The sequence below is a fragment of the Patella vulgata genome, chromosome 7 (genome assembly GCF_932274485.2).
Source record: "Patella vulgata chromosome 7, xgPatVulg1.2, whole genome shotgun sequence".
NCBI lineage: Eukaryota > Metazoa > Mollusca > Gastropoda > Patellidae > Patella > Patella vulgata.
In genome coordinates this window covers 26,536,206-26,650,518 of record NC_065885.2, presented here as the reverse complement: position 1 = coordinate 26,650,518, position 114,313 = coordinate 26,536,206, and the positions used below count along the sequence as shown (strand labels likewise).

The following is a 114,313-nucleotide window of genomic DNA, read 5'->3' as shown; positions in this document are numbered from 1 at the left end:
CTACTACATGGAAGTTGGTCTAATATTGGGAATTGTGTGCCAGAAGTTTTGTTATGGACATGGTCGGATATGTTTATAATTTAGCATGTTTGACATCTTGGGTGGCCACAAGTTTTGGTTTTAACTGCTGGTTGCATATTATTTGTTTCTTTGGCGGTAAGTTCAGCTAGAGTGTTGTTTTTTATACGTCGGAGATAGCGTTCGGAGTATCTCCTTTCCACTACAACCGGTTAGATCTTCATGTAATGTAGGTCAACGAAAGTATAAAAAAACGAAACGAAATATAGATGTGTATTGTAATCAGATTACAGTAAATACCAATGTGCAGTACGATGAAGATGGCGATAACGAGAATGATGATCCGAATATTGAAGATCAAATGACTGTGCAGTCCAAGAAACATAAAAAAAGCAGTAAGTAAATGCGGAAAATGGAGACTGATTTTTTAACAGTCAAACCAAGCGATTTCCCAGCTGATAACTCGTGGATTCAACACACTGACTATACTCTGGCTGGACTATTTGAATTGTTCTTTGATGATGAAGTTTGTGAGAGAGAGAGTCATTTCGGGACTAAAATATTGTTCAGTTTTATTCCAAAAATTCGCTTGCGCGTAGGGGTCTTTGGCAGTGGGAGGAAACCGGAGAACCCGGAGAAAACCCACGAAGTTGGACAAGCGACCCTACTCCTTGTCACGTACAACCGGGGAATACAAATGACGACAGTTGACTCAATGACAGACCTTATGATGCAACGCGCACGCCCTGACCATTTTACAGGATAAACTGTCACGTACCACCGGGGAATCGAAACCACACCAGTTGACTCAATGACAGACCTTATGATACAACGTGCACGCGCTAACCATTCATCCATCAACATCCCCCTAAACACACACATACTCCCTTAAGCTATTGCAACATCATTTCCATATAGAAGATTTGAAGAGCTGATAATACTAAACTTAACCCGAATGATAGATGACAAAACTACGTCCACTAATTAGAATTCTAAATCAACGGTTTCTGGAGTTCAGTGGCATGCAGCGATTTGGTCAGTGGTGCAGGGCAGGACAGAGGATCTGGCAATTGACAACGTATAGTCGTTCGGATGGGATGACAAACCGAGGTCCTGTGAACACATTGGCGTGCCCGTAAAAGATCCCTTGGCAGTTGGAATTCAATATAAGAGTAGGCCATAGCGCCGCTGTCCGGGCAAAATGCCCCTCATGGTATCATGGCACACTGTAGGACGTTAAACCAGGTTATTTCGGGACTAACTTATTCTTCAATTTTATTTCAATAATTCACTTGCATAGGGGTCTTTAGCAGTTGGAGGAAACCGGAGGACCCGGAGAAAACCCACGAGGCTGGACAGGCGACCCTACTCCTTGTCACGTACAACCGGGGAATCGAAACGACGACAGTTGACTCATTGACAGACCTTATGATACAACGCGCACGCGCTAACCATTTTACAGGATAAACTGTAGAATGACCAGGAATTTACGGATTATTTCTGTTTGCAAATGCAATGATAACTTATCGTATACATATATAATAATTTCTAATAATTATCATGTTATGGTATTCATTTCAATTTATTAACCATAATATGAAGAATTATAATTTGTAAATTTTGGTATATCACATGCCATGTATATCTAATTGCCATTATTTATAAGATCTATAAAGTGTATTGTTATTCATCAAACGTTAATCTGATAAATTGGTAGTACCGCAAGCTTACATTTAAAACACTCTAACCGATTCAATCACTGACGACTAGAGGTTTGTGTTACCTTGCTCTCGTTTATCGAATAGGATATTCAGTATTCTTATGTTAGTGGAAAGAGGTTGCCTCTTAAGTCAATGGTATACCTTCGGACTCGCTACAATAACGAAAAGTTAATTGCCTCTTAATCAATGACATTTATTTTCTCTTTCATGCTCTGGAAACAAAAATTACCAGGAATTTTTTTTTCTGTATTTCAAAATGGAATCAATGTTACTTGAAGGATTTTTTGTAAATTACAGGCAATTTTTGTTTCCGGGACTTTTTACGTTTGTTCACGGATTATTTTGTTACAGTGATAGAAGTAATTTGATTGCCAGTAAGTGTGTGAACCAACAAGGTCATTTTTGACATTTTCGAAATGAAACAGTCTTTGGTAAGTTCGCCACGTTAATGAAAGCAGTATACAAAAACACACCATAAAAGCCAAACTTGTAACGATCGGGGAGTTATGTTCAAAAGAAAAACAATCAAGAATGAAAGGGATCTATAACAATGGCTGCAACTTAAGACGGAAGACAAATAACAAACAATTTGTAGAACAATGTCAATTATTTCTATTTGACTGCTGTGTCTATTTCTTTCGTTTCGGATAATTTCTCTGTCGTGTCATAAACTCACCTCATGAACATGGCCCTTAATCCTTTTAATAGATATTATAAGGACGGCCACATTTATTGTTCACAACAGTTCCTATCCGGTAATTCTGCGTATTTACGGTCATTACGAGGTTTGGAAATTTTATTGACAAAAATTCTTATTTAAAATATGAAATGAAATGAAAGGGGGTTAAATGACCTACCTTTCTGCACCGACTGAGCTAATAAAGACGTTTTATTTTTTAAAAAAAAGAAAAAAGAAAGAAATATGACTTCACTACAATAGAAATGCCTCTAGGGATTAACAAACTTTACGATATTGGGGCGGTGATTTTGGGGAGGACGCCATAAAAAAGCTCCGCGCGTGGGTATATCATTTAAAAGATTAAATGTAACTATTATTTAAAGAAATTGTTTCGTATTTCTTCGCTCGGTTGGGTTGTTTACAAGCCGTTGCCATGCAAATTACACCCACATGTCCCAAGCGATAGACGGAAAACAGACACAATAGAGGGACCACAAACTTTGTACATAATTCACATCCTTCGTTAAAGGCAGGGACCAATAAGTTGCGATCTGAAGTTCACCAACATTGATCTCGTCCAATATATACTCTTCAAAAAAAGTAGGGGATATTGAAATGCAAATACCTATGCAGGTTGTGATATGATAAATAGTCATGGACACTTGACATGCTTTGAGAGTATGTTCACGGATGAAGAACTTAAGCGGTGGACACACTAGCCGAATGATTCGGCCGAATCGTTCGGCCGAATCAATCGGCGTCGAAATTCGCCTAGTGTGTCCACTGTCATTCGGCCGAATGATTCGCCCGAATCAAACAGGTTTGATATATTCGGCCGAATTATATTCGTCTGGTGTGTCCGCTTCGCCGAAGCATTCGGCCGAATATAGAATTCATTAGCCAATCACCACTCATATCGAGAAGTCACGTGATAGATTGAAGACATAGACGCCGCCATGTTTAATCATGTGGCGTGAAAGGTGACGCAATCGACAGGTTGAATCGGGCGAAGCATTCGGCTAGTGTGTCCACCCATTCGACCGAATAAAATTCGGCGCCGATTGGTTCGGCCGAACGATTCGGCTAATGTGTCCACTGCTTTACCGCCCCAACAGAACCACTGAGCTGTATGTGCGACACGCAATAGCGCCATACACGTGGGAGGGGTTCATTGTCAAATTTGACACTTCAAGGAAGAGTTGATGAAAACTGCCGCTTACTGGTTTATCCTATCCATGTTTGCTTTCCCATCGGTTCTTGCATAAGATTTACTGTTTAGCGTATCGTTGCTTTAGTGTGTTAATGCATAATGACGAATCTGAGTTCAGTTTTCGGGACTGCTGAATTTTTATACATGCTGAGTAATCTCCCCTGAAGATTCGACTAGCGTGGAAATTTTTCTTGATGTCGTTAACATGGACTACATAAGTACCGAAGACAGCCCAGGGAACTCATTTCTCCGCGAGGAGTATTGTGAACTGGCCGTTTTGGGGGATTTTAGAATTAAATAATAAGACTTATTCGACTAGTGAAAATTCGAGAATGAACAGAAATTATGAAATTAGCCTATGTAAAATATTATACCTAAATATTTCTCTTTTATACAATTTTTACAAAATGAGAAGCCAGACGGGTTAAAAAAACCTATCTATCATATTTTCTAGATTTATAAAGATATTAGCAATGTAAATATTATCAAATCGTTCTTCATTCGTTCAACCGGAAATTTAAGCACGTAAATAAAAGAGGTATTTATTCGCTTTTAGTTCCCATGGCGTTTTAGGCTAACCATAAACAAACACTTAATATTTATATTTTAGAAGTTTACGGAAATGAAAATTCCGATGCATACGTGCACTAAGTGGACTTTTCTGTTGTGTTTAAACCGAGGCTCCTGGAACCTATAAAAGGTTCACTTAGCTGTGACAATCATCGTTCACGAAGCAGTGTATTCTTAACTTTTCTCTTAACACCTGATTTGACGAGTTCACATAGCTAACAAACTATTGATGAACTTTTGTATTAGTGATGTGAGATGCCACACGCGTAGATCGATTTTTATCCCCAAGGTTTCAAATCGCAAACCCTATCTGCTGCTGCCTACGGTCCAGGCAATGAATATGCCTCAAAGAGATCTGACGACCCTTTTATTTTAATGTTAATTGAGTTACTCACGAACCTCGGTTGGTTATGGTCAACACTGCACTACGAGGGGGCATCGCAATCTTGATGAGCTATTTAGTGACCGATCACTTCCAGCATGAGAGACTTGTCACCGCTGGCATCCGATCAAACGCCTTTCGCTTTGATGTCCATGTTCATATTGCACCGAATCGGGTGTCATATTACGTAAAGGCGGCTTTTCATATTTTGTACAAGATTTGTGTGAAATGCTCACATTGATTCACAAAACACCTCTCAAGATTTATCTCATTAATGCTCCAGGAGGAGTTCATTAGGATATTTTATGGGGCGACAAAACAATAGCTGCAACCCGTTCAGGTTTGAAATGACCTTAAATTCTCAAATCGGATGTGAGCTAAAGATGACATGGTTTATGGCTCAAATGAAGTATGTCTTATTCAATTACTATATTATTTCTCTTGGTAATGAGAAAGTAGGTATTTTTGTATATCAGCATTTCCCACATACATGAAATTTCGTTTTCAGGGGTCTAGTTTTACTACGGCAACGACTAGTTTCGCAAACGACCCAGCTGGTTTAACTGACTACAGCCCATCGGAGCCTTGATCCGCCTCTGATGTAGGCCGTTAAAATTAGTACTTGTCGAGATGTCAACATTTGAAAACCTATCAAATAATAACGAGAGTCGCAAGAGTGTCCATAAATAATTCCACACCAGCCACTCTCTTAGGTATGATACTTTTGTTTAAACAAGGCCAATATACATCCCCTTTTCTGCTTACCAAAAACAAACACCATTCAATAAAATTTGTTTGTATTCACTTTTGTAAAGCAAATATTTTGTTAGCAACAATATCCATATTAATAATTCGGCATATTTTAGAGTAAAGAAAGATTTTCAATTCAAAATTGTTAGCTTTATTCTTCAACTTTTGCGAGAGTTTTCTCTATTTACATAGTAACCCATGTATACACATTCGTTAAATACTCCGATAATTTCAGTTGCTGTAATTTTTTTATTTATTTTTCTCTCCTCAATTGTGTAAATCCTTTTATAATTTGTTTCCAGTCCCGGTTGGGCACAGATGTATTAAACGTGTTTTAATTGCCTAAGACGAGCTTTGAAAGTCTTAACAAATTTGACGAAGACAATTGTATTTTTTGCTCTTTGGCACGTGTGCTTGAAAAGAATTTTTCTTTTTCTGGTAATTGTTATTTTGTGAATTAAAGATTACATGTACTTAAGACTACTCTTGGACTCGGGTATGTTAGCATTAAAGATCCGCTGACTTCAATGTACCCGTTCTAGTCTCGGGGTGCATAATAACTAGCAATCCCTTCAGGTGTTTTATGTGATGAATTAAAACATATCATGTCTCACAGAACACCCTCATTAGCATTATTACCGCTATCGGTAGATGTTTCAACAGAATAAGATCATCACCATTATCTATATTGTTATCGGTAGAGGTTTCAACAGGATGAGGGCGTCAGCATTAGGAATATCATCGTTAGCAGAGGTTTCAACAGAGTGAAAACATCGTTATCAGTAGAAGTACAACAGAATGAGAGCATCAGCACCATATTACCGCTACCAGTAGAGGTTTCAACAATCAAATGCAACTGGTATATAAACGTTTGCCTTAAGGACAGTGTGTACTAATGCGTGTATGGGTTCGGGTTTAGACACATATCTCTGAACTCTTGGATTACTCGTCACATGCTATCTTGTTAGGGATATCGTTAACGAGACGGAGCATGCTTAATTTTTGCGCTACCCCACTTACTTACTAATAAACTGTGCTGGTATTCTAATTTGTTTTACATATGCTGTATTCGTGCGTTTGTTTAACAATTTTCCTACAATATCTATTACATATTTGAGAATATAGGACTATTAATTAAAGATGTCATAACTTCGAAATATACAAGGTTTGTCATCACGTGATTTATGCACCTATCCAGGAGTGTGGGCCGTGTTTGTTCATTGTTTTTTTTTCCTTTTCTTTTGTGAAGTTTTAGCGCTTAATACTCTTGATGTCAGACGTTTTGAACAACGATTAAAGATGAATTCGGAAAACAGATACATGTCAGCTGTCTTATTTATAATCCATAAATCAATATTTCTAACGTAAGCGTTAAAAAAAATACAAGATTACTGCATTACGATGGCGACAAGTAACAAAACGGATTTACAACAGTATCTTCGTAAATCATCAGACGGGTTGCATAGTTGCTGCAAGTCAGTGATGATGCGTTTTATCAAGAATGAACCATTTTAACGAAAATGAAGATGAGCTTTCACTGGCAAACCTTACAGACAGATTAAGAGATTCCAAGTCTCTGAAAAACATTTAGCCTTCAAAAACATCGCAAAAATAACAGTTCTGCTAGTTCGATTTGAAAGGTTAATAATGATTTTTTTTAAAAACAATATTCTCCCAGAGATGCCATTTGTGTAAAAAATACTTTCAGAGAAAAAAATAGATATAAACCCCCAAATAACACAACAACCTGTTCAAAATATTTGCAATAGTATAAAACCAAATAACAATATAAAAAAAATCATGTGGTTTTCTTCATGTAATCTTTAATTAAACAAACACTGGGTTTGGTGCATGTATAATGTAAGAAGTATAAATGATTCCCAACAGTTTTTCAATGATGGAAGTCAGTAAGCATTCAGTTCTTTTCTTTCTACACATTTCGACAAGAAAAAAAGACATTTTTTCATACGATTTCAAATTGATAGAAGTAGATTCTCTAAAAGTTTTCGCGACATAAAGCGACATATAAATCCTGTGTAATGAATAGCCGTGTCTGTAAGCTGCCAAATAAAATACAACAGTCAAACCGGGATTTCCGTATGGCCATACGTATGACCTTATCTTACGTCAGTCATTGATTTGTTGCAGTAGAGGTTATGTCGCAAACCCCCATATATACACAGCAGAGAGTCGAGACTTAATTAAAGAGTAATGATTGAAAACATAGCTATCAAAACCTCACACGATCCTTAATGGGATTTAAAATTGATCAAATTTTTTTCAGGGGTTTACGCCTGACGGGCTCCCAAGTGCATAAAGACCATGGCTTTCAACTATGGCGTGCGAGATCTGGATTTGGGCTTTCCCCCTCTTTGCATAGCACCCTCTTCACAAACGCCGGGAATCGCCGGCTTTAACCAATTTTCCACCTTTAAAATGAAATGAATAATATCAGAATTAAGAAGACAGCAGCTGAACGTTCAAAGAAGCATTTACGACTTCTCTGTGGGAATAAATCGATTTTTTAAAGGTAATAAATGTTTTAAATGCCTTCTGACTTATCTAAATCAAAATTTTCCTTTCTTTCTTTTCTATATTTGTTTGATTTTATTTTTCTATACGGGAGAACATTTATTGGTTCAAACTACTCCACTCGAAACGGAACATTAACGTTCGATCTTCAGTCTTTATTAGTCTTCCAAAATATTGAATTTGCTGAACAAACATTTTTCAGATTCTGTTTGACTTAGCTTTATCCTGACAAGGTTGTTTAGCAGTCTTTCTATTATCTTTCTTTCTATTGTTACGTTCTATAGTTTGGTTAATACGGAAATGGAAAGAAAATATTTTTAAAAAAACGTCATCCTTGCACAACACTCTCCCCAATACCGAAGCACCGTTTTACGTGTCAATGTTGAAATCTTGACATGAAATAAACAAGCTCCATTCCACCTTCTACCTCAGGTAAATGTATATAGTAAAGGTTTTCTGTATTAAACGCACTCCCGATGTAGATCAAACAAGAAAAATGGCGTCATGTTAATTAAAGAATCGTTAGGCACGGAGAAACAATAACTGGATAAACAATGATTGTTGTTACATTCCAGCAATTATTTGATGTCAACAATACTGTTCAATTATTTGACGGGTGGGTTTTGTGGATTAAAACCCAGGGACTTGTAACTGTTTCCTCTGTACCTTTGAAACAACAAAGTCATACATGTACTTGTGTAATTTAGCAGACACGATAGTGTTGTTATATTGTTTTCGAATTTATTTTTTTACGTTTTTCGTTAAACTTTACAGTCTTTGTTATTTAGATGTTGAATTTGCATATTATTGAAAGCTGTTAATACAAATACCCCGCGCGAATATGCGAAATAACAAGCGTTAGTTCTGTTGCAGGTTTATTTATTTTTAATGTAAAAAGAAATTCAACTCAATAAAAATGCAAATAATCAAAAAATCTATAAAATGTGACACAATCAGACAGCAAAATGTTGACGCAATGGATTGTAGAAATAAAGAACAATTGCATTTTATAGAATATTCTTATCCCAGACACCTGTTTGTTTAATTTCAGAATAAAGTTCAGGTGTGCTTAATTTACTGGAACTGATATTCCCGTATCTCGATCTTTTGATGTCGATTCATGTATTTATCAATTTAGTTTTTTTATGCTTGGAATTTACAAAATTGTCTCAGGTATTAGTATCGATAGTATTGCCGGATCAGGAATAAGTATAAGAAGTGAGAGATTTTTAAAAACAATTCTCGATACCGATTTGAATTTTTTATTTAAATAATTTTGTCTCTCGGTGAGGTAGCTTGACCAATGTTGCAGGAACTATAAGTACTGATGTCTTCGATCGTTATTTCTGTACTTGAAAACCTTTAACCGTCCGTCTGTGGTTATTTCTGCATTTCTATTTCCATAACATATTTGCCAACTCATAATTAAGGTGTAACAAATGTTACAAACTCATCACCGTAACTATTTTCAAATGTCTTTTCAGTTTTGTACAGGGAACTTAATGGGCGAGAAACCACATAGCCGCATCATGCTGAAGACCAGAGCCGTGTCGACATGTTGTCCAGTTAAATTAGTACACATAACTTCTTTGTATTGTACCAGGCTTATGTTTAAACTGGTGAACTGTTACTGACGTGAGTTCTGCTGTAAACAATGTAAAAGTATATGGAATACAAAATCCACAACTCACGTTTTCAATTTCTAAGATACTTTGATAAATCTCTGTATATGTACAATATAATAGTAAATATCGCCATTGTATCTTAGATCAAACTTGACCTGCGTACGATTATAAAATGGCCTCTACATTGCGGTGTTACGTCAACAATACAAATCTGCCTTTATCTATAGGCTTATGAAGGACAATGGATAGTAAGTCAGAAGAAAGGGAAATCTGTATTTGGTGGATTACGAAACGAGTCCTATGTACATTGTTAGGTACATGGTTTATGTAACATTATCCTAGAGAGGAAACAGTAACATTTGTTTTGTTCTTTATGTGTATTTTCATGATTATGCTGGACGACAGCAGTTTACATTGTGTGGACAACAGATGGTAAAACTTCTATTAAAATCTCAATACAAGACACTGCGTTAGTACTTTTATAAGGTACTACTACTACTAAGTAGACCGTAGTTAGCATTAGTACCATCACCTCTATCAGAAGACGTTTAAAAGAAACCTCCATTCTCGAGTACCAGGATCAAGTATTATTCATAACCATTATCCCCGTCGTGTTAGGAATTTTCTGTTGAATTAGATCACCATAATCAGTAGAGGTTTCAATAGATTGACAGACCTGCAATAGTTCTATCACAGCCGATTTCAACAGAACGAGAGCAGTACCTTTAGCCCAATCACCACCATAGTAGTGAATAACAGAATCCACGCACCATCATTAGCAGTCATAAATTAGCACCATCACAACTATCAGCTTGGGTTTCAACAGAATTAGAGTCAAATCATTAGCGCCATCCTTAATAGAAAAATACAGCATAAAGAACGCACACACTGTTAAAAATAAATTGAAAAATACAGTGAAAAATATGTAATTTCTTTAACATAACGCTGTAAAAGTACCACTGCATGGTTTTATACTATAAATTTACTGTATTAGTGTATTACTGTAAAATAATTAGTAAATTAACAATAAAAGTGTAGTTTTACAAGTTAGAACTGTATTTTTATTACATGTAATCTGTATTGATACAACTATGTTAGTTAAAAGTACATGTATGTTGCACTTTGACTGTTTTTATGGGTAATTCTACTATTCAAACATGTTTAAATACGGGATTTGTGTACAATTACAGGAAACGTGTAATTGTACATCTCTTTAGAACTTTAACATTACTTTTCGTGTATACTATAGTCCACTTATGAGGGGGTCACGGTGGCTAAGTGGGTAAGACGCTGGCTCGCTAGCCTGGAGGTCGGATTTTCGATCCCTGCATTGGCCGAGAAAGTTCATCCAGATTTTCCGGCGTGGTTCCTCCCCCCTTGTCAGTGATGCAGGACGGAGTGCCGGACAAGGATAGCTGTCTAGTCGTTCGGATGGGACGAAACACTGAGGTCCCGTGTACACGTTGGTGTGCACGTAAAAGATCTCTATTAAACTGTTAAAATTATATGTATATTTACAGTTATAAGTATACTTAAAATACAGTGTCCTATTTGTTATATCACATAGTCTGTTAATTTACATTTAAAACGATGTAAATGTATATGAATACAAAGCTTATGTAAGATTACATCAAACTTAATGTAGAAATACAACCATATGTCAGTTTACATTATGTGAGCTGTATATTAACAGAATTGCCATTTGAATTATTATTCTTACAGCAAATTGTAAATTAACTTTCAAATAATGGCCACATCGGTTATTCCCTCTTTGGCCACATGTAAGATTACATCAAATGTAATGTAAAAATACACCCATATGTCAGTTTACATTATGTGAGCTGTATATTAACAAAAATGCCATTTGAAATAGTATTTTTACAACAAATTGTTCAGATCGGTTATTCCCCTTCGACCATATATCGACCAAAATCTGAATGCACCTAACTGGCGTATGGAGACAGTGATATGCCATACATAGGGTTGTATGGGACATTTTGCTTCATATCATGCCTCCTACTCTTTCCATTGTAAGAAGCAGAACAGTGGGACGTTAAACCCCAGGTGGAAGTGGACGTAAAACCCCAGAAACGAAGAACGAATTTCTTTCCATTATCGAAAGGTCAGCAAAACTGTATGTGTTCGCCAGGATCTAACCTAGGACTACTTAGCCGAATGGGGACAAACACATTCAAAGTATATTTCAAGTAAATATACACATCAAATTGTATTTTTACCGTAAAATAACTTTGAGGTAAATTTACAACCACAGTGTAAATTTACAGTGAGTGTAAGATAACTTTGAGATAAATTTACAACCTGCCAGTAAATTTACTGTAAAAATACACAAATATTATTTACAGTGCAAAAACAACGTCTATTGCGTGACACTTATAATTGAATATCGTGATAGTGGCGTATTATATACTTCGTCGAAGGCAAACCAGGAGCATGTTCCATCCTTAACCCCTGCAGCGGATTCAACAAAATGATAGAGTCATCACCAGGTTAGGTTGGCGTGAATTATTCAAAGTACACTGTACATGAATTTATGATTTAAAGATCCACGCTTCGTAAAGATAAAAAGTCACTGTTACTAAAGAATTTGATTATTTGAACAAATTATGAAATATGTGTGATCACTTGTGCCAAAATATTTTATCAATGCCGCAATATTCATGTGAAAAGGTAATGTTACTCAAACGGTGTATATGTCCTATAAGTTTGAATAAGGATCATCAGTGTGTGTGTGCTTGCCAACGTTTATTTACCAACATACATGTAAAGAACTCCTAGCGATGATATATTTGAACTGAAAATTATACAAACATATAAATTCTAATTTTGTGATATTCTACTGATCATACAATAAACATAAAATCAAATTAGTAAAAAATAAATGTTTCTAATAAATTAAAAACAGAATGATATTTGTAGCATTAAAAAGAGAGAAGGAACAAGTCGATGTTTCCGTCTATCCAGTGTTGAGCGCCTCCGGATTCCCGGACCACTTTTTGCTGTTCGGGACCCCGGAATGAGGGGTCAGTTGTATAGTAAAATTTCCGATTTACATGTGCTTGTAAGTTTTACAGATGGGTAGATACAAGGTCTATGGTGGCTGATTGGTACACGTTGTGATGTTATGGTGAAGCCCTTCATAAGGCGACAACCCGACATCACGACATTTTAATCCGACTCCCGACAATACTACATTTTCTCCCGACACCACGACATTAAAAATGTCGTTTTGTCGCGTAAAAATGTATAGTCGGGTTAAAATGTCGCGCTGTCGTGATGTCGGGTAGCCGGATTGTCGCGGTGTCGGGTTATCGGCCACATTCCTCTCAACACTATGCTTATGTACACTGATCCTGGTGTTGGTCAAGAAAGTTCCCAGGGATTTTGCAGCGTGGTTTCCCCCTGTCGGTAGTGCAAGACGAAGGGCGTGGCAAAGAACAGTGTCTAGCTGTGTAGATGGGACAAAAAAGACAAGTTCCTGTGTACACAATGGCGTGCACATAAAATAATTCTTCACATTACGACATTTATAATGTCGGGTGTAGGGTGAAAATGTCGTATAGTCGGGTTAAAATGTTGTGTTGTCGGGTTGTGTTGTCGGTTTAAAATGTCGTGATGTCCGGTTGTCGCCTTATGAAGGGCGCACAACGACATTACGACATGGTACCAATCAGCCACCATACAGGTCAGAGCAGCATAGCAATTGGCATAATCCAAAAACAAAATTATCAATCTTGCCAAGAAAATAAACCATTAATTTGAATAGGGACTTAGCGTAAGGTATTTTTCATTAGCGTTTGTTAAACTCCTTAAAAATTGACATTTAAAACGTTTATATCTCAACAATGGCTCGTCAGATGTGTCTCAGTTTTAGCATTCAATCTAATTTGAACGATGTATGTTGTCAGATCACGTCAAAATCGGCGATAATTCTTTTTTCTTTAAATCTTTTTATTTTTGTCAGACAACATAAGAAAAATGTCAATTATTTAAATGAAAAGTGAGAAAACAACAGCTTTCACCCGTTTCCCATAGAAATGTTTTGATAAAATTTCTGACTATTTAGACGTCAATTGAATTCGTTTGGTTAGTGTGTATTTAATATTTGAGCTTTGACAAATACTTCGACAATATTGTATGTCAATGTCAAATTTGTCAAAATATTTTCCTCCCGAAACCGTTTTTCTGTTTTGAATTCTCGGAATGTAACATGGTTTAGCCTCTCGTTGACATTTTATGTAGCCTACTTAGGTCATTTGGGACTAACATACATGCATGATACAGGTATTTGTATTTCACGCTCGTTTGTAAAGTTTTCATATAAACTAATGAGGGCAATTTACTTTCGACCAAGAGATTCATACATATCAGGTTATTCTACACTTTATGATGCATGAATAGCAGGTTATTCTAAAGTGAGAGCCCCGGTGGCTCAGTGAGTAGAGTGCTGGCTCATTAACCAGAGGGTCCGGGGTTCGACCTCGTTGTTGGTTCGAGAATGTTCCCCGGGATTTCCTGGCTTGATTTCCCCTTGTAAGTGGTACAGGACGGAGAGTTTAGTCCTTCGGTATTTGATATAATTTTAATTATAAGAGTAGATCGTAGTGCGATAGTCCGGGCAAAGTTTCCCTCATACCACACTGTACATCCTCGGTATCCCCAGTGGTCTCATTCCGTTCTACTCCACTAACCCCTGGGTTAATCCATAGGGTTTCCATGATTTCAAATTATCTGCCCTGGCCTTGATTGTAGCTAAAGTCTACGAACCAATCAAAAAACAGTTTACACACCAGTATTACTAAAGAAACGGTCTTCGTTTCGCATTGTGTTTGTTTACAAGCGAAGGTTAGATAACCATATTTATGTCCATGTAAATAATGTAATTCATTTAGATCTATATTTTAATGTAATACTAATATCAAAATCTGTAGAATTTTTAGCTGATTTCAAATATGTATAACATCTATATGTTTGTCTGAAATGTTTCATTCTGTTATGTTTATTATTATAGAACTTATACATGCCAATTTGATTCTCAATAAAACTTTTGAACCTACATAAATATAAACACTTGTCCGGTATTCATAAATATATTATATAATAATTGTAATTTGTTGTTAATAAATACGCATTTAGTATAATTTGAACTTCTCTCATTTAGGCAACCTTGGGCGTTTTGCTTACTTTACCCGATGAGAGTTACCCCCGTTTGCCAACTTCCTTTGCAATTGACGACTTATGGGATTGGTCGATAAAAATAGCACAATCATCAAGGTCAGATAACTTGAAAATGTCCCCCCAACCCCACCCGGCCCAGTCCTAATGTTATAGGCCTAATGCAAAATATAGGCTACTACTGATACGCAATGAAAACGCATCACTGTTATAAATGATTTATTGTAAAACTCGTTTAATCCTATAATTCTGAATGTAACAACACCAGATCACGACAATAACGTGAGAATGATGTTTTCTGGATCTCGTAAACGCACCACAGACCAATTCTCTCTAAAAATTAGTTTGACAGAATAAGAATGTCGACCAATGGTCTGGATACCGCCATACGGGCCAATCTCTTCCAGCAGACAGGGTCCATTAGGACAGTAACGCGTGACAACGCCTCGACACAACCTACACATTATCCGACGTCTGCAAGATTTCACACTGCCAGCTTCCCGTACTGCTGCTACTGTAAGGGGTCCACATGGGTTCATCAGCGCTGACACTGCTCATCACCGACTAAGCTCTGCCGGACACGTTTCAGCATTATAATGCTCGAGCGCATATACCACGTGTTTCCGATGAAATACACCAAACCCTATAGCTAGTGGGTGGAAATCAGAACTTGTGGGCCTTTAATAATGGTTTGTTTCCTGAATCACCGGGAATTGAAGTTTCGATAACGGAATCCAACAACAACATAAACAAAATTAATTGAATCTTCAAATATCTACAATCAATATAATGTGTGTTAGTTTGGAATTCGTTAGTCTCAGCTACCCACTACCCTCACCCGACACCTAAATCCAACCACTTCACCCTCATCTGAACATACTCTGTAACCATGTTCCTAAAGCAACGAAAGTGAGTTTTACAATATTAAGAAATACTGAAGCTGTCTTTTATCAGGAGAGTTGAGCATTTTTCACCGGAGCACCAGAATGATCTTACAAGTTTGTTAGATCAAGGGAGCTAACTCTTTATTTAAACTCAAATAAAATCCCGGTCCAAAACACACCCCACTTTGCTGGCGAGTGTCACGATCGAGGCAGTGCATGCTTACTCGTTTTGGCACAGCTGATGTCACGTCTTGCATAAAAGAACCCCAGAGAGGTTAAATTCAGCTTTGATCTCGCCTAATAATATAATATTTACTTCTATAAATATTTTACTTCAAAGAATCAAAAAAAGAATATGCACTTAAATGAGTTTGAGGGCATAACCCCGCCACGCTCCCACGTTCCGCCCCGCCAAAAAAAACCCTTAACTTAAGGTAATTATACTAATGATGTCAGGTATATTAATAATATAAATAATAACAAAATATAAAGGTAAAACTAAGAATTCTATTTCTTAAATATTAAATTATAAATATCACAGGTGTGGTTTTTATTTCAGAACAATATCACAGAAATAAACAGGATAATTTATATAAACATTGAAATATACAAAAGCAACATATAATATAATATCATAATGTTAAAATATGTTGATATTTAATAGAGTATAATAGAATAGGAATTTATCACTAATAGGAATTCCTTGCAAACTAGGAATCTCTTATTGGAATATCATTTCAAAAATGGTTCATTTCCGTTCAGTATTTTCAAAGGTATGTAATAAGCCCACCACACAGATATTAGTGTGGATTAAGCCCTGAGAAATATGTTATTTTAATGTAAAATGCAAATGACACATTTTTACTTTAATTGGTAGAATAATATGGCTAACATTTTCTGTAATACACTTATATTTATTTCTAGTGTATTTATTATTATTGTATAGCAAGAATATAAAATGTATTTTATATTATACAACTGTGACTAAAATAACAATCTAATAATGAAACTGTTTGAAAATGAAACTATTTGAAAATGAAACTATTTGAAAATGAAAAAGGCAGTGCTAAATCTAAATGACTAACTAGTAACATGGTTCTATTCATTTATAATTAAATATTACAGCTTAGATTCAACTGACTGTAGAAGACTACAAAGAAGACTAAGGTACCTAATATTAATTCTTAATTTTATTATATCTTATCCTTAAAGATAACATTTTCATTATAAGTTCATTTTTAAAACTAATATATTAATATGTTAACATTCAAGACTAATAACATTCAACATTCATTACAATATGTTAACTGTTAACCTTCAAGATTAAGCTAACTTTCAAGACTAATAATATTATAATATGTTAACCTTCAAGACCAATATTATTATTATAATATGTTAACCTTCAAGACTAATATTTGTATAATATGTTAGTTTAAACAATATTTTATTCAATAAACTGAATGGATTGGCCTATATAAGTTCTCTCCAAACATAAAATAGTTTAATCTTATGTTTACAGTAAACAATGGTGGACATATGTATAGGTAGTGAGTTACAAACATATATACATTTCTTGGAGTGTAATGTTTAGATATATATTATAATTACATTTAAGGTTATGAAAATAGAAAAATATTACATAATGTAGACATAGTTTTAATAATTAAACTTCAAAACCGCTTGCTATCTTTTATAAATTTTTGCACTATTACAAATTTGTTAGAATTAGTATCACCTGAAAGATCGGTGTTGCCATATAAAATTAGATCCATTGTAACATTTTGTTTAAGCTGGTGTATATTATTTTGGAGAAATGTTCTTGGGGCAGAGTAGGCCTGACATATGAAAAAGTAATGGTAATTCTTCGTCTGTAGAATTACAGTTAGGGCACACTTTTGTTTCACTCAGAAAATGGTGGAATAAGTGATTATTTGAGTTACTATAGCTTTATTTCTTAACTGACAATGAATAATATTCTATTTTCTATTTCCAGTATTATAATATAAGGGTGGTCTAATTAAAGGATATACACGTGAAAGGCCTGATTTAAATGTACTTAACGTTTGTGAGTTTTTAATAAGTTCTGGTAGATTGTTTCAAAGTTTAATTGTACAGGGAAAGAAGCTATTAGAAAACGAATTGGTTTTACAAAATGGTGGATTGAGGTTCTGATTTTCATTACGAAGGTTATAATTGGATACTAATGGTTTAAATTTGTTAAAGACTTCAGACAGATAGCTGGGGCATAGGTTAATTTTTATTTTATAGAGATATATTAATTTGTGTTTTATTCTGCATACAATACGTTAACCTTCAAGACTAATATTTGTATAATACGTTAACCTTCAAGACTAATATTTGTATAATATGTTAACCTTCAAGACTAATATTTGTATAATAAGATATGTTCAGACTAATAATGTTTGACTTTCGAGATATATGTGAATCATCTGGTTTTAACAATTTTCATGCTATACACGAGTTAACAGAAATCTCTTTTACATTTTAATTACAGATATTCATTTTGCCAATATTCAAAGCTTCTGTAAAAGGCACAATCTCCCCATACTCATTCACATCATAAAACATTTCATGCATAGAATTAGATTTTTGATGGCCTCTTAAATTATCTATGGTGTAAATTCGATCCTGGTTTTTGTAACCTATACAGAAAGCTGATCCAGGTCTTTCTTGAGGTCGTTTAGATAAACCTTCACGAGATGTTGAATAACGCCCAGGTATATGATACCAAGCTGACTTGTGATGAACACGTTTGGTTACCTCTCGTGGTGCTGGTGGTGGGCCCAGTAAACTATTTAAAGAACTATGAGGTCCCAATACAGTTTGAGTTTCACTTAAATGAATGGACTGTGGTCCTGGAATATGACAATATGAGGAGTGGGAGCTTATACCAGAGTTTGGTCGATGGCAGCTAGTTGTTGCAGGATTCAGGGCGCTGCTAACACGTCTGTTATTTTTGAAACCAGTTTTACTATTAAGTAATCTTTTGTCATTTGATGTGTGGTGTCTTTGAAAGACACTGAGTGGAGCACTCGTTGGTCTGCCTTTAAGTTTCATAATCTTAATCTGTGAAACTGGTGTCTGGGGGGAACTGGTAGGAGGAGGGTGTGGGGAAGAAGGGGGATTACTATAAACATCTGAAGCATAACTATCAATGATCTCTTCCAATATGATAGGGGGAGGGGAGTCTTTTTTCTGTTTGACTTTCATATCTTGTAAACACATATCCGCATTTACCTCTCTTCTGGCTAGTGTTTGTAATCCTGTAACTGGAGTCATGTGATTTGAATATGTCGTAAAAGATGAATATGGACGTGATTTACCCTGCGTATTAATATCTCTTTTTACTAAGGATGGGCGCTCATTTTCCAAAAGGATTTTCTCTGAGGCACTCATGTAACTGTAGACACTAGCTCGCGATGGATCACGATATAAGCTATCACAGCTGTAAGATCGCGTCAGAGATGTTTGGTTTTGTCGGTCTTTTTCGATCGTCTGAACTTTATTTAAATCCTTTTCACGGAAACTCAAATTACTGTACGGGAATTCTCTAGATCGTTTGTCCACAGGCTTTGCAGAACCAAATTGATATTTTCCAAGTTTAATGGCAACTTCGATATTTGTTAATACATTCTGAATAGTTTTGGTTTCAGTATGATCACCACCTGCAAGAAAAAATAATGATGATAATTATGGTACATAATTCTTCCTCTTGTAAATTCACATAGAATCTAGGTACAATGATTGTCAACTAGAATAAAGACTTGATGTCCATATAACTCCATGAATTTATAAATTTATTGAACGCTGAGTAAAACTATTGATGGTTATATAGAGAATCTCCTACCAGCTGCAGTGCCACTGTCTGGTCAAAATTTTCCTCATTTTATTTCACTGTTTTTGTTCATGAATTTAGTTGCACTAAATCAGCCTTCCAATCATCGCCAGCTGATTGACAGGTCTTGTTTATCAACACTATTTTATATAAAATATTATAGACTGCTTGGAATATAAAATATTTTAATTCAGAACATCGTAGATGCAGCAAGTCAGCCAATGTGTTAAGGACCTTGTAAAAGTAAAATGAATTCTATTCTTGCTTCATATTGAGGCTTTAACTTTAAGCTGGTGTTGTTTTTCTTACCTAGGTATTTAGTTTTAATATCTAATGATCTTGATAATAAATTAACAGCTTCCATTTTAGCCAGATAACTTGAATCTTCTCCAATCAATCGACCTGGTTCAAAAAATGAAATAACTACAAATTCTTCAATGGGTGCCATGTTGTATAAAACTAGAATATTATCCAGAGAGAGTGAAATGGGAGTTAAATATACCACTAAACACTAACTATGTCATTTCAGGACTAAAGTATGGATACGTGGTATATTTGATGTAAACAGACTGGAGGACAGTGAACCAGCGGCTGCCAGGCAGGATACGCCCACATTTTTGAGAGATGGATAGAAAACAAGCTAAACGAAAGTGATTTTTATTACAATCAAGGGCCATAATTCAGGAAATTACAATTCGATATGCGCAAATATTGAAAGGATCCAAGATCTTTGGGTTATAAAAATACATTTCAAGTTTCAACAAAATTGGATAAAAATTGTGACCTCTATAGGGTCCACAACCTTGATATACCATATTTTTACACAATTTGAGAATGAGGGGCGGCCATTTTGTCTGTCAGTTTTGGGCCGATATTTCACGAAATTCGAACTCAGTCGTCCTTAGGGTGTAACAGTGATATAATAATATGTTTTTTTAAATCGGATAAAAATTATGACCTCTATAGGGTCCACAAGCTAAAAACGCAATTTTTGGTACAATCAGGGGCCATAATTCAGTAAGTTACGGTCCGATATGCGCGAATATCGAAAGGAACCAAGATCTTTGGGTTATAAACTTACATTTCAAGTTTCAACAAAATCGGATAAAAGTTGTGACCTCTATAGGGTCCACAACCTTGATATACCATATTTTTACGCTACTTGAGAACGAAGGGCGGCCATTTTATCTGTCAGTTTTGGGCCGATTTTCACGAAATTCAAACTCAGTCGTCCTTAGGGTGTAACGGTGATATATTAACACGTTTTTTTAAATCGGATAAAAATTATGACCTCTATAAGGTCCACAAGCTAAAAACGCGATTTTTTGTACAATCAGGGGTCATAATTCAGGAAGTTACAGTCCGATATGCGCGAATATCGAAAGGAACCGAGATCTTTGGATTATAAACTTACATTTCAAGTTTCAACAAAATCGGATAAAAATTGTGACCTCTACAGTGTTCACAAGCCAAAAACATGATTTTTCGTACAATCAGGGGCCATAATCCATGAAGTTACGGTCCGATACATGCCAATATCGAAAGGGACCGAGATCTTAGGATGATAAACCTATATTTCCAGTTTCATTGAAATCGGATAAAAATTGTGACCTGTAGACTGTTCACAAACAATTGTGGACGTCCGGACTCCGGACGGACGTCCGGACTCCGGACGGATGTCTGGACGGATGTCTGGACGGACAGATGGACAGGGGCGACAACAATATATGTCCACATGAAAATGTGGGCGTATAAAAATCCAGAGAAACATCAAAACAAGGTTAGGTAGGCAATCCTATTCAGCGTCACATTGATCCTATGACTTGCATCAATTACAGCTCTACAGAGGATGCAATCAGACCACTCAGATCTCCAGCCAGCAATTCAATGTCATGATTTTATCAGAATTTGTTATTGTGCATCCCCTGATCAACTTCTGACCTCTTTATAACAAGCTGCATTTTATCTTTTGATGTTAACTTTTGGCTCCTGAAACAAGGTTTATACAAAGCAGGCGTAGGTGTTGGGTAAATTTTTCTGCTGGTGGCCTTTGACCCCCAAAGTTATATTGAACCCAGCAACCTTACACTTCTGAAATCAAACTATCGCTCTAGATAGCTGTAAGTAAAACACCCATTACCACTTCTTATTTTTGTGTTACTTTAGAACATTACATACCTAGTTCAAATAAAACTTCAGCAACTAATAAACCTTCACTACCAAGACATTTCTCTCTAATACACAGTGCTCTTCTATAAAATGATTCAGCATGAATTCTATCATATCTAGAAATGAAATTAAATGTGGTTTAACATACTACTCTTCTGCTCCTACTGGGCTAATGAAGATGGGCATATTCGCTATGCAGTGTACTATGAGAGCAATTTTGCCTGGACCGCGGCACTATGGCCTACACTTATTTAAAATTCCAACTGTCAAGGGTTCTTTTACATGCACGCTAATTACCAGGCCCTCCCAATGACAAAGGGGACCTTCAGGTCCCATCCACTAAGCCACCATGGCTCCCATCATATCTACTCTAGACAAATAAACATAAATAAATAGATTTCATGTATTACATATTATAATGACATCCAAGAGAATTTAGAAGCTGCCATCATTCAGAATGTTGGGTTCATTTACATGCACGCCAATGCGTACACGGGACACGCCAGAAAAGAAACTGTCTTTGCCAGCACAGGGATCGAGTCTGGGACCTCCAGGTTAGTGAACCAGCGCCTTACTTACTGAGCCACCATATAACAACCAGAGCCCCCCTTAAAAAGCGTTACGGTTAAATAATCCCAAGAAGGAGACGATTACGATTATCACGTTCAAATCTACAAGTTGATTGACATCCAAACATTTTTAATGCCAGTATGATATTATTAGAAAAACGGTCAAATGAGAGTGCTGAACAACAAACATTTATTTGTGACTTAGTATGCTTTCACACTGATATTACCTGAACCAATGTTTGAATTTATTCTGACAGGATTGGAATTCATATAAGCAAATGAAATGGACTAATTTCACTGCAAAATATCAACATAGATTAGGGCATTGTTGTGTTCACATTGAGATTCTATCTGAACCTTGAGATGATTTGTATCTGAAGTTAATATCCACAGACTAATATATTTACCCTTTGATATTAAGTGGATTAGAGAAAAGTCGAGCTAAAGCTATAAGATTATCTGCTACCAGTATATTAGATTTACCACCCTGTCGTTCTCGTATAGCTAATGATTCTTGTAAACAAATCTCCCCATTTATATAATCCCCTTCTTCTAATCTGTAAATATGTAATAAAAATAACTCCTTGAAAATCTTGTTGTTTTTATAAATTTATATTGAAATATAAAAATAGTAAGTAATTATTATCAACATATAACTGGTCAGAATGAAAAATGCTATACTACATCTGTCGCTAAAAGTCATAACTGACCGTCTGAGGGTTTACTTTCATAGTTCAATGTGATATTTTAAAAGTGAAAAGTAATAAATCAGATTATCAGTATTGTCAAAATCAACTAAATGCAATTTAAAATTCAAACAAGTCAGGCTACATATTTCTCGAAATTCAACTACTAAATACATGTATAACAAGTGTACTACCTCAAAACTCCTAAATTATATTCAATGTTTGCTGCCATTGACTTGTCACCATGGAAATCCCGAAAGCAATCCAATGCCTCTTTAAATAAATCATCAGCCTCGTAGAAATTACCTTCCTTCATTTTCATTTTACCTAGTTGATTTAACATATTACCTATAACATAATAATATGTATTTTACCTAGTTGATTTAACATATTACCTATAACATAATAACATATATTTTACCTAGTTGATTTAACATATTACCTATAATATAACATAATAACATATATTTTACCTAGTTGATTTAACATATTACCTATAATATAACATAATAACATATATTTTACCTAGTTGATTTAACATATTACCTATAACATAATAATATGTATTTTACCTAGCTGATTAAACATATTACCTATAATATAACATAATAAATATTTGATAATCACACAAAAAAGATATTGTTCTTTTGAGGTTAATTAACCACCAAGACAGTGGAGCTACAGTCTACTCTTCTCTCTAACTTCAACTATCAAGGGCTCCTTTACATACAAGCCAATGTGTAAACAGGACCTTGTTTTTTCAACCCACCCAAACAACTTCAGCTGAGTCATAATAGTGGTATTTTTAGACTATACTTCCCAGCAGAAAATAATAGGATAGAACACAATATTGAAAGATCAGGACGCAACATCTCAAACCAGACTTAAAGATCAGCTCTAACATACCTTTGAGCATTTGTATCTCGCTTTCATATAATCTTTCATCATCACCATCACTTAATTCTAACACAGCTCTTAAAGCTTTTTTATAATATATATAACTTTCTGTATTATCACCGTTAACCAGATACAAATTACCCACACATTCCAAACTACGGGTATAGATTAATTGTTCAAATAATCCAAACGGATAATTCTTAAATAAACAAAAAAAATTCAGTTATAAACAAATTGTCAATAAGCTCTTAAACACCTATAACATTAATAACTTAAAACTGTTTATTATTACTACAATAGCATTACATTACTGAAAATTTTTCACAAATCATAAAACATCATGATATATTCTTAAATATTTATAACTTTCTAAGCTATTCAAAACAGGTCATTATAAATTATTACTTTTTATTGCAGAAAATGGAAAGTGCTCTCACATGATACAACTATATGTAGCATTGCAAGATGACAAATATATTCCCACAAGCAATCTTTTGAAGGGTGACTGTCAAGTTTTTGGGGTCAAAGCCAATAACTAAACATAAGATTGACAGGTGTGAAACAGATGGGGTACAAACTTATTTCAATAATTCGCTTGTGCATAGGGGTCGTTTGCAGTAGGAGGAAACCGTAGGACCTAAAGCAAACCCACCCGGTGTGGCAGGCGACCCTACTCCTGATCTTTACATGCTTGGGATTGAAACCATGTCACCTGAATCAATGATAGATCTAATGATCTAAAGCGCACAGATTAAACTACTCAACCACATCCATCCTTAAAAATATAAATTAAAAAGTAAGAAATTTACCTTATGGAGATAATCAGCAAGAGCAACTAATATTTTTAAAGTAGTATTTTGATAACCTAGTTCTAATAATAACTGTGATACATGCCAGCTTAATGAAACTAACTGACATAATGTTAGCTTTGTTTGTGTTCTTGAAACTGAAAACAGAAATAGCATAATTCATAATTAGCAAGCCTTTAAAAAACCAAATCAATATACATGTATATGGCATAATAAAACACATTTTTTTACATGGTTGATGATTTTACGGCACTATTCTAAGATGCCCACAAGCAGCAAAATCATCAGTTGTAGCTTTAACATCAATGTCAACTAATCCTGCAGAGCAAGTTTTAACAATCCAACAATTTTAAAACCTTCAGAGAACTTTGTCCCCTATCGCTTTCACAGCTTTAAAAGTAAAAATGTGAATGGAAAGATAACTCTGCATAATGTTCTTGCTGCTTAAGGGTTAATAACTCCATTATTAACATTCCTAATTTTAATACAGTATGTATGCCCTGTATCTAGTTCACAAGTTATAGAAACAGGCTTGCAATTTACAATCCCAATATATTAAAATTCAATAGGGTGTTTCATCATACCCTAATCTAAAAGCTTTCAAGAAATTGAGAACAGATGGTAGTGATGACAATATACATCCACATTAAATATGAGCGTATAAAAAGTAGTAAAATTAATTGATGTTAGTACCTTTATTTTCATCATCATCATCATCCTCTTCTTCATCATCAGCAACACAAGAGTCATTTGTTATTCTTCCACTACAACTTGACAATGTCTTAAAATAAATTTTTCAATTATAAATATTTCTTTAAAAACATAGACAGGAACTTGTCATACCAGATTATACAGTATTGAAATAGTAATTTATTGAGATAAAAGATATTATCTCCATGGCATCAAAAAGTACAAAACACAATTTTGTTTCTTCAACTATAAATCTTTAAAGATAAGATGGACGACAAAGTGCTACCAGATTTTCCAGCCTGGTTTCCCACTGTCGAGTCATTCAGATGGTACAAAAACAACATGTTAAAGAAACCCCAGGAGTCGGAAATCAAAGTAAGAGTAGTTCGTATAGCATCGCTGTCAGGGCAAAATTTCCCATAGATGGCACACTGCATGGTTCTTGCCCATTTCAGTAGTCTGGTAGGTCCAGTCTGTATAATCATTTGTTATATTAATGCTCGTTTTCCTAAGAGATAACTTTATTTCTGTTCCATACACAACCGTTCCACAAACATTATAACCTTGTATAAGATTTGTAAGTTTTTAATCCCCATGTGAGAAGAAACAACATGGCTAGAATAGTTATCTAATTTTACCTTGTCTGTTTGACTTTTAACTTCTTCATTTTCATTTTCTTCAATAACTGACAGTTCCCGGTCCCCCAGTGATGTCTTTATTTTATTACTGATATAAGCATTTATTTCTTTGATGTCAGCATTGTCTTCATCAAAGGAGATATTAGTATTTGACTGAAAGAAAAGGGAATATATATTTCTATGACTTCACTATTGCTTCATGGTCGTCCTCCTATATGAGCATATTCGATTACCCAGATCTCAAGAGTTTGATACATTTAGTTAAACTAGAATTAGCTGCATATGATTGGCTGAAATTTAAATTTGTTCAAGTTTTTGTTTAAAAACTTTAATTAAATAATCAGAAAATTACAAAGTTTATATCAAGGAAGGCATGGGGATAAAATTCTACAGACAACTTTCAAAATGTATGTCTTTGAAATTTTGTATAATTCATTAATACATTGGCCATAACCATATAACTCCAGCAATTATTATCTTCAACACAAAGAATAACATTCCTTTTCAAAGATAAAGATATTATTATCTAAAATGTCATCAGAATTTTAAAATTTTCAAAATTAATTATGTTCTTTGTTTTGTCATTCAGAAAATATGAGCAAGTGAAAAAAAGAAAATAATGTGTCAAGGGAGATAACTCCTATATTTCTGCCTATGTCACATGTACCTTGAAAATGACAGTGCAACTTATCAGCTAAATCTCTTGTATGTAACCACTGAATTGAAATAAAAGAAGCACGAAAATTCCAAATTTATTGGCATCAATTTGTAAAATTTGAAACATATAACATCTGAGTTTTAAAACATATATTTTAAAGGTAATCATGGCTTTGAATATAAATCATGAGCCGAAAAAATCCTTCATGATTTTTCAGTAAAATATCCTCCCTACCTGATGATCAATATCTAGTGTCGTTAATCCTAGAGATGCTAGATATTGTGTATAAATATAAACAGGACTGTAGCCACTTTTAACCAAAACCTTCCAATAATACATCAAATTTAACCGATCAGACGGATTTTTCATATATTCATCTAACAGACTGAGTAAATATCTGTAAGAAAAAAAAATGTAAGTATCTCACAGCAGAAACTACAATTTAGCTGTTAAATTTATTTAACTATAATAGGTGTGACACAAATTGTTTGAAAGTCTGCAAAATTTACAAAATTTATGGGGGAACCTGTACCACTCCCAACCTGAGGACAGCCTTCGCAATAGGTAACACAGAAAGGGGTTTGTTATTCCCGCTTATATGATCGCCATCACTATTGTCTTGCTAGATCTAAATCCATTGTTAGACAGATCGACGAATGGTAACGAAAAAAAAAATATACATCCACAAATTATGGACATACTTAAATGGGGACTTTTCTGCTCCATCTGGGCTATTCTAGGGTGACCCTTCCACACTCTCCATATCGCGCTACATCGGCTGCTGCGCAGCCTCGTGCCTCCGGCATCACAGATTGTCAACATTTTATATAATTTCATTTGCGGACCCCCCCCCCCCCAATATATGTTTCACAGCTACGCCTCTGTATACAGCCTACTCTTGATTCAAATTCCAATCATTTAGGGCTTTTTTACGTGCACACCAATGTTTACACAGTACCTCGGTTTTTCTTCCAATCCGAACAACTACACACTAAGCCATGAAATGGGGTCAAGTATTTAACATAAGGTATGTCTGTTTCCCCATTTCCTCTGATATATATATTGTAAAACAAAATAAGTATACCACAACCCAACCTGTCATGTGTTAAAATTTGAATTAAACTGTCAAAGTTGCCAGCCATCATTAGTTGCCATGGCAACTCCTCTAATTGTCTGTGAGAAAATGGTTGTTCAATAAAATACATGGCTAAATGTTGATGAAGTATTCTCTTTTGATTTGTATCTTCTGTTGGTCGTATTTCACCAGCAGCTTGTTTTACACTTTCTAAAATAAACATTATCAATAAATATGTAGATACATGTAATATTAAATTTTCAAGAGAGAGAGAGAGAGAAATCGGGTTTAACGTCCACTCGACACAAACCAGGTCATTTCGGGACTAACGTATGGTTTTAATTTTATTTCAATAATTCGCTTGCGCGTAGGGGTCTTTAGCAGTGGGAGGAAACCTGAGGACCCGGAGAAAACCCACGAGGATGGACAGGTGACCCTACGCCTTGTCACGTACAACCGGGGATTCGAAACCATGCCAGTTGACTCAATGACAGGCCTTATGATACAGCGCCCGCGTGCTAACCATTCAGCCATCCAACCCCCTTTAAATTTTCAAAAGATGTTGAATTTTAAAATCTAACTATTTTTTAATGGATAAGTTAAAATTTCTAATTAAATATACAAGAAAAACATGTATTCAAACAACTTTATATTATTTGAAACTAAATATTTACATATAACAAGATTTTGAAGAAAGTGCAGTCAGATGTTTGAACTCCTGGACTAAAGTTCTGTTTGTGCTACATGGCAGTAACTGAGGCCTAAAACTTAAGAGCTTCTGACTAAAATATAGTACTAAGATTTAATCAAGTTATGTACATAATTAGCAATCTAAAAGTTTTTTCTTACTGAAAAGTTTATATTCTGCTACTTCTATGAGGTGTTGATGAGAAAACTTGAGTAAACCATTTATTTCACATAAACTTGATCCTAAACATTCTCGTACAGCTAACCAATCTAACATAGACACTGTTCTTCTTCCTTTATATCCTAACTGATATAATAACGACAGAATTTCACGTTGTGTTAAACCATTCCTAGACAGTACAATAAGTCGTAAAACATCTGGAACCCAACCCATTGTTTCTGAAATTTCAAAATATAGAAAGTTATATTTTTTTTTAAAATCTTTTTATTTACCGGACCCATATTTCAAAATAATCATACTTGTAAAATCTTCAGTGATATGCCATATATAAATGATGATCAAAATTTGATAATTGGGAGCTCTGCATGCCCACCATTTGTGGCTTGTGACAAAAAACGATATAATTTGAGAACACTAATGACATTTCTTCTGTTTACGAATGAAGGAATTTACGTCTTCTACCTACTTGAAGCCATAATTTTGTCTTTGCTCAACCTGATCAAAACTAGTTTTTTGTGCTCCGTTTATTAGGCTTGCCACTCCATTAATATGCCATGTTCATGGCCTATTTACATCAGTATTATAGTAAGAAAATACAGATTGGATTCTATCATACAAGGTCTATCACAAGATTGTCAACTCCTTTGCAGACATACTGATAATTCATTTACCATAGGGAATGGTCAATCATTGGGGATCTGCATTTGTTAATTAATGAATAACATTGAATGTTATTGGGTGATCATCATTACAATATATATATACTATCTTTTGACCCACAGATAAACAAATGAAGGCAGTTCTACTCTGATTCTGCCATTATCTAGTCTGGGGTGGTGCGTGTCACCATGACAAACATATGTGATGAGATTACAGAAGTGTCTAAGATTATACTTCTACGTTAAATTCATTTTACCTCGTTCTTCGTCTGTACAACTATCTCCATCAAATGGTGAGTCTAATCTCCAGTTATATACATCTACCCAGCGTTTATAACTCTTAATCCAGAATTCACGAACACTACATAGTTCATAATGATCATCCAGATATTCATTCAGGCTGGTAAAGACATTGAAGCACGACATCTCAGATGCCAAAAGTCGGAGAAATAATGGTTTGTCCGTTAATTTAATGTCTAAAACTTGCTTTAAGTTATGTTTGCTCAATTTCTCGTAATTATGTTTCATATTTTCCATTAAGATCAGTTGTTTCTGCTGTGATTCAAAAAGCTTTTTGACGTGCACAATCTTCACATCTGCTCTTTTGGACAATGAATGACAAGTCAGATCTGATCGTGATGTAGTCACTATTAATTTACACTGTGGTGGCAATGGAAAAGGCAGCCAATTAAAATCCTTCACCTAAAAATAGACAAATATTCAAATAAATTCTTAAAATGATATCTTTGTCAATAATCATTTTAATATGACTCTTTAGTAAGGTATTGTTTCTAGTTTGGGTTGTTGTGAGGTTTTTGGTTGTTTTGGGGTTTGGTTTTTTTTGCCTTTTTTGTGCTCAAAATGCACTTCTCTGACACTAAAAAATAGTAATCACATGATTCGTGGTAGGCCTATTTGGCTACAGAATACAAAGACATATGGCATAATAATAAACTAAAAAAGAATTTGAACTTACCTCTTGTGGTGTTTGTCCTAAAGAACCTGAGAGTTCATCCAACCCATCTATCACCAAGAGACAAGGTAGAGAAGAAACAGCTGCTAGAAATGCTTCTGATAGTTCCTGAAATGTCTTTGTTTGATCTAATTCTGCAAATGATTCATGCTTGGATTTTTCTGAATATAAAAATAGCAAACAAGGATAAAGAATTGAGTAAATATTTGACATTTCTGCTAAAAGACAAGAAGAGTACAATGATGATGAATAAATTTGTCCTATCATTAGTAAGCTTATATAACAATGACCTTGTCAGGACATGGAAGAGTTTGGGTTTAACATCCACACAACACAAACTGAGTCGACTTTAGCAGTGAGAGGAAACCGGAGGACCCAGAGAAACTCCATAATGTTGGGCAAGTAACCCTACTCCTTGTCACGTACAAGTTTAGGGTCGAAACCACGTCAATTCAATTACTGACAAGACCTTACGACCTAAAGCGCAAGCACTCAACACGCATGATAATGGGGATCTTCTGCTACAACTTATCATTATTATTGATATACAATACATGTACCTTTTAATGTTTTTTTGATGTCAGCAACACATCTCCGTAAAATAACAGCTATATCTGTACTATTCTGACTACATCCAATAAAATGACTGATTATCATCATTTCTGGATGGGTCGGACGAAACTCTTGCAGCCATTTTGCTATAAGAGATGATTTCCCAATGCCTTTATCACCTGATATTACTAATAGCGAATCATACTGGGCAACAGTTTGGTTTCTGAAAAAAAAAATTTTCAACAACTAACAGAAATTAGATGTAATTTGGCAATATATGTAGCATTAACATTATATTCTATCGAACGCATTCAGGCAATTGTGCAATCCTCTTGATAATCTTAAACTGAAAATATCATTTTTGTACTGCTCATCTGACAACAAATCATAGATTTAAATTACCTATTAATGCCCACAATAAATTTTTGAGTCTGGCATTAACAACTTATAGATTGCTCGGAAACTTCAAGTCCGTCCATTCACCATCTTGCAATTAAGACTATACTAGTTATAAAAGTAACTACTGTAAAAGCTTCTTCTGATATATCTTAAAAAATATGAGATTTTGGGGTAAATAATATTTCCCCTGTAGTTTAGGCATATTTTCCACCAAACTGTTATGTATTTCGGATCAAAAAATCTAGTATCATTCAATATAAACAATTAGCACATTCCCAATTTCATGGCATCTGCCAATGTTTCATTTGTTTGATACCTCAGCATTAACTCTATTTAAAACCCAAGAATATATTTCCAGACATTTGAAAATTAGACAACAAAATTTTGGTCATATGAATTGACTGAATAAAAGGTGGACTTCAATTCACATCTGTTTGAATGTGATCACCAGACTATCAGGATCTGAGAAATATGACCAAAATGAAGACTTTATAATGTACCAATATATCAGACATTTGCTAATAAAGCCGATTTCACTCTATCAAATGGCGAATACATAGTACAAGGATTTTTGTTTTGTTTTGTTTTTTCCTTGGATAATCATAGCACCGTATAGAAATGTTTATTTTAGATATATCATGTTGGTACTACTTCAGATTTTTTACATGACATTATCTTAAGACAAACCTTTTCAACAGGTAGTTACTTAATGCAGACAATTGGAATCTGGACAATTTATTAGAATCCACATCTGCTGAGGGTACTATTTCTGTGGTTAATGCAAAATCAGTCAATTGATTCGTGATATCTTCTGCCATGTCGGAACCAACATAGTTTTCTAGACGAGTCAAACCATAGCACTGTTGACACACCCATTCTCGGTATTCTTCCGTTTCTGTAGATAGATAAACATAGGTTGCCAGGCAATGAAACATATGTCCACCAGCAGCTAACCAACAAGACCGCAACTTAATTGAAGCAAGTCTCTTACAAGACTTTTTAAGAAAGGAGACAAACTCTGGAAGTTATTATCGAAAACCAGTAGGGTTCTTCCTTTCAATAGGATAGGCCATCAGTATAATGTTCAGACAGGTTAATGTTTCTGGATTATTGCAGTCGCTGGTGAAGTGCTGGGTATTGCCACTGCAGTCACGCACGATATGATACATATTGAGATTCATGTGCTATGATACGATTCGTATCACGATTCATAACCAGGTCAATATTTACCAAGAAAACGACAAGATAACTGAATAACTGATAATTTTAGTCCCGCTGATGTCAAAGAAATAAAATTATTTTATATCATGATATTGATGTGAATCAAAATAAGGAGCATGACGATTTAAGAGTGTTTGTGTACCTATGGATAATGTTTGACATGGATAATTAAGAGTGACAGGTTACTTTTTGAAGGGACAAAAAACCCCATAAAAACAGAATCCCGATACATCGATTCAGAGCGTCTCGCGATTCAATACACGAATCGTGGAAGGTGAAAAGCGATACATTGATTCAACGTTATATTGTGCCAGCACTACCGTATACTAACAAGAAATGTGAACGACAGATGGACTGATGAGGGTGACAGTAATACATTGTATATACAACCATAATGAAGGTTGCTAATACAAAAAAAGGCTAATAATACAGTATTAACAGTAATATGAAATGAAAAGGATGAACAAAAATAATCCAGGTATCCTATCATGCAACCAGTAGATCTGAAAAAGATGACTATACTCAGAGAGTTACAACCAGAACTTGGCACATATAATAATACATAATTACATGTAGCCTGTATAACAATAGATGCTAGATACGTAATTACGGTATATAACAATATATAGATGATGATAGATTAAATGATGTAATATTACAGAGACAGATGATATTTATTTATATACTTATTTGAGCAAGAAATATAGTTTTCCCGGTAGTTATTATATATTCTCCAATCAAACATTACATGATCAGAACCTAAATTGTCAAAGGAATATACCGTTATTCTATTTCATCAAATGTGGATTACATGAGAATATGTAGGCAGTAGGCATTATATCAAGGAACTATTATTAGTTATTAGTTATTAATATATCAAAAAAAAATTACTGTACAAAAATAGGCAAATTCACTAATACATGTCTAGGTAATTAATTGATACAATGGTTCAAACCACAGATTAAGTTCTATTATTTATTATAGTCACATCCAGGCAATATAAATCTGGATTTATGTATTATTATCTATACAATAACTTTATATATAATATTTATAACTTCACCTACAGCTATAGTATCATAACATAAAAAGGTCGTGTTCAACCATGTGAATAATTATTCTTTAATGGGGTTTGTCACAGATGTTGCAAACAAATTTAAATTATTTATTACAAATTAATTATGTAAAATAGAGAAATGTAAAAAATGATGATTTGTTCATACATGATGTATTTCAATTATATAGATATCATTCAAACTGAACTGTATAAATAGTTGTACAACTATTTTTCTTGAATTTTTAGGACCAAAAAGTTTGCCTATTTATCCTCTTAACCAATGCAAAGACATACATGCATCTCGGTATGACCGATGACACTGTATTCAAATTTATAATTATTTTTTCCAGGCTATTATATTTGTTATTTGTAGTCCGACATGATTTACCCAAATCCACCCAGATCTACCATTATTTCAATTCATATTATAATAATTTATATTTGATAATATACTCTCCTTTATGCCAAATTGGCATTTTAATTTAAAATCGTAACGTTTTTGTTTCAAAAATGCCCCTCAAAATGCAATTTCCAAGCAAGCGATTTCGTGCAATACATAAGTTATGTCCCTGGTTACACCTTCAAAACATCCTTGGAAATCACATTTTGTGGAGCATTTTCAACACAAAAACGCTACGATTTGCAATCAAAAATGACAATTTAGCATAAAGAACGATATATGAATGATATAAATTATTGTGATATGAGTTAAAACAATGGTGAATTTGGTTCCAACTTAGAAACTTACATGTAAATTGAGGGGCATTTTGACACAAAAAAATTACGATTGTAAGTTAGAAATGGCAATTTGGTATAAAAAACAGTATATTATTTAATATTATAAATTATTGTTTTTTAAGTTCAATAAGTTGAAATAATTTTGGATTTGGGTAGATTTGGGTGATTTGCGTAAATCGTACTATCCTTTGTAGTCCAAGTAGAAAGAAATGAAACAATATGTGACTCAACATCCTGTTGTCATCTATGAAGATAATTTGGCGACAGCAGTGTTGACTTCCACCTGCTGTGCATCAACTTCATACCATCTAGGGTACACAGGTGGATCTTGTATTTTTGCCCCATTCAAACAACTAGGGTTTTTCAGGCCATCCATCCTGCACAATTATAACTGGCAAGCAGAAACCAGGCTGGAAAATCCTGAGAAGCTATCTCTGCCAAACCCGCGACCTACTGTTTAGTGAGCAAGCATTACACTCACTGTGGCTCCCGAAGAGGAGACAATATAGATTTGAATAAATCAAAATTGGATAATTGTACTATTTTGCTGAAAACAGCTAATACAAATTAAAGAATATCAGTTACTATTTAATTTGCTGCATATTTAAAAATATTAAACTCTTCATTTCAATTCTCCATAGAATTTTGAAAATCACTCACTTAGTACACTTTTAAAATACAGCTTAATTTTGTGTGAAAGGCCCTTAAACCCTTACAATCCTCTACCATAGGGCTGACCAACTAACTCAATCTACCTAATACGTTTTCAAACAACTTCAACCTGTTATTATAGTCTTCATCTGGAAATGGAGACCGGTGTCCCAAGCTATTTTATATACGCTGCTGGATAAAACCAGACTTTTATTTTATAAAAATAACGTGCAGGTGAAATTTACCTTTCGTTATCAAGTGCACATGTGTACAGACTTTTAAAGGAACAGTAATAGATTATCAGGTCTACCAATGAAAAAACTGACCCGAAATCTTAAAAGGGTTACGTGTCCGGATAAGTGGTTTTGAAGTTCACATCCAAACGACCCAATATTTTGAGCTGAAATTTTGAGACAAGGTAAATACACCATTTATCTATATTTTGGTGCTTAAATTTAATACATACATAGACTTTTATTTCTGAGACTCTGTTAAAATCGGGACGGTCCTTTTAATGTTGTAGCAATAATTTAATGGTTGTTTACAATATTTTATTTGTTTCTAGCAGTAATTTAAAAGTTGCTAGCACTATTTGTTACAGCTAGGAAAAATCCTTCTATAATCACCACTCATTTTGAGGGTTAGATCTGACTGTCCAGCTTTTCTTACAAAACTACATGTATATGCTGAGTGGTTGAAATATCTTTTGAGGTGTGGTAAATCGACAATGATCAAACGCTTGCTATTTTAATGAATGTGAAATAAATATAAGCTCAGTAATTATTGATAGAAGACTATTTTTAGTTGATCATTAGATTTTCATCATGTGGATGGCATATGTAGGAGTACAGAATCACTTGGCATCAGTGCAGATCTTATCTAAATACTAAATATATTATGTACCACTTGCATCAAAGTTCATAGTGGTAATGATATCCACTGTGTATTTATATCAACTTTTATCAAATAATCTACTATATATATAGGCCATAATGCTGTCTTCAATATAATAATCATGCTTGGCACCACAGCTAACTCCATCCACCTTACAAGACCCATAAATATACACAAGGACTTAACCATAATTTAAGGCTATTGGACACCACGCAATCCCTATATTCCTGAAGCAATGGTAACATCAACTTCATATTTAATAGATTTATACATAAATATTATGCTTAATAGTTGTTCATTTTAAATATTATCCAGCTGTTCCATCTTTAAGTTAGATTGTTTATTGAAAACGAGAAACAAGTGTGAAATAATATATTAATATTCTATCAAATGTTTTAATAAATATATAAAATATGACACAAGATATAATATTTGCCTCAGTATCCTGTTTTAATATGGTTTAAGTTACATGTCACTATATCAGAGATTTATTATATGCAATAATAATTTGCTGTATATTATACATACATGTAAATGTAATATACAATGTATTGTGTTACTGTTTTTTTGTCCTCAAAGTATCTACACATGTAATTTTTGGTACCTAAAAAATAAACAGTGTCTGGAGATTTAAAAATAATCGGTGGTTATCAGGAAAGACACACCCGCACTTGACAGCTGTTTATGGGTGACTGTTTAATGTTTTCAATGGTCTACATTTAAACACTTAAAAGTAGTGTTTTTGCAGAGATGTATAGTTCATTCCAATTCTATCCGCATTAGTAGAGCCATCTGCAAGTTGAAATATCTTGGTGACAGCAACATGCAGGACACATAAGCACAGTTGCTAGAGAAAGTCTTGTTTTCATATGTAACCTATTTCTAAGTTAATGTAGGAAACAGGACCAAAGGGAAGACAATTAATCAGAAAAATAAACAGTTTAGAAAGCATATAGCAATTGTTAACTAGATGATAATGCTCATAATCAATACTTCAGGAATGTGCCAACCCCCAGTATATGCTTTGTATCGAGAGTAAATAAAATAAAACCAAGTATGAACAATCCAAACCATTAGACAAAATTCGAAGTCCTAAGAAAACATTATAGGCAAAATAGTGTAATAAGGCAAAATAGTGTAATCAGCATATGGACTGTTCACCGTGTACAAAATACACGACAAACAGTGGTAACTATTGCATATTTCTATTTTCTCTAAAGAAATCATTCTACATAAAATAAATCTTTTCATCATACTTGAAGTTGGCTATAATTATTATACAGCAGCTTTGATGGGTTTTTTTGTGAAACAAGCATAAAAATTTCCTTAAGTATTAATACTCCTGAAAATGAATAGTTGCACATGTATTTAACTTTCATATGGAATTAAATCTGGAGTTTTAACAAGGTTTCATAGGGATTTTGTATTGGATTCATACATTTGTACTTACCTAGAAAATCACCATCATTGTATAGTGGGGGATAAATCATATCAATAATAGTCATCCAGTCTTTTAATACTAGATCACCCAGTTCATTTATAGTTTTAAAATATTTCACTGGTAATCCTTTATTTATTATCCTTTGTTTCAAGTCTTTAACTTTTAACTCTGCATGTTCATTTTCTGGTAAATAATCACATTTACACCTTTCATGTTCACTCGACTCAACAACATTTAATTTTTCTTTAAGGTGTTCACTCTGTCGGAAATAGAAAGTACAGTGTTCTGTCTCTCCCAAGAATGCTGCTTGTATAATTTCTAACTCCAAAATACTTGCCATCTGGTGTGATGGTTCCAGAATCCAAGAATGACCTGTCATGGCCGCCACTCGAAAGTTTTCATCTAACGGGTCAATTAAAGGTTCATTTGGAATTGATGTAATGTTCCTGGGAAGAGGAGCGGCATTCTCTGGTCTGTAAGGTCCATATCTGTCTCCCAACAAACAAATCAGATATGGAGAACATTTCCTGGCAAAATCCAACAAAAAATGCAGCAACTGGCCATTTTTGAAATAATTATCCTTTTCTGACCACAATATGTCAAAAGGTGAAAAGTGTGCTCCCCGTTGTGAGCAGAAGTTATTTACTTTTGGGAAAATAACTTGTGAAAGAAATTGTCTCTCTGCCTCAAAATCTTGTGGTGAAGAGCAAACATATGGAGACACAGCTTTACGCAGTTCAAACTCTTTTCTTGTGGTCATCTTGAGGGTATAGATTTGCTTTCTATCTGTCAATTGCCTTCACATCCATTGATAACAACTTCTTCTCATGCCTGAAAAATAAAATGAAATACTAGTGCATGTGGTCATAAATAAATAAGACAAAGGCTCTCCATCTTAAGTTATAACCACACCATCCTCCATCTGTATAATTATGTATATTAACAATAATTTATCTTCTTTTTGTATAAAACATTGTTAACTCTGTATATAGTAAAATATTAACCATGTATATTTGTGCTTAATATATACATTAACTATAATTTATCTTCTTTCTGTATAATGGATTAAAACTATGTATATTGTGTGTAATATATAATTTATCTTCTGTTTGTATAATATATTAAAACTATGTACATGAATATTGTGTATAATATACATGTAAATGATTTGTACTGTGAATAATGTGTATAACTATGATATATCTTCTGTATAATATGTATTTAAAATTTAACTATCATTTACATGTGGGTATATTATCATATACTATAGAAGATGTTTATAAAGTCTGAATTAATTTGTGTACCTTATATGGTAATATTTGAGCTTATACCTTACCTTATACATGTACATATCTGTGATGTAGGCCTATCTGTTATGTATATTAACATGTGTTGTGTGTATATTAAGTGTGATTTATACCTCAAGCTATATGTATATTAAGTGTGATTTATCAGTGTTATGTGTATATTAAGTGAGATTTATCTATGGGGTATGTATATTAAGTGTAATTTATCTGTATTATGTATATACTAAATGTGATTTACCTGATATGTTATGCATATATTAAGTGTATACAACATGTATTTTAACAGTGATTGTCCTAAATTGTGATTTATTAGTTTCTTCAGACTTGTGTATGGTTTATTTTGTGTATAAAAATATAAAGTAGAGACATAAATGTATATAACACTAAATATCAATAAAATACTGAAAACCTCTAGTGGCAATAAAATACCTTCAAATGTTGAATTTAACTATTTTATGATAGATAAAAGGCTGATATTATTAATGTAAAACTTTTTCATAGAATACATGTAGGCACATGAAATAATTTATTTCACCAAGACACGTAAAAGATACATTCCCACAAAAGTATTTATAGAGCAGTTAGTTATTTTCAATAAAAATATTGCATATTTGGTATGGAAAGTAAACTGACTCAATCTTACTAGCAAAATACTGGATTCCCTGAAAAACACCCATAAAAGTAAGGGTATCACTAACTGGCAGCCACACTGATCAGCAGTGAAATATTCGCTCGGTCGCTACAATTACTGAAAGGGATGACATCAGTGCGGGTTAATGAGCTCACAAGATTAACTTTTTTCCTTCTGCAATTTAAATTCTAGAACATTTTTTTTTTTGAAGTATTAGAAAAATAACTAAAGTTACGTGTTTGAAGTATATTTGGATAAAAATATTTTTAATTTAGTGTAAATGGGTAGGGCCTATATAAAATGAATAAAAGAAACCATTCTGCCCAGAACCAGTTTACGCTACTATGTCTTACGTAAACAATACTCGCACCAATAGTATGATGGGACCTCACACATTTAGAAGGCATACTTGAATTTATAAAGGTTTGTCATCTTGTACAGAGGTATAAGAGGGCTTTTGCAATATGTCTGTTACCGATGACTGGCAGCCTGTCATATGTGTTGATTGAAGGGCTACCAGTTGTGAGAATACTGAGAGACTTTAGACTGCTTAAAGGGACTATCCCGATTTGAACAGAGTCTCAAAAATAAAAGTCCGAGTACGTATGAAATTTAAGCACCCAAATATAGAGAAATGGTGTATTTAGCATATCTCAAAATTTCAGCTCAAAATATTGAGCCGTTTGGACGTGAAAGTCAAAAATGCTTATCCGGACACATAACCCTTTTAAGATTTCTGGTTAATTTTTTAGTTGGGCGACCTGATAATAGATTCCCATTTCTTTAAACGTCTATACAGTGAATGACCCGTGTGCTGTACTTCATAACGAAGGGTAAATTTCACCTACACATTATTTTTATAAAACAAAAGTCTGGTTTTATCCAGACACTATATAATACAGTTTGGAAACTGGTCTCCATTTCCAGATGAAGACTGGCGGGTTTAAGTTGTTTGAAAACGTATGACAAATATTGAGTTAGTTGCTAGGCTCTTAGGTAGAGGATTTTAAGGGATTTTAACACAAAATTAAACATTTTTATTCTCCAAAATATTATCGGGATTGGCCCTTTAAATGGTGGAAAAAGAAATTGGTTTACTCAGGTTTCGACATTTATGATAAAGGGACAGCGTGTAACAACAAATACACACTGAAAATGTGACAAACATGGATACTCAAAATAGACTTTTGTCGTTTGGGGTAGTTTCTTCAGATTACAGTGTTCTGAGCAGGATCTGAAGCAAACTTTTGCTTTGAAGATATAATTAGTTTGAATACATTTCTAGTTCAAATATCACATTAAATCACACCATGTACAGCTTCAAACAACTCTAACTAACGACAATGAAAAAGAGACTGTATAATAATATGTATGCTAGTAAAAACTTGAAACTTGGAAAAGAAACAGGTTATGGAACCAATAGTTAACAAATTTAATCAACGCATTTTTTGATATCTTTAATATTCCAGAAGACAAGCAGATAGTTGGATTTCTTACTTTTATATTAATTCTAAAAAAACAGCCACCGAGGTAGTTTTCCCCCCATGTTCTCAAATCTGTTTTTATGGTCCTTCTATGCACATAGTTTATCCTTAGTTCGTAGAGGGAGTGGTTCACTGTGGTTGGCCCCATGGTCTAATGTGTTTGCTTGAGCTTGAAAGCTCTGCCATCGATGGATTTGTCATAGCTTGATCCCACACTTGTATATGACAGGGAGAATGATGACTTGTCTGTGTCTTTTGTCCAGGTTCTTCAGTTTCCTACCGTTCCTACCACTGGTAAAGAATCCATGTGTTCAAGTGAATCATAGAAATAAAAATATATATCATGTTAAATCTGAAGTGAGTTGACATTAACCCCAATGGTCTCTTAGTCTTACTTGTAATAATTTGTCTTTTTACATGGTTTGTAATTTTGAAAAATTTTTTTAAAAAATATCATTAGGTATGGTACTAATGTAACATTTCTTTTAGTTTGCTTCATAAAATGATCACATTTAACTAATTGTGCATTTGTGATGTGTGAAAATAATGTTTAAAACCAGTACAGGTGTTGACTAAGTGTAAAATCAATGTTAGGTCAATCAATGAAAAAATATAAAAAAAACCCATAAAATATCCAGACTGTGATTATTATTTTCATTATCTATCTTTTCATTTATTTAAATCATAACCATAACTGATAAGTATATAGTCTACAAACAATGATAAAATTACCCACAACCTATATTTCTTTCAACCAATAATACTGAAACACGTACGGTACGTAAAATTAACGTGGCAAATGTTTCTCATAGATTTCTTAAAAATATAATACGACACTGGATGACAGTTCTAGGATGACAGTTTTCATGCTATATTAAAATTACACGTATGTCTGCATTATTAGGGGTGGAGCCAGCCTTGGCAATCTTGGATGGGGATTTTGTGGGGTGGAGTGGAGTTGCATGGGTCTTTGTGAAAATCATATAATATATTAACCCTTATGATTTAGATAAAATGAAGATAGATAAAGTTCCCCTCCAAAAAAAGGAGTGATGCTTATATACCACTGATTAGGGGAGTCTACAACTGATTATGGGAAATGTAGGCTATATGTTGATGGATCTCTTTTTCATCTGATTGAATCTGGTCCAGGATTTCATATACAAATGATATTTTGTTAAATGTTAAATAATCGGTTTGAGTTCATTTTAGTATGGATTAAACCCACAAAAAATTAGATATTTTGCAAACTGCAAATTTGACACACAGACTTAACCAATACGTGCAATACATTTATTTCATCCCTCCTGTGAGAACCATGTTTTTTTTATCTTGGTTCAAATATTAACACTGGTAAATCTACAGGTAACTTGAAGCTTGATTTCTTTTTTTGAATTTTATTTAACATTGTGTAGGCTACTACTACATGCAAAAATCAAATATACCTCAATGTGTATAATTTGTGCTTCTGTGTCCCATATTTTACACTCAAATTAATCAAAACAGGGAGAAGACACGAGGAGACAGTATCCTAATTAAACAAAACTGGTATCTCTTAAAACATACAATACTAAATTGCTTTGGAATTATTACTATTATAAACATGAAAACATAAAAAAAAATGTCTTACCCTGTGTAGGTAAAGCCATAAACTAGTAACCAAGGTGTTATTCTAAATGTATAACATAGTTAAAACCTACATGTTACTCATTATCTACAGAAAGCTATCCATTGTATAAAATCTCCCCTATTCAACAACTACTACTCAAACTATACAAATTAGATTGTGAAAATCTCAAGAAGTCCACGAGACAAATTTAACCACTTTGACTTGTCCTAATACTTTCATAACGGTATATTTATTGGCCTACAATAAATGAGACTTGTAGACTACAGTAAAAAAAAAAGAAACAAAGAGTTCTGTTCTGTTGTCAATGTACATAGAAAGCTATTCAGTTTTCTTGACAACAAAATACAAGCCATTGATATAATTTGAGAGCTACTAAAATATTATCTGAGAGTAAACATATAACTTCAGTTAGATATATCTATCACAATATTACTTCAAGGCCTTTGTAAAACAAATATTTGCATGTTCTTAAGAGATAAAGTTGCGTCTTACCCAGAAAAATGAATAAAATGTCTAAATACATGTATGTAGCTTATCATGTCACGGAAAAAATGTTACTAAATCGGAAATACTGTTTTTAATATTATGATTCTGTAATCATTAATCTTTACTTGTTATGGTTCTTATAGTCCTATCAATATTTTCTTAATAAAATGTAAACATTTGACATTCAGAGGGTTTTTTTGTACTTTTTCTTACTTGGTTTCCTTTTTTTAATCGCAGTTTCTATTTCCATGGAAAAGTCAAACTCACTGAAAGTTCAAAGCTACAGAAAATGATTATTTTTAATATTACTGGTCAATTTTATGACTCCCTTAATTATCTACTAAGTAAATAAAATTGAACATTATAAATATATACAGATGTATATCTTAATTTTTATGTATATTTTGATTTTCATTTTGATATAAATGCACAAGGCATATTTTGCCTTGTACTACGGAAACTTTAATAAAGGCAAACAATCCAGGTCACACCTTAAATAATATTTCATGCATTTCAGATTTACTATACACCAGTTAGCAGAATCAGAATATAAACTTTCCATTAAATTATTTTAAGATAAACTCTGTCGAATCAGAACAATTCACTTATTATTTATAAAATAAGCCCTAAGTATGATTTGAAAATCTCATTTTAGGAACAAAACAAGCAAACTTAAAATTTGTAAATCCAGCAAAGCCACCAGTCACATTCAAACTTCAAATCTTGATATAAATCCCATGTTTCAACACATGGAATAACAATTGGACTACATGGAAGAGACATTTTATATTTGTTTCTCTGTCCCCCCCCTCCTCCAACCAATTAAATTGTCTAAATATCAAGGGATGCAACAACTGTATTAATTATTTATTGTTAAATAAACACGTAATAAAAACATGTAAAATATCTGGGGTGAGAGTTGGGTTTATTTACACATAATTAGGAATCCAGATAAAATAACACATAGCGTTATCTAGCTATAAATATGATCCAAATTTGAAAGATTATCTTGATTATCTTATACAGAAAATCTCTTCAGCAAAGAAGCTCTTCGATGTTCCCTGTTTTATCTTGAATAGAAATTCAAACCTTGATAAAATTCAGAAGAATGTCCAAAAATAAATTTTATGTATAATTTACTGGACAATTTGAAGTAAAAAAACAATTTGGTCAAAAGAGTATTTCACAAATACAAAGACTTTAAGCTAATATTCAGTGATTCGCGCAACTTTTTAGACCTGTTCGCCACATGTATCATAATAATATTCTCTTTTTAATTCATGGGATGAAACGACCCTATATTAGTGGGATGAAACGACCCATGGGATGGTCACAGGATGAAAAGACATGCTTTGCTCCCCAAAACCAAAGGCCTGCAACCAAAAATTTTCTAAAATAAGAAAAAGGTACAACTACTGTTGATGTGTGAGCAAAGTTGAATAAAGGTACCTTGTGTGGTTTCTCTAATATAGCTCGAGAATAACAATTGTATACCAAAAACTAAGTCAAATTTGTTACACATGGAAACACCAATATTATTTTACAGAGACTTTTCTAATTAGGATAAGGCACAACTACTATATAATGAACTAATATGTGTAAAATTATGTAGAGAGGTAATCAAGAAATGCGCTGAAACAAGGCAAATGTAAACTTAAAATTTAAATAATACAATTGATGATTGAATTACTATAGACCAAAATGTTTTTCATTAAAATTATTTAATTAAACTTAAAACAGTGATCCCCAACTCAAAGCCTAATCAATTTTGATGACCCGTACTTCAGAATTAAAAGTCTGTTCTTAATATATAATTTTCAAATTGCCCTCCCCCACCCTCCCAACTTATCTTAAATTCAAATCCCCCCCCCCCCCTTATATTCAATTAGCACAAAACTTACTTAAACTATATGATTACTTAATAGGGCCAATCTCAATTATATTTTGGAGAATAAAACTGCTCAATTTTGTGTGAGCAATATATGTGACACGTTTTCAAACTGCTTAAACCCATCAGCATCAGTCTTCATCTGGAAATGGAGAACTGTGTCCAAAGCTGCACTATAAGGTGTCTGGATAAAACCTGACTTTTATTTTATAAAAATAATGTGTACGGTAGGTGAAATTTACCTTTCATTATCAAGTACAGCATGTGGGCCATCACAGTTTAAACCTCTAAAGGGACAGCAATAGATTACCAGATCACCCAACGAAAAAATTGACCCAAAATTTTAAAAGGGTTATGTGTCCGGATAAGCGGTTGACGTTCACGTCTAAACGGATCAATATTTTCAGCTGAAATTTTGAGACAAGGTATATACACCATTCCTCTATATTTTGGCACTTAAATTTCATACGTACACAGAATTTTATTTCTGAGACTTTGTTTAAATTAGGATGATCCCCGTAACATTTATTCTTATGGTGCTTTGGGATTTTAATTGGCAATTCACATCTGCTCCATTAATTAAACATTATTACTGGTATGTTTGGTTTATATTTATAATAAATGGGCAGTTAGATCTTAGTGCTAGGCCCGCTAAATGCACCATAAAAAACCCAAAATCTAGGAATTTATGGAAAAGCTCTATACTATGACATAGAGAGATATATATTGCTCTACCAAGTATGAATAATTTTTCAGTTTTCTCATCATCAATCAAGGCTGGAAATATTAAATTACTGGGGAATTTATTGAAATGATAGTGACTACTGCATTGCTACATCACAGAATAACAATTTTGTTTGTATAATCTATTGCTCACCATCACATAACTTGTCAAAACTAATTATAACTTCATAATATTAATAGGTAAGCAGGTCAATTTGTTTACATGTTGTCAATGAACCGGAATTTCCCTTATTGCATTATGGGAGGCCCGTAAACGTGGATGTTAAAAAAAAATTTTTCCCGGGATCGGCATAATCAATGACGAAAATAAACTCAACCAATCAGCGTAAGACAGGTCGTAAAGAAGGTTCCTTACTTGGTACCATATCATTGGATAATCTTGAGTTCGTGGGAAATCGTGATTGGCTGTTTCAGTGCTACGGAAGGGATTCCCCGTGTTCTGAGGTGGCCTAGAACTTGATAGTAAAGCCCAAACTAATTTCTGTCAGTGTCATTATATTTCACCCTTCCTTCTCCTTTAGCAGGAGTCATTCCATGAAGCACGCCATGAAAAGGTGTATTTTGTTAGGAATTTTTGGCTTTTTATTATTAGCCGGTAAGTACTTATTTATGTAATAACCAAGTGGTGTAAACACGATACCGGTCTACCCCTCTTCTCGCTTCTCGGGACTGAACTAGTGAACACGTGAATTCACTATTACCATAAATGTCGATTCGGTAGGGTTTCGTTTGAAGCTGGTGCTCACTAAAACCTGCCATGCATTCGTTGCAGGAATGGCACAAAAAGTTGTTATTTTAATTGTTAAGAATAGTTAGCATGTACAAGTACATTTTACAACACAAAACATTGAGAGTCACAAATAAAAATGATCACCATATTCATTCAGATTCATTGAAATAAAGTGTACCGGTGTTCTATTACTTAGATTCACAAGATTTCTGCTCGCTTAGGAGTTGCCAAGAGTTTTAGAACTATATAGATGTAGAATAGCAATGCTAATTCAACCATTAGCCTATCTCCCAGTATTTTATGTTGTAATGTCGTCCAATATATTTGATACTGATTTTAATATAAAATGAAACAAAAATTACAGGTAAATGTACAAGAGAGGAACCACATTGATTCTGATAACTTTAGCACATAATCTTCTCAGAAATGTCAAGTTAAAGGAACTAAATGGCTATTCTTTGACACCTAGAAATGGACACAAATGGCTTACGATGCGTGTAATATGAATGTATTATAAACTAAATTACATTTAGTCGTTTCTGTTTATATTGTAATTTCTAATCAGTTATGTTCGTCGAAATGCACGAAGAGTCTGAATTGAATGGCAGTCTTTGGCATCTGGTTACTCAGTCTACACCGGTCAAATTCTCCTACATGGGATATTAGGCTAGCCTTGTTCATCCAGTGGCTTCATACAACTGGCGCTCGAAAGCATCCAGGCACACGATCCGTTAGCTACGAGAATGTAGCTAAAAACGTTGAGAGATAAAGACGTGCTTGTTTTTAGCTACGATATGGGCGCCTTTAGTTCCAAGTGGCAAACTCAATTTCTTTATTAATGCACGTAACATCTTTAAAATAAGATAATTTTATACTAATTAAACTTATAGTCTATATAGAGGTCAATGTAGTGGCACAACTATCGCCTAACTCCAAATATTCGTGTTTAAATTAATGAAGGGTTTCTTTTATCCGACATACAGCGCCATCGAAGTCCATTCATAGTTACAATGCTTTAGACATGCGCAAATCCTACACGCCCCTTTTTTCAATAAAACAAAAACATCCTTCTTGCCATTTATTATCAGGTCAAAAATAATTTCTTGTTCGGGTTTTAATTCAAAATTAACACCGTAATTTTATTTTATTTTCCAAAATGATTCGCGGATAGATTAGAACAGGTGGATGTCATTATGTTTGTTTACATTTTCTCCACTTGCCTTTTTGACTGTTATAAAAGCCTTATATTTAGCCCCGCCTTGATGCATGTCATAGCGTCATACGTCTCCCGTTTAAAATGGCGACAACAACGACTTAACGCCTCGATTTTAAATACAACAATTTATACCCGTTTCAGGTAGGATTTTATGCTTAATTACAGTTGAATGGGATAGAAATACTTTAAATAACAATAATCAATCGTTGTTTTGATGAAAAATATTGTCAATTTTGCTTACTGGGGCCTGATCTGATTCGCGTAGGGCTTTGCTGCGTGAAACTATATAGGACCATCTCTAATCCTGAAACACGGAGGGTTGAGAGATGAGGTTTGTTATCTAACGATCCGTGTGCCAATTTTAAAATTTTCATTTTGTCTTAAATATTGGTTATCAGAAGCCCAACTTTTCATCGTAGGTTAACGATAGTCATGTGTAAATTAATTTGACCAATAAGTCGTGCTTGCAATGTTAAACTTGGCTCCTTTAAAATGGCTTTAATAGTAATACAATTATTCTTCACAATTGACTGTTAAAGTACTGTTAATTAGCTAAGAAATAACAACATTCAAGGTTCCTTTACAATTAAATTGCTATTGCATTCAGTCTAGAGCCTATTGTCTCTGCAATGGCTATGGAATAGAAATCAATTTTTATTAATCAAAATCACGGTTTTCTAATTTTTATTAATCAAAATATGGTTTCCTAATTTTCAAGAACTTTTAGTAGCCTATGATTGATGGTCAGAAGGCCACTTGCTGATTCTGTCAAGGTCATGAGATGAAAACAGGGTTAGGGCACATGATGTTGCCAAGGATTGTGGGTAAGGTCTTGGGTTAGGGTTAGCACTAACACTGTTTATGTCTTGTGACCTTGACAAAATCTGATAGGTCCTCAATATTAATGCAATTTTTGTTGAATAAAGATCAATTGTTTAATATTTTTGGGAGGAGGTGGCAGGTAAAATTGACATATCTTAATTTGTTATAGGCTTACAAGTAATAGTAGGGTCAGGCTCTATATGCATCATCCATGTGGAGATGGTTATTTGTTGTCAGACAAACGTTATTACGTACACCATTAAATCTTATTAAGGGTGATTTCATGGTAATTGTAGCACTTTGACATTTGGCCAATTATGAAGACATACATGTGCGTACAGATTAATGATATGTATGTACGTACATGTACATGACATCGTCAATCAAGATTGAATGATTTGTATTCTTTTCAATTTATATAAACAAACTTTTCCTTTGTGATGGACTTTGTTGAATCTATTTTACAAAATAAATAAGTTTACTTTTATTCCGATTTATGCTAATATAATTAAAACTGACAAAAATGTAGGTGGGGTAGGCTTGGATGGACATGTACATGCAAGTTATCTCATAAACAATATGAAAAACCATGTTCAGTTATATTACAACTTGTGAAAAAATTCAATTCCATGTATATTAACTATCCACATCGGTATGCCAGAAAAAACTAGTTGGTTTTTGGTTTTGGTGGAATCATTATTTTGGTACCTTGGACAAATACAGTTAAATCAATAGACTAATGTAATCTATCTTTAAACAGCCTTATAATTGATCCATTTGTAGTTATTTGTGAAAATAATTGTAAAAGATATGGTCATTTCAGTTTGGAATATTGTCCCTTTAAACTTATAAATCCTTTTGAAAATCAACTTGGATTAATTAATTTTATGTGCTCTACATGTGCATGTTAAATTGTAGGTATAGTATAAAGACCAAGTGTTATTGGTACTAAATGTTATGTTGTATTATAAGATCACCTACACCAGTACTCATGGTAGACTGATATTAATATCAGGTAGAGACTGATGGTTCTAACACCTGGCAGTAGTTGTACCCAACAACTAATCTCTTATTACTGTTTTACCTTATCCAACTTGGATCATTTCTCACAAATTACCCATTATTCTATACACAGATTGTTTACTGATCTTTTATTCTATTACAGTGTTAAAACTTTGTTTATTTTTTGTTTCATTTATATATATATATATATATATGTTTGAAGATTTAAGTATCAGTATCCCCAGCCAATGGTTATATTTTTTTGTCATGATAATACCCAACCAAAACAAAATAGTCTGAAATCGAAATGACATGTAGTAAACAAATCTCCAAATCCCCCTCACTGGCAGGAATAGAATTCTTTAAATTTGAAAATACCCTATGAAAATCAGTAATACATGTATATGTAATTTATTATAATATTATATGTACTAGTACTAGCAGTTTTATTAAGTTTCTAGAAAATTCTTGAATTAGCTGTTCAAATGAAGCCTACATGTAATATACTACATGTTTGTACCAGTATGCCAGAAGGCCTAAATGTAATTTGTTTGAAATTAAATCAATGTCTCACAAACAATTCGTCAAGATATCTGTTTGCTGAAATCAGTTACATTAATTAACAAACAAATCTATTATTATGAAACTGATTGATGAAATTTATCCAATTGAAATATGACTACCGCCACACAGGTATATGTACATATGAGACATTATTTAATTCCATCAGTAGTATGTGTAATATATATATTTTACCAAATACTGCCTTGCTCAAAAAAAACAAACCCTGCTTAGTTATTTTCCCAGAGTTACAAAAATACCAACTCATATTTAAATTATATAATTCATTTATATTGAAGGTGTAAGAGCAGCAGATGAAGAAAAAGAACCAGAAGTCGTAGAAGATATCGGAAAAAGTAGAGATGCTTCAAGAACTGATGATGAATCTGTACAAAGGTATACATTTATTAAGATATACATGGAATTAAGGCTAGTTGGATGTTAAAGGTGTCATTATTGAAATCATGGGGGACTAGAATTAGCATTTTTGTGAAGAGTTCCACAGTTGACCTTCTGGGAACTTTTTTTGTTGAGCAATATGAATGGTGCAAGTCTTTTTAATTTTATTGCGCCTGGGAGTGGTTCCGAGAAAGGAGCGCTTATCACAGTCAAATGTATGTAAACACCGCTATATTTGTTGATTCTTTATAAAATGTAGCTTTTTGATGCTGGTGTATGGTTTGTTTTTTTTTTTTTAAATTATTAGTATCTAAAAATAAAAACTGGTAAAATGATTATTTTATGTTTGAAATGTAGAGTAGAATACTTAGTTTTATCTTAAGTAGATAACTTAGTTGGGGTTATTTAGAGATAAGGTTAAAGAACTCTCTGTTGTGATTCTCCCATCTGGTCTGACATATTGCAGAAATAGTTACTGTTTTCATGGCATTCTGGTCGTCTCTTGTTTTGTTCTATAATAGATCTTCTCACCTGGAAGACATGTTTTGAATATGATTCCAGTTTATTTAAAGCAAGGATCGTGTGGCTCTGCCACTCTGGGTTCATAAAGGTTGTAACCTTGCACAGCCATCGATATACACATTAATATCTGAAGATGTCTATAGAGGGCAGACAGATAGCTTATGATTTAATTATGTCTGAATGAAGTAAGATGGAGAATTCTTTTACCTGGACATATTTTTGTCCCCTGCCTTGCTTCTAAAGGCAGTTGAGCTAGAATATTCAAACTTGGTGTAGGTGTTTATTAGGTCAATGCCTTGATGGAGTTCGAAGATGAGCATTTTCTGCATAGGGTAAGCAGAGATAAGCAATTTGATTGGTTGATGCTTTGGTACACAATAATTTTAGTTCTAATGAAGTGAGAGTGATGAAACTTGGTGTATAGTTTCATTACATCATTACCTTGACTAAGTTCAATAATGAGCATTTTCTGCTCAGGGTAAGCAGAGCGATAAGCAATTTGATTGGCCTAGACTTTGGAACACAATAGCTCTCCTTCTAATTGAGATAGAATATTCAAACTTGGTGTAGGTGTTTATTAGGTCAATGTCTTGATGGAGTTTGAAGATGAGCATTTTCTGCTTAGGGTATGTAGAGACAAGCAATTTGATTGGTTCAAACTTTGGGACACGATAACTTCAGTTCTAATTAAGCAAGAGTGATGAAATTTGGCGTATAGTTTTATTACATCAATACCTTGACTAAGTTAGCCCAATTCGGAGCAAAACAGTATGACGTTAAACCCCATTGGCCACTTCATTTCACCATGACTACATTTGATAATGAGCATTTTCTGCTCGAGGTAAGCAGAGAGATAAGCAATTTGTTTGGTCGAGACTTTGAAACATAACGTTGACTCTGCTTTTAATTGAATGTTTAAACTTGATGTAAATGTTCATTAGACGAATGTCTTGACTGAGTTCAATGATTAACATTTTGAGCTAAAGTTAAGCAATTTCATTGGTCGATGCTATGGGACAAGGTAACTTTGATTTTATCGGATAAAGAGTGATGAATCTTAGTCTATATATAGTTGATAATCAGTTTGATTGCATGATACTTTTGAAAAAAATAAATGTGCGATTAATTTGTGTCATCTATTTGTTTTGGGACATCAGCCTCACTGTTGGCTTGTTTATTTGTGTGTGTATGTATATATATATACATGTACATGTACATGTATATATCTCCTGGTGTTTAGTACAATGTAGTTTCAACAAATCATTATGCATATTAATTAATTGTTTCTAATGAGAGACAGTTTATTTCAATAAATTAATGACCATTTGTTCTGCTATTTGGAAAGTCTAAATAATGGTTGTTCCATTTTAGTGTAAAAAAAAAATATCTATTGATGATTTTATATATACTATTCAAAAAAAGTAGGGGATATTTGATTTTTAAGTGTTATTAAAGTCACCTAATGAAACTGACGAAGAAACAAATGACAAAATGAAATGAAGTTCACATTCATCGATTTATTCCAAATGATCGTTAGACTAAGTAAGGCACAGACTGACCATTATAAGGGTAAAATGATACCCGGGGTCAAACAGCAAAGTTACCACAGCATCACAACCAAGTCAGTAACGGGTAAATCCTCCTCTGTTTGCCAAACAAGCATTGATCCGACGTGGCATACTCCTAATGAGACGTCTAAGGTCATTTTGGTCCAGATTGTCCCATTCCTGTTGCAACGCAGCAGCAAGTTCTTGGACATTGGCAGGACGTTGTTGACGTTGACGTAACCTCTGTCCAAGCATGTCCCAGACATGCTCGATGGGGGAGAGGTCGGGACTCAGTGCTGACCAAGGTAATGTGGTGATGTTCTGTTGTTGGAGGTAACCTGTAACGATCCTGGCCCTGTGACATCTTGCGTTGTCATCCTGGAAGATGAAACGGCGGCCATGATGTGCGAATGGCACAACATGGACTGCCAAGATGTTGTCCCGGTAGTACTGGCCTGTAACACGCCCTGCAACAACATGTAAAGCCGTTCTTCCAGCAACAGTGATGCCTCCCCACACCATAACAGAACCACCCCCAAATCGATCATGTCTGATGACGTTAACGTCTTGGAAGCGCTCGTTTCGACGACGCCACACCCTCCTACGTCTGTCCAAAAAATTAACAGTGAACCTTGACTCATCTGAAAACATCACATTGCTCCAGCGTCGATTATCCCAGTGTTGACGATCCCTACACCAACGACGTCTTGCCTGAATGTGATGATCTCTCAAACAAGGGATCATGCGAGGACGTCGGGCGCAAAGGTGACCCCTATGCAGTCGATTCCGAATCGTCTGGCCACTCACTCTCACACCAGTGTCTGTTTGAAGACGAGCGCTGATCTGATTTGCTGTGATGACACGATTTCTCAAGGCCAAGGTACGGATAAATCGATCCTGGGCTTGAGTTGTCGCCCTTGGTCGACCTGAGCGTGGTCTGTCCTGTACAGATTGTGTATCACGGTATCTGGACCATAGCCTGCTTATGACAGACTGAGAAACATTCATCGTCCGCGCCACAACCGTCTGTGTTGTGCCGATCTGTAGCATGCCAAGGGCACGTAACCTTTCATTTTGGGTAAGCCGACGCATATCAAAATTTGTTTTCTGGTCACTAAAACAATTAAACTGATGTTTCCGCCCTGGAATTCAATGCCACAATGACTGTAACATTCAAAGTCAGAGTCGTGCAAATCTTGGGTTGGACCCCCATGATGATCCCAAACATCACCTGCATTCCATGCGGTAGCTATTGGTGCGTTTGGGCGTCACATGTAACTGGAAATGTTTCTTCTGTTAGGTTCTATAGTGACTTTTTTCGTAGTCATTTGCATATTTTAGTATTATGCCCCCAAAATCAAATATCCCCTACTTTTTTTGAATAGTATATAAGTACATGTATAGGGTTGATGATAACTAGAAATATAAATGTGATCTGCTGATTATTGGTTCCTTCAGTAAGTAGGTCTGTCTTTACTGCGACTGTGAGTCTCAAGATATTATTGTATTATACATTCCAGTTTATCATACTGTTGTAAGATATGCCTATTTGTCTGCCCGCCTTACTTGTTTGCAGTTTAAACAAAACATAGACTGATTGGGTGGGGGGGGAATCCTTAATCAGAACCATGCAAGTGCATCGAGTCATCAATGATTTGAGAACATTGTAGAAGGAAAATATGACTAGTATTCTACTCTTGTTGATGGTACGATCTTCGAAGATATAAATTACACTAAACCAAAGGATGCTGCATTGAAAAATAACCAGAACTTTTTTTCTGAAGTTGTCCCACTGACAATCTAAATATTACTATAATTCAGGCTCATTATTATTAGATTTTTTTAGTGTTTATTTATTTGATAAATGTTTTCTGGTAGACAATATCATGATCTTGACTGTGCCAATACACCCTGCTAAACTTTCATGTCTCTAAGATATTACAGAGATTTTCAGTTGACTGTGCACATATGTTGATGATGTAGCTCTGACTGATAAAAATTGTTGAAATGTACATTGTAGATCTGTAGTTTGAATTCAGTAATTGTTTTCAACAGAATTACATGTTTTATTTGATTACTCAATGTTGATTGTGCTTTAGATCATAAGGTCTGTCATTAGTCAGGGGGTGACAAGGAGTAGGGTAGTCGGCCCAACCTCGTGGATTTTTCTAGGTCCTCTGTTTTCTTATGTGCCAAAGACACACAAGCGAATTATTGAAATATTGTACCATACATGTATTTTAGTCCCAAAATGACCTAGTTTGTGTTACTTCCCATTTTAATTTTGTCTGTCTCTTTGATGCTTAAACTACATGTAGTTCAATAATAGTTTTGTTTCATCATTGTCCTTTAAAAACCAATGAAATTCAATTTACTAATGATTGACCTCCATAGAATTCAAAGTATTTTAGTAAAGAGCTTGCAGATTTATTTCTCTTTCTGTCATATTGTATTAAAAATTGGTCTAATTTACGGTTTAGTTAGAAGGGTAAATTATTGGTTAAAACTAAAACCTGAACTTTTATACATGTAATTACTCTTGTCCTGTTCATACATACAGTCTACATGTATTATTATACCGGTATGTACACATGTACAGTATTCTTCTCACCAAGTTTGGCTACTGCTGCTACTATTTCATGCATTGTAGTCTCTCACGCTTTACTCATATTGTCTATTGCCAAATTGTCTTCAATCAGGGACAATAGTCAGACTCCTGAAATAAACTGGTTACGCATGTGTATACTTGTAACTATAAATGCGTGTAAAGAAATCTAGTTATGACGTAACATGGAAGTCTGTTTTGTGTGTGTCAGCATACGCATACTCTTAGTTTTATTAGTGCCGCCTGCATCTATAATATATATAAACCAGTACAGATGTTGCTTAATATATATACAAACTAATAATGATTTGTCTTGCTAAAACAAAGATGCATAAGTGATTCCAATATTCTTCATTATTACTATGTATTACTTGATGTATCTTGAAGAATATTAACTACTTAGTCTTTTGGATGGGACGGAAAATTTCCTTGATTTGCAGCACATTATAGACCCCTGATATTGATCACTCACTAATTGACTTTCAATTTGAACAAAAGTTCATTAGGGCCAATCTCTGATAAAAATTCTGTAAACATGCCACTTGCTTATAACAGTCGTTTGTTTCTCGTTATTCTTTTGTAACATTTGTTGATTGTTTATACTTGTATTCTTGATGGTTACTTGCTGTTGTATTGATACTATTTATGATGAGATTTGAAGTAGGTTATAATGGTATGATAGTATGTCTAATAGACCTGTAACATTTATGATTTTGATACTAGCCATGAGCTTTAAAGTAAGGTATAATTGTAATAGACCTGTTACATTTATGACTTTTGTAACAGATTATCAGCAGCAGAGATAGAGAGATATTATGTAGAGATAATAAAATTCTATATAATGTCTGTTTCATTTAAATCTTTGAAGGTAATTTCTTATCAGAAAAAACACACATTTCTGTCTTGAATTTAGTAAAGTGATCACCTTTTCTTTAAATATTTATGAATCATTGCTGCACATGCCTCAGTCTATTCTAAAATTCGTTAAATGTGAATGAAATATAAACAAGAAGCAATGCTGAAGGTTTTATTTATATGTATCTTTTGTTACGTAAATATACAAAGTCTTTGTGATATGTATACTTAGACTATTACTTATGTCTTTAGTGGTTGTAAAAACCATGCCATGTTTTAATAAAAACATTATCTCTTAAATATTTATAAGTACTGCTAATAAAAGTACATGACTTGCATGTGCCATTCAGTTTTTATTGCTCTATTTTTGTCATAGATCCAACTATTTCTCTAAAAACTTCTAGATAACAACATGAGTCTTAATCTGGACTCCTGATTAGGCAACATTTGCCTGTCTGTATCCCATTAGCACTGAAAATGTCTAATTATTATTCTCAAAATGACTGAAGTATTGTCTTATTAAAACTTTAAACACCATTCCATAATCCAAGGAACATGTTGCCAAAGTTCTTGCATTTACCCTTTTGTGAAAAAATATATTGCTTTGAGTTCAACAACTTTTTTTAAGCAAAAATACAAAAACTGTTTGTTTACAGGGAAGAAGAAGCTATTAAGCTTGATGGCCTGAACGTGGCTCAAATGAAAGAACTTCGAGACAAGGCCGAAAAATATGCTTTCGAAGCCGAAGTAAATCGTATGATGAAACTTATTATTAATTCTCTCTATAAAAACAAAGAAGTGAGTTTTCATATTTTTATATCCTACATGTATTTGTATAGAAATATTTATGATATACTGTGATTTTTAAATGGATTTATTATGATGATTAATGACATCTGTCATACCTTGTATAGGCTATAGAATATTAGAAATAAAACTCATTATTTAAATATTTGAAATTTACTGTACCTTCTAATATATAGTTCATATTGTATAGGCTTTTACTACATGTACATACCGGCAGATTTGATATGAAATATGTATAAAATACACCTGATTTTTGCTATCAATTACTCATAAAAAAAATATATTCTTTTTTTACAGATATTCTTGAGAGAGTTGATATCTAATGCGTCTGATGCTTTGGATAAAATACGATTTGTATCTCTTACTGATAAGAATGCTCTATCTGCTACAGAGGAATTAAGTATCAAAATTAAGGTAAGTAAAACAATCAGTGCATGCCAAGCTGTTAATTAGTTTGTAGATAAGCTGTGTAGTTGTAGCATGATAACACTGACACCAAACATTGGTACCGGTATACTAGATTTCACATTCATCCAAAAATACAGGTTATAAAAGAAAGCATGATAATTTATACTGATTGGAGAAGAATAGTGAAAATTGGTTTTAGCCCAGCTAAGCATGTTATTAGATATTTTCAATGACAGATTCATCAATGTTGTTTTATGATCTTGAATTCTGATTTGATTTGGTTGTGTTACTAGTATGGATAGTGTAAGTTCATTATTTGTGACTGGACCTTAGGCATGCACTTTCCTCAAACAAATTAAAGGAAACAAAATAAAAGAGAATGACTGAAAATTAATATCAAAATGGCCCACCTGATTAATCCATGTAAGGTACAGTTAGAAACTGACACTTTAATCTTATATAAGTTTCAAACGTATGGAATATCAATAACAATTTTTGACTACAGTACTCCATATAGTAAGACTTGTACTCACGCAACTAAAACTGAGATATTTTTATACAATGTGGGAGTACAAATACCTTGTTGTAGTAGATTCAGCTGTCACAGTGTCTACACATGATTACCTGAAATAATAAACTCTTGTTAACAATAATAACATATAGACTTATACTCCTAATATATACTATTCAAAAAAAGTAGGGGATATTTGATTTTGGGGGCATAATACTAAAATATGCAAATGACTACGAAAAAAGTCACTATAGAACCTAACAGAAGAAACATTTCCAGTTACATGTGACGCCCAAACGCACCAATAGCTACCGCATGGAATGCAGGTGATGCTTGGGATCATCATGGGGGTCCAACCCAAGATTTGCACGACTCTGACTTTGAATGTTACAGTCATTGTGGCATTGAATTCCAGGGTGAAAACATCAGTTTAATTGTTTTAGGGACCAGAAAACAAATTTTGATATGCGTCGGCTTACCCAAAATGAAAGGTTACGTGCCCTTGGCATGCTACAGATCGGCACAACACAGGCGGTTGTGGCGCGGACGATGAATGTTTCTCAGTCTGTCATAAGCAGGCTATGGTCCAGATACCGTGATACACAATCTGTACAGGACAGACCACGCTCAGGTCGACCAAGGGCGACAACTCAAGCCCAGGATCGATTTATCCGTACCTTGGCCTTGAGAAATCGTGTCATCACAGCAAATCAGATCAGCGCTCGTCTTCAAACAGACACTGGTGTGAGAGTGAGTGGCCAGACGATTCGGAATCGACTGCATAGGGGTCACCTTCGCGCCCGACGTCCTCGCGTGATCCCTTGTTTGAGAGATCATCACATTCAGGCAAGACGTCGTTGGTGTAGGGATCGTCAACACTGGGATAATCGACGCTGGAGCAATGTGATGTTTTCAGATGAGTCAAGGTTCACTGTTGATTTTTTGGACAGACGTAGGAGGGTGTGGCGTCGTCGAAACGAGCGCTTCCAAGACGTTAACGTCATCAGACATGATCGATTTGGGGGTGGTTCTGTTATGGTGTGGGGAGGCATCACTGTTGCTGGAAGAACGGCTTTACATGTTGTTGCAGGGCGTGTTACAGGCCAGTACTACCGGAACAACATCTTGGCAGTCCATGTTGTGCCGTTCGCACGACGTCATGGCCGCCGTTTCATCTTCCAGGATGACAACGCAAGATGTCACAGGGCCAGGATCGTTACAGGTTACCTCCAACAACAGAACATCACCACATTACCTTGGCCAGCACTGAGTCCCGACCTCTCCCCCATCGAGCATGTCTGGGACATGCTTGGACAGAGGTTACGTCAACGTCAACAACGTCCTGCCAATGTCCAAGAACTTGCTGCTGCGTTGCAACAGGAATGGGACAATCTGGACCAAAATGACCTTAGACGTCTCATTAGGAGTATGCCACGTCGGATCAATGCTTGTTTGGCAAACAGAGGAGGATTTACCCGTTACTGACTTGGTTGTGATGCTGTGGTAACTTTGCTGTTTGACCCCGGGTATCATTTTACCCTTATAATGGTCAGTCTGTGCCTTACTTAGTCTAACGATCATTTGGAATAAATCGATGAATGTGAACTTCATTTCATTTTGTCATTTGTTTCTTCGTCAGTTTCATTAGGTGACTTTAATAACACTTAAAAATCAAATATCCCCTACTTTTTTTGAATAGTATATATATATATATATATATTTGTAAGTTACAGATAGCCAAAGCAAAATAATGTAATGATAATTAGAATTTCATATGAAATTTGATGCCAGTTATTTTAAATTAGTCACTATGAATGTGCTCCTTGTTGAAAACAATGTACATGCAGGTGAAAGTATTTCATTAAGAAATATTTTTAGAAAGACCAGCACTATGGTACTGTGAGCTGGCTATTGGTGAACACATGTTATTTCTAACACTCTTTCATTGTACATATCCAAATCACTGTTCAGTGTAAATACCTTGCATGCTCTAAATATATAAATGGTTTTGCAGATTAGTTAATGGTTGCCAAAATTGCAAGTTAGCATAACATTAATGTACTAATACCTGTAGTTTCACTATACATGTAAAACAGTTAAGAATATTTACATAGTGAAATAATATAGCTTATTATTGTCAGGTCTACATTACTGCTTAAGTATCAGCAGATAGTTTTTCAAGCATTAGTAGTATGGAGAGTAATGTCCGCTTTCACCTAGGGTGATATTGATTTTTTGTAAACGGGAAGTTGAACAACGTAACATAATTGTGTCAACAGTAGCAGCCAGTTGTATTTAGATTTTACAATTATTTAATCAAAACTATATCAATATATGTGTGATCTACAGAATATAATCATTTGCATCAATTTTCAATAACAAAATTGACTGTTAAGTACTGTTGCTTCTGAAGCCTTTAAACAACTATAGAAAACCCTTGCATAAATAAGGAAGAATTTCCTTCTAATTCCAATGTCAAATGGGGAAATTTGATATGAATTATAATTGAGCACTTTAAAGGAATCTTTGGTTATAAATAGGTTAAGATTGTACCATGTGATCAAAATTCCTTCCTGTTATTTCAAAACAAATGGTAGATAGATTACATAAGGTCATTTAATTATAAATTAATACATGGAGATGGTTATACACAGTTCAGAACGGAATGCTTAAATCTTGATTACCGGACAAGTGTAATCGTTACAATCTGGGAAGGCTTCCAACATGTCATTTTTTTACTGCGAACGTGTAATAGTAGTAATACAATATTATAGACCATTTCTAAACGACTATTCACTTTCATTTCCTCTGGTAGCGTGCTGACTGATAAGACCGCTAACTTGGATATTCAAAATAGCCATCAAATTCATGAATTTTCATCTTGGGTCAGGAGCAAGACATTCAAACTTCATGTATATTTCTTTGGCATTAAAATAACTGTTTATCTACCATGTGTTTCTTGTGATGAGAAAAATAATTGCAAATGCCAGTTGCTTTTTTTAAAAAAAATTAAAAGCATGCAAACATTTAACTAAAATAGTTTTCAGGTAATGTTACATGTAATTTACACATATTACTCTACAGAGATATCCATTTATTGAGGTGCTAGATTGATTTGTGTATATCTTGTATGTCATATACAAAACATGATATCTCTATAATTACACAAAAGACAAAAATATAATGTACAAGTGCCAATTCTAAATGTCAAAGTACATTCAAAGCAGTAAGTTACAAATGTACTTAAACATAGCCTACATAACATGTATCAGGTATTTCAAAAACAGTACTACGAAAGCATACCCTGTCTTGTATATGAAATCTTTCATAAGAGTTACATGTAGCGTGGTGATCATTGCTAGAGAAAGAAAACGAAATTAAGAATGTACAGTATAAACAATGTTTGCCAGTGGGCTTATTTTAACTTCGATAATGGTTTCTTATATGATTAAACTAATAAGAAAAGATCTCCTATAGCTTGGTACATACAATATTGTACATGAGGTAAAGCATCATATAACTTGTCAGGATATGTTGATTTATATAGAGGTGTGTGGTACCTTTCCTTAACACTAACATACTCTACTCCGTATGTATTTCATACTCACTTATTTACTTTCACCTTAATAACCTATCAGCAGGCCTTGTAGACTGGTAGAAATATTAAACATAGAAACATGAACCTTTCACAAGTCTCACATCGTTCACCTGTTCTTACCTTATCTATTATTACTGATCATAACCTGTTTATATAGACTATTCTTTTTTTCATCCAAGTATTTTGTTATAGAAGATTGTTATGTGCCAAGAGACCTTCATTAAGCATGGTTCTATATTACAAAAATATTCTTACCAGATTTTGTGATTTTAATTTATGGTTATTCAACTTATTTCACTTTTATATGCCCACATTTCCATGTGGGCATATATTATTATCGCCCTGTCCCTCCGTCCACAATTTGTGGACACTCAAGAATCACAATTTTTTTCCAATTTTGATAAAACTTGAAATGTAGGTTTATGTCCAAAAGATCACAATTCATTTCACTATTTGTGCATATCAGACTCCCTGGATTATAACTCCTGATTTTACGAAAAAATCACTGCTTTTTTTTTTAGCTTGTTCTGTCCATTGAAACCGCCTGTTTAATTAATAATTATTTAAGAGTTTTTACATATAATTTAAAAAAAGATTAATTTCCACAAATTTTATTTTTCAAAATAGGTTGCCAATACAAATAAATCAAGATATGTTAGTAGATATATAGATCTTTATTTAAAGATATAACTATAGGTAATGCCGTACAAGATGACTAACATTGTTTGCACACATGGTTTGATGTAATAATAGGCACGATTCCCAGATATGGAACAGTTTATTAGATCATAGTAATACTGCTACAGTAATAAAGTATATAATAAAATCATGAGCGACTATTACCAGTTTACCATCTGATCATAATAGGATTACTAGTTACCACACAATCATGATTTAACAATTTACCAAGTAATGTTAATTGAGTTACCACACCACTGACAAGACAAATTTGATCCTTTATTTAATACAATTAATGTATTTCTTAATTAGAACTAATTATAGAATAACTGGTTGTAATTAATGTTAATTAGTTATTCAACCAGTCATTACTTGGTTGTAAGTTGATCAAGGTAAATAATTAATACTCAAACTAATCATTCATCACATTGCTACATGTATATATATATGTAAGTACATCTGGTTTATATATTAAGTAAGAATATAAGATGATATGATTAACTGTTTACTTTATGTAGGCTTTATAAAAGACAGGTGTAATATTTAGAATAAATGTGTAACTTATATTGGTATATTATTAGGTAAACCAAAAAATTGCAATTTATGCTAATTAAACAAAAAAAACCCTGATTTAATAATTGATGTTAGTGCATACATGTAAATGATTTACTTTTTGAAAAAATGTGATTTAATAATTGATTATAATAGTGCACAAGCAGGGGAAATGGTATTTTCTGACTAAGAAGATATAGATGATGCTAATAAAATCGAAAAAAAATGTAATCTATAGATATATGATTTATTTAATCCCAATAATGGAAGCCATTAAACTCAGTCCTCATGAATAGCTTTATTAACTCAAAAAATCAATGATTAAAATCTTAAAGTAGCAATGTGTCAATGGCATGAAAAGTAGCCTGGAGATCGGGTGTTCGATCCCTGCATTGGCTGAGAAAGTTCATCCAGATTTTCCGGCGTGGTTCAGTGATGCAGGACAGAGGGCCTGACAAGGACAACTGTCTAGTTGTTCGGATGGTTCGAAAAGCCGAGGTCCCGTGACAGTTGGAATTCGATATACGAGTAGGCCATGGTGCCGCTGTCCAGGCAAAATTTCCCTCATAGCACACTGTATGGCATATGCCCGTCTTCATTAGCCCAGTTCGGAGTAGGATGTTCAACTCCATTTCATTTCCATTTAACTTAAAAATTCTAACACTTAAACTAATGCAACTCCTGGTCCTTCAATCCATTGTATTTCTTGATATTGCTATCCTTATAAGTTAATTTGGGTTGTCAATTTATTAAAGCCTCTGATCATCATTTGAGAGATCTTTCATAACTACAATATTGTGCAAGTTGATTCTCTAAAAGGAATGTCAGTCCAAAATGGTTCAATTCGTTTCAGTATTTATTAAGTATCTATATTATTAATTTAAAATACTGTCTTCGAGAAATAAGAAATTGTTAACTATATGGCTGTACTATTACTATAGGCAAAGATTCATTAATAAAAAAACAATACATTAATGGGATATTTGACAGTAGATTGTATGTTGTGAACAGCAAGTACATGATATATTTATATGCCTGTACTTGAAGGTCGTTTCTAGTAGAGTCATTCTTCTAATAATAGTGAATGTTCCAAAACAGACAGCTAACATTCAGCTGTATATGTACCACATTTGTAGTAATAAATCCTCTTATCATTCGTTGTATCCTAAAAGATTATACATGTACCTATATTTAATATATAAATTTTGGAAAATATAAATGAAATAAAATGGTTTAACATACTACTGTTCTGCCTCGATGATATAATAATACTAACAGGATACCTGGTTTTGCACAGGGCTCATTTCGCCAGTGGCCCTATTCGATGGCCTAACACAGTCACAGGTCATGCTGGTTAATTTATTTGATACCATATATGTGTGGGGGTGGAGCACAGCGATGAAACTTGATTTGCCTGGGGCCCAAATTTGACAGACTAAAACATTCAGAGGGTCATGCTGGTTAACTTGGAGGGGTGGAGCATGGCGAATATACACACTTTGATTTTTTTTTATATAGCATGATTAGTTAAACATGCATTATGCAAGAGCTAAATCTGATTATTGCAAGTCATAATTTAGGCTTCAGATGTTATAGAAATTATAAATTAGATCTTTATTTAAACAACAAGACCAAAATCAACTCTAGACCCACGGATGGCTCGGCTACAGCTCGGATTTAAATAGGATTTCACTAATTGATTAAATCAAATAAGGGGTAACCTGATGAAAATACGTCAGTTAGATCGAAGCTAAATGATAGAGTGTACTTAGCGAGGCCGCTGTAAAGCGTTTCCGTATGCCATTGAAAACTTTACTTGATAATCGAGATATGTAGGTGGAGTTAACGCCTGTCAATCAAATCGCTACCATTTCTAGGCAAATATTACAACGACGATAACTATGTTCAGAATAAAGTAATTTGACTGAATTTTTCAATATATTCTTCTTCATCATCTACTTTTGAACTGTTATAGCAAGAATGGCCAACTCTCTATAAAAGTCTCCCATAATGCATGTTCCTGAAGCAACGGTATACTAGTTTTATAACTAGTTATAAAACTAGTATACCATTGCTTCAGGAACATGCCCATAATGTATCTTTAAATATGTGCTGTAATTTTTGAAACACCTGTCTGTTAAAGTAGTTACAATCAAGAACTTGAATAAAATATTGATAAGGTCTTAGTTTTATTCAAATTAATGTTCTTATGACTAATATTACTCAAATTGATTTAAACATTTATACTTGTATTACATACAATTAGAGATGTAGATTATTATTACAGTATTTATAGTGTACTCTTTCACTACATGTGTTCATGGGGCCCTTTACAAACTAACAATATAACCATAAATTAGACAATAAAATATAGCAATAAAAATGATAGACATGTATACAGAGACCGTTAACAGCTTGTTTAAATCAATGTTTTTTTTTACTTGGTTCTTATAAAAGAATATAGTCAATTAAAAGCTTGTTTAATTCAATGCTTTTTGAGTTGGTTCTTAAAAGAAGAGATATACAACATCTTATACTAAATGTTAGATTATTCCATAAAAAAACAGGGGCTTGATAAAATAGCACAGATAAAAAGCCTAGTTGAACAGTTGTATATCATAGATTCCTAAATTTTGCTTAATTAGAAAGTTGATTTCATTTTAATTTGTTATTACAGGCTGATCGTGAAAATCATGTAGTACATGTAACTGATACTGGTATTGGTATGACTAAGGAAGATCTTGTTAAAAATCTAGGTACAATTGCTAAATCGGGTACAAGTGATTTCCTCACCAAACTAGGTGAAGCTAAAGAACAAGGACATCTTAGTGATTTGATTGGCCAATTTGGTGTTGGTTTCTACTCATCTTTCTTAGGTAAGTAATTAACTAATTCAATTAATTGCTTACACCATAGGTTGCCCTAAAATTAAGATAAAAACAACAATTTCAATGTAATCGATTAAATTACTTCATTAGATAGATTAAAGATCTGATTACTTGATAAATGTAATTAATTATAGCCGATCATGTATACAGATCATGATGAGTCCTGTTCTCAATCTAAAGTGTACATAAAAATGATTTTCATGAATTTTAGCAAAATTAACAGATAACTCCATGACTTTCACAATTGCCAAGTCGGAAAAATACTTCACCCTTGAATGCTATAGTGATATGTATATATGTCTAAAATCAGTGCAAAACATTTGATTGCTTACAATAAGTGATACATTCACATGCTGATAAGTGTCAGTAATTTCTTACTCTAATTAGTAGGTATAATTAGGTATCAATACATACCTTAAGTTCATGAAACAAGTCATTATAAGTTTTTCCTGCTGTAAGCACGGACAACAAACTTTCCACTTGATAGAATCAAATACTGTAGCATTATCAAGTCACGATTAAAGAGACATCTATTCGACAAGAACATACAATAAAAGAGTCTGCATAAACTTAAAACGCACAGAATGGACTTATTTGTAATGTTGTTTGCTTTATACATATTCTGTGTTGATTGGTTGTAGACAAACAACTGTTAATATAATACTGGCGCTGCCACTCCCCCCACCCCTTGACGAGATTAAGAAGTCGTACAGTGTACTATTTAGATTTATACTGATGACTTTGATTTGTTTTACAGTTGCTGATAGAATTGTTGTCACATCTAAACATAATGATGATGATCAGTATGTATGGGAATCCGACTCCTCATCTTTCTCTGTTGTTAAAGATCCCCGTGGTAACACACTTGGACGAGGTACAACAGTCAGGTATGTCCACATTTAATTTTTTCGTCACTGGCGTTGGTCCCTACTTTCTTGTAAATTTTCTATATAAGACAAATATCTTCATATGTGGGATTGTTTAGAAGAGCCCTAAGAAATTTTCAAATTTGTTTGCCAATGTATGTTTTTTACACATATTTCAGTTGCTGATGTTTTATTTCCCTTTCAGCTTACACTTGAAAGAAGAAGCCCATGACTTTTTGGAAGAAACTACTCTTCGTAACTTAGTGAAAAAATACAGTCAATTTATCAACTTTGATATATATCTATGGGCTAGTAAGGTAAGTTAGAACTTTAAATTTGCAAAATATAATATCAGGGTTGGAAGGTAGTTGGATGATTAGGATACAGCAAGAATGTTTGCACCACGCTGTGGGTTGAGAATAACATTCAGGATTTTTAAAACCTATGGCAATCAAGTTAATAGTGTAGTACAAATAAAACCCCAAGATATGTGAAGCATGTTGGAAAGGGAAGACGATTGGACTGAAGTAATGCTATTCAGGCTAAATTCTCCACCTTGCATTTCACACTTGGCCATAAAAATAACACCATGATAGTCTAAAAATGACCATAATAAAGTGTCGAGACAACTTATCCCATTCCCATACGGTATTTGGGTAGAATGTCAATTTTTTCCACATTTTTATTTTGCTTAGAAATGTTGAATTTGGACGCAAGAGACAAACTCTGTGATGCTTTATCAAATGTTTTTAATCTAAACAAAACTTAGTCATACTTTTAGTGTGTATACTTTCTTTTGGACATCAGTATAGACTATAGATATTGGTCATACTTTTGATTGTTCAGCAGAAAATTATTTGTATTTTTTTCATACACTTGTAGACAGAAGAAGTTGAAGAACCTATTGAAGAAGATGAAGAGAAAAAAGAGGAAGACGAAGAGAAAAAAGAGGAAGATGAAGATGCTGCTGTTGAAGAAGAAAAAGAAGATGAAAAACCTAAAACCAAGAAAGTTTCTAAAACCGTCTGGGACTGGGATCTTGTTAACAATGTAAAACCTATCTGGACCAGAAAGTAAGTTTTATTCACTTTCAAGCCATACATTTTCAATAGTCAACTTAGATTTGTTTCTTGTTTAAGACTTCTATTTTGGCCAAAATCATGCTTAAGCAATTTTGAATTTCTGCCTTCACTTTTAATATTTCAGCAAAATATGGCTTAATATTTCAGATGATATTTCAGTAAAATGTGATTTTTAATATTTGAATAAAATATGACATCAGTCTAAAGAAGAGTGATACATAGTACCATATATTTGGCTTACCAATAATAATTGAAACACAAGACATTTTCATTTGTGTGGTCATTGCTTAATATTTGTTGAGATTTAATAATGTGAAGAACATTGTTTATTTCAGAGCTGCAGAAATTACAGATGAGGAATATAATGATTTCTATAAATCCATCAGTAGCGATTATGATACACCCATGACAAAAATTCATTTTACTGCTGAGGGAGAAGTTACATTTAAATCAATTTTATATGTACCGACTAGTGCCCCATCTGATACTTTCCAAAATTATGGTAAAAAGAATGAACAGATTAAGGTTAGTATTAGTAATTATTTTTCTCAAAGCTTTATATTAGTGTTCCGTTATGCAAAGCACACTTGAAATAAGGCATGACACAATACAATACATGTTCCAGTGAAACACAGGAACTTTTTGAGATCTTTTGTTGAACATTTATTACAATATTTCTAGATACCAGTTTTATCTGGACGGTGACCAGAGCTTTATCTTAAAAGATTAATTGGCCAATTAGCATCTGGGTGTTTTTTTATTATATTTTGCTGTGGTATTAAATATTTTGAACATTTTTTTTATTTTAACAGATGTATGTAAGAAGAGTATTTATAACTGATGATTTTGAAGACATGATGCCAAAATACCTCTCATTTATTCGTGGTGTTGTAAGTATATATATATTTATTACTGTAGTAAAATAGATTTTCTATTAAAGCTTTTGGGTGCAGACTTTATACATGATGAGGAAGGAAATCTGTCATCTGCATGACATTGTGGAAGGAAATCTGACATTGTGGGTGTTCTTCAAGTTCTATTTCTTTCTATTGTTAAACTACCCCAGCATACAAGCCAATTAGTGAAATATATTAATATACCATCTTAGTAACAAAATGACCTGGTTGAACCCTACATCTCTCTCTCTCTCTCTCTCTCTCTCCTGAAGTATGGTTAATAACAGACCATCAGAAATCCAAATTGCTGCCTTTTTCAAAGATCGTGTTTCATCCCCATTACCGGATTCATACTGTCTAGATTACAAACTGCTCAGTAAAATATTTTAAATTGGGTTATGTTATACCTTGGTGTTTTATTAAAACAATTGTAGTATTGTTGATTCCAGTTATATCATTATTGTTGTTTTTTCTTCAGGTCGATTCAGATGATTTACCTCTCAATGTATCTCGTGAAACTCTTCAACAACATAAATTACTCAAAGTCATCAAGAAAAAATTAGTACGAAAAACCTTGGATATGATAAAAAAGATTGATAAAGACGAATATCAAAAATTCTGGAAAGAATTCAGTACAAAGTAAGTGTAGATGTCATTAGCTTAATTTTTACATCAGTTTAGATTGGAGCTTGAACATATTTCGTTTATGTACACGTAGGATTGCCATGAAATTGCTTTCAAAGAATTTTATGGCATGTAAATTAAACTGACAGTTTAAGTCTCTAGATGATTATTTTCACTACCAGTCAGTAAATACTTTAAAATATAACCAAAACTAAAAATGCTGGTTAGATAAAGCAAAATTTTGCATTACAATATAATTTTGAAATCTTTCCCACCAATTTAAAATTTATTATCAAATTTAGTTGACTTTTAGATTAGAGGTCTGATGGAAGTCTGTAAATAGAAGTTTGAGATTTATGAGTGGTTTTATTTGGTTTCTTTTGTAGCATTAAGTTGGGTGTAATTGAAGATAGCACAAACAGAACTCGATTGGCCAAATTATTGCGATTTGCTTCCTCCAACTCTGACACCGAATTAACCAGTTTAGCTGAATATTTAGAAAGAATGAAAGAAAAACAAGAATCTATCTATTTTGTTGCTGGAACAGGACGAGATGAAGTAAGTTTTATCTTTCTGTTAATAGTTTAGCAGGATTTGAAATTTCTGAAGATTCTCATAGACCAAACATTTGATTGAAGTAACAAAATTTCAATGCCAATTCTGAGACATTAAAAAGGACACAGCCTCTGAATTGGATGACTGATTTATGCTAATTATGTCGAAGGGAAAATTTAACATTTGAAATCTCATCAATTCAGTCTTAATTAGAATCTTTATGTCAATAGAAATCTCTTAAAATTTATCTTTAAAGGATTTTCACAGATTGAAAAATACATAATGGTTCTTGCAACAATTGGCTAAGTTGTTAGCCAGTAGAGCAGATATCTAATATCTAGACATTCAAGATTTCCATATTGAAAAAAATGTTAGCTAAATAAGAGCTAATTGGTTCAAATATTCAAGAAATTGGTGTAAGAGACATTTGCTGTAATTGTTTATTAAATTTTATTTACAGGTATCTAAATCACCATTTGTAGAAAGATTATTAAAGAAAGGTTATGAAGTATTATATTTAACTGAACCAGTTGATGAATACTGTATTCAATCACTACCTGAATTTGAAGGCAAAAAATTCCAAAATGTAGCTAAAGAAGGCTTAAAATTAGACGATTCAGAAAAATCTAAAGAAAGAAAAGAAGCTACAGAAAAAGAATATGAACCTTTAATTACATGGTTAAAAGATTCTGCTTTAAAAGATCGGGTAAATAAATTTTATTTTCAGAAAGAGTGGCTACAAAAAAATTGTCTTTCTGTTTTTGTCATAATAAAACAAGTTGGTCACTCTTCTAATTTCAAAAGTTAATGAAATGAGAATATTCTATCACCATTAATAATAACAGGCTGTAAATTACAACCACTTCAATTCTCCCAGTAAATAAACAAATACTGTTTTAAAAATATGGCCAAAAAAGCGAGAGCAATTGCCAACCTTACTCATCACATACAAGTGTGGGATGAAACTCATTACTTGCATGGATAACAAACTTTACCTCACTTTATCATCCAAAACTGCAACCCAGATAATTCACTTAAATATCTAGTTAAAATGTTACATATCTTTAGAAATTTTTGAACACTTCACAATCTTCAGTCATTATTAGTTTTCTTATTCCAATTTCAATTCAGGCAGTTGTATGGCCAAATGGTATGTGTGTGCATATATCATAAGGTCTGTTATGAGTCAACTGGAGTGTTTTCGATCCCCCAGTTGTACGTGACGAGGAGTATGGTCACCTGTTCTACCTCGTGGGTTTTCTCCGGTTTTCTCCCAGTGCTAAAACCCCCACATGAAAGCGAATTATTGAAATAAAATTGAACCGTATCTTAGTCCCAAAATCACCAAGTTTGTGTCCAGTGGATGTTAAACTCCATTTCTTTCTCTCCAATTTCAATTCTAATTTCAATATTGATTACAGATTGAAAAAGCCACTATTTCTGAGCGTCTGTCATCTTCACCATGTGCTCTTGTTGCTAGTCAATATGGCTGGTCTGGTAATATGGAAAGAATTATGCAAGCTCAAGCTTACGCCAAGGCTAAAGATCCTTCACAAGAGTAAGTTGTTTATGTAATAACAGTGTTGCCATAATACCTGGTATTATAGAGAATAGTTAACTATGAATGTGTGAATTTTGTCATAACAACAAACCCTATTAGGAGTCATTTTAAAACACTGTTATTTTACTTTCAATTTATATTTGCTTGTATACACAGATCTATGGCATTTTTAATATAGAGCAGAATGTTGGTAATTCATTTTTTGTGCTAGTATTATTTGTTATAAATATAACAACAGATATCATAATTTATTTCAGATTTTATGCGAACCAAAAGAAAACTTTAGAAATTAATCCCCGACATCCTTTAATTAAAGAATTGAAGAAACGAGTTGAGGTAAGGAAAATCTATTTGATATCATTCATGTCAACTGTTACAAAATGGTTGTTTGCTGAATTTTATTGTTTTGTTACTATTCAAATATACCTGTCATAGGGCATTAAAGTTTTAATAGAGGACCTTCATTTTGGATAGAACTATAAGTTCTTGCCATTTATGAGCTCAATCCCCATCTAGTTGTAGAATATAACCCGGATCTGGTTGTGGAATATTGCCCCATCTGGATGAAGAACATAGCCCAGTATGGTTTTAGAATAGAAACCTGTATATTGTACAATGTAACCCTGTCTGGTTGAAGAACATAACCCTGTAGGGTTGTAGAACCCTGTATTGTAGAATATAGCCACAAAGTTATGCATATGTGATTTAATGAATTCTTTCTGTATCAGCCAAATAAGTTATTATTATACTGGGTTTTTTTTTTTAGGCTAATAAAGAAGATGAAACCGCTAAAGATTTAGCTGTGGTTATGTTTGAAACGGCTACAGTAAGATCAGGATATAGAATCTCTGACACCATGGGATTTGCTCAACGGGTTGAAAACATGTTAAGATTGAGTTTAGATGTTCCTCTTGATGCTAAGGTAAGAATTTGTTCACCCTGGTGTTCATGACATCTGTGAGATCAAAGAAATGCATTCACAGCCAAAAAATCAGGACCAGATATGAAACAATGTGAATTCATTATTTGATTGGGAGTTAGAGACATTATCAAGTGCCATGGAATCAAGTTTTGTCAATCCAATGTTGTGGGTAGCACCGTGATGTTATACAAAACAAATATTTTGGGTAGGGATATTTATCTATTCATTCAGTGTGTATTAACAGGAGTAATGAGGATTCAATCCAAAAAGATTGAGTCAGTGGCATGGGTAGTGTTTTAGATAGAAAGAAAAATGCCATATCTCTTTTACACTTTGACAATGCACATGAAAGTAACAGTTAAATGAAAAATTAAAAAATAGTTCAATATTTTGATTATGTTTGTAGATTGAGGAAGAACCCGAAGATGAACCTGAAGAAGCAGAACAAGAAGAGGAGGTTGAAGCAGATGAAGAAGAAGAAGAAAAAGTAAGTTATAAACATTTCTTTAATTGAGTCTTTGTAGTTAATTGAAATATCTAGTGAGGTTGATATCACAAAATACTTAATGTTTGCCAGTAATTGGACTTCAATTAAATGACCCAAGTATCTACAACCTCCTATTGGTTGATCAGGGGTTGAAATTTTAAATTCTTGAAAATCAGTTGTAAATCGGTGCTTAGTTACTTGGAATTTTTGTGAAGACTTGCCCAGTGATTTTGAGATATCAACCCTAAATATTTAATGAGGATTATTGTGCATGGTGTTATATTTTTGTGTTGTGATATTACTCATCCCATAATTCCATGCTACTATGCCTGTGTGTGTTAATCAGTTTAATTGCACCATAAATATTGTCCAATATGGAGATTTATAAGATTAATGAAAAGACATTATCTTTTAGGGCAAAGTAAAATTTATTGCACTTTTTCATGAGATTATGTAACCAATAAATGACTAGAATACATTTCATGGTTCAAACTTCTTTAGGTTTAAGGAGGGACAAAAAGGTTTCGCTCTATAAGCAAAGTCTGTTCTATTAATGGTTTTCCAATATATCATTTGAGGACGGTCTTTATATGAGGGTTGAACTCCATATTAAATTAAATAAATTTGATAAATGAAAGTTATTTAAGTTAAATTCTTATTTCTAAACGTTTCAATACTGCCAGATGTCCTTCAAGTTAATAATTGCATGTTAAGATAATCAATAATGCACGTCTATTCCGTATAAGACTAACCTTTGACCCAGAATGCGAATTTTAGTTAGGTGTGAATTGTTGATTTGAAGAATGATTCATCCATTTAAATCATGAACATATATCACTGATTATACAACAAGATGGATGAAATTCAAGCATAAATATCTGCACTCCATGAAAATGGATGAAAGTTGGAGCTTGCTCTTGCAGAATTGTAGAGAGTATATCACTGAATAACCGAAAGATTAGAATAAAAATTAGAACACACACAGGCTAGTTAGCAAGGATATATGGGAGAGTCTTTAGAATATTAAATTCTAATCTCTCTCATCATTCCTTGTTTTACAGAAACAAGAAGAAGATCATGATGAATTATAATGAAGAATACAGTAGATCACGCCATATACATCATCACCTTTCTTTAACCCCTCAACTTATCATTTGATCATCTACCCACCAATAAATACTGCTATTATTTATTTCTTTGGCACTAAAGGATTGAGAGGGTGAGGGTTTATGTTTAGTTAAATTAATCATTCAAAGGTTACAAAGTGGACAGCGAACATTTTTTTTTAAAAGTTTAAATTTCATGTACCATCTAAAGGGGCTTATAATATGTCTGAAGTTGTGAATAGTATGTGTTCTAAAATTTACAAAGCCCAGTAAAGATTGCACAATCAAATTCTGTTCCTTTTCTATATGGAAACTAATATTCTTGGTCAGTATTGTTTGCTGTCTCTATTTAATGCAACAACTATCATTTCATTTTCTTAACTGGTGCAACTGGAGACATCAGAATCACATCATTACAAACTTCCTCATGTGACAACAGGATTTTCATCGCAGTCCAAACAGTGATTAATATAAAGCATAAGATAAGAGAATCATGGTATTAAATGTTAGTGTATATTTATATAACATGTATGATGTGAGTCGGGGTTTGATGTTATAATTGTTATGTTAATAGAAAGAATCATTTTAAATGGATGTTATTATACGGTCAAAAGAGCTAATTTCATAATTAATATTTACATTTCTGGTTACACCAATTGTAGAAACAGAAATAGGGTCTTGATCATAAACACAATGACACCCCCCCCCCCTTTTTTTTTTTGAAAGTTTTTAATGACTTAAAATCAGATGTTAAAATTTAGTTGTTAGACGTTGGTTAATTTGATTTTATTTTTAAAAATACACAAGCCATCAATCATGGCATATTCCTACTGGATGTTATCAAGACTGTCAATAGTATTTTATTTAAAATGAAAATATTATTTTGGTGTATGTAGATACATGTACACCTATTAAAACCTCTATTTGAATGCTAGTTTTTGAATGTTTTTACTGTTTGTATGACTGCATCATATCATGAATTATGAGGCTGAATTTTTTATTTGTGCCTTTGTGTAATATTTTGTTGAAATAAAAAGTTATCCTAATAACATTTTTTTTCACCCTTTTCATGCCTGTAACCATTACTTTGAAAAGTTACCATTCAGCAGGAAAAATATGGAGATTTACTTCAAACCATGACCCATTTGCAGATAATATTCTAAAATATTGTTAAAATTTGCCTATGCTGTTGAAGATCTAAAACAAAGTACAGCTATATATGTAAAGCCTGTTGCACTGCCCCACTTTTAATTTTTTGTCTTCATGAATAGGGACACAAAGAGGGATTTAATGATATATTTGGAATAAATACATATTCTAATTTATGGAACATTTGCTTCTAATCCCTCTCAAAACATTTTATTCAGAAGGAAAGTCATGACTTGGTGAGAATTCATTTTTGGCTAGTATTAGTAGCTGCCCCATTACCATAAGTATAAATGCCCAATTTAATTTTTGGACTATTCTCTGCCAACCTTTTTTTTTGCCATTAATCACAGACTCTACTGGACATTTAATTCTCTGAATGTTCTCACAACCATTATGTATCAGTTCAACACATAGAAACACTCCTTAAGTCTATAAAGCCGATGTCCATTAGACCTTGCAGCCACCATCTTCCTCATTAGCTGGTTGACACTGAATTGGACTGTCAATTTTGAACTAGCATATATTAATAGTTTGCATACTATCAGTGGGAGGAAATTGAGAATCCAGAGAAACTGATAAGATCTAAATCAAGCAGATTTATCAGCTCCGGGACTTGTACAGGCATGGGATAGAACTTGTGTCCTGTATGGGCACCCAACCTCGTAGGTTTTCTCCGGTTTCATCCCACTGCTAAAGACCTAGTTTGTGTCGAGTGGATGTTTAAACTCCATTTCTCTCGTTCCATGGACACCCGACCTGCCTCTAGATGTACAGTGGATCAGATAAGAAAAAGATCCTGAGTCAGATGGTATTGAGAGGAGAGAGATAAAAAAGGGGTTGGGGGGTAACGTCTACATGGCACAAATCAAGTCATTTCGGGACTTGTATAGGTTGGACAGGTGATCATACACCTCGGAATCGAAACCACACCACGTGACTTAATGACATAGCTTGTGATCTAAAGCGCACACATTAGACCATTTGGACACCCGCATTTTACAAGGAGAAATACTACACACACTCACTGGGCAAAGTGCTCTCCCTTGTATTGCATACACTAATCCAGCCTTGGCAGACAAGATAGCCCACATTTCGCAATAGATGGATAGAGAACAATCTAAAAGAAAAACATGATTTTTCGCACAATCAGCGGTCTAATACACGAATATCGAAAAGAATGGAGATCTTTGGGTTATAAACATACATGTAAAGTTGCATCGAAATTGGGATCTCTAGTTCCACAAGCTAAAAATGTTTTTTTTCGTACAATCAGGCGCCATAATCCAGGATGTGTAAATATCGCAAGGAATCGAGATCTATAGGAAATAAACTTATATTTCAAAATCGGATAGAAATTGTGACCTGTAGAGTGTCCACAACAAAATGTGAAAAGACGGACAGGGGCGACGACAATAGTTACGACCTAACCTTTAAGATACATCCTCACGAAAGTATTTATCGGGTAGCTATTTGCAATAAAGTATGGCGATTTTGGTATATACAATGTCTATGGAAATTAAAGATACTCAATCTCACTTGAATAAATACCGGATTCCCTGAAAAACGCACATGGGCCACGTACAACACATAAATCTAAAATAACCGAAAAGAGATTCACAATGCATTTATATTGGTTGGTGTTAAACGGCATCTATTGTAATACTACAGATAACAAAAGATCAGCATAATGATAAGACCTTTATTAAGTACATGAAATAGACGTAAGTCGAGAGGACCTCAATTCCAAGTCTGACTTACTGCCGTTGTTCTTAGTGCTTAACGTCCGCTTCCACCGAAGGTGATATCGCAGACAAGGTATCTGACTTTCTTTTTTATAATCTTAGCACACGCGCAGGGGTCTTTCCTGTGGGAGGTACCCGGGGTAAACCCACGAGGTTGAGAAGGTGTCCCTATCTCCAAGCCACATACGCTCACCGGGGATCGAAACCACAACCACAAGCCAGAGGTGACCGACCAGATAGAGGTCGAAGTGCGACACTCTAGACCACTAGGCCACCCCTCCTCCCTCCTTCCAAAAAACTCTTACTATCGTAAAACTCCTGGTTATATAGCCTCCGACAACAGGGGAACAAATAGATAAGAGTTATCATATATGGTATTGTTTATTTATCAGATCATGGTATGATTGATTAATTTTTTTTTCCTTTGAAGTCATTATCAGGTCATGGTATGATTAACTAACCACTGCATTTTCCTTTGAAGTCATGCCGAATGTTGTTCACAGATCATATGTAGCTTGTAAAGGGCATATGGGGATTAATTACATGTTTAATTAGAACACAGACAGTCGTGACTAACAGAAGTATACAGAGTTGAAAAGTCAATATCATATATATTATCAAAAACCAGCTGTGGTCAATACGTTCTATGCACCTAAATGATCGTTCACTTTGTCAAACTAGAGTTCTTTGCAGGCTGTGGACTAATGACTTTCTGATATTTATAAAAGGTAGTACGAGATTCATCAACAAAATTTTAATCTTACTGGGTCTGACTTTATTCATTGCGAATTCTTACTGGACTGGTGAAGTCAAGCTTGTTTACCAAAGAACTGGTGGAATCTTAGTGTAGCTAATTAAATGCATGTAATTTAAGCATGCATGTGTTTGAATTGAAGAGTGTGCCATCATGCATTACTTAAGGTAAATTACATTTTAAAGGTCTATTATTCTTATTCATCAAATTCTGAACCACCAAATGTTACAAACTGACAACCATTTCATTTGGTGCTGTATCACAAGGCCTGTCATTGAGTCAACTGGCGTGGTTTCAAATCCTCGGTTGTACGTGACAAGGAGTAGGGTCGCCTGTCCAACCTCGTGGATTTTCTCCGGATCCTCCGGTTTCCTCCCACTGCTATAGGTCCCTACGCGCAAGCGAATTATTGAAATAAAATTAAAAACCATATGTTAGTCCCGACATGACCTAGTTTGTGTCGAGTGGACGTTAAACCCCATTTCTCTCTCTCTCTTTCTATATATATATATATATATTCATAATAACACCGATATGATATCCCCAAAATATTGTTATACATCCTTCCTCTCAAAATCTCAGAATTTTAATATTCTATATTTGATAAAACTTCTGGTCCAAATTATGTAATATATCTATTTTTCTTTAACAGGAAGAGTGTACCTTTTGCAGACGAAAGATTATGTCAGTATCAGCAACACAAAAGAAACCTGTGAAGCAAGCAGTTAAACAAGTAGTTAAACCTAAAGTCATACCCAAGATAGCCCCTAAGAAAACGGTGAAACAGCCAGCAGTTGATAAAACCAAGGACACTGATGGCGATGGAATACCAGATTACTTAGATGATGATGATGACAATGATGGTATTCCAGATCATTTAGACAACGACGACGATGGTGATGGCATTCCTGATGATCAACAAGTTGATACAGATGGTGATGGTATCCCCGACTACCTTGACGATGATGATGATAATGATGGAATACCGGACCATCTTGATAATGATGATGATGGTGATGGTATACCTGATGATGAAGAACTTGATACAGATGGCGACGGCATCCCCGATTACCTGGATGATGATGATGACAATGATGGAATCCCTGATCATTTGGATGCAGACTCTGATGGAGATGGAATACCAGACTACCAAGAAATTGATACAGATGGCGATGGTATTCCAGATTATTTAGATGATGATGATGACAATGATGGTATTCCAGATGAATTAGATGATGATGATGACGGTGACGGTATACCCGATGACCAAGAAGACTCTGACGGTGATGGCATACCAGATGTTTATGATGATGATAATGATAATGATGGTATTCCAGATTATCAACAAATTGATACTGATGGTGATGGTATTCCTGACTACCTTGATGATGATGATGACAATGATGGCATACCTGATCATTTAGATGATGATGACGATGGAGATGGTATACCTGATGATCAACAAGTAGACAGTGATGGCGATGGAATTCCAGATTATCTAGATGACGATGATGACAATGATGGTATTCCTGATCACTTAGATGATGACGATGATGGTGATGGAATCCCAGATAATCAAGAGGACAGTGATGGTGACGGAATCCCTGATCATCTTGATGACGATGATGATGGTGATGGCATTCCAGATTATCAACAAGTCGACAGTGATGGCGATGGTATTCCCGACTATATTGATGATGATGATGATAATGACGGCATTCCTGACCATTTGGATGATGATGATGATGGTGACGGAATCCCAGATGATCAGGAGGTTGATACTGATGGCGATGGTATTCCTGATCATCTTGATGACGATGATGATAATGATGGAATCCCTGACCATTTAGATAAAGATGATGATGGTGATGGAATTCCAGATCATTTGGAAGACTCTGATGGAGATGGCATCCCAGACGCTCTTGATGATGACGACGATGGTAATGGTATTCCTGACTATCAAGAAATAGACTCTGATGGTGATGGAATTCCAGATTATCTTGATGATGATGATGATAATGATGGAATTCCAGATGATGAGGATGATGATGACGATGAAAACGGTATTCCAGACCATCTAGAAAAGGACACTGATGGTGATGGCATTCCTGATTATCTTGATGATGATGACGACGGTGATGGAATTCCTGATGATGAAGATGATGATGCCGATGGAGATGGCATTCCTGATGAACAAGAAATTGATACTGATGGTGATGGTATCCCTGACTATTTGGATGATGATGATGACAATGATGGAATCCCTGACCACCTTGATGAAGATTCTGATGGAGATGGAATACCAGACTACCAGGAAGTTGACACAGATGGTGATGGAATACCTGACTACCTAGATGATGATGACGATAATGATGGGATCCCTGATGAATTAGATGATGATGATGATGGTGATGGTATTCCTGATCACCTTGAAAAGGATACTGATGGAGATGGAATTCCTGATTATTTGGATGAAGACGATGATGGGGATGGTATTCCAGACGCACAAGAAATCGACACAGACGGTGATGGAATTCCTGATTATCTTGATGATGACGATGACAATGATGGTATCCCTGATGATGAAGATGATGATGCAGATGGCGATGGTATTCTTGATGAACAAGAGATTGATACTGATGGTGATGGAATTCCTGACTACTTGGATGATGATGATGATGGTGATGGAATACCAGATTCTCAAGACACTGATGCAGATGGTAATGGAATCCCTGATTTTATGGAAAAGGATACTGATGGAGATGGAATTCCAGATTACTTAGACGATGATGACGATAATGATGGTATCCCAGATGTATTAGATAATGATGACGATGGTGATGGAATCCCTGATGATAAAGAAGATATGGATGGAGATGGTATACCAGATCATCTAGATCTTGATGCAGATGGTGATGGAATTCCCGATAAGCTTCCTGATACAGATGGTGATGGTATTCCGGATCATTTAGATACTGATGATGATGGTGATGGTATTCCTGATGATGAAGAGGATATGGATGGTGATGGCATTCCTGATTATTTAGATGATGATGCAGATGGTGATGGCATTCCTGATAAACAGGTTGATTCAGATGGTGATGGCATTCCAGATTATTTAGATGATGATGATGATAATGATGGAATCCCTGACAACATGGAAGATGATGAAGGCTGTACAAAAAACAAGAGATGTGGCAAAATTGCAGTGAAGAGAAGGAAGAAGAAGATTTCAGATGGTGGATCTACTACACTATTTTCACGTGTAGCTAAAGTTCTGAAGAAAATGATTATTGAAACTGATGAAGATGAACAAGATGAAGAAAGTCCCAGTGAAAAATACCAAGAGGACACCCAAGATGTGCATAAAAAACAACAGGCCCACAAGGAGGAATATGACTTAGTCAACATTCTGAAAACAACATTTTTCGGTGCTGAAGCAGACACGGATGGTGATGATGACGATGGTGATGACAACCCAGGTACAAATGGTGACAGCGAGTCTAAAAAAAAAGCCCAAATTCCTAACCAGCAAAAACAAAAACAACCAGTAGTACACCAGACTCAACAGAAAAAAGTAGACATTAAAATGAAAATAGCCCCTAAGACCATTAAACCCATTCCACAAGCAAAAAAGCCAGTGCAAGCAGCAAAACCTGTTCAACAAGCAGGGAGGAAGCCTGTCCAAAAACCTGTGGTGAGTAAGAAACCTCCAAGTGCTGCTATTAAAAAACCGGTTGTGCCTGTTAAAAATATAAACAAAAAGTCTCCTACTCCTGCTCAAAAAACTGTTAAACCCCAAACAACTAAACAACAAGCAGTTGTTAAGCAAAAAGCTGTGAATCAACCAACAGCTGCTATTAAAAAACAACAATCTGCACAAGCTAAACCTAAACAGCCAGTAGTACAACAGCAACAAAAAGTTAAACTAAATAAAGTTCCCATCCAGAAAGTCAATATCAAACAAGCACAACAACAGGCTCAAGCACAAATAAAGAAAAGAAAAGTAGGACAGTAATAGCGAGGTTCTTGTTAATAATTTGGTTCTTGTTATCTCATCATTTCTATGTTATTGCCCAAAATCTCAAGTCATGAGCATGTGTTTCTTTATCAAGTCTTTTATGATCGGTACATATAATGTTTCTTGTACTCCATTGAGAAATTTAAACTACAGAAGTTTGAAAACTCATTTATTCTCATTGAGGGCTTTGACAAAAAAGAAACCGAATATATTTTGGGTTAGCAGACATGGACTAAATGGCAGTATCATGGAAATCAGCTTCCGAAAATTTGCTGCATCTGCAATAGACATGAATTCAGGATTGGATTTTGGGAAATTCATGTCGCATCACATTCCCTTAGATTGGTCATCAAGTTACGAGGTGTTGCATACATCAACTTCTGTTCAGTATGTACTGGATGTATTAAGAAATCCCATATTATATCTTTCAAATATATTACTGTGTTGTTAATCAAGTTTTCGATTATCCCTTAAGAATCCCAATAGTGAATTTGGATGAAACCTACGATATGCTGTGATTGTTGGCACTGTGTGTTAACCCATTATTCACTCAACTTTTCGATATTTTATCACCTTTGTTTTAATCCAGATAAAGTGATATGGATATATTGTCAACTAGGTTATTAATTCTCAGATGTAAATTTTATACATATCTATACTTCTGGGGTATGAGTGTGGTAGTGTGTGAAATAATGGCTGTGTAATAAATTAAGGTATTAAATCTTTGTATGAATCAGGAGTTATAATTATAAGATCTTTGTATGAATTAAGTTATATTAGCTATTTGTATGAAATAAATCAGATCTTTTTATGGAATAAATAAGATCTTTTTAAAGAATAAATCAGATCTTTTTATGGAATAAATCAGATCTTTGTGTGGAATACATTTTAATATTTGTATAAATCAAATTATATATTTTATATTTATTAAATATAAATTTTGCATAGGTCAAATTTTAAGATCTGTAAAATCAATCAATAAAAGTTTTGTACAAATTACAATTTTTGTTATTCAAAAGTTATAACATCATTATAATTCAATAATAGAAATTAATTATGTTTTGGTTATTACATTGTTGCATAAATATAAATAAATTAAATTTAAAAAGTTTTGTTTAAATTAAATTAAATTAAAATGGCATATATTTTTAATATTACAACTACAAACGTTTATATTATATTACAACCAGAAACGTTTATATTGCATTACAATTGAAAATGTTTAAATTGCATTATAATTGAAAATATTTATATTAATATTACAACTGACACTGTTTTTAAAATGATAACAATGTCACTAAATTCATTTATGAATAAAGTTACAGTAATCAAATATTGTTTGTTTATCATGCAATAGTACTGTAAAATAAGTTTTACATCTAGATTTTTCTTAAATTTTCAGTGTAAAAAATGTTAGTTAAGCAATGCTTAGTAGGTTAGATTGTGTTATGCTTGGCTTGACACCCAATTTATTATAATGTTTACTTGATTAGGGTACGTATATTGCTTGTAACTAGCACCTGGATGTACCTTTTACTTACTAAGACAAAACAAAATATTTTTGATTATGTTCTATGTAGAATGATATCTGAAACATTGGCCAACAGACTTCCATTTACATAATAATCTGTATTATTCTGTTTTTATTAAAAATTCCGAAATTGTAAAAATAATACAAAACAAGAAGAATAAAAACAATCATAACAATATAAGATTATTAGAAATCTCCTTCACATATATTCTAAATATCTGTCCATAAAACATAATCAAAATCCATTTAGTAAGTTAAAAAAAAAACCTATGAATTTTAGATTTATATATCAATGTTAGCTAAGATAGATTCCCTGTGATATTAATTATTTATAATTATAAAGTTATTTGTCCACGTATGTGGTTATTCAACAAGTATGCATTATTCAAGAGCTAAATCTGCCTATTGAACTTCTTTCTTAAGGTCTTAAATGTTATATAAATTAAGACATTTATTAACAAGACAAGACCATAATCAACTCACTGGGCCATCCGATGCTCTTGATTTTCAACAAATTGTAATGATTTAATTAAAAAAAGGAATAATTGAGACTTTGTTTACTATTGTAACAACGGTAGCAATGACAATCAAGACTTTGCTATTATCCAAACAGCCCTAACTTTGCTCAGAATGTAGTAAATTTTCAACATATTGACTTTTCATTATCTATTATTTAACTACTATAGCGAGAACTGTCAGCTCTTTATCTAAATCTTACATAATGCATCTTTAACAAGTGTTCCTGATATTCTAATGTTAAATGAATATCTTGCAATGTTTAAAGTGCGGCAGTATTTTAAGAGCATAATGATATAAAATTCTCAGTATGGACAGTGTGGAGGTTATCTTCACTCAAGGTTTTCCATGCAAAAAGAATCATTTGGGCATAATATAACTATATTGACTATAGCATACACCCTTCTAATCTAGTCTATTATATGACAACAGTATATAAGTTGCTATAATTCCCAGAATGAACAGTTGCTACGTGAATTTTGAATACCGTAACTACTTTTCTAGATCTGTAAAACCAATACAGGCTTTTTTGTGAAAGGACTTTAAGAAAAATATGTTGCTATTAAAAATATTTTTTGTAGCAGAAACCCTGTGTAGTAAATGAAACATATAATTCAAATTCTGATTTAGTGCTACAAGGGAAGTTTTTTATTTAATACTTTTAGTGTTGTAAATTGTGTAAATAACCAAATAAATTATTAAAATATACAAAATCTTGGCTTTATTCTATTTATATATATATCCACAATCTTGGAATGAAGAAGTTATTTTCCATTGCCAATCTAGTTCAATATCAATAACACTTTTTACCATTTTTCTTTCCAAATGTGCAAGATTTTAAAGGAAAACAGTAAAAAAAAGCAACTGCATCATTTGCACCACTCAATAAAATCTCCAAAGATCTTTCTGTAATGAATTCCATTTGATGTAACTCCTAGATCAGCCCTAGATATTTTAACTTACGATATTGTCCATATTGCATTTAAAACACATTTAGGACAAGCCATAGGTAAACACCCCTGTCGTTTATAATACTGTGATAATAAGGTAGCAGAATATGGCAATTTGGTAGCACCAGAATTCAGCTCTCGTTCAAAATAACTTAAAACATCTTGATAGAAGATTTGTTTGGGGTGATTGTGACCACAAGTAAAGAAAATGGCTGACTGATGTTGTTCATCAGAAGAATCAATAGCTTGATCTAAATAATCTAACTCGCTGCGGGTTACTGACACACATAAACGATCACCAAGATGCTTCTGTAAGTTCTGAATAATATCCGTCCAAAGTCGATCATAAGGAATAAGTTTATGAGCAGACTGAAGCTCAGGATAATTTTCACTTTGATCTTTGTCATCTGGATTATCAAGGCCAATTAAACTAATCCATTTGGCTAATGTCTCATCTGTATCACCTGAAGTGGATTCGTTCTTTAAAAGTCTGTCTAAAACTTGCAAATTAAACTTTGTACTAAATGATGCTGAAGAACTCTTCACTTTAGTTTGTCCATTTTTACCATCTGAATTCCTGAAATAGATAAGATGCATTGTGAAAGCGAACCAAGCTGTAAGCTTAGCAAAATTACCACAACACGTACCCAACCACAAGATTGTATCCAACTCAGAGGTTACCCCAACATACAGCTATGTGTATGAGGGGCAAAACTGGTCAAAGTTTATGGTAACAACGTCCTACTTTTCTAGGTTAATGGAGATGGGCATATGCCATGCAGTGTGCTATGAGGGAAATTTGGCCTGGACAGCGGCGCTATCAGCCTACTCTTATATCGAATTCCAACTATCAAGGGTTCTTTTACGTGTATGCTAATCAGTACACAGAACCTTAGTTTTTTTGTCCCATCTGAATGATGAGACAGCTGTTCTTGTTCTGAAACCACAGTGGAAAATCCGGAGGAACTTTCAGGACCAACACCAGGAGAGAACCCAAGATCATCAGGCTACCAAGTCAGCATCTTACACACTGAGCGACCACTGCTCCCTTTTTATGAATTTATAACATGAAAAGTATTAAAGAATAAAGAACAGTACATAGGGTTAGAAAATGGAATATTCTCAGTATGAATAATACCCAGACTCAAGTTTAATAACAATAGTTATATACTTACTGAAATAATATTTGACTTAGTGACGATGATAAATACGACATATGATTTATAAAAATTTCTTCTAACTTTACTACTGGCAAATCCCATTTCTCCCAATACTGAATGACCTTAAAAGAAAAGGAACCATAGAATAAGCTTATGATGATTTAAAGCAATATATTCTATCTTGCTGTTAGCTAGTGTGTGTTAAATGAGCTAAGTCTCTAACTCAATATTTTCCATAATATTCGAAATTTAAAACACGAATTAGAATTCAATATTGATCAATTTCAACCAATATTGGTGTTGTTATCTTGCCATGAAACTATAGGATCCTAATATACAATATCTAAGACACAATTAACATTTTATAATCACCACACGAGTCGTGTACTCTATGGTTTCGGGTGCCTTTGTGATGGACAAATAAAAACACATCCTACAACACAATGTGGAAGTAATTAGTAAAGGCTGATTCACAATCGACAAAATAATAATTTAAAAAACATGTAGAATACACTAAGCAGGCATAACCGACTGTCGTTCAATTTGAACTGTTCACGTATTTCACCGAACATAATTGATTAGAAATTATATACATTCATATTACATTAATATGTGCTTTTAGACCATTTCACAATGTTTTGTTTGTACTAACAAAGTTAAAGATATAACTGCATATGTAACCTCTAGTTAATTACTTTTAAAAAATGATAGCAATAGAAAGAAACTAACCTCAATACACATGGAGTAGATATCTCTTTCTTTTATATCATCTCTTATATTATCACAGATTAATACACTGAAAAAATACAATATTAGATATCTAAACAAAAAAAATATTAGTGCTATATATATATTGCTTTTGAAACAATTCTATTGAGCAACAACTAGCTATGGGTTCCACTTCGGTCATATAAGCCTCTCAAGATCGATGGTCTTGACATCTTGTCAACAAAATACTTCAGTAATTTTTAGACCAACATACAAGTGGTTATTTTTCTATGGAGGAGAATTTTGCACGGACAGCCTTCTATTCATCTAGTTCTGGCTGTCAAGTGTTCTGTTATGTGTACACTCATGTACACAGGTGAAGCTCAGTTTTTGTCCCATTTGAAAAACTAGGCAATGACCCTGTTGTTCAGGCCATTGGCATTACATCATCACTATATGTTAACAACATAAATGATTTGCCTATCATCAGATTTGATGATTTTAATGTTTTAAAGGAAATGAAATTAATATGCTTAATGTCCTACTTTTCTGCACAGAATGGGCTAATGATAGCAGGCATATGCCATGCAGTGTGCTATGAGGGAAGTTTTGCCCAGACAGCAGAGCAAAGTCCTACTCTTAATTCAAATTACAACTGTCAAGGATTCTATTACCTGCATGCCAATGTGTACACTGGACCTCGGTTTTTCATCCTATCCTAACTACTATACATTATTTCTTGCCAGTGCATAAAATTAATGTATCTGGTGAGAGGTGTTTTTTTAACATACTAATTTATTGTTTTACAGTATTCAACTGACATATGATGTGTAATATCATGTACATGTAATCTTTCAAGCAATCTTCAATGCATGATGACAAATACAAAATAACCTTGTTATAAAAATATTTTGATTATTTATTTACCTGAAATGTTTTTCTATCACATCAACACTTATATCACAGAATTCTTCTTTACTTATATCTTTTATTTTACTTAATAATAACAAATGACAAGACAAAGCCTGAAATAATGAAAAATAATATTATTTTTATAATTCCACATTTAATTCGATCTTAATTCAATATACATAAGAAAATCAAAGTAAAAGATTGATATTTATTTCCTCCATGATCAGGATGTTAAAAGTTTGATTATCCCAGAAAAGTTCATACTGAAATTCATCAAGCTTGCAGGGCAATCAAGCAGTAGTTTAAAAAGGGAACCCCAAAAAGCATAGTCCTATAATAAATAAAGCTAATTTCCACCCTTTCAAACAAAAGCATCCATATTCCTAGAAGATTCTACAGCAATAAAGCAGACTATACCAATATTACCTTAGATCTAGTTACAGTGCTTCTTTATGACAAGGTATTAACCACTAACCTGACTATAATTATGATTAAGTATATTAATATCTGCTGCCGTCTGCCAATCACCTATGTCAACAGCCAGACGTAATATAGTTAAACTATTACAATATGATGGCATGTGCTGAAATAAATTAAACATAAATATATGAATATACAGAACAAGAAAAAAACCAACAGAGATTGAGATAGATATAGACCGACCCTATGATTTACAGTATATGTGTTAGACCACTTGACCACACCCGCTCCCCAATAACCAATATAATATAATGCTTTGCTTATATAAGATAACTTACCTTTAGAACTACTGGAATGGTTCTAGAACAATAAGGTTGTGTTCCTATAGTACCAAGATCGGGTAATCTGTATAATTCACAATCTTCTCCATAATATTCAGACACCTATACCATATCAACATAAATTAATATAATTGGTATTTATTGGAACCTCAACAAAATATTTAAAACTTTTGATTTTTAGGACATCTAGATTCTTCCATACAGATGTAATGTTATGTTTTATTTTTCAAAGACAAAATGGAAATATTTCCAGACCTAAAAGATGAATATTCACTGTAAAAAATATTCTAGTTATATAAAGAATGTAAATATTCACCGTAAAACTACCTTCTTTGCTAATTGGAATTTATAAGGAAGAAAGATAATAGACCCCTAATAAGCTGTAAAAATATTTTCTTTCGTGCTAATTTTGAAATCAAAATAATGCACAAATACATGTACTTACCCAAAGATCTGAATCACTATTGTCTGATGAGGCAAATAATCTCTGTTTCCATGATGTCTGCCCTAATGTATCATGGAAAGGAAGTTTAGTTAATATGGCAGGTGTACCTACAGCTTGTGTACTTCCAGTCCCGTGTCGTTTATAATTCGGAGACGAACGTTTCACATTTTGTATTGGTTTACTTTTAACCATTGGTAAACCAAGCTAATATTTAAAAATAAAATAGAACTGTAGATTACATGTATAATTTTCTTTTTAAAATTCATTTCTTCTAAATCCATTTTGCATAATGAACATGTTGATTAATATGTATCAGCTCACATTTTCCCCTTTAAAACATCTGAAAATGTAGGTGGAAGCATTCATGAGATGTTCCTCATGCTCAAAATTTTCATTTTTATATCAGTGATAAGTCTGGTCACCCTTTTGCTAAAACTGGCATTCTAACACCTTTTGATAGGACCAGAGTATTTGATATTGTTTGAGAGCCTAAAGACTTCAACTAGAAACCTACATGCCGAAATATTTAGCAATCCAAGATAATTATGTAATGTAACATATTTTTTTAATTCATCGCATTGAAATGATAGGATATGAATATGAAATGCGCTTTAATGTCTTACTGCTCTGCACCGACTGGCCTAATAAAGACGAGCATACGCCATTCAGTACGATACGGCCTACTCTTATATCGAATTCCAACTGTCAGGCTTTCTCTTACATGCAAGTCAATGTGTACACAGGACCTCGTTTTTTTGTAACATCCGTCGTGCACCACCGAGGCAATGACATGGGGAAAACATATCGGAAAATTCTGAGGAACTTTCTTGGCCAACACTTAAAATGACCTACCTGTCCACTTTCGTTTTTGCCCCAGACCCACACCTGGTAGTCACTATCAAGAGCTATAGTATATTCACCACCAGATCTAGCACTAATAAACTGATGATCATTAATCTTAGTCAACATCACAGGTATTTTCTATAAAAATAATCAAATGTAGAAATATATTTTCCTGAGACTTTTACAAAAGTAATCAAATGTAGAAATATATTTTCCTGAGACTTTTACAAAAGTAATCAAATGTAGAAATATATTTTCCTAAGACTTGTATAGGGTAAAAGGGAACATATTTGACAGTCAATTATTGACAAACACTAAATAATACGCCTATGAACTTTAAATATTATAAAATTAGAAAGCAAAATAGATGTCAGAGACCAAATGTTTATTGGAAGTGTGTAAATCTCTACACCTATTATACATTCAATTATACAAACTAGCCAGAGATAATGTGTACTAACTGATTCTTAATTCACATGAATAATAAAACAAAACAGTAATAATAAGCAGGATTCTATTTGCTATAAATGTGCCGTAATATTTGATATATTCTTTTCAAACACCTGATACTACTTTGACATGGGTATCATGAATCAATTTTAAACAGCAGAACACACTGATAATTCTTTTCTAACTTTTAATTTACATATTTTTGTCTATAGAGCTCAGACTTGGTATTAACCAAGAAAGAATGTTGTAGAGTAGGAACTCTTTGAATGATACATACACCAGTATTAATTGGGTTGATATGATATGTTATTCTGATTAAAGTCACGACTACATTTTTATTTTAGAAGATTAAGTGACATTATGCAAAGAAATATCAGTTTTGCTTTTTGTGATGCTCAAAAACCAAAAAAAAGAAGTTACCTCTTCTATCTTATGTCCAATCCCAAGTTGACCATCAACATTTCTACCCCATACATAAACATCTCCATCTGTTGTCAAGGCAACATTATGAAAACTGCCACAGGCTACCTATATATGTACATAATATGATAAATTTGTTTAAAATATGTTTAGCTTTGTAACAATTTTCATTTGTATTTAGAAGAAAGTTATATCTTTACTTTGTCTAGATTATTTACTTAACTAAGGAGAAGGTTGTAATATACATTTAAACAGAGTTATTTCCCTTGTTTATATCCCATACTTTATTATCTACTACTGGGTAACTTTCAGGAGCATTATATATATGCTTCCAGAAAAACTATCATAACAGAACTGTATCTGTATCAGATATATTTTATCTCAAAATATAATTGTAATGCCCAGGAAAAATCAAACTTTAGACTCAAATTGCTTATTTATCATAAAGGTCAACCACTGAGTATCAGACAGAAATCTCAGCACATGCAGCAATCATCTAATCATTGTAATGCATCGCAGCTATGTTAATATTGGTAGATTATCAAAATAGTATCCTTTGAATTATCTCGAAAAATATAATGTTTCGATAATAAATATATTTTTCCTGGTAGATTATTAAATGTTTTCAAATTTAGCAATGTAGCTTAGACAGCAATTAAAAATAAACCTTATACTACACATACCTCGAATTTTAAGGTAGAATAACAGTTGTAATAATATCCATACCTGTATAAGTTTACCATTTACAAATGATGTATCAACTAACACAGGATTTAAAAACCCTTGTATAGGATCAATCATTGGTTGACCATGTTGACGAGAACGTTTCATAGAATGGGCTGAGAAACGAAGACTATATGGATGACATCCCCAAGAATAAACATGATTATTGGCAGTGATCGCTACCTGAAAAAACAAAATAACCTTAGAAAGAAATCTAAATAGACTGAATATTTTCAGTTTTTTTCTCTATGTTTAAGCAAAAGTCAAACTCAACAAATTTACATAACAATTTTACAAAAATTTCATGATGCGTATATAAATAAAAAAAGAGAATCCAAATTCTTGTGACATTTATTTATAAGTTTGGAAATAAGAAGTCTCACATGATCCACACCAAAACATGAACAATTTACATGTTTTCATCTGAAACAATTTAAAATGTCGGTAAATATATATTATGACAATAAGTTTCTTAGTCATCATGAAATATTTATTTAATTCATAAAGTGCATTAAATATTCAACAATTTTGTTTAGTTTCCAACTGAGGATTATTTAACATTTACTTATTCAGCAAACTTACTGAGTGAAAATATTTAGTAGATATAGCTATGACACCTTCTGGTATTCCTTCTATTACAACTGGTTTTGTTCTTTTAATATTATCACCTATACCCAACTGACCAAAATATGCACATCCAGATGTATATATATCACCCTGAAATTCATTTAAAATCATCAATCATTAGTATCAATTCTATCCAAATCAAAGCAAATGTCTAAAAGAAAATTTTAAAAGACACCCCCCCCCCCACTCCATTAATCATTAATGTCTCTACAATGCTTCCACAAATTATTATATGAACTCTGCAAACTACAGAGAAAAGATTTATTTTCTAACCCGAAAACAGAGTTTATTTTAAAATACAATATTATAATACACTACACACCCATGTATAAGATGCATCCGTATAAGACACACCCACGTATAAGATGGGCCTAATAAAAGACACACCCATGTATAAGATGCACCCATATATAAGACACACTCAAGTACACGATGCACAATGAGTTGGCCAATTTTTTCAAGGTAAAACTTAAATGACATGTTTAAGATAAGGATCCAAAGAACTATATTTTTTAGATTAACATCGAAATTCAAAATTTTACAATCAAAGCCACCTTTAAAAGATTCTTCAAGTTACATGTAAAATGTCAACTACGTTAAATTGCTTAATTATAACAAAACAATCAAAAAAAGAAGTAAAACATGAACTCACATTAGCAGATAAAAATAAACTATGACAATACCCTGCACCGATTCTAATAATATCTTTACCACACAGTGACTTGATATTCTTAGGTACAAGTTGATCTTCAGGATCATTATGACCTAGTTGACCGTGAACACCCCATCCCCAACTATAAACACTGAAAAATAAACATCCATAGTATTGTACAACATTAACACAAAGTGGAAAAAATATATTAATGACTTAAAGACTGTTGTTGATATACAGAATGTTAAAATAGTCACATTCTCATGATTTCCTACAAGGTCCTAATTATTTGCAGAGAAAAAGAATGAGAACTATACTTTTCATTCTTAGCAATTGTCCACTTGACAGGCAGTGAAACATATGCCCACATATGTCACATATTTATTCTTTTGTAGGTAATGGGAGCATTTAAAAGACATTGATATCAAGGTTCTACAGAGAGAAATAAGGGCCATAACTCTATTAGTAATTAACAGAAATTCGCTTTACTTGTGTAAATAATGTACATAGCACGTCAATTTCATACAGATTGGATGATAACGTTTTTTTGTTGTAGTGTTCACAAGGTTCAACAATCGAAAACAAGGGCCATAACTCTAGAAGTAATTAATGAAAATTCATGAAATTCAAAAGGCTTCTTCATTTTCCTAATTTAAATAATGCAAATCAATGTAATACAGATTGGATGATAACTTTTTTCATTCGAACATTTATAAGGTGAAACAAGGGCCTTAACTCTAGAAGTGATTAGCAGAAATTGTTGAAATTAAACATGCATTATGTAAGAACAAAATCTGCCTATTACAAGTCTTTCTTTAGGCCTGAAATGTTATCTAAATTATCAATTAGACATTAATTAACTTATCCAGACCATAATAAACTCTCGATGTCAAGGCTAGCCTTCGATGTTGACTGGATTAGATTCCTATATGCAGCTTAACGGCCATTGATAATTAAATCAAAACAGTGGATAATCGAGACTATGCTGTTTATATTAATGATTTTAGTAATGATGACCGAGGCTATGCAAAAATTTCACCCGCTTCGTTCTCGGCTCATAGTGGATCAATTTGACTGAAATTTTCAGCAAATTACCTTTACACTATCTAGTTTTTAACTATTATAGCGAGAACTGCCATCTCTTTATCTTATCTCCCATAATGTATCTTTAAATAGGATTCTTCATTTCACTAATTTAAACATAAACAACAATGGACGAAAGGACTGACAGATACGATGACCATGTGCCGTATACAAATTTGGCATTCTTGAAAAGATAATGTAGATAAATTACCTGGTATTTTCTAAAAGAGCTAATATAGATAAAGATAATATAGATAAATTACTTGGTATTTTCTAAAAGAGCTAATGTATGATATTGTCCACATTCTATAGCAACAACGGTTTCTCCTAGTTCTAGAAATGTCTCCAATAACATAGGCCGAGTATAGGTATGACGTGTACCAACACCAACTTGACCATACAAAGAACTACCCCAACCATATACCTTCAAAAACATAAAGAGATCTGTCATCACAAAAACTACCTCAACCATACACTTTCAAATAAAAACTTTTATTTAGACAAATGTCAATAGAAGTTATCTAATTAAATTTAAAATCCTAATTAGAGTTAAACTGCTAAATCAAACAAAAATTTTATTGCTTGAACATCCTTGCATTGAACAAAACTGTCTTTTGATTGAATAGGATTTAATTCACTCTTTTTAAATTTAGTATCCTATAGTTTCCTAAACTATTCTTTTCTAGATGCCACTAAATTGAAAGTGCCTGCTTTATAAGAAAGTAATGATTGTTTTATATATTTCTTTCCTATGAGAAAACAAAATTGACTAATATTGGTTTAGTGATGATTGAATGTAATGCACTCGTTATCAGATAAAATATCAGTTGAAAAATGAGTCTGTTGGACTGTTCAATTTAAGCCGAACATCATTAGATTAAAGACTAAGGGAACCGTAAAGGATATAATTGTAATTCAGCTCCTTGTTTTGGTGTTTTTACATTAACAATTGGTTAAACTATCAGTAATTATAATGTATGAATTGAAGTGTTCAATAATTACATACGCCTTGTTGTGTTATTGCCATGGTATGTTGTTCACCACAGGAAACAGAAGAGACTTTAATTTGTAACATATGTAATGTTTCTACACGACATGGTGTACAAATAGCTCTATCTGATACTAAATCACCATGTCCTAATCTGAAAAACAAACAATTAATGTAATATAAAGTGGACTCTGTCACTTCTGACATCTGAATACTACGGCAGTCTATGAAATCCGTCATCATTTTCATGTCCCGATCTATTTCCTTATTACTTCAACCAAAAAAGTTTTGAGTAGTCTGGATTCTGAATATTCCGAATTACGGCATCAATCAGCGGTCCCGTCACAAAATTTGTGTTCAATTAACATTGGATAATCTGGCCTTCAATTAGTGGGTCTTAACCGACAAGCAATCACCAATCAATTATCTGTGAGCATATAACACGTGTTGGTCTTTGTTGATTACCTTGATAATTTCATAATCACCCGTAAGAGAGTGTTTGGTATTTGATTTGAGTTTCTCACATCAAATATAGCGACATTATACATAAATTGCCGAGATGAAGAATCACTATCATAATAATATTGTGTTCATAATGTGTGATCATACAGAATGTACAGAAAGCGTTATCATATTTTAAGTTCTGGGTATTCAAGGGTGCATTATAATAAGAATACTTCTGGTATTCGGAGGTACAATAATACTTTTGGTATAATACTTCCGATATTGAGGTAAATGAGTGTTTCGACATGCTGTGTAATCCGGCATATTGTATTGATCCAGTACAATGTCAGAATTGACAGAGTCCACAGTAATAATGTAATTTAATGAATGACAAATACATAAACGTACAATACTGTCATTTAAATGAATTACATCACCTCATTACTGATTATTGACACAGGACAAAAGACATGACTGACCTAAATATAGAAAACTTTAGGGACGAGTTATTTTGAGATGATCTTTTAGAGGCATTTAGTAACTTGCTTGAAAACGTTGAGAGTATACTCTTCGAAACGTCCCCTAAATAAATCAATAATTGTCCTTCCATAAGTTTATTTTGAGACATTTTGACTCTTAGCACCTAATGGGTAAAGGTCCACCCAACACAAACTAGTTCATTTTGGACAAATATATATATAATGTACTAGCAGGATACCCGGCTTCGCTCGGGGGTCATAACTCCGAAACCGGAAGTGGTAGACTAACGCCACCTGGCCTATGTTACTCCCTGGTCCGAGCTACCCCTATACCCCAACTTTCAGACTCGGGGCAGATGTAGCCGCCAACCCCGAACAGACAGACTTCGCTCGGGGGTCATAATTCCGAAACCGGAAGTGGTAGACTAACGCCACCTGGCCTATGTTACTCCCCGGTCGGAGTTACCCCTATACCCCAAATTTCAGACTCGGGGCAGACCTAGTGTAGCCGCCAACCCTGAACAGACCGGCTTCGCTCGGGGGTCATAACTCCGAAACTGGAAGGGGTAGACTAACGCCACCTGGCCTATGCTACTCCCCGGTCCGAGCTACCCCTATACCCCAAATTTCAGACTCGGGGCAGACCTAGTGTAGCCACCAACCCCGAACAGACAGACAGACAGACAAACGGCAGTCACAAATATATATATAGATGATAATTTTTAAAAGACCCTGGTGGGGAGGAGGGCAATAACAACCCCTGTCCTGTCAGAATCTATTTTACCTCCCATCTTTTGCCCGTCCCCAGGTATATAGATCACCATTTCTAATAGCAGCTCCATGATCTGGTCCACCACCGATTAAACTACACTGTAAAGCCAACTTAGGTTTCTTCTGACTAGATATATTCTCTTTCTGTAATTCATATATATATTAACTTAAAACACATACTGATATTTATAGGATATTAACCTACCCGAGATTGATATGGTAGAGAAGCCCAAGCGTTCTCTACCATATCAATTCGAGGGAGAGTAGGTTTATATCCGACATATACAACGCCATTTCACCCTTAAATTTAATGGGCTCTTCCATTAAAAGGCAACAACAATTGGATAATTGCTCGATAGTTTCCGCCAAATAGCGAAAATTACCGAAGTAATCACGTGCAATTACGTGCATGTTTTTGTTTATACGTCGCCATTTTGGACTATTGAATTGAAAGCAAAAACAAAATGGATAGTAATACGAAGTCAGACGAATAATCAATCCTTTTTAGCCAACATATTGACGATGGAATAGATGTGAATGCAAATATCAACGAGGATCTATCCAAAGCCTGTTTTAAGGGGACTGTACCCAAAAATAATTTACAAAGGAACTCTTGGAGGATAAATACTTTAAAGTCTTGTAGTGTGTGGAGAAATAATCGCAATGTTGACGAAAAGAAAATTCTGAAAGATGTCTTAGACATGGATAACCGATCTAAATACATGTATGTCAATAAGTATGCCATCTATTTCGGTCCTGAATGTTAGAAACTGTACCATAACAAATTTTAATTGTCAAAAGAATAAAAATTTATTTCTGTGTTTTTTGGTATTATTTCGATCATCTACGTCATCAGCGGTTGATATGAGCCCAATATATATACCTGAGATGACGTCATTAGCGGTTGATATGAAATATCAACCTGTCATGACTCATCAGCGGTTGATATGAACGAATATATCAACCTATGATGATGTCATGACAGGTTGTTATGAGATATAACTGCTATTGACATCAAAGTAAAAACTACCGCCAGATGTATATATATAAATCAATCTATAAAAACTTTAGAGGAGCTCAACTATATCCTCTCACAAGAAGACTCAACCTATCTAAAGAAAAAAACATAAACTCCCTGTGCCAACAACAGATGTAAAATGGTTTTACGTCTGTTTGCCTTGAAGGTCATTCATATACTGAATAATGGAATACTTTCTCTGGAATTTCATAGTCTAGAAGTTGAAGGAAGTAAAATAAAATGGGATTTTAACCATCTTACTTTCTGCACCAACCAAGCTCATGAATACATGCATTTAACAACCAGTGTGCATTGAGGTAAATTTTTCAAGGATACAAGGACTGGCTGAAAAGTAGTAAGCTTATCTATGATAGACCTGTACAAAGTCACTAGCTGTTCACAGCTGACATGACATCATCATTACTAGGAAAATGAGGACCGGCTAGTTCCTTTTTTTTATTTTTGGAAACAGGTCAAGAGCTTTGGCACCCAGTTTTGTCCATTTCTGGTGATTTCACAAGATGGTCTGGTACGAAGACAATAATAACACTATAGTTGCAGTTCTTATATCTATGATTCATTCAATGATTGTACTTGGTGCTGGCAAAAGTTTGTTTCAACCCAATTGATCTATCCTTTCAGACTTAGAACTTTTCAGTCAGCCCTCGGAGCAGTGCTTGACTCTATGACCTAGTCTTATTTCCACTGTCAGGAGATATTTGACATGCTGCCAGTGGTATACACAGGACGTCAGTTTTTCGTCCCATCCAAATGAATATACACTTTCAGTTGTCCTGTCAAACTGACATGGAGAAACCTGGTTGTATAAATCTGGGGATCTTACTAAAAACAATAAAATATACTTACTATTTCTGTATAATCAAAATCCCAGTTAGTTAAAAGTTGATGAATATTAAGAGGTTTGGTACAGTTTAACTGTCGTCTAGTATTCAGTAGGAGAACTATTCGCAGAAAAAATTCAACCAGTTCATAAATATCAATATTATCGCTGATCTATCAATAAAAGAACAACATCGTAATAACACATTTAATGGTAATTAAACACAGGCACAGTGGCTCAGTGAGTATGAAGCTGGCTCATCTCTAGCTAGGTACTGGGTTCGATCCCACAATCAACAGATGTTGATTCCCATGTCTGGTTTTATTTTAGATGGAGAGCCTGGCAATGAAAATGGTTTAGTCATTTTTAAGGGATGAAAAACAGGTTCTCTTTGCACACTCGTAGCAACATAAAAGATCCCTTAGCAGTTACTATTTCTGTATAATCAAAATCCCAGTTAGTTAAAAGTTGATGAATATTAAGAGGTTTGGTACAGTTTAACTGTCGTCTATTATTCAGTAGGAGAACTATTCGCAGAAAAAATTCAACCAGTTCATAATTATCAATATTATCGCTGATCTATCAATAAAAGAACATCGTAATAACACATTTAATGGTAATTAAACACAGGAAAATTATGTAATTTTAAAGGGGAAACAGTAGATCAAGAGCTAAACCGGTCAAGATGTTCGATCAGGCACAGTGGCTCAGTGAGTATGATGCTGGCTCATCTCTAGCCAGGTACTGGGTTCGATCCCACAATCAACAGATGTTGATTCCCATGTCTGGTTTTATTTTAGATGGAGAGCCTGGCAATGAAAATGGTTTAGTCATTTTTAAGGGATGAAAAACAGGTTCTCTTTGCACACTAGTAGCAACATAAAAGATCCCTTAGCATTTAGAATTTGATGAAATTTCCGTCACAGCACATGGCATACGCCTGTATTCATTAGCTAGTGCAGAAAAGTAGGATTGAAATGAAATGAAATGGGGTTTAATGACCTTCTTTTCTGCTCCGTCTGGGCTTTGAGGGAAATTTTGCGCTATGACCTAGTCTTATATCGAATTCCACTTGCCAAGGATACATGCACCTAAATGTGTACAAGAGACATTGATTTTTCGTCCCATCCTAACAATGTTTACATTGTCCCTTGCTAGGCCCTCTGTCTTGCACCAAGATGAAATTTCTCAACCAACACCGGGATCAAACACATGACCTCCAGGGCAGTGAGCCAATGTCTTACTCACTGAGTGACCGTGGCTCCCTGAAAAGTAGGATGGTGAACCCCATTTCATGAACGATCAAGTGCAGGACATGGAGCAGAATCCGAATGTGTAATATATTATATAATTTTGAACTATATGTTGAACAGTCATCTTTTAAGGACCGTCACTTGCTAAGCCTCTTCCATCTTTCTTGGCAATGCTGCTAACCCAGAAAAAATCATCCCATTACATTAAATACGTAAAAATAAAAGTTTGTTCACAAATGTGATTAAGGATTGCTTACCATCATGACTTCTGATTGTTCTCCGATGAATGATGTCAAAGAATTTAAACTTGTAGTCCTAAAAATGATATGAATATTGCTCTATTAATTAATGGAAGCAGGAGGACACAACTAGCAATAAAGTAGATGATTATAGTTGCATGGTTCAAGTCCTGAATTCAACTTCCAAAATCCAGGTCAGCTGCAAGTTATGAAAAGTGTTCTGCCTACTGCCTACCACCTACTATGGTCTGATTTTCACGAAATTTGAACTCAACCAAATTACGGGGTAACGGTGATATATTCGAATGTTTTTTTTAAATCGGATAATAATTGTGACCTCTAGAGGGACCACAAGCTAAAAACAGGATTTTTCGAACAATCAGGGGCCATAATCCATGAAGTTATGGTCCGCTACATGCCAATATCGCAAGGAACCAAGATCTTTGTGAGATAGACCTATATTTCAAAATCAGATAAAAATTGTGACCTGTATACTGTCCACAAACAAATTGTGGAGGGTCAGATGTCCGGACGGACAGGGGAGTCAGCATAATACGCCCACATACATGTAAACATTAACAACCCCAGTCCACTGCAAAAATTAAAGAAAGCTGGTATTTTTTACTCTGATCTTTGTAAATTATTTTTGAAAACACCTGAAACTACTGCTCCCAAATCAGTATACATTCCTTAAACAATTCACAGCTATTTTAGGGTGACCACCCATACTGCAAAATGTTTCCAAGTCCCGCGTCCTGAAAACCAGCCAAAATGTCCTGCGTGGAAGACTTCTATTACTGTAATATGCATGAATCTAGTCTCGCGATAGTCTATTTGAGTATGGGTCTAGTCAAAATACTGACAGACCCACCACAAATTGCTTTAGAAGGTTTTTTGGTACCAAGTTGTAGATATAGATGACCTTTCCATGTGCATCATACTAAAAATCCACCGAAATCCACGGGCGTGGTTCCCCCTTGCCACTGGTGCAGGACAGGGGGCCTTGGACAATGTATACTCATTCGGATGAGACGTAAAAGAATTCTTGGCAGCTAGATTAGCGCTGGTCTCGGGCAGAATTTCCCTCATCTATAAGGACACGATATGGCGTATGCCTGTCTTCATTAGCCCATTTCGTTTACTATTAAGTCAAAGAAATAAATGTTTTAATGTAATAAACATAAGAAATGGAAAATATTGCTTGCCGCCAAGACAAAAATCAACGAATATAATTTATATAACAATGACACCCATACCCTTCTCTTGCAGTACAACTACAACAACTACAACCGACAACACCACGGCCGCCTCCATACTCCAAGAAAATAAAATTAAATAAATATTTTTAATCCACATCTTATGTTAAAAAAAAATATTGTAAAGATCTGAACTACTAGTAGAAATCTCAGTTCTCAGACAATACATTTTCTAAAATCTCCAGCTATTTACTTACATATTGCAACTTGGAAAACATGCTTTTTCGTATGCTGGGCCTTTTCTATAGAATAAACAGCCAAAGCCAATTATTGTCAGTGGGCCATTTCAAACTCAAAACAGTCGAGGGAGAGAGAGAAGAGAGAGAAACAGACACACTATAATTCGATTGCACATAATGTCGTTAGCTATGGGGAGAAACCAGTGGAGCAGGAGAAAAGTCACGAGGTTAGACGGCGAATCTATTCCTTAGAACTATAAACTTCAGCAACAAACCTCTGTCTAGACCTTGACTTTCTTTTAAGAAAACCTTGCATTACTTGTTTAGAAGGATCAAACACTTCTGCTAATCTAGATAATAAATCTATATGTAAATTTGTTATTTCTGTTTCCAGTAGATGGATGTTCTGTATAGCTAACTGAGGTTTAACTAATAACAATTTAACTAGATCTTCACTACATAAACACTGGATAAATGTTCCTGAAAAACAAGAACAAAGTTTCATCAAATTACATACCTGTATATATCTTAGTTAGTACTTTATTCCATTTTAGTTTACTTACTTCTAAATCTAATGTTTGAGATGATTACTTAAAGAATTAAGTTATGAATTAAATTAAGAAATAGCAACTGAATAAGTGGAGCTGAAGTTAAGTTTGATTAATGCAATACATGTTTTTCTTAGGCAACAAATGATTGTTACAGGTATATAATTGTGTAGGCCTATTCTAAATGAGCCTTTTCCATTTGCAAAAGAGTCGTATTACCCGAAATGTTACGAATAAACCACCACTCAATACTTAGTCTGTTTGTACTACTGTTGAGCAAAGAGTAGGTAAATTTATATATTTTCCTACCTTCTCCTGCCTTCAATAAATGTGCCTGGAAACCTCTAGAAATAAGATCTTCTAATAAATGTAACGGTATATTATACCTTCCTTTAGACTGTAATAAATCTAATGCTTCCATAACAAGACCTCTCGCCTGATAGTACAAAAATAAAATCATGACCACTGTATGTCACAAGCTAGACTTTTCAAATATATTTAAAAAGTAAAAAATATGCATTATTTTTATTAATTAAAGATACATTATGGGAGATAAGATAAAGAGATGGCAGTTCTCACTATAATAGTTAAAAACTAGATAGTGTAAAGGTAATTTGCTGAAAATTTCAGTCAAATTGATCCACTATGAGCCGAGAAAGAAGCCGTTGAAATTTTTGCATAGTCTCGGTTATCATTACTAAAATCATTAATATAAACAGCATAGTCTCGATTATCCACTTTTTCTGATTTAATTATCTTTGGCCATTAGCGGCATATAGGAATCTAATCCAGCCTAAATCGAAGGCTAGCCTTGACATCGAGAGTTTATTATGGTCTGGATAAGTTAATTAATGTCTAATTGATAATTTAGATAACATTTCAGGCCTAAAGAAAGACTTGTAATAAGCAGATTTTGCTCTTGCATAATGCATGTTTAAGCTTAGCACATTGGACTATAAAAAGAACCGCATGAAGAATAAACTGGCTTGTACAAAAATGATAGCACAATTACTATACTATATTCATCTATCAACAGCAACCAATGAAAACTTAGTTATACCATCTCTGTTCAATCTGAATAATTTTTAGACAAATATGTTTTATAATGAAAGTTCTTTTGATTGTATGTGGTGTTACGAGTCTATATTTAACATTGATTCTGACATGTTGGGGTATTAAGAAGAAATATAATATGTAATAAAAATCAATATCTCGGGCAGTTTGAGGAAGTCTAAGGAACAGCAGTTTCCGTGAGTTTCAGTGTGTCCAGGTGTGTACTAGTATTAATATATCACTTTTCTCTAATTGTCTTCAAAGATCTGGGTATTAAACATCTACATGTACCAAGTCCAGGTTAATCCAATATAATTTATATATCTTTAATTACATGAATGATTACCTTGGCAAAATCTAGTATCTGTTCAATAAAACCATATTCAGCTAAAAGTTCTAAGGCTATTTTTTCATCAAAAGAAAAACTTCCCAGTAGAAATGTTCTGAAAAACAACCCACCCTTTAAATACATAGAACTGAACTAATATGATCACATAATCAATTGATCCCAATCAATGTAATACTTATCAAGGAACAAGCATGTTTGCAAAAGCACTTTCAAGGCCATTGAAATACTGTCTTGGCAAAAGATCACGTAACATTGTGATTATTGATTGACAGTAAAGAGATTGTGCAATTAAATCCTGTCAATATTATTCCAGTTTCTTTTGCTATGGCAACAGATTCTAAAAACCATGAGGATTTTGCCTGTTTATCTTAATATGATCAAGCCCATGAAATATAGCGTATAATATGTAGCATACTGTTTTAGAGACGACTAGGCCCCCACTCCATCCATAATAAGAACAAGCCAAAAGTGAGGTTGATGTTCCCCACCGAAATAAATAGATGACACATATAAATTAATTACACATTTATCTTTTTCAAAAGTATCGAGCAATCAAACTGATTATCAACTATACACCAATTTGCATCACTCTCTATCAGATAGAATCAAAGTCAAAGAAATTGCTTGGCTCTGCTTAGCTTTAGCAGGAAATGTTAATCATTGAACTCAATCAAGACATTCACCTAATGAACATCAACATCAATTTTAAACATTCTACCTCAATTAAAAGCAGAGTTGTTATGTTCCAAAGTCTTGACCAATCAAATTGCTTATTGCTCCTTAGCCTAAGCAGAAAATTCTCACCATCAAACTTAGTCAAGGTAATGATATGAATCTATACTCGTAGTTTCATAGCTCTCACTTAATCATAACCAAAGTTATTGTGCCCAAAACCATCAACCAATCAAATTGCTTATCTCTGCTTACCATAAGCAGAAAATGCTCATCTTCGAACTCCATCAAGGCATCGACCTAATAAACACCTACACCAAGTTTGAAAATTCTAGACCAAAAAGTGTGACAGACAGACAGACAGACGAACCCATTTTAATAGTCCCCTGCTTTCTTGGAAAGGCGGGGGACATAAATATAGACAAAGTCAGTTAAGGTAACTGACAAAGTCAGTTAAGGTAACTGAATTTGAATAATACTCAAATTTCTGAAAAAAATAAATTAAACTCACCTGAAATCTTGTAGAAATTCTGTACTGTTATTTTGTCTACTTCCTATTTGGTGTATATAACAACGTAGTGCTAGATCTGACATATGTTTTCTTTCTGCTGTATTTAACTCAATATGACTATTACCCAGAACTCTCTGTAATAATGTCATTGCTTCTGAATAATACTTATGCTTTAATAAACTGGTTACCCTCTTTAAGTATGAACACTGAAACAGATTAAAAATTCTTCATAGTACACAAAAACAAAAATATTTTATCTGAAAATATTGTATCTTTCTTTATTTCTGTGCAATGCTAGGAAAAAGAATTTTGTCCAGACAGAAGCATTTTCAGTTTTTCATCCCAATCGAACAACTAGACACCAGTTTACTTGTCAGCCTGGTTTGAAAATTCCTGTAATTCTTTTCGACCCATTCTGGAATTCCAACCTGGGATATCCAGTGGTTTTATTGTTTGACTTCCACGGCCCTTCAGGAAGTCGTGAAGAAAATAATAAATATACATATCGATGAAAAGTCTCACTCAAATCAGGGATTCACAAATCAAAAGTACATAGTTAATGAAAAGAATGATTAGATGGTACTTACTTTAGATATATGATAAAGATTGAGAGCTTGAGATGCTTGATTAACTTCTAGAAGATAATCAGCAGCTAATTCAAACAGATTGGACAGATTTAACCCAATACTGATACCTAAAGATTCTGCTATAGCAGCATCACTATTCTCTACTGCTAATTTTATAAATAATCTTTCAGGTGATGTTCTACAAAATATAAACCCCATAATCAAATAATCTGATTATAAATTTGTAATAATTACAAAATAATTTCAAAAATACCAACAAACACTCCCAAAGTAAAATCATGAATATTAGTTTCCGTGGCTACATCCACTTACACAAATTAGGTCATTTCAAGACAGACATATTTTTACCTCAGTAATTGGGGGAAAACAAAGACCGCTAAAAAAAACTCACATGGTTAGGCAGACAAATCTGCTTTTTGTGACACAGAAGCATAGGATAATAAACCAAAAATTGATCATAGACCATATGATTTAAATTACTATCATTAGACACCTCTGTCAAACCATCCCTACCTAACATCTTGAGACAAAATAGTATGTAGGGCTTAGAAGTTTACCTTGGTCTACATTCAAAGACAGAAGAATTGGTAACTATGATACAGCCATCTAAAACAGTATGGGATGTAATAGGTATTGACTGTAGAGATGGAATTCCACTTGAATCATTCTTTTCTTGCTTTGAGGCAGCTTCTGCTTTCTCATGCCAATAAAATGGAAAACTCTTTTTCTCAGTTCCCAAGACTTTTTCTCCATGTGGCATCTCAAACTTTTGCAGAATAGCATCTTTATTGAAATCCTGGAAGTAAATAGGAAATGGGTAATACATGGAAAAAAAATATAATCCAATTATTTAGTCTGATATTAAATTTTGTTAATGTGAAAATTAATACAACATGGTGCTTCAGCATGCCTGTGACATACCCAAAATTTATCAAAATATTTTGTTTATTTTAATACTCTTGAAAATCATAAATAAAGAATTCTGTACCCCGTAGATACTTTAAAGATATTTCAAAGATCTACATAACAAGGCAGTAATTCATGTGTTATAGATAAAATATACAAATCTTATCTTAATGAAAATTTAAAAAAATTACAACTAACCTGTTGATCTTCTGAAGAGATTTCTGCTTTTTGATTGGATATAACAAGCAGACGTTGTCCGTGTATACTAGATACAGCAAATATAATACTATCAGTTAATATCACATCATATGTACCGATAGGTAATTTATATATGAAAAATGGTGAATGTTCTACACAGCTATCATATACCTGGAAATAGACAGATTTATTCATTTATTTATTTATCTATCTATAAAAGACATTTATTCATTTGCAATTCATTAAGACTGGAATTAATTCCACTGCCCTTGAAAAATCTTCCTTTTGCTGGATAAAAAAAAGTTGGTAATATCTTTGTTGAAAAAACTCATTTTCACAAAAAGAAATTACTTAATTTATAATCTTACTATAAAGTTACATCCGCTATATTCAAATTAAATTGAATCAAAATTAGGTGAAGTATGTCATGGTATCACAGAGATATATACATGTTGTTATTATTAACCGTCAATTTACAAGTCATATCAAAATTCAGTTTTTTAGTGTTCAATGAATGCCAGTGAAAAATGTCTTACTATGTCCCTGCTTGGATTATTAATAACAAGGCTACGTCTATGCTTATTCTGAATATGTTAATCAAAATCATCTACATTTATCTTTCTTCTTTGGGAGAGATATTGTCTATTTAATTTGGTATCTGTTTAATTTGAGGTTGCCAAATCTGTTTATTGGATTTTATTCTGTTTAAGAGAAAGCACAAAGAGTTGTATAAAATTTAAAAAGTTGTATGAATTCAAAAGTTGTATAAAATCTAAACAGTACAAAATTGTTTACCTGATATGTTGAAGTTTTATCACAATGTGCCGTTACAAAATGGCGGCCCTTAGCATTCTGAGGATACAGTATCACTGAACGATCAAATTGTTGAAATTTAACTGGTGTAAACATTGATCGACCCTCATCTGAAACACAAGTATCCAAAATAAAATAATTCAGCAATATCATATATTTTCTAAGTTTGATGAAGATCTATATAAAAATTCATATTTCTAATTGTTACAAAAACTGAAAGAGAGTGCAATACATTTCATATTGAAATGATGCCTAAGCAACACAAGCTAATGTTGCATCAAACCATGGCCTCGTTTTAACACCTGTGAACACACAGAAGAACAAGACATATTTTTTTTTTGTTACTGGTACAATAAAATACAAATTCCACCCTGTTAAATTAAATTATATATTAACCCTGTTAAATTAAATTATAGGCCCCTACTGTGCTATTGTTAAGTCTGAAATTGAACAAACCAAACTTTGCTAATCTGAACAATTCATTTTCAGATTTGAAACAGAACAGTAGTTGAAAAAAAAGGAAGGGAATGAACTTTAACCATAATAGTTTAAAAGTTATTTTACCTGATTTAACTAAAATATTTTTAACAATGGGTAATCTTTTGTCTGCTCCAAATGCACTAACATCATTTAATGGTGTCCATCTTTGTGGCGAGCTACTCTCAAGAAGTAATTTCCATTGGTTACCAGAATTTCCTGTAATCTGCAAAAGGGAATACAAAATTTTACAAAACATGCAGGCATTATACGGGGCAGGCAAAAATAAAGTGTCTGTTTAACTGTGCATTATTCTGCTATCTATCTAAATCTTTGCTTTGAACAGATTAGAGCATATGGATATTTACACATAATAGATTGGTATTCACACACACACTTGATTGGTATTTATTCAATATAAGAATTCATAAAAAAACATAAATCATTATTGTCTTACCAACAGTGATGTTGTCATCTGTTGATCATCTTGTACAATATCTAAATCAATTACACAGCCATTAACAGATTTACTTGTAACTATCTTTCTTCGTAACAAATCAACAAATATAATTTCTCCTTCCTTAGAAAAGATTATGATAACATTATAATAAATAAAGCTTAGGACCATTGTGAGTGTCTGTCGACTTGTGATTCAGATGTTGAAGCCGCAGTGGCTCAGTGAGTAGGCAGTGGCCCACTAACTAGGAAGTCCAGCTGGGTTCCATCCCGGTGTTGGCTGAGAAAGTTCCCAGGGAATTTCCAGTGTGGTGTCCCCTTGTCAGTGGTGCAGGATGGAGGGTTTGGTAAGGACAGTGTGTAGTAGATCAGATGACGATGATAAAACCGAGGTCCAGTGTATGCATTGGCATACACATAAAAGAACCATTGACAGTTGGAATTTAAAATATTTATAAACTCTGTCAATCCTCCTTGCAGATTATTTCAATTTATTCAAAGTTAATAATTATTACAACAAATTACCCACCTTGGTGCCATATATAGCAATCTGATCATCTTCCCATGTATGCCACCAACAAATTTTAGTAACAACACCTGTAAATACATTCCAAGTTATAAGAGCAGAAAATAAATAATATGATCAATAGATGTTTACAATAAAATCTGATTGAGAAAAATGTAAGATAATCTTACCAGCAGGCTTTGAAAGAGGAATTAAAGTAGCATCATTTGTTGTCCATAGTTGGTTTATTCTAGCTTTGGGTTCCTTTAAACGAAAGTAAATAAAATATAATGAAAATAAATAAATAAAATAAAATACTATTCAGTATAATTGAAATAATATCCTTTGTTAATGTACATATATTGGAATGGAGAGAAAAAAAGATTTGAGATTTTAATGCCCCCAAAATATACATGACATTTGCAAATGTTTTCAACCAAAGTTCTTCATTGCAATTTAGTCTTCCAGGTGAGCCTGGCCTAGCTATCTGAAACAAGACAAACTGTGAAAATCCTAGTTCTTAAAAAAAATTACTTAGGGCAGAAATCCAGATTAGTCCAGATACTGTTTAAACAAAAAAAAGTTACTCTTATTTATAACCATTATAACCAAATATATGTAGCCTTTGTTCCTTTCAAAAATTTCAACACAATCACAGGATACTTCCAATCATACTATAAATTTAAGGCCCTCATTTTGAGATCAGTTTCCAATTCTGTAATGAGTGATAATAGCATTCCGTGAAGGAACTCAACAGGGTTCACTCAAATATACTATTTTTCACCTCTTTTAAGTCTTAAATCTGACATGTACTCCTAAAACTCACCAAGAGACATAAGGCCGGAATAATATAAATATCAGGACTTTCTGTTAAAACAAGCAGCCATACTAATGTTGGATCAAAACAAAGAGAAACAATTGTGTTTACTTTTGGCCATGGTATTTGCTTTATAATGGGAAGATCACTGGCAGGTTTGTATCGAAGCAACAGATAATCTGAAAATTAAGAGAAAACAAGATGCTGTGAGATTTAATGCAGCAATAATAAACAAGACATTTACAAATGTTTTTTCACCCCTTTAATAAACATTACATTTACAAATGTTTTTCAACCAAAGCTCTTCATTGCAATTTATTATTCCATATGTCATGGCCGCTAATTTAAAACAAGACAACTTTGGTAACCTTTAAAGTGTTTAAAAACACTTTGATAAGCTATGCAATACAGTATCCATGCCTGGAATGAAAGAGTCACTCTGGGTCCGCTGTGCCGTCTAGCTACAATATTATCACGGTAATACTGTGTTTACCGCTACAATTGATACAGTCTTCAGAGGCCTTGCATAGCAGTTGGGTTTCGTCAAATCATATAATTATACAGTAAGGCTTCACCTTTATTTCAATGGGAATTGGTTTATTATATGTTAAGCTATATATGTGCAGTACAGTTTTTGGTCAGTTTATGTGTAAATTAGGGGCGCTATAGGTAAGCATTTTTTTTTTTAGTCATTTAACTAAAAAACTTGCTCAAAGGAACACCTTAGGACGATCCACTACTATGGCTGGAGTAAGACCGAAGACATCTGTAGTTGAACCATGGCATTTCTATGTGCCATTATGTCATGTACGCCCATCCCTTCTTGATCATGGCACTCCTGCGTCATCCTGATTTCCTGTATTTTGTGGGTTTAAAGTAGCTAAGTCTCTAACTCAATATCACCAAAAATCTTCGACATTGAAAACACGAATTATTTGTCAGTTCAAATCAACATTGGTTTTTGTGATCTTACAGGGAAAAGATGGGCTTCTGATATCCAATATTCAAGACAAAATAAACATTTTATCGTGTACCATAATGCGTTTCAGCGCCAATTGGAACAAGGGACTCAAAGAACGCGGCTAGACATATTCCACAAGTCATGTCAAATGGTGATGCTTTATTCTTATCTGGAGAGCATGCACAATAAATATCATCGGTGTAGACTGGAATAACCAGACGCTAAGTATTGCTATTAATGGAGACTTTTGGCGTATTTCGCCGAACATAACTGATTAGAAATTACAGTAAAAGCAGAAACGGTTGAATGTAAATCAGCTTATATACATTCAACATTGACATATGCGTAAATTGTGACCCATTAATTTGTGTCAATTTCTAGGTCCAAAAATATTAGCGATTTAGCTCCTTTAATTAAAGCTGCTAGTGCTAATTGTAAATCAATTATCCCCATTCTGTGTGAATACTAAATGCTCCTCACCATTTGAGCAATATACGGCAAGCAAACACTTTTCACCTTCCTCTCGCCATGCATATCTTTTGATGGAAACTTTTTCCGGTGAAGGGGAAGGCGACGGAGTACTACTGTCGCCGACATTAATGTCACTGGTTTCACTATTTGCTACATTATCCTTTCTTACTGACAATAACTTGGCGACGTCAAATAGTTCGTACATAATGCATGCACATAACTGTTTAGGCCTAATTAAATAAAACTAATGTGCAAACAAATATTCTTCAGCGAGTAACCATTCTTGTCATGTGCTAATTTGACCTTTGACATTGTTGATAAACATTAGAGTTATTTCCCTTTAATTTTATGGAGCACCGGTTGTGAAAGTATAAATTTCAATTGACTTCGGGCCAAATAAAGTTCATTATTCCGAACTCGACGGAAATATCGTAGACTTTGTGCTTGGATCTAACAATGAAAATCCCACACAGCAGAATACTATAAGGTCTGTCATATTGAGTCAAGTGCATGGCGTGGTTTCGATACCCCACGTGTAGGCCTACGTGACAAGAGCAGGGTCGCCTGTCCAACCTCGTGGGTTTTCTCCGGATGCTCCGGTTTCCTCTCCACTACTAAAGACCCCTATGCGCGAGCGAATTGTTGAAATAATATTGAACAAAATGATAGTCCAGAAATGACCTAGTGTTGAGTGGACGTTGAACCCCATTTTGATCGCAATGTTTTGAGTTATATCTTCCAAATTGAATTCTGGCTTAGAAATCTCAGGTCTTTGCATATTGGTTACAATTTTAGGATCGTAAAATTTTAATGCCTTTTGTGCAATTTTATCTTTCCGTTCGGATTTTGACAGTGCTTGGTTAGATCTATATCAGAAGGCCACCTGCAGATTTCCTCATGTAAACAGGTCTAGCGCGCTAATTCTAACCCCAACCCAAGACCTAGCCCAAAGCCTTACCCTTACCCCAACCCACAATCCTCGGCAGCAAACACGTGCCCTAACTCTGTTTACATCTCACGACCTTTGGGAAATCTGCGTTAGTACTCTTCAACGCGATTCTGTGAGTTATTTCCTTAAGTTACTGTTTTAGGGTGTCACGGTGGCTAAGTGGGTAAGACGCTGGCTCTCCGGCCTGGAGGTCGGGTGTTCAATCCCTGCATTGGCCGAGAAAGTTCATCCAGATTTTCCGGCGTGGCTTCCCCCCTTGTCAGTGATGCAGGACGGAGGGTCTGACAAGGACAGCTGTCTAGTCGTTCGGATGGGACGAAAAACCGAGGTCCCGTGTACACATTGGCGTGCACGTAAAAGATCCCTTGACAGTTGGAATTCGATATAAGAGTAGGCCGTAGTGCCGCTGTTTGGGCAAAATTTCCCTCTTAGCACACTGTATGGCGTATGCCCGTCTTCATTAGCCCAGTTCAGAGCAGAATAGTAGGACATTAAACCCCATTTCATTTAGATTTTGCGGTCCTGGAAATGAAATTATGGACAGCAAAGTTATTGATGGACATCTTTCAAGACCCTATCGAATTTCAGATTTTAAAGATAAATCTTTATTAATTAAAAGTTATATTCCAATAATTGCTGTATCCTAGAATCATTTTCAAGTAGGGGGATCACGGTGGCTAAGTGGGTAAGACGCTGGCTCGCTATCCTGGAGGTCGGGTGTTCGATACCTGCATTGGCCGAGAAAGTTCATCCAGATTTTCCGGCGTGATTTCCCCTTGTCAGTGATGCAGAACGGAGGGCCTGACAAGGACAGCTGTCTAGTCGTTCGGATGGGACGAAAAACCGAGGTCCCGTGTACACATTGGCGTGCACGTAAAAGATCCCTTGGCAGTTGGAATTCGTAATTGCTTATTGCCCCCTTTTGTGAACTCTCATTGTGGTGAATCTAAAGGTGTCAAAAGAGCAGTGATGAACAAGTAGATACGGATTCTTCGATTCTTCCGTATTCCCATACTGCTAAAGATCCGTGCGCGCTGTCAAATTATTGCTTCGGGATTTTTCAAGTCCTTGTGATGGCATTAAAAAGCGAAGCCAAGTCCGCAGGTGCGGTTTTGTCACATTTGACCAATTTCCCCAAATTGGGCCCTACACTAGAAAGGGGCCTCGCAGTTCATCAAATTAAACAATTTCCGGGCAATCTGGCAACAGGACTGCAAGGTGTGGCTAATTTCGGGTATAAATCAAAGCATTGTTGGCCTTAAACATACATTATGCAAGAGCTAAATCTGCCAATTGCAGGTCTTTCTCTAGGCTTGAAATGTAATCTAAATTATTAATTAGACATTTATTAACTTATCCAGACCATAATCAACTCTCGATGCCATCGCTAGCCTGCGATATTTAGCGGATTGGAATACATTTGTGAAGGATGATTAAACGTAAAAATAGATAATCGAGACTTTGTTTTTACTTTAGTAATTATGATTGAGACTAGCCTAAAATTCAAAAGCTAATATCTTGGTTCAGAGTGGAGCAATTTGACTGAAATTTTCAGCATATTCTATTTACGTTATTTCGTTTGTAACTATTATAGCGAGAACTATCAACTCTTTTTAATCTCTCATAATGTCAATTTAAATATGAATGAATATAGGCCTGTGTACCGCCGGTTAAACTTTCATCGTCTGAAATCAATTAGCTTCACACGTACTATATGAAATTATGATAAGGCTGACTTTGACCATCTACGACGTGACGCTGGGAGTATCTTATGGAACTCAACAATTAATAAAAATTCTATTGACATTACATATGCCGCCTTCACAAACGAGTTAATAAATTTGGCAAGAACACATATTTCAAACAAAACTGCAACCATTAGATTAAAAGACAAACTTTGGATGAACAACTCTATTCGGAAAATGAGCAAAAAGAAAAACAAAATTCACCGGAAACAGTAAAATCAAACTTGGACCTCGACTGGTAAAAATTTAGAAATATTAGGAATGATTATATCAGCTTGATTAGAAAATGCAAAAAAGAATACTATGAAAAATTAGACCAGAAATTAAATGATAATCAAAATTTTGGCAAAAAGGATTGGTGGCATATAGTCAACTTGTTTGTGGAGAGTCAAAAATCTGCAAAGGGGGATATTCCGCCTCTTATGAATAATGGGGTTCCATATTTTAATCCGAAGGGCAAAGCAAATAGTTTAAACGAATACTTTATTAACCAATCACAGCTTGACTACACAAAATCCCTTTTCACTTTGTCACCTAAAATTAACACCTACAGAGGTTGAAGACATGATTTCCATTATTGATACTTCAAAAGCTACAGACCCAGATAACATCAGTGGAAAGTTCCTGAAATCCATCTGCTTCGAAATTAGCAAACCTTTATGTAACATCTGGTGTGCCACATTTCTCCGTTCCCGGCCCTGCTGGTGTTCCACAGTTCTCCATTCTCGGTCCATTACTTTTCATTATATACATCAACGACATAGCATAAAATCAAACATAAGATTATTCGCTGATGACACTAGTTTATATATAAAAATAACTCACCCAACCAAATGTGAAGAAGTCTTAAATGGTGATCTAGAGAGAATGAATCTTTGGGCTAAGACGTGGCTTGTAACTTTTAACCCGCTTAAAACTGAAACACTAGCACTAGCAAATAAAAAGAATAAAAAGAATCCATTTCTTCCGACACAAAATGTAGATAAGGTTGCAATTAAAGAAGTTTCTGCGCACAATCACCTGGGGCTGACTTTCCAAACAAACTGCAAGTTGGATGCTCATATAACTAAGATTTGGCCAGAACATGTAAGCCAAAGCAACATCGCAACATATTTCTGCAGAACTTCTTTATTTTCTTCTTCTTCTATACCATCTACAATTAGAGAATGGAATCTACTAGAAACTTACCTACTTTATCCTCTTTTAAATCTAAACTCGGTTACCTTGATCAAATTATACCCTCAACATACTACTCTGGCAGCAGGAAAAATCAAATTCACCATTCTCGCCTTCGACTCTCTTGCAGTGATTTAACTGGACATCATTTTCTCAGACATATTTCTGACAGCCCTACATGTGATTGTGGTCACGCCTTTGAAGACTCTGAACATTTTCTTTTAATTTTCCCCTTAAATTACATTTGAAGATTCTGAACATTTTCTCCGCTGGTGCCCACTGTATTCAGATCCAGATGCACGAAAAAATACAATAAATCTTTTACCGTCACACCAGCAATCAACTAAACCATTTCTTTGTGACATGGATATTCAGGTTCGATGTCACCAGACGCTTCAATATTTTAATCATGTTATAAAACAGCACTTCCTCTTTTTTCATTTGTTATAAATAGTGTGTATATAACTTATTTAATTTATATGATTTTCACCATTATTTTATAGTATGTACATATCAGATCTGTATATTATATGCTTTATATTCCTTGTATGAGGAGAGGCGTGACATGGGCTATGCCTATTCCCTTATCCCTTTTCATAAATTGGAAATAAAAGATTGTTTACAAAAAAAGAAAGATGCACGATCTGCGACAATATCAAAACTCCCACAACTTTATCAAAATTCTAAAAGATTTTGAAAACTTTCTATGAAAATGTATGAAATATAAATCACCTGATTGTGGTTTGTACATATCGTGTATATAGTCATCTTATAATTTAATCGTTCCTCTACTTTTCTTATATATTTATGTTTGTACTTTTATGGAGAGGGGTCTATAGACTTCTGCCTGTTCTTCAATCAAGTTTCTGTGAATAAATATTGTTTAGAAAAAAAATATAGGCCTAGTTAAAGTTATTCATATCCTGCAATGTACTCATATCCTGTAACTTCGGTCCTCGCAAATTGGGCCCCGCATTTTCTACAACCGGCCTTGCAAGTCCGTTACACCTTAGAGTGCACGTAAAAAAATTGACAGTTGGAAACGTCACCATCCGGCCGAAATACCCCAACCCTGCAGTGTACACAGAACCATAGAAATAATATCTCCCATAATTATATTATGTGTGACACAAAAGGAAGTACATGACAATGTATTATGTTTACGAGATA

The 114,313-nt window shown here is 33.9% G+C and overlaps 5 protein-coding genes and 1 pseudogene across 5 annotated transcripts; 3 read left to right on the top strand and 3 right to left on the bottom strand.

Moving 5' to 3' along the window:
- Positions 1-23,334: 23,334 nt before the first annotated feature.
- LOC126827751 (tetratricopeptide repeat protein 41) lies at positions 23,335-45,458 on the bottom strand. The gene is made up of 14 exons (XM_056102269.1): positions 45,368-45,458; positions 37,074-37,895; positions 31,750-31,957; positions 30,672-30,886; positions 30,115-30,272; positions 29,396-29,840; positions 28,461-28,697; positions 27,632-27,821; positions 26,771-26,933; positions 25,879-26,031; positions 25,244-25,331; positions 24,551-24,687; positions 23,751-23,940; positions 23,335-23,390 (listed from the first exon to the last, which is right to left on the bottom strand). Exons 2-14 carry the CDS (start codon positions 37,822-37,824, stop codon positions 23,335-23,337), a joined length of 2,991 nt encoding a protein of 996 aa, XP_055958244.1. The 5' UTR covers positions 37,825-37,895; positions 45,368-45,458.
- Positions 45,459-45,645: 187 nt separating this feature from the next.
- Positions 45,646-74,083, top strand: LOC126827755 (endoplasmin). The gene is made up of 18 exons (XM_050557273.2): positions 45,646-45,829; positions 49,865-49,961; positions 56,150-56,291; positions 56,598-56,714; positions 64,725-64,923; positions 65,693-65,822; positions 66,007-66,118; positions 66,684-66,874; positions 67,219-67,408; positions 67,696-67,773; positions 68,258-68,418; positions 68,790-68,961; positions 69,419-69,664; positions 70,380-70,516; positions 70,777-70,855; positions 71,286-71,441; positions 71,848-71,928; positions 72,990-74,083. Exons 1-18 carry the CDS (start codon positions 45,769-45,771, stop codon positions 73,017-73,019), a joined length of 2,379 nt encoding a protein of 792 aa, XP_050413230.1. The 5' UTR covers positions 45,646-45,768; the 3' UTR covers positions 73,020-74,083.
- Positions 74,084-77,361: 3,278 nt separating this feature from the next.
- Positions 77,362-78,725, top strand: LOC126828025 (thrombospondin-3b). The gene is made up of 2 exons (XM_050557606.1): positions 77,362-78,625; positions 78,721-78,725. Exons 1-2 carry the CDS (start codon positions 77,362-77,364, stop codon positions 78,723-78,725), a joined length of 1,269 nt encoding a protein of 422 aa, XP_050413563.1.
- A 261-nt stretch (positions 78,726-78,986) lies between these two features.
- On the bottom strand, positions 78,987-79,568 carry LOC126828026 (uncharacterized; annotated as a pseudogene).
- Positions 79,569-79,695: 127 nt separating this feature from the next.
- On the top strand, positions 79,696-80,697 carry LOC126828027 (uncharacterized). Its single transcript, XM_050557609.1, has one exon. It carries the CDS (start codon positions 79,696-79,698, stop codon positions 80,695-80,697), a length of 1,002 nt encoding a protein of 333 aa, XP_050413566.1.
- A 5,791-nt stretch (positions 80,698-86,488) lies between these two features.
- Positions 86,489-109,570, bottom strand: LOC126827750 (uncharacterized). The gene is made up of 21 exons (XM_056102267.1): positions 109,283-109,570; positions 107,851-108,020; positions 107,216-107,288; positions 107,049-107,116; positions 106,521-106,643; positions 106,151-106,289; positions 105,569-105,696; positions 104,774-104,944; positions 104,227-104,465; positions 103,670-103,847; positions 103,083-103,288; positions 101,897-101,993; positions 100,807-100,933; positions 100,225-100,429; positions 98,533-98,590; positions 97,455-97,601; positions 90,702-90,836; positions 88,536-88,664; positions 87,236-87,340; positions 86,953-87,060; positions 86,489-86,590 (listed from the first exon to the last, which is right to left on the bottom strand). Exons 1-21 carry the CDS (start codon positions 109,476-109,478, stop codon positions 86,489-86,491), a joined length of 2,904 nt encoding a protein of 967 aa, XP_055958242.1. The 5' UTR covers positions 109,479-109,570.
- Positions 109,571-114,313: the final 4,743 nt, after the last annotated feature.

What these genes read in the sequence shown, in the direction of transcription:
- LOC126827750 (XM_056102267.1), bottom strand. Translation starts at nt 109,478, where the DNA reads ATGTACGAACTATTTGACGTCGCCAAGTTATTGTCAGTAAGAAAGGAT. An exon ending in AAATATTTTAGTTAAATCAG is followed by an intron (nt 105,697 to 106,150) that starts GTAAAATAACTT and finishes CTTGTGTTTCAG; the next exon opens with ATGAGGGTCGATCAATGTTT. An exon ending in TCTCTTCAGAAGATCAACAG is followed by an intron (nt 104,466 to 104,773) that starts GTTAGTTGTAAT and finishes ATTTACTTCCAG; the next exon opens with GATTTCAATAAAGATGCTAT.
- LOC126827751 (XM_056102269.1), bottom strand. Translation starts at nt 37,824, where the DNA reads ATGACCACAAGAAAAGAGTTTGAACTGCGTAAAGCTGTGTCTCCATAT. An exon ending in CAATGATGGTGATTTTCTAG is followed by an intron (nt 31,958 to 37,073) that starts GTAAGTACAAAT and finishes ATCTATCTACAG; the next exon opens with AAACGGAAGAATACCGAGAA. An exon ending in CGAGATACAAATGCTCAAAG is followed by an intron (nt 23,391 to 23,750) that starts GTATGTTAGAGC and finishes ATTATGTTATAG; the next exon opens with GTAATATGTTAAATCAACTA.
- LOC126828025 (XM_050557606.1), top strand. Translation starts at nt 77,362, where the DNA reads ATGTCAGTATCAGCAACACAAAAGAAACCTGTGAAGCAAGCAGTTAAA.
- LOC126828027 (XM_050557609.1), top strand. Translation starts at nt 79,696, where the DNA reads ATGGATGGTGATGGCATTCCTGATTATTTAGATGATGATGCAGATGGT.
- LOC126827755 (XM_050557273.2), top strand. Translation starts at nt 45,769, where the DNA reads ATGAAGCACGCCATGAAAAGGTGTATTTTGTTAGGAATTTTTGGCTTT. An exon ending in AAACCTATCTGGACCAGAAA is followed by an intron (nt 66,875 to 67,218) that starts GTAAGTTTTATT and finishes TGTTTATTTCAG; the next exon opens with AGCTGCAGAAATTACAGATG. An exon ending in AATTGAAGAAACGAGTTGAG is followed by an intron (nt 70,856 to 71,285) that starts GTAAGGAAAATC and finishes TTTTTTTTTTAG; the next exon opens with GCTAATAAAGAAGATGAAAC.